This window comes from Anoplopoma fimbria, chromosome 15, assembly GCF_027596085.1.
Source record: "Anoplopoma fimbria isolate UVic2021 breed Golden Eagle Sablefish chromosome 15, Afim_UVic_2022, whole genome shotgun sequence".
In the NCBI taxonomy this organism is placed as follows: domain Eukaryota; kingdom Metazoa; phylum Chordata; class Actinopteri; order Perciformes; family Anoplopomatidae; genus Anoplopoma; species Anoplopoma fimbria.
Window position 1 is genome coordinate 24,211,749 of NC_072463.1, and position 128,609 is coordinate 24,340,357.

General features: G+C 37.5%; 8 protein-coding genes across 12 annotated transcripts in view; 4 read left to right on the top strand and 4 right to left on the bottom strand.

Annotated features, from left to right (window-relative positions):
• Window positions 1–6,824: 6,824 nt before the first annotated feature.
• On the bottom strand, window positions 6,825–19,890 carry kdm1a (lysine (K)-specific demethylase 1a). Its single transcript, XM_054614536.1, is given in 23 exon segments — window positions 6,825–7,851; window positions 8,618–8,764; window positions 9,326–9,453; window positions 9,591–9,705; window positions 10,639–10,720; window positions 10,722–10,824; window positions 10,944–11,076; window positions 11,274–11,385; window positions 12,168–12,241; window positions 13,585–13,719; window positions 14,308–14,398; window positions 14,539–14,681; window positions 15,018–15,035; window positions 15,987–16,081; window positions 16,327–16,408; window positions 16,641–16,747; window positions 16,998–17,090; window positions 17,203–17,281; window positions 17,391–17,524; window positions 17,814–17,979; window positions 18,350–18,640; window positions 19,180–19,231; window positions 19,462–19,890. Coding segments are annotated over 22 exon segments (2,574 nt in total). The 5' UTR covers window positions 19,225–19,231; window positions 19,462–19,890; the 3' UTR covers window positions 6,825–7,650.
• Window positions 19,891–20,051: 161 nt separating this feature from the next.
• On the top strand, window positions 20,052–24,720 carry tmem30b (transmembrane protein 30B). Of its 4 annotated transcripts, none has more exons than XM_054614539.1 (8): window positions 20,052–20,291; window positions 20,826–21,018; window positions 21,339–21,446; window positions 21,556–21,663; window positions 21,987–22,083; window positions 22,167–22,304; window positions 22,556–22,762; window positions 23,686–24,720. In XM_054614539.1, the coding sequence occupies exons 2-8, from the start codon at window positions 20,836–20,838 to the stop codon at window positions 23,862–23,864; spliced, it is 1,020 nt and encodes a 339-aa protein (XP_054470514.1). In that variant the 5' UTR covers window positions 20,052–20,291; window positions 20,826–20,835; the 3' UTR covers window positions 23,865–24,720. The 4 variants fall into 4 exon arrangements, with proteins under 4 accessions (XP_054470514.1, XP_054470512.1, XP_054470515.1 ...); XM_054614537.1 differs by having other exon boundaries at window positions 20,052–20,285; XM_054614540.1 differs by having other exon boundaries at window positions 20,289–20,375.
• A 2,199-nt stretch (window positions 24,721–26,919) lies between these two features.
• dync1h1 (dynein, cytoplasmic 1, heavy chain 1) lies at window positions 26,920–56,596 on the top strand. Its single transcript, XM_054614445.1, has 78 exons — window positions 26,920–27,264; window positions 29,304–29,391; window positions 29,688–29,861; window positions 30,006–30,261; window positions 30,383–30,569; window positions 30,662–30,933; window positions 31,066–31,293; window positions 31,471–32,124; window positions 32,278–32,700; window positions 32,830–33,009; window positions 33,154–33,303; window positions 33,442–33,588; window positions 33,809–33,949; window positions 34,179–34,355; window positions 34,601–34,711; window positions 34,847–34,966; window positions 35,083–35,322; window positions 35,506–35,661; window positions 35,778–35,891; window positions 35,994–36,104; window positions 36,204–36,413; window positions 36,555–36,701; window positions 36,813–36,979; window positions 37,066–37,239; window positions 37,406–37,760; window positions 37,863–38,057; window positions 38,147–38,429; window positions 38,524–38,624; window positions 38,802–38,961; window positions 39,207–39,447; window positions 39,620–39,803; window positions 39,943–40,155; window positions 40,357–40,595; window positions 40,717–40,873; window positions 40,986–41,210; window positions 41,323–41,553; window positions 41,688–41,828; window positions 41,973–42,206; window positions 42,431–42,637; window positions 42,789–42,910; window positions 43,047–43,212; window positions 43,382–43,545; window positions 43,727–43,856; window positions 43,988–44,121; window positions 44,527–44,641; window positions 44,728–44,889; window positions 45,005–45,219; window positions 45,341–45,545; window positions 45,627–45,800; window positions 45,959–46,078; window positions 46,288–46,408; window positions 46,965–47,160; window positions 47,831–47,948; window positions 48,037–48,252; window positions 48,340–48,552; window positions 48,810–48,937; window positions 49,076–49,229; window positions 49,343–49,489; window positions 49,687–49,837; window positions 49,977–50,230; window positions 50,415–50,549; window positions 50,651–50,745; window positions 50,860–51,034; window positions 51,148–51,223; window positions 51,351–51,511; window positions 51,613–51,724; window positions 51,820–51,880; window positions 51,954–52,077; window positions 52,214–52,327; window positions 52,452–52,622; window positions 52,908–53,125; window positions 53,230–53,333; window positions 54,356–54,564; window positions 54,900–55,053; window positions 55,238–55,380; window positions 55,512–55,680; window positions 55,844–55,968; window positions 56,130–56,596. Exons 1-78 carry the CDS (start codon window positions 27,015–27,017, stop codon window positions 56,256–56,258), a joined length of 13,923 nt encoding a protein of 4,640 aa, XP_054470420.1. The 5' UTR covers window positions 26,920–27,014; the 3' UTR covers window positions 56,259–56,596.
• Window positions 56,597–57,061: 465 nt separating this feature from the next.
• LOC129103924 (uncharacterized) lies at window positions 57,062–59,306 on the bottom strand. Its single transcript, XM_054614564.1, has 5 exons — window positions 59,049–59,306; window positions 58,786–58,844; window positions 58,570–58,644; window positions 58,150–58,242; window positions 57,062–58,050 (listed from the first exon to the last, which is right to left on the bottom strand). Exons 1-5 carry the CDS (start codon window positions 59,083–59,085, stop codon window positions 57,403–57,405), a joined length of 912 nt encoding a protein of 303 aa, XP_054470539.1. The 5' UTR covers window positions 59,086–59,306; the 3' UTR covers window positions 57,062–57,402.
• A 1,935-nt stretch (window positions 59,307–61,241) lies between these two features.
• On the top strand, window positions 61,242–68,631 carry wdr20a (WD repeat domain 20a). Its single transcript, XM_054613449.1, has 4 exons — window positions 61,242–61,568; window positions 64,147–64,329; window positions 64,953–66,293; window positions 67,504–68,631. The coding sequence occupies exons 1-4, from the start codon at window positions 61,305–61,307 to the stop codon at window positions 67,555–67,557; spliced, it is 1,842 nt and encodes a 613-aa protein (XP_054469424.1). The 5' UTR covers window positions 61,242–61,304; the 3' UTR covers window positions 67,558–68,631.
• A 1,141-nt stretch (window positions 68,632–69,772) lies between these two features.
• Window positions 69,773–75,351, bottom strand: LOC129103605 (MAPK/MAK/MRK overlapping kinase-like). The gene is made up of 12 exons (XM_054614148.1): window positions 74,828–75,351; window positions 73,427–73,541; window positions 72,731–72,820; window positions 72,564–72,634; window positions 72,341–72,419; window positions 72,188–72,236; window positions 71,919–72,097; window positions 71,538–71,639; window positions 71,240–71,413; window positions 70,917–71,076; window positions 70,617–70,814; window positions 69,773–70,527 (listed from the first exon to the last, which is right to left on the bottom strand). The coding sequence occupies exons 1-12, from the start codon at window positions 75,006–75,008 to the stop codon at window positions 70,450–70,452; spliced, it is 1,476 nt and encodes a 491-aa protein (XP_054470123.1). The 5' UTR covers window positions 75,009–75,351; the 3' UTR covers window positions 69,773–70,449.
• A 197-nt stretch (window positions 75,352–75,548) lies between these two features.
• LOC129103119 (ribosome quality control complex subunit NEMF-like) lies at window positions 75,549–86,899 on the top strand. Of its 2 annotated transcripts, XM_054613407.1 has the most exons (33): window positions 75,549–75,702; window positions 75,793–75,861; window positions 76,510–76,612; window positions 76,944–77,069; window positions 77,196–77,344; window positions 77,469–77,536; window positions 77,671–77,760; window positions 77,904–77,977; window positions 78,082–78,152; window positions 78,232–78,307; window positions 78,456–78,596; window positions 78,795–79,003; window positions 79,094–79,267; window positions 79,359–79,422; window positions 79,634–79,722; window positions 79,843–79,946; window positions 80,042–80,104; window positions 80,215–80,327; window positions 80,825–80,882; window positions 81,005–81,063; window positions 81,144–81,264; window positions 81,349–81,613; window positions 81,746–81,788; window positions 82,380–82,429; window positions 82,643–82,700; window positions 82,737–82,880; window positions 83,340–83,417; window positions 83,599–83,817; window positions 83,972–84,007; window positions 84,610–84,716; window positions 84,797–84,840; window positions 84,940–85,019; window positions 86,627–86,899. In XM_054613407.1, exons 1-33 carry the CDS (start codon window positions 75,644–75,646, stop codon window positions 86,702–86,704), a joined length of 3,282 nt encoding a protein of 1,093 aa, XP_054469382.1. In that variant the 5' UTR covers window positions 75,549–75,643; the 3' UTR covers window positions 86,705–86,899. The 2 variants fall into 2 exon arrangements, with proteins under 2 accessions (XP_054469382.1, XP_054469381.1); XM_054613406.1 differs by having other exon boundaries at window positions 82,643–82,880.
• Window positions 86,900–125,048: 38,149 nt separating this feature from the next.
• klhdc2 (kelch domain containing 2) overlaps window positions 125,049–128,609 on the bottom strand; it is a 6,121-nt gene continuing 2,560 nt past the window's right edge. The window contains exons 7-14 of the mRNA XM_054613919.1: window positions 128,422–128,505; window positions 128,074–128,154; window positions 127,867–127,925; window positions 127,560–127,669; window positions 127,402–127,474; window positions 127,161–127,248; window positions 127,025–127,077; window positions 125,049–126,936 (exon numbers count right to left, since the gene is read on the bottom strand). Of these exons, the coding sequence (XP_054469894.1) occupies window positions 126,813–126,936; window positions 127,025–127,077; window positions 127,161–127,248; window positions 127,402–127,474; window positions 127,560–127,669; window positions 127,867–127,925; window positions 128,074–128,154; window positions 128,422–128,505 (672 nt within the window). The 3' untranslated portion in view covers window positions 125,049–126,812. The remainder of the gene's footprint in view (window positions 126,937–127,024; window positions 127,078–127,160; window positions 127,249–127,401; window positions 127,475–127,559; window positions 127,670–127,866; window positions 127,926–128,073; window positions 128,155–128,421; window positions 128,506–128,609) is intronic.

The window sequence follows — 128,609 nt, forward strand, 5'->3', positions numbered from 1 at the left end:
GGATGGCCTGATTCAGAGTCGGTGCATTTCTCAGTTCTCCTGTATTCTACCAGCCGCCATCTAGCTGTAGTATTTATTAGTCTTCATACATGTACAGGTTTCTTTTGTTGTGAGGCCCGGTGGCAGGAGCCTAGTCCGTCGCTGCTTTGTCACTTTACTGTTTATGCAAGCAGGAGATTATATGCAATCAATAAACGTCCCCCCCCCAATGCAATGTTTGTAACCATGTCAGTCATCATGCTGTACATACAAATCGGTGACAACTCCAAACTAAAATATTTGTTTACCTTCAGAATACACAATTTCACTAATATCTACTTCTTTTACTTTTTGCTATAAATATCTACAGTATGTTCATCTGTGCCTTGAGATACAGTAAGAGAGATAGATTATCCCAACAAATTCAGAGTTGCACCATAATGTTAGTCTTGCTGTGCATATAAACGACATGCAATACTGATTGTGAGGTTGATTTTTTTTTTTTTTATATTCTTCTTTTAGAGGATTGTTGTATGGAACATCGTAAAAGTATTTTGGTTCAAGTGTAAAAAGAGTTTCTTAGAAGGAACTCCTCCCTGAGGATGTCAGAGCAAGGTTCCCTGAGAAAAAGCTAGTTTTTTTTTCTTACCCAACATCAAAGTACCCTTAAAAGAATATAGACCGCACCGCCCAAAAAGCTATGTCCTTCGGATTTGTCTGTCAGAGCTGCAGCCTCAGAGAGGATTGCCATGTGGCCTCTTCATGGCCACTGCTGGCTTTAAGACAGAGTAAAGACAGACCAGACATGCGGCTCAGAGCTCCTAGTGTGCCCGCCAAGACATGATGATCATGTAGTCTTTCTCTGTTATTGTTTCTTCTACCACTCTTCTCATTTACCAAGAGGGAATGCGATCTTCTCCCCAAACTCTCATCTTCTCAACCGATTCCAATTTCCCTTTTAGGGTGTGAGAGAAGTCAAGTGTCCCTCCTTCCTCTCTTTCTCTTTCTTGCCCTGTCTCTCTGTGTCTTCCTTTTCATTTTATAAAGGGAAAGCCTCGACCTATACAGCAGTGATATGTTTTGTTGGTTCAGAGTTCTTTCATTTAAGGTGAGAGGATCGTCACCAGGCTGTGACGGGCAGCACCCTTGGTAGCTGAAAGGTCAGAGGTCAGAGCTGCATCTAATCTTGTCTCCACGTCTTGACTCAGGGCTTCTAAATGCAGGAGAGAGGAAGACCGACAGCTTGGCAGTGATGTCCACTTTAGGGATAATTAAAACAGACGAAGGTATCCAATGTCCAGTTCTGCCTGAGCTCATGCTGCCAGAGATACACGTGGCGTGGTCGTCTGTCGGTGTGTGTTGATATTAATATGTCAGCGAGGGCTCTCGTTTTAAAGCTCAACATGTGAACTGGTGTGTTGTGAGCTGCTGCAGATCCCTGAGTCAGAAGGCGCTGACTGACAAATGTGCACGTGTGTTTTGTCAGAGTTGGCATGCAGGGCCGGAGATTGTTTCTTTTTCGAGGCTGACATCACTGTGGGTCAGGATTACTGTATATAGCAACTCGGTGATGCAAGTGCTAACATGAATGCCCTCCTCAACCTTTATCCTGCCTTACTTCCCCAATGGCTCACCTGTTTCCCTCCGCCCAACAAATAAGTCCTACAGGATCCCCCGTCCTTACTACAACTACACTGGGCAGCCTCTATCATTTGGCTCTTTCACTTTCATTCTCCAACCTTTCTTACCTTCTGCTTTTAACCCTGTAACCCCACCCGCTCCAACTTGAAGAGAGCATTTAAATCTGAGATCCCAGGAAGAGGCCAGCTATTGGAAACTGTAGGTTTTATGACGCGTTGGAGGGGGGACCTGCTTCAAAGAAAGCATGGCTTTCTACAGGGTTAAGTTGAAACTCCATCCTCTGCTATTCATGTTGCCTTTCTTCCTTACAAGCCCCGAAGCACACTAACACCCGACTTTACATCCACTCCATCCACTGAAATCTAGCTGGACTCTGTGTGCCGGGAAAGAGACCAATTTAAGCTTCGACCGATATGTGTTTTGGGCTACAAGCCGCTGTAATGGGTCTTATCCTAGTGTTGACATGGTGGAATGTACTGACTGGTCATCTGGGACTCAAGTTAAGACTTTACAGTTTCCAAAACTTCCTACAGCTTTTGTGGCGTGATATTCAGAGGTTTTGAGCGTTCCTCTCCTGCCTGAATGGTGGCAGTTTTGCAGAACATTGTTAAATGGGATAATTGGTATGATAGCTGCTGCTGGAGCAGAATATTTCGGACATGGCTGTGAATGTTATGATAGAAAAATCCTACAAGGACAAGCGGCGGTTAAGCAGTAGCGAGAAAGTGTCTGCTTCTGGTTTTCTGCTCAAATACCAACTAAAGAGTTAACAAGAATCCTCTTAAACTCTGGTGTTGTATGTATAAACATCCGTTATTTACAAGTCATTGTTTTTTCCCTCTTATTAAGTAGACTAGAATGTACTTAGTGGAGATTGGAGTGGCAAGGCAGAAATGGCTCTCGGGCAGCGAGCAGGCCCTTGTCCTCAAAAGCCTCCATTGTGAAGCCAGGGTCATGGTGTCATTTGGTGGCGTAGGCTGTAATCTGCACTTAACCAGCACTTAACTTTAAGACCTCAAACGACTAATGCCCCTTTAGTCCCCTTTGTCAAAAAGTTTCCTCTTTTGTGTCCCAGAATTGTATTTTAGTTCTGTTTCAGTAGCTGTTTGCTGAATGTACCACAGTCAGATATGTTATGTTTTTTTGCACCAGCCAAATTAGAGTATTTCAGAATTATCCCACCAGTCAAAGAAAGGAAATTGGTGTGCACTCAGTGAGTGAATAATCTTTGAGGTATGGCACCCTGTTATGCCTGCATCTCAGCTTTCTAACATTGTGCCAAAATCATTCCACAGTATTTCCAGTTTACAGTTAGAGACAGTGCCAATGCTTCCCCAGATGGTCACCCTGTCTCTAAGATACTGAAATTAAGGGGACATATTCAATTTGAGGGTTTTCTTTTTTGTTTTCCGTCAATTGTGTTTTTAATTCTTTGTTAAACAAAAGATGTCTTATTTTGGAAGCTATATCGGATAGATTTTATTTAAGGAAACTCTTGTACTTTTGTAAAGTGGGCCTTATTGAAATATATTAAGTATTTGTCCATCTTGATTTTAAAGAATGATATTTTTTGCAAGATAATGCATCTTCCTCATTGTAAATACACTCCTGGAGAGTACTTCTTCCTGTATTTTGTGTTTGTTATTTTAATGCAAGACATTTCTCACGACCTGGAGACATGATGGCACACCACGGATCAGAGAAAGAGAGGGAGAGAGAGAGAGAGAGAGAGAACCCAGGGTTTTGTCATAGTCATTGAAGAATGAGAGCTATGTGTGTTTTATCAGGGCTGAGCAGGTTGGCAGTGCTGAGTGGTTCACCATGTGTCGTCCCGCTTTTATCAGGGACCATTCAGTGCTGCAACCTCTTTGTTGCTCTGTTCTCCCTCGCTCTTAAATTCAGGGTTCGTACATCTTCTGTGCTGTACGTTTGTAAGTGCTGCCAAAGAAAGAAGCGTGCAGGCCCCAGAAACACGTGTGTGTGTGTGTGTGTGTGTATATATATATATATATATATATATATATATAAACACACACAAATAACATAATAGAAAAAAAAACATGTAACTGGATCTCTTTTACACAAATACATGCACAGATACAAGAATATCAGGCCTGTACAATCAACTGTTATTTTTATTGCCGAGTGTTTATAAGTACATTTTGTTTGCATAAGAAGTAGACTGACAGACAGAGGTGTCAAACACAAAACTGTATGTAATGAAATCAGATCAAATGGGTTTTTATGGTTTTAATATTGCTTCTCAGTGTTTCGGCAATGCCAGGTGGACTGTGTGGGGAGGCTTTTTTTTTTTTTTTTTTTTTTTCCTGTTTTAGACTTAATACATTGTGCATGTTTTAACCTTACTGTGGCTGGCGCACTCTGCATGTAGGTCTCTTGAAGCTGCCAACTGTACAGCAGACCATATGTATTCCAATAAAAATAAAAACCAACCTGTTTGTAACACGTCTCCTTGTCGGAACCTGTGCGTGTGTGTGTGTGCGTGTGTGTGTGTGTGTGTGTGTGTGAAAACCAACCATGTATGTTAATCTCTTTAATGCTTTTCTGCTGAACAAGCTCAGCAAGTTTTGATTTCATAGCGGTACACCCTCTGTGTGTGTGTGTGTGCGTGCGTGTGTGTGTGTCTCCAATCCTCTGGTTTTACCAGAGAGAACAGCAGCTGACGGTACGCAAAATAAGCAGGCAGACAAATTAGACAAATTTGGTCAGGTACAAAGAGGAAAACCACAAGCTGTTGTGGAATGCAAAGTCAGCACACACAACTTTCTCTTAAACGGCTACGCCTCACTTTATGAAAGCCAGCAATTCTGTCCCTGCAACTGAAATTTAAATAATCTAATCTACACAATCTAGTCTGATAAATCTGACTTTTTGTGTGAAAACAACAAACCTCTGATTATCAAGTTATTGCACTAGCCACTAGTAATGCTCTTTGCCTCAAGCTGCAAGGTATTTTTTTTTCATAACCGTTTTGTAAGACTCCAGTGAACAAGTCTGAACGTGTTTGAATTCAGCTGCATGGCCTTCAAGTGCAGGGAGAGAGTCAAAGAGAAACATATCAACATGTTCTGCTTGAGAACCAGTGACTCCTGGTGCTCAGCTGCATTTCAGTCTCATCTATTGAAACTACTGTTGACAAAACTTCCTGCTCCGGAATTTGAAAATGACTTTTTTACACTAATAATCCCAAAGACATCAAACAAATACACATCCTTATATAGAAATAAAGAGACTGACAAACAACTGTTGAATTCCTCATACAAGACCCCTTTGACATTTTTATGTTACAGTAGGTAAAGCAAAATAATCAAATGAATGACAACTGAATTCAGTCTTCAGAGCTTCAGTCTCAAGGTCCTGATCGTGTGTATGCTTGAAAAGGACAAAGCCATCGTTAATGTTATCAGCAACAGCTGTGCTTTATCTCCTGTGAAAGTTAAAATGTCTGCTGCAAAAAGGCCTATTTTGAATCACAAATGCTTGCAGTCTCAAGACTTCTTTAAGTTAACAGTACATGGAAAACAACAATTAAAAATCATCATTTATCATCAGAGCTTTGTGAGTTGTCGTGTGTCAATACGGTTGAGAGTCAAGGGTTAACGCTGTCTCCTGCTTGTGTGGTTTAATCTGTCCCAAGTTCAGATGCAGGGAGGTGCTGCCCTAACACAGTGGTGCCTGTTTAGACCCTGGTACTCCTGAGTCCCAACGCCGAGGCCTGACCTGAATTAGTGCTGTGAAGTCAACCATGGAAATCACTCAGTGGCACTCCAGGCGAGTGGAGGAGGAGGAAGATGGAGGAGTGGGAGTTAGAAAACAGGTGTCATAGGAAATACTGAGGGGGATGTTGATGGTAAGAATACATACAAAAGGTCGTTGAGGTCAAGCATGCAGCTTTGAATAACTTTGGAAGTAACACTAGTGTGATAATTATGTATGTTATATGGAAATGTTGGTAATTTACTAAGTATTAGTACTGATAGTGGCCTAAGTGGAAAACTCAGGGGATCAGCAAAGTCTGCAGGCTTCATCATCTCGGTGCCATGGATGTCTGTTAAAATGATTTCATGACAATCTTTCAAATACTTGTTTCAGTCTTGATAGACCAACTGACATTGCCACCAAAAGCCATACTGCTGGAATGGCTAAAATACTATACTGATATAAAATAAAACTATTGTACAGTCACTTTCTCTGGATTTATTTCAAATTTGATTATTATGGATGATGTCCAAAATACTTGTAGCAGCATGTGGGAAGTGTTTGTACCTGTGTTACCGTACATTCCACCCCACACCTATAAATCCCATGGGATGTGCTCAGACGTGCTATGGTCTCTCATTCAAAGCACTTTAATAACTCCCTATTATACTTTCTATGTCTCTGCCTCTCTATCGAGTAACCAGTTGATGTGGGCCGGAGGCTATTATGAAAAATAACCTCAACAGTTATGCACTGCTCAGAGCTGATGGTCTACCAGGGAGGTGAAAATACCACGGTGCTGCAGCCCAAAACCCCAGCTCGAATGACTGTTGTTACATCAAACATCTCTTTTGGTCGCGATAATAATAACCCCATCTCTGGGGGGGGGAAACGGGGCCTGTGACGCTCCACAGTGCATGGAAACAGAAGGGCACAGAGCCCTGAAATACAACTCCACTGAGAAGCTCATGGCTCATGGTTGACCATTTTAATCCCCCCCTCATTCATACGATCCCCCACTATGTGGAGCTGCTGCCAGGGACCCTATCACACACACACACACACACACACACACACACACACACACACACACACACACACACACACACACACACACACACACACACACACACACACACACACACACACACACACACACACACACACACACACACACACACACACACACACACACACACACACACACACACACACACACACACACACACGCACGCACGCACACACACACAGTGCACACACACACCACACCCTGGGAAGCAGCCAGACCTGCCATGAAGAAGGTCATTGGAGGGTCAAAGCAGAAGCAGCCATGTTACCGTTGTCCATGCATGTACAAGTACATTAACTACATGCCTGCAGGTGATAGGAAAGGAAGCACTTTGTTCTGTTTTTGAAAAGTCTGCATACACACCACATATCACTTTCAAGAAGAACACGCTGAATTCAGGATACAATTTCTCTCTTCTTTTAATAACAAAACAATTGTCAATATAAAAAAAAGTACGTGATGACAACCATAATAAAATACTTAAACTGCTATGGCAACAAAAACATTCACAATTCTTTTATCTTTTTTTTTTTCTTTTGCTTTTAATACAAACTATTTCCACTACTCTCTGCAATCGTAAATAATAGAAAGTAAACTTAAGAGGCATACAGCTACAGTACATAGCAATGTTTTAAGACAACCAAGACAAGGCCTTGAGGTTGAGACTGTGCCTCTGAGTTTGTCATCTGCCTTATACGATATCTGGCTCTAGGTTCTGTGTACTTTTAGGATTTAAACAAGGGCACATAAATAGATATTGGGTTTTGCAGACATGCTCCACGAGGAATCAAATACACTTTAGCACTCCAAACATAATGCCATGCTTTGTTTTCAAGACTGGGAAAATACACATTTCCAAAGATGAGTTATCACATTACGATGTAACAAAATTGGGGTGTGATCGTCATTCTTTAGCTCCGCCGAGTCTTTTTAGTATGTTACATCTGTCTCCCTATTTTGCTGGAAATGTGAACAGTCACTAATGTCCCAGCATAAGTCTGTAGGAACTGTAATGCTCCATTTAAAGAATCTCAATTTAACACCATACCTAAAGCCAGAAAATGAATTCTCTGTGTGTCACTACTTGAGTAAAGGCAATGATGCAAAGTGTTGTCAGGGACTTCCAAAGGTCTGTCACATACAGAAATATCAACAGTTTAAGGGTAAACTTTTGTATTTTCTCATTAACTGCTTTAGTTGGTCCCACAGTCCTGAGTTGGCAGGAACTGGGTGAGGCAATTTCAGACGCTGGGGGTTGGCTGAGCCTGTTGAGGGTTGCTGGCGGCTGTGGGAGTGGCCTGTCGGGGAAGTGTGTACATGGCACCCAGGAACTGATCAGCAATGCGTCCAGCCTCGCGGAGCCCACTGAGCAGGGCGCCGTGCACCGTGGCGGGGTAATTCCTGATCGTGTGCTCCCCGGAGAAGAAGAGACGAGGGACAGGCTAAGAGAAAAACAGAAGGAAAAAAAACACATTGATTGATGTTAGATTGTTCCAATATAATAAGGAATTAACAGAAAATATGGGACTGGTGAGAGAAAAAAAAAAAAGTGTGGTAGTTAAATGCCAGAACTCATCAGTCAACACATAAATATGACTAAATCAGCATGCCTACAACAGCCAAAAAAACCTCTGTGTGGGAATACACTGCTCTGCTTTGGTTTGGTTGAGTGTCGTGGGCAGGCTGGGATGTCTTCTCTCCCTCACTTTCTCACACACATAAACTGACGTAACTTAAAAAAGGTGCTATATATCAGAGCTTTAATACAGCAGCAATCAGCTATTTTGCTATGTAAAGATATGGTGGAGGTATGTCTACCTGAGCAAGGAATGATTTCACTCTCCCTCTGTGTGTTTTGTAATCCAAGCTTCTCCTTACTTCGTTTACTTAGACAGGCTGGTCGTGCATTTTAGATCAATGCGAGTCTCTCTGTTGTGCCCCACTGGATAGCTAATTGCCACTCCTCATACATCGGTTACTGCTGATAACGCCACCCCGACCCCAGGCATAGTTAAGGAAGCGTCGCCCCCACCCTTCCAGTTCCCTTTCAGGAACACACTGTTAGCTCTGTCAGCACTGTTCCTGCTGTAAGCAACATTAGCTTCTAGCTTAGCCATCTCCATTTTGAGAGCCGTCTGGAGGCAATAGATATGAATGCTGTATTGATAACCTTTAAGACTAAGGATTCTGTAGTGTTTGTGAGCTTACCTGTGAGGCTCCCGGTATGGCGGGGCCAGGTGTGATGGGCTGTGCCATAAGGTCATAGTCGTTACCCGAAGAACCTGCTGCAACGTACGAGTAGGAGCCCCGAGCCCAGGGGTCTGCACGCCAACGAGTGACCACAGTTTCCTTTGGCTGTCATGGCGACAAACAACACATACTTCTTAGGAGTTTCCATGATGATATTAGAGGGACCTGTAAACAGCTGGATGGCAAACAGTTCGAACGCTGGCCTCCATGCATATGATTTTGTCCCATTTGAAACCATAAGCAAATGATTTATAATGACGGGTGGTTTGGATACGACTCCTGTGCCTTTCACATGTGCTCGCTGTGTAAAGTCATGCTGGTTATGGGGGTCAATTCAGGAACGGATTTGACATTCCACTCAAAGTAGTGGAAAAACCAGAGAAAACACTAATGATGGAGCTTAGAAATAAAACCAAGCACTAGTTTTCTGTAAACAAGAAACATGATGAGTTGTATTTGAACAAATCTGCCGGCCATGTCGAATTGTGTGGACATCGTGTTTGAGGGGAACATTTTGGTATGTGGACTTAGGGTTTAATTTAAGAATAACCCAAAGTGAAGGATCAAGATGAAGAAAAAGGATAAAAAAAACCATCAAACTGAACATTGATTGGTCACGATTGACCGTGTGAGGGTTTTTGTCATGGATGGTTCACAAATATGTACCTGTGGTACAGCACTGCTTCCAAATATTCCTTTGAGGATGGCCAGGCAGCGCCCGACAATCACGTCATCACTGATGTTCTCCATGATGCCAGCGGCCTCACCGGCCATCAGAGCGAGAAGGATCGGGGCTGAAAAGGGAAAAGGCACAATTTGTTAGAGACCTTTGATAAATGTATTAAGAAAAGCAAAGGGCATATATGGACAGGGGACATATCTCAATACAAAATCCCTCTGCAGTGTGAAGCTAAAAGGGATCTCTTGTCACCTTTGTAGAGGTTCCAGAAGAGGAAGAGCTCGCCGCGACTTGCTGTGGTTGAGCCGACGTGACCAAACAGGTTGACACTGGGATCCCAGAACACGCGGTCAAAACACAACACCACCTTCAGAAAGGGAGCAGCAAAAAAAAAAAAAAAAAGTCATGCATCAATTATTTTGATCAAAAGCTCCATTGGCCTGTGACGCACATTGCAGGTTCAGATTCACTGCCACCACTTAGTTATGAATGTGTGAATGGTGGAGCGCCATCTGCAGGTGATAGAGTTAGTAGCAGCTCAGATTGCATAATATTGCAGTATTCTCCTCTGTGCTGCAGTAGCATTAGGAGATAAACTACTCTGCTGCAGATGATGCTCAGTAACAGAGAGAGAGAGAGAGAGAGAGAGAGCGGGTGGGCCAGGAGTGACGCAGAACGAGAACTCTGATCCGATTACAAATGCACTGGCAAAAACCACCTTTTTATTTGTACGCCATCAAGCTCTCACTGCCTCTCCACTCCTATACTTTACAGATTGCCAAAGTCACACTTTTGATCCCACTCTCTCCTCCCTCTGAGCCCTAAATGTAAACCAGGATATGCATTATCAACTGGGCAAGGAACACAATGAAATTCTGAATACTTGTTTTTGGGCCCGCTACCACTGAAGGTCAAGTTCCGAGCATGAGGACACTGCAGCAGAAAGAGAAGCAGGAGGTCTCTCTAAGGAACATCCTCAGTCCTTCCACAAGCCCACTACATTATTTAAAACCTCACTTGATATCTGATTTGAACATTGGGACTCATTTCAAGACAAAAGGGTTTGCAGTGGTATGCACAAAATGTGGCAGATCACACTCGGCACACATATTCCTGTAATCAGTGGGGGGATTTAGGGTTTAAACCTAAACTTAAATGTCAGACTACTCAGGGCCATCTTTACTACATTACACGTTTTCAGGATTTACCACTAGAATCTGAACAAATCAGAACGAGATTCTGTAGTTTGGTTGACAATAGAAGGCAGCAAGCTCCGTATGATAAACACTAAGCCCCATACCTTGTTGAGGTTGCCAAAGCCCATCCTCTGTATAGCCGATGTCTTCCACTCAGGCAGCGGGGGAACAAACTGCACAGCGGGGCTGCTGCTTCAGCACGCCGAGAGGCAAGGTGCACAGCACAGCGTCACACTTGTATATGAAGGTCTGGGTTGTGGAGCGGGTGTTGACTGCTATCACTTCACAGCCTGGAGAAAGAACACATGAGGAACTGTTTAACACACGTTGTACATCCACATGAACATCAATCCTGAAATCAATAGAGACACACAAACTAACACACACGCACGGAGTCCTGTGTACGTACCAGAAGCTGTATACCGGACTTGTCGCACTGCTGTGTTTAGTTTGATGTCCAAGCCTTCAGCCAGGGCCACAGGAACACAGGAATAACCATTTCTTACTGTCAGGTGGCTGCCAGTGAACTCAAAGTCATCATCCTGTGGATAAAATAAAAATGTGTCACACAGTAGCACAATTAGAATGGTAGAGGTATCGCACAGTTAAACTAGCAATAGTTTAGCTAGCAATAACTTGTTATGAACATGGGTTTTTAAGAGGCCTTAGTGTCTTTGAATGCCAGACCATTGTCAGGACTACATAGTTAGAACATTTCAATATGGGTTCATGTACACACCTGATCCCAATGCTTGAGAGACAGGGTGGACAGGGGTGTGGCGTTGGCAAACTCCAAGTTGGCAAAGTGCCAGTCCAGGATCTGCCGATCCCTGGATGACAGGTAAACATCACTGTGGGAAAGAAGGAAAGACAAGAGACACGGTGATGTGAACTGACAGCTATTCAGACATCAGAGGCACAGGTTTACTCATGCAAAACACTTAACTCAAACTGGTGCTAACATAATAATACATATTTGAACACATACACAGGTAAACATCTGTTGCTAATGGCCTCAGGGCTCCAACACCAATGATCGGTTATTACTATTAAAGATATACCATTTTCACTCCAGCGCATGAGCCAATATCGCTTCAACATAGCCAGTGTAGCATACTTAGACTGGATAGCTCCTCATATGAACAATTAATAAAAGAACTATACTGTAGATCTGCAACAATGACAACTCAAACTAATGTAGACCTAGAGCTACAAGCTGCTGCCTCCGTTTCTAGCTGGATTCAAATAAGTGTTCCATTACACTGAACCATTTTATACCCTGGGATATTTTTGCCTTACGTTCTCAAATATACAAGTTTTACTTGACTTTGACCTGCCCAGGGCTCCAGCAACCATGAACTTAATTTTTTTTTTTAAGTTAAAGATGTAGGCGTGGCCATTTCTAATGACAAAAAAGTGCTGGGAAGTATGACCTAAAATTACATCACAGTATCATATGACTCTCCTCCAGTGATACTGACAAATATACTGTGAAGGTATTTAGTCAAAAAAAGTTTGAATGCTCAAAAAGATGGGGAACAAATAGAGACGAGCTCTAATTCATTCTGGCTACTACACCCTTATCACTCCCCACTGGTTAACATGAAGCTGGAACTTCAGAAGGATTGGTTACCTGGGTGGATTGGCCTCCAGCTCCTGCAGCTTTTCTTCCAGCTTCCCCTGCATCTCCACCAAGTCGTCATACTCCTACACGGGGAAAAGGCAGACAGCAAGGAGACGTGAATGACTTAATTTCATGAATGAGAAAAGTAATTGAGAAGCAAAACTATTGTTACACTTTTGGCATATTACATCGTCGTGACAATTTTCCACTACGGCTGACGATTAAGTTTTATTTCAGTGTTACTATTTTACTAATGTGGTAATCATCATTCACCATTATACACCAAAAAGTATTACAAAAAAATTGATTAATTGACTAATGAAGAACTCTGTGTGTGTGTGTGTGTGTGTGTGTGTGTGTGTGTGTGTGTGTGTGTGTGTGTGTGTGTGTGTGTGTGTGTGTGTGTGTGTGTGTGTGTGTGTGTGTCCCATGTATACACATGTCTGTGTGAGAGTGTACAAAATACACACAGAGGGTTTCAGGTCAGGCAGAAAGAACAAGCAGTCTCGACAGAAAGGGCTGACTCAACCTGTTCATCAGTTCACCACAATAGAGCACACTACAGCAGAGTGCAGAGTCTGGTATTACCACCTACCATGACAGGACACAGCTACACTGAGAACATTTGACATCCTATAGATGCTAGCAAGCCGACATGGGAAAAAATATTATAAATGGCAAGAATACTGGAAAATATCCGAGCAAAAAAATATCCTGACACAGCCTTAAAATCTTGTTATATGGTATAGTCCCGCATGCCATGAGTACACACATCCACACAATCTTAAATGCTCATTCTGTCTGTGTGTATATACGCAGACATAAAGACAGTCAGACTGTGATTCAAAGTCCTGAAGTGGTTTCTCAGACAGTGGATGGGTAGCAGACAAACACCAGCTGTGTTTAAACCAACTAAAACCTCCTTCTAAAATACACACATAGCAGTAGTGGAGGTGATTTATCCGAGGCAAAAATAAAACGGCAGCGCTCGCTCTAATAATACATCCTACCGAGGCATTAAACCACTTAAACACAGCCTGTCTGGTTTACTTAGAGAGCACAGCATTAAAATTCTCGAGGCATCCAGCCTGGCCTAGTAGTCATAAAATATATATGCTGGTACCTCTGCATGATAATACTGTTGCAAATGTTTTGATCTTCAGGAAAAATGAAATGTGTCTGTCCTGCAAATTGTTGTGGTCGACTTTCTAACTTGCAGGTTCACCTAATAATCAACAAAGGAAATCCAATAATACTTCAAACTACAGCAACGTACACTTTGCATTTTTAGTTCTGCAGCCTGATTTAAGCCTGGAAGTAATGCAAACATCACATAGGAGTCTGTTCAACATTCAGTCTAGATAGTCTATTCTTCTGATCACATTTCTTTTTTTTTCTTTTTTTTATTAATAGTGTTTTTGCTCACTTTGCAGAGCGCAGTGAGGTCGCGGTGCTTGCTCTTCACCAGGAACTCAGCTGTGATATCTCTTGGTGGTTTGACTTCACTGGCCTCTTTATACTGCTGATGGAGCTCCTTAACCCGTTCCTTAGTGGTCACCATCTGAAAAGGAAAGGGAGGAAAAGAAGTCATGAAATGATGGTGGATGAAAGGAAAGATAACTCTGGGGGTTGGTTATGTTGTTAAGATTTAACCCCCGTAATCAGCTTCTGAAGAGCAATAAGGTTTTGGGCCTTACTTGGGGTCAACTTGCAACCCCTACCTGAAATTTTGCAAACCAGCCTGTAAATAAAACCAGTAGTGATCCAGTCTAAACCTGCTTTTGTTACCATAACAAAAGCAGGCTTTAGACTAGGCATTCATGCCAGATTTGTTTTGAATTTAACTTAAGGTGTACTCCATCTATTACATCTCTTAGTAAATCAGTCACAAACAAAATAACAAACATAAGTGACAAACCAATTGACAGAAGTTCAAGCAGGGATTACATGTTGACAGTCCAATTTATGATCATGTTTTTCCTATAAACAATAAAAATGAAAATGAAAAGTTCTCCACCACTTTTCAAGATTTCCCTTTGAGTTGTCTTAGAGAAATGGATAATTGTTTTAGGAAATACACTTATTTGTTTTCTTACGGAGAGTTGGACAAAAAAAACAATACAACTCACTAGCAAAAACTTGTACTCACCTTATTGAGAAGATCCCTGAGGTCCTCCTGAGTCTTGACAATCTTCTTCCAGTGTTCTATCTGCTCATCTTTTACATGCTTCTCCTGCAGCCTGCAGACACACACACAGATACAATATTAGGATTTGTGTTTATGTGTATCTGTATACACCTCTACTTTGGATACACATGTGCAGGATACATCTGTCACCATCTCCTGTGTGTGAGCTCATGTAGTGTACACCAGACTCACTGTATGACCACCTCCAGGGCCTGTCCTAGAGAAACAGGTTTGTTGTTGAGGAAGTTAAAGTCCAGCTGGTGGCTGAGGAAGGAGGTGGCTTCCAGCAATCTGTTGAACTCTTGCTCCACCATCTCATCTTTTTCTTTTGGCACCTGGATACAAAGAAACACCATTGGACATCAGTCACAATAATGACAGCAGTTATGAAAATTTTCAAAAATAAATAAACAGAAAAAGCGTGCCAGACTCAACTGAAGCTAAAGGCATAGAAAGTACTACAAGTTGCACAATAAGCACAATTTCAATAGAAAACTTGTGATATCTTCTTTAGATTTTATTGATGGCATTTAAACATCACTACATAATCCAACTGGTAACTGAGTCTATTTCTTCTGTTCATGGGACATGGATTTAAGTCACTGATTCACCAATAAAAGGCAGAAGAAACATGAATAAGGAATGTATGACGTAAATAAACCAATACATACACTTGTGCAGCGTTCACCCTTGAGTAGTCCACCAAAGGATTAACATGGAGGTTGAGACGACAAGAGAGAAGGGGGGGAAGAGAGAGGGAGGGAGAGGGAGAGAGAGAACATATGAAGTAAACACAGCTTTAACCTCAAACAGGTTTGCCCAAAAATAAAACATGGTCATTTAATTTGCCTTTTCCTGCGCAGGAGGAAACCAGTTACACATGATGTGGATGCTTCTCGAGCCCTGCTGGCTGGTCTCTACTTACAATAGAAGTGCCCCGAACATGAACCTAAACATCCTACTACTGTTGCTGCCACTTGACGGACGGCACGAAAATAAGAGGGGGAAACTGTTTATTTCCAGTTTAATGACATTAGGCTATAACTGTTTTCTGGTCTGCTCTGCTCTAAAAAGGAACTGGAGCTGTTGTTGATGACACGCATTCAAGCAGTTAAATGAATCCTCCATTCAGTTAATTTTTGTAGGTTATGGAAAAGCCAGATCCCTGCCTCAGGACAACAATGGGGTTTGGAGAACAGATATAAACCAAGACACAGAGCACTTTAATGCCAAGAGGGAACTCTTGTGCATAAGTAAACATCTTCTGTTAAAGGAAGTAAACAACACAAGACCCTGGGTTTAAAAATATAATTTGGATAAACATGTCTACTCCAGCTGTATCCAGAGGTTAGCTGTTTGAACAGAGCTCAAATGTCAGTATAACTGAAGCAGATAGACATTTTTCAGGCATCAGCTGGCTGGACTAAATAACATGCATGGCCTGGTTGCCATTAACCTCTTTCCAGCTATCAAATTGTTAAGCGATGCCTTGGCTTTACGAGTAAACTTGGGATTTTTGCAAATATAAAACAGAAAAGTAAGCCTCTTTACAACTACTGTAAGTATTTAACAGCTATAAGGTATCTCTTGATTCTACTTTTTTGTATGAGAAAATGATTACGCAATGTCGTTATACTCACAGCCTGGCCATTGGCTTCATACAGCGGACACTTCTGTTTGATCTTGGCCAGCTCCATGTTAACCTGCTTGCTGATCACTGCCATCGGATTCCCTCCTGAACAAGTACACATACAATTTGACAATGACACAGCATAAACCTGGACAATAACACCCTCTGCAGGTCATTTTTAGTAACTGTAAAATCTCTATGAGAACTATTTTCTGAATTTGTCAAAAGCAACTGCCTCAAATCTTGCATTGATGATAATGTGTCATGATTAGACACTAAAGGTTTATAGGATGCTTTGACTTGTCACTAACTTGTGACTGAATTCCGTATTGACTGGATCAGATTCTTACCCAGCCCTGTCACCACCATGGCTCCCAGATCAGCTACATAGTTGCCCTTCCTAAATGTGGCCACTCTGCCTCCAACACGGTCCTGCATGGAAAAAGCAAGTTTAGGTCAATCGATTGGCTATTATCTAAACCGATAGAAACATTTGTAATGTATATGAAGTGGCACTAATCTGACATTGCTATCGATTCAAAAAAACATTAAGCAAATGTTTCAGGAACATAAAATGTTTATACCAATAGCTGGTTAACAAATGTAACAAAACAATAAATAAACCTGAAAAAAACCAGATTGATAGAACCTGTTGATGACTTACCCTGGCCTCCAATACTGTTACATCCATCCCGAAGCTTTGCAGCTGCCTGGCTGCAGCTAGGCCAGACACACCTCCACCAATGACGATAACCTTTCCGGTCTTCTTAGCTGCAACGACAAAAAGGGAGCACATCAACTAGCTATCCTTACACTCCCAGGTCAGTGTCTGATTTAGTCCAGAAGCCGGAGTAGAAAGCAAATCTCAACATCAGACAATCAATTCTGTAAACCGGATTTTGTTTTTTGGGATATAAATCAAAGACATTTTTGCCTTCAATCCAAAGTGGCTTGAAGAAAACATAAATTATAGCAAAAGGCTTGTGTTATTTTACCAGAACAATGAATGAAGTGAACTTACTTGGTAAAGGCTTGACCCTCTTGTAAATGCCAAAGTTAATGAGGCCGTGCCTTTCTAAGTAGCTGTGTATTCTGTGAACCAGCACAGCATCACCTAAAAAGAGATAAAGAGCACATACAATTCTCAACTTCTGCACAACTACAAAGAAAAGAAGTAAAATGTAGAAAAATTAATTTAAAATAGTGTTATTTATTTAATGTCTCACTGTTATATGGAGCTTCAAGCTGCTGTGCTGTGGCCTCAAATGTGAGCTGGATTTTAGGGTTGTCCAGCCACAGTTGGAGCTGTATGAGGTTAATACGAATTAAGATACAGTGGTACACATGTTTAAAACAATGATCTCAAAGTCCTTAGTTTTGGAAAAGAAAGTAATGTGTCTACACTGGCCCTTACCGTACGGTTGCGGATGAAGAGGAAGACCTTCTGAGTCTGCTGGGGACCGCTGATGATGTCAGGGAAGCAGGCGGCCTCCTGGGATGTCATACGGTCATGAGGAAGACGGCTCTGGAAAGCAGCTCCTTCTACACCTGAAAATGAACACTCCTATCACTATTCTATTTACAGCATTAAGTGTGATTCAGGATCTTTTTAAGACCAAAAGTAGGCGCATTCATGTGCAATGAGCTCCAAAATGGAATCCAACATGGGGTAAATTACCAGACTGTGAAAGACACAGCCTTCAAGTTTGTGGAGAAAAATCTCTGCACTCTCCCTTTAAGAAAAGATCAGGCTTTTTACTACAAATTTTAAGTTTCTTTCCTCAACCAAAACATTAATTTCACTGCTTTGATAGGATTCATAAAGTTTCGGACTGACCAGAAGGCTCCTCTGGTTCACTGTCATTCTCTTCCTCTGGTGGTGGAGGAGGTGGAGGGATGACCTGCTTCCTCTCTTTCTCTGCCTTGGCATTCCTCTCCTCCTCAGAGTAATATTCGTCTTCCGACAGATTAGCCAGGCTTTCGTCCATCTCGCGGTACTCCACCTGCAACGGTAGGCACAATAAAAGCATCATTAAAACCAGCATTGCAGTAAGTTGGTTGGTGTGCTCCCACGTCAATTACAGTAGAAGTGCCAAAACCTTTCTGGGGGAAAGATACAAATACCAAGAACATCACGCTGCAAAGACTATGAGACCTCACCTTCCACTGGTGCACATATGCAAGTGAGAACCTGTTCAGATAGAGAGCAATATTGCCCCCCAAAGTTGTACTGATCCTTTAAGGTAGACAAAGGTTAGTTAAAATACAGTGAAATCGCCACTACAAGATGAAACACATTTTCACTTCAATTTTCGGGTTTGGCAGCTTCTTTTCCTCTCTGAGCGAGAGGATTCACAACCCTTAAATATTTACTTTTGCTCGCTTGCGACGACTCGTTCTGCGAACTTCAGCTGCGTCTTGTTCTGCTCCCCCAGGGCCGGCTTGATGAGGCAATGGGGCTCCTACAGGTTCCCCACTAGGGGATGACCTTTCCTTTTTCTTTACATCCATAGGGCCTGCAGCTGAGGCTGATGGACCAGTCTGGGCATCAGAAACAGGGGCCCTATCGCCCCCCGCTGCTCCCGCAGAAGATGTAGAGGAGGAGGAGGAGCCAGCATCTGACTTCTTGCTAGACAGCATCATGGAGGATGTTGGAGGCCTCTCCTGAACAAAGAGGGGAGAGAAATTTGATGAAACCTATCAAAATAAAAAAACATACAACAGCCCAAGGGAATTGGTTGAAAATTGTCTTTTCAAAATAGTATGATCAATGAAAAAAAAAAAGATATTCCTTAAAGAAAAGATGAAAATGATGTGTGAAGTGTGGGTTGTGTGTGCAGAAAACTAACATCCAAAAAATTTAAATAAATACATATGTAACCTTTGAGGCATTCCAAATGTGTTTGAAAATGATAATCTAAAAACAGTTAAAATATAAAAATCCATGCCAAATGGTAATTTCAATCACTTACTAGTGGCTTTAACACAAATCAACTCCTAGTAGAAATAATAGTTTACAACATCTCTCACGTCCCTTTTCTGCTGGGGGGCCGTGAACGCACCTGCAACAAAAGGCTAACAACCACCACACTGTCTGTCTGTCTGTTTCACCAAGAACAGATCACTGAATGACTTAAGTAAGGTGAGCTAACTGTGCATGAATGGCATGGTTTGTGAAATGAGGACTCCATGGGAACAGTAACCTTGTCTTGTTTTACCCATTTCTCCGGGCACCTGGTAATATCCATTCAAACACTAAGAAATGAAGACAGAACCAGAAATATTGTTACGAACAGGTCCAACTGGACAAAAAGGAAAGTTGGCCTTTCACATAACATCCATTAAGATTTTGCAAAACATACCAAGACAACAATAAAACATGTGTTTCACGGTGGTTGATCAGGATTAGCACCACAAGAAACTGAACCGTTTCAATCACGGTTTAGTTTATATCATCTAATCTGGACACTCGTATAGGCATACACCTTGACTGTAGTAGTTTGCATTGCCAACCTGAACAGACTGAAGCTAGCAGGTCCAGAGCAAAGCTAGCAGCGGAGCGTTAGCTGCAGCTAGCAGCGTTAGCTTGCGGTAGCTAACGTTAGCTTTGTTCTTCACAACTACCGGCAAACGGGACAGATGCATAACATAGTACACTCCTGTAATAAAAGGAGTGTGGGGAAGCTGTTCTGCAAATAAATATGTGATTGCTTCTGTGTTTGCTTTCATTTGCATAATAAGAGACAATGCTATGCTAGCTAACGCCGCTAACAATGAAACATGGCTAGCAGCAGGTGGAGGAGAGGACCGCTGCGGCCTCGCCTTCTAACGGGTCTGAGAAGCTACACTGACCGACAGTTAGGCGTGTTTACCCCGCAGCAGGGACCGGTGTGTTAAGCATTCAATATCTAACGTGTTAATATTACCTCTCAGTCCTCCAAAAAGATGTCAACACAAAGACGGCACAGCAGCAGGTCTCCTCTCAGTGAACTCGTTCGTGATTGGTGGATCGAGAGATGTTACCCAACACCACGCAGCGGAGCGATTGGTCCAAATAGCTGTCAATCAAATAAAAAGAGAAAAGTGGGCGGGGACTTAATACTCGCACTACTGCAATGGATGTTTGAGTTAATTCCACTCTTGTGTGCTGCAAACACACATTGCACTTGTTTTTAAGGTTGCATATAAAAAAGTGGCAACACATTTAGTTGATTTTGTTATTCTGTTGATGGTAGGGATTCGACAAAGTGCTCTGCTTTGCGTCTGCACACAAAGTGACGTCACACTGGCAGAAGAACAGGATGGGCAGGTAAAGGTGAGGGTCGGTGTCGCACCTCCTACTCGCAGAAGCATACCAACGTTGTTGTTGGCTCCTTTGTCTGTCCATTTTGAGCCGACTGTGCGTAAGTAGATACAATCCAGATGTAAAGCTTTGAATATTTATGTGCATCACTTTAAACCATTTCACTTTACCAGGGAGTTCTAAATATTAGTCAGTTTTGCTCTCGGATAATCTGGGTGTTTTTGGTAGTTGAGATTCAATGTTTGCTGTGTGTGATATGAAACCTTTCAGGGATGGGCTGGGCAATACCTGGTTGTAAATAAGTCGTATTAAGTGCTGCAGCTGTCTGCAAAGTCCTACATTTACTCAAATATAGAGTAGACATTTGAAGCAGCAGTAATGGGGAAAGTCTTTAGAGTCAGAAGTTCAGAGCGGTGGGTTCAGTCATCTAGGTTATACAGGGTGTGTTTCGCATGTTTGATATGGCTATTGTATTAAACTTTAAGATAAAGTGCTAAACTACAATGAAGTACAAACTGGGGAGCTGATTAACAATCTATCCAACAGAACAAAAAAAATGGTGAAGCAGGAGTTAGCCAACAGGCCTGACAACACAGCCTTCACTCAGCAGAGGCTTCCAGCATGGCAGCCCATGCTCTCAGCTGGCATCATCATCCCAGGATTTGTCCTCATCGGCCTGGCATTCATTGGCATTGGCGTCGCTCTCTTTGTCACTTCACGGAGCATCCAGGTGTTGGAGGTATGACTGTGACCACAGGACACACAAATCAGCGGGGAGGCATGCTGAGCAAAAGAGAGAGGAAGAGACACAGTAAAACATGTGTCAACTGAATTGATGTGAACTAATCTTAAATCAATATTAAAAATCCCTGTTTTCAGTGTTGAGATGAAAATAAATGACGTACAGTCCCAAACTGTACTCTGTCTGCTCACAGGCTTGTCACTTGTAAGCGATATCATACTGAGTTTCAAGAGGTGTGGTGTACTTAACACTCGATGGAGACAGGTGTTTTAGCCATCAATAATTAATAATAACCTTTCTTGTTCTTTCCTACACAGATCGACTACACTGGGGTTGAAACAAGCCACCCATGCTTCACGTGCTCCGACCCAGATGTCAAGAAGTGTGTGTGCCAGCTGGACTTCACCATTGACAGTTTATTTAAGGTGGCTTTGGAGCCTTTGCACGGACACGTTCACACGCATACAAATAATAATGAAGTGGACCTTTCCTCCTGCCGCTGACCCTTGGCTGTGATTCTGTTTTCCTCCACAGGGACCTGTGTTCTTTTATTATGGTTTGAACAACTACTTCCAGAACTACAGAAAGTACGGTGCGTCCAAAGACGATGACCAGCTGTCTGGAGACCTGTCTAACTTTAAGGTTAGTTAAGAACAGGAATTTAAATAAAATAAAAAACGCTCTGGTTTTAGCTTCCATGGGAAAAACAAAATCCAGATGATTTCAATTTGAATAAAAATACTTAAAAGAAATGCAGAGTTGAGTACAAATATTGCACGTTTTGTCACCTTGGTCAAACAGTCTAGTGCAGTTCATATAATTATCAGTATGTATTTTGTTAACAATGTACAGAACCTAAAGCTGCATTACTTTTACCTCCATCACCGTGCCCATCTGTAATACAAACAACGATTTCAGACTATTTATTTGAGCAATGAAAACACTGTTCTCTGTTTCTCTTCAAGAGTCCCAGTGACACCTGTTCACCCTACGAGTATGACAGCAATAATAATGACAAACCAATTGCACCATGTGGATCAATAGCAAACAGCATGTTCAATGGTATGTAAGAACATTAAAAATGTATCTAAAATTAAGTTTATTTGCAGTGTTATGGAAGTATTAAATCGTGCATTTTTTAATAGATACCTTCAAGCTGTATCAGAAAGTCAATGGGTCAAAGAAGCTGGTGCCCTTCGATGGCAAAGGGATTGCTTGGTGGACAGACTACAACGTCAAATACAGAAACCCCGATGTCTCACCTCTGAAGAACGCATTCAACGGTATAGAACCTTACTTTACTGTAACTGTCTGTTTGCCTGCGTAAGTAGTGCTGTGGTGCATAGGATGCAGATTTATTGTCTTTTCATGAGGGGTTTCCAGTCTACTCAAAACTAATTGGGTGGTCATAAGAAGTTGTATTGTGGATGAAAAGAGCAACTTAGTTTAGTGCTGTCAATAAGGGGTCTTTTCGGGAAAAAGAAAAAAATATGTTTCATGAATCATGATAGCTGATTAAAAGTTTGACTTGCAGGTACTGTGAAGCCTTTATTTTGGCCCAAACCTGCTTACGAGTTGGACCCCTCAGACCCTGCGAACAACGGCTTCATCAATCAAGATTTCCTGGTGTGGATGAGGAGGGCGGCCCTGCCCGATTTCAGAAAGCTCTATCGACGAATCACTGAGGGGGATTATAGGCTGGGTCTGCCAGCTGGAGACTACAATCTTGAAATTGCCTACAGTATCCTTTTATACACGTTACAGGTTCTGGGTTGATTGTTAAGAAGGTGCTTAGAGGTATGGGCAGTTATGTTAGTTTAGCACAAGTCCTCAGTTTAAAGATTACACCAGCCATTCTTCACTCTGACTTATTTAATGTTTTCTTTCCATCACACAAATAGATACACAAGACAATGGTCAAAGTACCGTCAAAAGTATATATATATATACAGGCCTAACTTGAATCATTCTCATTTATATATAGATACATAAACCATAAGAGTGAGCAGTAAAATGTCATCAGGCCTTAAGGGTTAAATCAAGAAATGCCTGCTGGCAAGTAAGGTTTCAATTTGGTGAAGTTATTCAATTAAAAGCAAAATGATATAGCAAAGAGTGATACGCTATTGAATCACTGTGTTAATGTGCCTCTTTGCGTGTGATTTATGTCCTTCTTTGTGTTGGGTAATGTGGAAGTGGACACTTTTTACTTGCTTAAAACCGCCTATACGTCTGGATAATAACCCTTATCATCGGGGGGGGGGAGCTTTAAACAAGAATATCTGTGTGGTTAAAGGAGTTTTACACTGTTCCATCCATAAGAGAAGATTTACAAAGCTTCACATCTACATAAAGGGGTCAGCCATTGAATCGGCCACATGATTTGTGTCATGTTACAGCAACAGCAGATTGGTCTAGCTTGTTTAACCTGTTGGGTGTGGTTCTGTTTTTACTTGGGCAAAGTGAACACAATGACTCAGGAGTTCTTTTGAGTTAAGAAAAATACAAGCAAATTTTCTGACGTAGGTAAATATGCAAGGCAAATTATCTTTTACAATTGATTGAGGTATTTACATAGAAGGAGGGCTAACACAGAAGGAGGGCTAAGACATTTGTAATGTGTTTCCATCTTTGCTGCTATATCCTTAACATTTTGTCCTCCAGACTATCCTGTTCTGAGCTTTGATGGGAGAAAGAAGGTGGTGTTCAGCAACGTGTCCTGGATGGGTGGCAAGAATGAGTTCCTGGGCATTGCCTACCTTGTGATTGGTTCAATGTGCGTCTTCATGTCGTTAGTCATGCTCATTGTCTATGCAAAATTCAAGTTTCCTGAGGAAGACTGAGTGCCTGCTCATGGACGTTTGCTTGCTGGTTGTTTATCTACCCTATCAATACTTTTTTTTTTTTTCTTTTTCCCCTTTTTTGCTCAATGGGATGATGAGAGCATTGTACGGTGCTCACACAAAGAGAAATATAGAGCTAGACTCCATTTGAACGCTTGTTATTGTGGACATGAAGATGTATCCTTAGGAGCAGAAGTCTGGTGTTATTTTTGAGACAAATGTTGACACCGGAGTTTCCCCATGTCTGCAAAATAAGTTGATTTACAATATGGGTATATGTACTTGAAAGAACATCTAGGAAATGATGCTCTCCTGAGTGCAAAATCAGGATTTGAATGCCAATGGAACAGCTGTAAGAGGGGTCTCTTAAATTTGTGCTTCATTATCACAAAATGAGCTGCTTCCTCATTTTAGGTCAGTAATAATTTTAAAGCCATAGACTATTTGATAAGCCATATGATACTGGACAATACTTTATACTTTATTGTGTGAGCTGTGTAGTTTATTTGGAAGTAATGCTTTAAATGTGGGAATAATATCTCAGGGATCTGGTGTACAGGCTATGCAAGCTAATGTTTTAATCATACTGTGGTTTCAGATATTTTACTTCATGTTGATATTTATTTAATAAAACTACATCAAAACCATTCCCCTCTGTCTTATTATGACATTTAGGTTCTACAGGCAACATTGACATGCTATGTTCATTTTTAAATCATTTCTAACTGTCTAGGTGGGATTCTATGAAAATGTGGGCTTTACACTATCACTAGGTCATTTTTTTTAATCCCTCATCAACTTCTTTATTATGATTATGATGATCTGGGATAATGTTCTGCAAGCTTTTTGGCCTTTTGAAGGTCTGTTTTCTCAGCTGACTCAAGTCCAAGCTAGGTATACTTTTTTTTATACATGATGGATATGAATGTTTAAGTTTGTAAAAAAATATGTAGGAGAAATAAACAAAATCTTATAAAATGTATAACAAATGTATACACTAATGCAGTGGTTCTCAACCTTTTTTCAGTGATGTACCCCCTGTGAAATATTTTTTCAGCCAAGTACCCCCTAACCAGCGCAAAGCATTTATGGCTGAAAAAAAGATGTAATACACAGCGCTGTGCCATCAGTGTCTGATTTATTAAACTGTCAACACTGAAGATTGAACATTGAACATTGTTGCATTGAACTGAGTGCTTTTGCATTTACATTTTAGTGAGAAACTTGTGCTTCACTGAGAATCTTTGTCAGTCTTGGTGGCAGGGAGGCAACTGCTGTGATCAAGGTCTTCTCCAGGCACAGTCTGTTTCTCTGCTTTGATCACAGTCATTGCAGAGAAGGAGGCCTCACATAAATATGTGAGTTATGGATGTGGCAAACTTCATCTGGAGGCCACGGTCAGATGACACTTCCAGGATATTTTACTGATAAGTGAAAGGTAGCTTGCTTCCGTTTGCTTCGGACAAGAGAAATGGGTTTCTCACCCCATCCAGTGCAGACTCATGCTATCTTGACTAATGCATCTAGTCAAGATAGCATGAGTCTGCAAAAAGTGCACTGATTGTAATGCTAGTCAAATTGTGACAGAAGTTATAATTGTCTTATTTCAAATATAACGTTTTATTATCACATAATTAGTAACACCATTATTAAAGGTTCATCACTTTGTTCATATCAACTGTGTTGTACAGTACCAGTCAAAAGTTTGGACACACCTTCTCATTCAACTACTTTGAAGAATCTAAAATATAAAACATATTCTGGTTTGTTGAGCATTTGTTTGTTTACCACATAATTCCATATGTGTCCATATGTGTTCCTACTTCGATTATTATTATTAGTCACATTACTATCCCTATTTTCATGGCTATAATTCTACTGTAATAATTGCTGCTGTTATTATAAGTAGTCTTATTATATGAATCATTTATGTCATATACATTGAATGTGTTGTATCTCTGTTATGCTGCTCATTCTGTACACATGACATCTATTGCATTCTGTCCATCCTGGGAGAAGGATCCCTCCTCTGTCGTTCTCCCAGAGGTTTCTTCCTTTTTTCTCCCTGTTAAAGGGTTTTTTTAGGGGAGTTTTTCCTGTGCCGATGTGAGGGAAGGACAGAGGATGTGAGGGTGTAAGGACAGAGGATGTGAGGGTCTAAGGACAGAGGATGTGAGGGTGTAAGGACAGAGGATGTGAGGGTGTAAGGACAGAGGATGTCTAATCATGTGTACAGATTTAAAGCCCTCTGAGGCAAATTTGTAATTTGTGATTCTGGGCTATACAAAATAAACTGAATTGAATTGAATTCATAGTTTGGATGTCTTCAATATTAATCTACAATGTAGAAAAAAAATAAAAATAAAGAAAAACCATTGAATGAGAAAGGTGTCCAAACTTTTGACTGGTACTGTATATATATATATAAATAAAATAAAATAAAAAATATATATATATTTATATATATATATATATATATAAATATATATATATATATACAGTACCAGTCAAAAGTGTGGACACACCTTCTCATTCAACTACTTTGAAGAATCTAAAATATAAAACATATTCTGGTTTGTTGAGCATTTGTTTGTTTGCCACATAATTCCTTCATAGTTTGGATGTCTTCAATATTAATCTACAATGTAGAAAAAAATAAAAAATAAAGAAAAACCATTGAATGAGAAGGTTTGTCCAAACTTTTGACTGTTACTGTATATATATATAAATAAATATATATATTTATATATATATATATATAAATAAATATATATATATATATAGAAAAAAATAAAAATAAAGAAACACCATTGAATGAGAAGGTTTGACTGGTACTGTAGCTTTGATTTATAGCTGCATCACTGGAGGCAACTCCCTTTCTCCCCCTATCTGTCCTACACCACTAAAACAAAAAGGAAAGAATTGACTCGTTCAGCTGCATTGTGGGTATTGTAGTTTTCCTCTCCTGTAGCCCAATGACACAGCAAACCCCTGAACTACAATTCCCACAATGCATTGCGCAGGAAACCCCTGACGGCTCCACGGGTGCGGCGCTTTTGACAGCAGACTCGGTTCCACTGCCAGCAGCGTCACGTCAGCCTCGGCTCTTTGTCCGCTAACGAAGCTCGTTGACCGGTTTATAAACACACAATGTCCGACGGAGGAGGGACGGAGGAGAACTCCGGTACCATGGAGGTGTCGGCCGTGCAGACGGTGGCGGACACCTCGGTGCTGCAGAAGCATATGAGGAAACTGGTCCCGCTGCTCCTGGAAGATGGCGGCGAGGCCCCGGCCGCTCTGGAGGCCGCGCTGGAGGAGAAGAGCGCCGTGGAGCAGATGAAGAAGTTCCTGGCCGACCCGCAGGTCCACACCATCCTGGTGGAGAGGAGCACTCTGAAAGGTACCGTACCATCTTAAGATAAGAGAAGATAAGATGAACACACTGAAAGGTACCGTACCATCTTAAGATAAGATAAGATAAGAGGAGCACACTGAAAGGTACCGTACCATGGGACAGGACCACAGGTTATGCAGAGTGAAAGCACGTTAAATAAGCAATAAAAAAACAACAATAACTGAAATATTATATTTACAGACAGAGAAAAAAACAACAACTATTTTAGTTTATGCAGAATGAAAGCACGTTTCCTAAGATAAGACAAGATAAGATAAGATAACTTTATTAGTCCTGCAGAGAGAGAGACATAGTAGAAGAAGACAAGCTAAAAAATAAAAATAAAAATAAAATAAAACAAGTATTATAAATAAGCAATAAAAAAAAAAAACAGTAGACAAAAAAAAAACAATAACTGAAATATTATACAAGAGACTTAGTAGAAGACAAGATGAAAATAAAAAATAAAATAAAACAAGTATTATAAATAAGCAATAAAAAAACAGTAGAAAAAACAACAATAACTGAAATATTATATTTACAGACAGAGAAAAAAACAACTATTTTAGTTTATGCAGAATGAAAGCACGTTTCCTAAGATAAGATAAGATAAGATAAGATAATCCTTTATTAGTCCTGCAGCATAGAGTAAAGTGCACACAAGAGACTTAGTAGAAGAAGACAAGCTAAAAAATAAAAAAAAATAAAACAAGTATTATAAATAAGCAATAAAAAAAAAAACCAGTAGAAAAAACAACAATAACTGAAATATTATATTTACAGACAGAGAAAAAAACAACTATTTTTTAACTTTTTTAACTATTATTGCACAGTGTAATGTGTATTAATGTCCTGTGTGTTAATGTTGAAATGCAGACTGTGCATAAACCGTCTGCAGAGAATACAACTACAAAACAAAAACACATTTTTAATTATTAATTAATTATATTCCTTTATTGATCCCCATGGGGGAAATTCAAGTGTTGCAGCAGCTCAACTACACAGAAACAGATAATAAATACACATATTATACAATAAAATAAAAATAGAATAAAATAAAAAATAAGAATACAAATAAAAAATGTACAGTATATCCACATGGGGGGGGGGGCATGATGACAGACTGTGGTCTCCGCTGTTGTTCTTTTCCAGATAAATGCAATAAAAAACAAACAAATAATGACGACAAAGAACAAAATACTTAAATGAGTTGAAAGAATACATTTGTTGATAAAATATATATATTTATTTTGTATTGTCACGTATGTTTTTGGTGTAAATATGTAGATTATTTACACCAAAAGGGTGTGAAATGATAGTTTTTGTCAAGTGACTGTGACACAGTGCTAATAATAACCACACGAGACCCGATTAAAGAGAACAAGCAACAAACCCATTTGAAATGCAAAGATAATGACTCCTTTGTAAGAACTGCAAGTCATGTTGTGGTCACCTTCTTTGGGGCTAATCATATGAGCCACTGAATCAATGAACACAGTATCTTCAGTTTCCTACAGGCGATTTAATCCTGAGCTACAGATTCGTTTGCCCTCCCTAATGTTTTATGAGTGCTGAGCCTGGAGCTCTTCATACTGCGCATGCCCAGTATTTGAGCCTCTAGTTTTTGGATTCCCAGTCTACGCCATTTTCTTGCACTAAGAATACTGATGCTGCAATGCAGAGGTTGCAGTTCATGTTCCTACAAGCAATGACCTCACTTGTAAAGAAGGGTGGGAACACAGATTGCACTGTCATCCTAATGTCACATGGTTTATGATACTCTGATAAACTATACAACTGTCTAGCATCCAAATCATTTGTTTTTTTTACCATTAGAAGCAAAGTTATTTTGTTGGCCTTGAGCAATCACTACTTACTGCTTGGTGCATGATATATTGATGATTTATTTTAACTATATTACAGTGTGGAAAATGTCTGTTGCAAAAACTTTTTTTTTGATCAATATTATCAGTATGAGAAATATTTCATGAATTTTTTGTTTATTTGTTCAGATAAGACTTACATTTGATATGTTCTTCACACAGAGGATGTTGGAGATGAAGGGGAAGAGGAGAAGGAATGCATCACTTATAACATCAGCACTGACATACACTATGGGTTGAAGTCCAACAGGTAAGTGATGCATCTGAAGCACTGAATCAGGGCCTTACCATATGAGGAAGATATGCAATTCGCAATAACGTTGTTGAATATAACAGAATAAAATAGAACTATTGCTTTCGATAAAACCAATCGGTTGTTGAATAAATAATGAAGGGACATGTTTCACTACATTCTTTTATTTAAGTAATTGAACTGAGCTTTTTCAGCCATGTAATTGTATTTGATGTAATTTATTTACTGCATAGCACTTAACTTCCACTTGCGTTCTCTTAACTGTGAACTTGGCCTTTTTTTTTTTTCTGCAGCTTGGCATTCATCAAAAGGGCCGTCGTCATTGATGCAGACAAGCCCATTTCAACCCAAGTTCGAGTTCTGACCTTGAGTGAGGATTCTCCCTATGAGACACTCCACTCTTTCATCAGCAATGCTGTTGCGCCTTTCTTCAAGTCCTACATCCGTGAGTCTGGCAAAGCAGACAGGTAATCTTCAAAATTTGTTTTATACTTGGATTAAAAAAACAACAACTATCATCTAGTAAACTGGATCATGAACTGCGCATGGAGGAATAATGTAACATTGATGGAAAATTAATCTGCACAATCATCTCTGTCCTTCCTCTCTAGAGATGGGGATAAGATGGCTCCCTCAGTGGAGAAAAAGATTGCTGAGCTGGAGATGGGCCTTCTCCACCTGCAGCAGAACATTGAGATTCCTGAGATCAGCCTGCTCATCCACCCCATCATCACAAACATCGCCAAGCAGTTCTATGAGCGCGGGGAGAAGCCCAAGGTCACTGACTTTGGAGACAAAGTGGAGGACCCAACCTTCCTTAACCAGCTGCAATCTGGAGTCAACCGCTGGATCAGGGAAATCCAAAAGGTAAGAGGCTTTCCTATATTTCTATCTCAAATTTTATGTGATAACGGGTATATGAGAAAAAATGTTTTCTCTTAAACTCACAACTGGGTTTATTTGTCTCCTCCACTCACTATTCTATCAGGTGACAAAACTCGACCGTGACCCAGCTTCGGGCACAGCCTTGCAAGAGATCAGTTTCTGGCTGAATCTGGAGAGAGCTCTCAACAGGATCCAGGAGAAGAGAGAGAGCCCCGAGGTTCTGCTTACTCTGGACATCCTCAAACACGGAAAACGTTTCCATGCTACTGTCAGCTTTGATACTGACACTGGTGAGTGACAACCAATCCAGACAATTTTTTATTACTGGCTATATTTTTTATACAGTGTGATTAATTACTTATCCTTTCTCTGCTTCTCACAGGTCTGAAACAGGCTGTGGAGACAGTCAATGACTACAATCCTCTGATGAAGGACTTCCCTCTCAACGACCTGCTCTCTGCTTCAGAGCTTGATAAAATCCGCCAGGCTCTGATGGCCATTTTCACTCACTTGAAAAAGATAAGGAACACCAAGTACCCTATCCAGAGAGCACTGCGTCTAGTGGAGGCCATCTCTAGGGACTTGAGCTCCCAGCTCCTCAAGGTGTTGGGCACCAGAAAGCTTATGCATGTCGCCTACGAGGAATTTGAAAAGGTTGGTGTGGTTAAGTCTCTAGAAGTCACTAAAACCTAATGTCTATTTCCCCCCTCCAGAAGTTCAGTCTTACTTTAGCTCTTCAAAACATTCTACGTCTTTCTAAATGTCCTTTTTAACTTCTGTGTGCAGGTGATGGTGGCATGCTTCGAGGTGTTCCAGACCTGGGAGGATGAGTATGAGAAACTGCAGGTGCTTCTGAGAGACATCGTGAAGAGAAAGAGAGAGGAGAACCTGAAGATGGTGTGGCGTCTGAGCCCAGCTCACAGGAAGCTCCAATCACGTCTGGATCACATGAGACGTTTCAGAAGGCAGCACGAGCAGCTGAGGGCCGTCATCGTCCGTGTGTTGAGGCCTCAGGTAAAGTATCATCAGCATCTTTAATGGCCCCCCTGAACTGAACAGCTTATCTTGCCCACATTTACTTATTTCATGTCCATTTTAATGCTGTTTTCTTGTAGATCCTGACAACATAAGAATAATATTTGGCTTGGTCCACAGTGGATTGAGAATCTTTTTTTACATTTTAATCCCCAGGTTTCTGCCGTGCCACAACATGCCCCTGGAGAGACAGTTGAGCCTCAAGATATGAAGGTAGCTGGAGTTCTCTTTGATGCAGCTGATGCCAATGCCATCGAGGAGGTCAACCTGGCTTATGAGAACGTCAAAGAAGTCGATGGTCTGGATGTGTCCAAGGAAGGCATGGAAGCCTGGGAAGCTGCCATGAAGCGTTATGACGAACGCATCGACCGCGTTGAGACCCGAATCACTGCCCGCCTGCGTGATCAGCTGGGAACCGCCAAGAACGCTAACGAGATGTTCCGCATCTTCTCCCGCTTCAACGCTCTGTTCGTGCGTCCCCACATCCGTGGAGCCATCCGGGAGTACCAGACGCAGCTCATCCAGCGTGTGAAAGATGACATTGAGTCGCTGCATGACAAGTTCAAAGTGCAGTACCCTCAGAGCCAGGCCTGTAAGATGAGCCACGTCCGAGACCTGCCGCCTGTGTCTGGCTCCATCATCTGGGCCAAGCAGATCGACCGTCAGCTGACTGCGTATATGAAGAGGGTTGAGGATGTTCTGGGGAAAGGCTGGGAGAACCATGTGGAAGGGCTGAAGCTGAAGCAGGATGGAGATAGCTTCAGGGCCAAGCTCAATACTCAAGAGATATTTGATGACTGGGCTCGCAAGGTATGACATAATCATAGACATGAATATACTAAAGCATTTTTCACATATATTTGAAGAAATGTTCTTGTTTTTGCCTCTTAAGGTGCAGTTTCCTTGTTTTGTCAACTCTTTTCCTGTTTTTTAAATGTGTCACTCCTTTCTTTTGTAAATCAGGTGCAGCAGCGTAACCTTGGGGTCTCTGGCCGCATCTTCACAATTGAGATTACCCGCGCCCGTGGACGTACAGGAAACATGCTCAAGCTTAAAGTCAACTTCCTCCCTGAGATCATCACTCTGTCCAAAGAAGTCCGCAACCTCAAGTGGTTGAGCTTTCGCGTTCCTTTGGCCATCGTCAACAAAGCCCATCAAGCTAACCAGCTGTACCCATTTGCCATCTCTTTGATCGAGAGTGTGCGCACCTATGAGCGCACATGTGAAAAGGTGGAGGAGAGGTCCTCCATCTCCCTGCTGGTGGCTGGGCTTAAGAAAGAGGTTCAGGCTCTTGTTACTGAAGGCATCACTCTGGTCTGGGAATCCTACAAGCTGGATCCCTATGTTCAGAGGCTGGCTGAGACCGTCTTCAACTTCCAGGAGAAGGTCAGCTTGTCACTATAAAATGTTTACATACATAAGTACAAACTCTCCTCAGTAACATTTTTAGAATTAAACAAAATGTAATTGTTTAAATGCCCCAAATATATATTCTAATGTCTTTGTTGTTTTCAGGTGGACGACCTCTTACTGATTGAGGAGAAAATTGATCTTGAAGTCCGCTCTTTAGAGACTTGCATGTTCGAGAACAAGACCTTCTCAGAAATCCTCAATCGAGTCCAGAAGGCTGTGGACGACCTCAATCTCCACTCGTATTCCAACCTGCCCATCTGGGTCAACAAGCTCGACATTGAGGTTGGCACCACAAAGCAATACAAGGATTATTTCCTCTTCTTGTTCAGTTGGATTGGGAATGTTTTGAGTCAGAATGGAAATACTCTGAACATTTCCACCTTTTGTTTCTTTTTACATGTGGTAATTATTTTATTTTTTTCATAGATTGAACGTATCCTGGGAGTTCGTCTGCAGGCTGGCCTTAAGGCCTGGACCCAGGTGCTCCGTGGCCAGGCCGAGGACAAAGCTGATGTAGATATGGACACAGAGGCTCCACAAGTGAGCCACAAACCTGGAGGGGAGCCCAAGATCAAGGTAGCCATTGTGACTGTAGTGACTATGTTGCCTTATGCCATGTTTAGCTTTAATGATTATATATTTCTTTTAAAATCTTGGGAAACCTTGGATTCCTGGACTTTTATAACAAACAATTCTGTTCTTTTCTTTTCCCAGAATGTTGTCCACGAGCTGAGGATTACTAACCAGGTGATCTACCTGAACCCACCGATTGAAGACTGCCGCTACAAGCTCTACCAGGAGATGTTTTCCTGGAAGATGGTTATCCTTTCTCTTCCCAGGATTCAGAGCCAGAGATACCAGGTAGGGATGTTTATATGGTTTGAGTAGTTGGGCTGTGATTCCTAATGCAGAAAGCCATGATAGGAATGCATGCCTAATTGTCTGTGGTATGTAAACATAAAATAGCCAAGCCACTTAGAACAAAGTATCTAGCAAACATAGAATAAATTATATATTTTTTAGGTCAAATATGATATATGGAAGGACATATGAATCTTATTGCACTTCTGCTTCCCTGCAGGTGGGAGTCCACTACGAACTGTCAGAGGAGGAGAAGTTCTACAGAAATGCCCTGACCAGGATGCCAGATGGCCCTGCAGGCTTAGAGGAGGCCTACAATGCAGTTGAAGACATTGTCAATGAGGTGGAGCAGTATGTCAAGGTAAGAGACCTTTACAGTGTGTTATCATATTTAAGGTTAACTTCTGATAGTTGGTTACTTTGTTGGAGGAACAGCTTTAAAGAATCAAAATGCCAAATAACTGTTTCCTTCCTTGTATACCAGTTTACTGTCTTCTCTATGTCTTTAATATTATAAATGTGAGTAATAAACACTGTCATGTACATTAGTTTGTGATTAAGCATCTCTTTTCTTTGCCACCTCCGTCCAGGTGTGGCTGCAGTACCAGTGCTTGTGGGACATGCAGGCTGAGAACATCTACAATCGTCTGGGTGAAGACCTCACCAAGTGGCAAGCCTTGCTGGTCCAGATCCGCAAAGCACGTGGAACCTTTGACAACGCAGAGACACGGAAGGAGTTTGGACCTGCGGTCATCGACTATGGCAAGGTAATAATGATTGACAGTTTATAGATGCTTCATTTTAAAGTTCTTGCAATACAATCTCTTAGCAAATGTTAATGAGACATTTAACTTAGATTTTAAGGGAATCATAATATTTTACATAAACCCCCTTATTGTGCCAATTTGTTTCATTATAATGCAATATTCTTTTGTATTGTCACATAGAGAATCATTATGTATGTCAATTGGCTTTTTATTCAATGTTTCTTTTTTTTTGTGCGTGCCAACAGGTTCAGTCCAAGGTGAACTTGAAGTACGACTCCTGGCACAAAGAGGTGCTCAGCAAGTTTGGCCAGATGCTTGGCCAGAACATGCAGGACTTCCATTCCCAGATCTCCAAGGTAATGCACAATATGTATATGAAATGTCTTTTGACCAGTTTAGTAACATAGATTTCCTAGAGACACTGCATGGATGATTATTCTCTGAAATATACTTTTTTTCTCATCAACTTTATTTTTCTGTTTCCTCAAAAGTCCCGTCAAGAACTGGAGCAACATTCTGTGGACACAGCTAGCACCTCAGATGCTGTCAACTTCATAACATATGTCCAGACCTTGAAGCGCAAGATCAAACAGTTTGAGAAAAATGTGGACGTAAGTACTCTAAAACATTTAGTGTCCGTTCCTTTTTTTTTTTTTTTTTTTTTTTTTTATATCACTGCATGCTGTAAGATCAGATCTGATCAAATTTATCCCTACTTTTCTTGTAGTTGTTCCGTAATGGACAACGTTTGCTGGAGAAGCAGAGATTCCAGTTCCCTCCATCTTGGCTCTACATCGACAACATCGAAGGTGAATGGGGTGCCTTCAGTGACATTATGAAGCGCAAGGATACCGCTATCCAGCAGCAGGTGGCCAACCTGCAGCTGAAGATTGTCCAGGAAGACAAAGCTGTGGAAAACCGCACTACTGACTTGCTCAATGACTGGGAGAAGACCAAACCAGTTGCTGTAAGAGCTATTAGATCATCTAATTCAATTTTAAATACATTATACAGTGCAGTCACCCCTATGTGTACTTTCCGTACAAACCATAGCTGTTAAAGCAGTTGCTGTTGTGACTGAAATAATTCATCAAATCTTTTTATACAGCATGATCTGGTGTTTTTATGTCTAACTGATGTGTTTCATCAGGGTAACCTGCGTCCAGAGGAGGCTCTTCAGTCTCTGACGATCTACGAGGGCAACTTTGGCCGTCTGAAGGTTGAGAGGGAGAAGTGCGCCCGAGCCAAAGAAGCCCTGGAGCTCACTGATACGGGTCTGCTCAGTGGCAGTGAAGAGAGGGTGCAGGTAATGCCAGAAAAAATATTCATATAAAAGCATTTTAAAAACAACAATCAAAGACAAAGTAACAGGCAGCCTAATCTTTTATTTTGGTTTGTTTCTTTCTTTGTGGCAACATGTAGGTGGCACTAGAGGAGCTGCATGACCTGAAGGAAGTCTGGTCTGAGCTGTCAAAGGTCTGGGAGCAGATCGATCAGATGAAAGAGCAGCCTTGGGTGTCTGTACAGCCTCGTAAGGTAACAAATCCACAATAATGGTTCAGATCATTTAATCTTTACTGTTTATTTGCAAAATTCTAAATTTATAACTATTCTTTTTTTGGTGTTTTGTGTTTGTAGCTTCGTCAGAGCCTGGATGGTCTTCTGAACCAGCTGAAGAACTTCCAAGCCAGACTGAGACAGTATGCATCCTACGAGTTTGTCCAGAGGCTGCTTAAAGGATACCTGAAGGTCAGGCAGATATTTTTTTCCTGCAAACCACACATTTTGACTTGCAAAAAAACCTAAAAATTTGTTATTAAATTCTCTACTTATTCCTTTTCTCACCAGGTCAACATGTTGGTGATTGAGCTGAAATCAGAGGCTCTGAAGGACCGCCACTGGAAGCAGCTGATGAAGCGTTTGCATGTAAACTGGGTCCCGTCAGAGCTGACCCTGGGACAGGTCTGGGATGTGGATCTGCAGAAGAATGAGATGGTGGTGAAGGATGTGCTCCTGGTAGCCCAAGGAGAGATGGCTTTGGAGGAGTTCCTCAAACAGGTGAAGAGAGAGGGCCTTGAAGAGATATAGCTGTGATGCTCATAGGGGGCAACTGGCAGTATTTCTTTTTAAATCTATGATTATATATTGCTCTGGTTTGTAATCCGTGCTCATGATCATTTTATGGTTTTTGGTCCTCAGATCCGTGAAGTGTGGAACTCGTATGAGCTCGACCTGGTGAACTACCAGAACAAGTGTCGTCTGATTAGAGGCTGGGATGACCTCTTCAACAAGGTCAAAGAGCATATCAACAGCGTGTCTGCCATGAAGTTGTCTCCATACTACAAGGTAAACAGAAATACTTTACTATCACATTCAGACAGTAGTTTAAGATTTTACAAATATATAAGTTTTTTTGAACTGCATCAACATCATGCTCTTCTACTTTTTGCCACCCAGGTGTTTGAAGAAGATGCCCTGAGCTGGGAGGACAAGCTGAATCGCATCATGGCACTGTTCGACGTTTGGATTGACGTCCAGCGTCGTTGGGTCTATCTGGAAGGCATCTTCACCGGCAGTGCTGACATCAAACATCTGCTCCCTGTGGAAACCCAAAGATTCCAGAGGTAAATTAACTACATTTATTTTAACAAAAAACATCATTACTTATTTCAGCTAGAATTGACTAATATGTCTCTGTTTTTACCCACAGCATCAGCACAGAGTTCTTGGCACTGATGAAGAAGGTATCAAAGTCTCCTTTAGTGATGGATGTGCTGAACATACAGGGAGTGCAGAGGTCACTGGAGCGACTGGCTGACCTTCTGGGAAAGATCCAGAAAGCCCTCGGAGAATACCTGGAGAGAGAGAGATCTTCATTCCCCAGGTAGGACAATGATGGGGGAAGAAGATACTGTGCATTGTTTTAAACGTGCAAATTTAAACACAAAACGTAGACTTTCACGGTTATGTTAAATATTTGGAATCACTTTCACTTATTCATACATTCATTTATTAACCAATCTTAACTGATTTATCTGACTTTTTTCCAGGTTCTACTTTGTGGGAGACGAGGACCTGCTTGAAATCATCGGAAACAGCAAAAATGTGGCCAAACTGCAGAAGCACTTCAAGAAAATGTTTGCTGGTGTTTCTAGCATCCTGCTCAACGAAGACAGCACTGTGGTGCTGGGAATCTCCTCCCGTGAGGGTGAGGAGATTCTCTACAAGACACCGGTCTCCATCATAGATCACCCCAAGATCAATGAGTGGCTGACGATGGTGGAGAAGGAGATGAGGGTGACGCTGGCCAAGCTGTTAGCTGAGTCCGTCACAGAGGTCACGTCCTTCAACAAGGGCACAGCCGTTGACCTGAGCCAGTACATCACCTGGATTGATAGTTACCAGGTTGGTATTGAGAGCATTTATTCTACACACAGTTATTCAACATAATGGAAATCAGGCAACGTGTTAACAGAATTTCACTTGATTTGTTTCCTCTCTTTACAGGCCCAGCTGGTGGTCCTGTCCACTCAGATCGCCTGGTCTGAGAACATTGAGTATGCCTTGACCACCATCTCTGGTGGTGGGGATATTAATCTCATGGAGGGAGTGCTGTCAAATGTGCAGGCCACCCTCAACGTGTTGGCTGACACCGTACTGATGGAGCAGCCTCCACTCCGCAGGAGGAAACTTGAGCACCTGGTTAGAGGCCATTCTCTTTAATAACATTTTTAGAAGAATGTTGTCAAATGAAAAGTGTGTCTGAAAATCCCTCTTCTGCTCTATCTCAGATCACCGAGCTGGTGCACCAACGTGATGTGACGAGGAGTCTGATCAAAAACAAGATCGACAACCCCAAGTCCTTTGAGTGGCTCAGCCAGATGCGCTTCTATTTCGACCCCAAGCAGACAGATGTCCTGCAACAGCTGTCTATTCAGATGGCCAATGCCAAGTTCAACTATGGCTTTGAGTACTTGGGTGTTCAGGACAAGCTCGTCCAGACCCCTCTCACAGATCGCTGCTATCTCACCATGACTCAGGCTCTGGAGGCCCGCCTTGGAGGGTCACCATTTGGTATGGAAGATATTTTGTACCCTAAATAAATCTAGATATATGTATTCAAGATATTCAAAAATAATAAACTTCATTGTGTTTGTCCTCCATCTAGGTCCTGCTGGCACAGGAAAGACTGAGTCAGTGAAAGCTCTTGGTCACCAGCTTGGCCGCTTTGTCCTGGTCTTCAACTGTGATGAGACATTTGATTTCCAGGTACATAACCGCACCCATTTTCTTCATTCTTAGGCTTTTTTTGATAGACAACTCAACAACAACACACATTGAGAGATCAGTGAACCATTTGCAGAACGTGTAAGTTTAAGGATTTTGCCATTTATGATATTGTTCATCTAACTTAACAAATCTCTTGTTGACAATCTTCTTTTTTAGGCCATGGGTCGAATCTTTGTGGGTCTGTGCCAGGTGGGAGCATGGGGCTGCTTCGACGAGTTCAATCGTCTGGAGGAGAGAATGCTTTCTGCCGTCTCCCAGCAGGTCCAGTACATCCAGGTGGCCTTGAGGGAGCACAGCAACCCCAACAGAGACAGGAGTACGTATAAAATACGTAGAAACTCGGGTGTTATGATATGAAAGGAGTCTGTCCTTTTAAAGAGAATGTCCAGATTACATTAAGTATTATGATCACTTATTGCCAAGAAAGGTGATTCAATAAAATTGCTCTCTTAATACTCAAATAAAAAAATTCAGATTGGGACAGCAAAGCAGTGTGTCGCCATTTGTTAAATTTGACATGAGAACTGCATTGTTAATAAGTACATATCTGTCACCCCTCAGGTGTGCCAGTCATGACAGAGCTCCTTAACAAGCAGGTGAGGGTGAGTCCAGACATGGCCATCTTCATCACCATGAACCCTGGCTACGCTGGCCGATCCAACCTGCCTGACAATCTGAAGAAGCTGTTCCGCAGTTTGGCCATGACAAAGCCTGACCGCCAGCTCATCGCACAGGTCATGCTCTACTCTCAAGGTTTCCGCACAGCTGAGATCCTCGCCAAGAAGATTGTGCCCTTCTTCAAGTATGTACTGTTTCAGAAAATTAACATAGATTGAGAGAATCAAGAGGTCTTCCCTCTCTGAATTTATCCTATAATCTCTTATTTGCTTTTATGTTTTTATTGTGTTGCAATTTTAAAAGGTGCTCTTTAAATAATGTCATTATAATTATTATTATTATTATCATTATTTCAGGCTGTGTGATGAGCAGCTGTCATCCCAGAGTCATTACGATTTTGGCCTCCGAGCTCTCAAGAGCGTGCTAATCAGCGCTGGAAATGTCAAGCGTGAGCGCATCCAGAGGATCAAAAGGGAGAAGCTAGAGCGCGGAGAGGTGGTTGATGAGAATGACATCGCTGAGAACCTTCCCGAACAGGAGGTATAGATATAACACATTGTAGGACTTGAAGTGACATTTTATATTCTTTATATAATGGAATTTTGCCAGCTGTGGCAAATATGTTTTTTAAAATCCAGCGAGAAATGGTTCTTTCACTCAGTCTGTCTTGCTACCATAGATCCTGATCCAGAGTGTGTGTGAGACCATGGTGCCCAAGCTGGTTGCAGAAGACATCCCTCTTCTGTTCAGCCTGCTGTCAGATGTCTTCCCTGGAGTCCAGTACATGCGTGGAGAGATGACTGCTCTGAGGGAGGAGCTGAAGAAAGTCTGCGCGGAGATGTACCTCACTTATGGAGATGGTGACGATGTGGGCAGCATGTGGGTGGAGAAGGTATGTAGCTAAATTTAGTTGACTTGTATCTTTTTGAATGTGCACGTAAATAATAAGTTATACAATCCTGCAATCTTCTATAGACACAAGTCCCCAACAGTGCTAGGGTCAGATCCCTGCATTACAGCACAGTATTCAAGATGCTTGCATAGTAAGTTGTTACTCTAATTTTCTTAAACTTTACTATTCATCCCATTCCAGGTGCTCCAGCTGTTCCAGATCACACAGATCAACCATGGTTTGATGATGGTGGGACCCTCTGGTAGTGGTAAGACCATGGCATGGAGGGTGCTGCTCAAGGCCCTGGAAAGGCTGGAGGGTGTTGAGGGCGTAGCCCACATCATTGACCCCAAGGCCATCAGCAAGGACCACCTGTATGGAACCCTGGACCCCAACACCCGTGAATGGACCGATGGCTTGTTCACACACATCCTCAGAAAGTGAGTTCTGTTACACATTTCATTGTGAAAGATTTTAATCAACTCAGCTCATCTTTATCTTGCTAAATAGGACTTTTTGTTTCTAAACTGTGGTGTAAAATATTTTTTCCTTCAATTTCAGAATCATTGACAATGTTCGAGGTGAACTGCAAAAGCGTCAGTGGATCATCTTCGATGGTGATGTTGACCCTGAATGGGTTGAAAATCTCAACTCAGTCCTGGATGACAACAAGCTGCTCACCCTGCCCAACGGAGAGCGTCTCAGCTTGCCACCAAATGTAAGAGCACATCTCTTTAGATATAGTCTTATATATATATGTCTTTTTTCTGTTTTTATGGTCTAAACTGGTGAAAGCATCCTGTATTGACCTGGAATTATTCCCTCTCCAGGTGCGTGTAATGTTTGAAGTACAGGACCTGAAGTATGCCACCCTGGCCACTGTGTCTCGCTGTGGTATGGTCTGGTTCAGTGAGGATGTCCTCAGCACCGACATGATCTTCAACCGCTTCTTGGCTCGTATTCGCAGCATCCCATTGGACGAGGGAGAGGATGAAGCTCAGCGCCAGAGGAAGGGCACAGAAGACGAGGAGGAGACTGCATCACCAATGTTGCAGGTAAAAACTGACAACAAGACCTCTTAAGAAAGGAAACTGGCAGCAGATCATTCAATGAGAATATTTCATGACATTTCTTCTTTACTAATGTCCTGTTGCATGTTCTACACAGATTCAGCGTGATTCTGCAGCTGTCCTGCAGCCTTACTTCACCTCGACAGGCCTGGTGATCAAGGCCTTAGAGCATGCCTCCAAGCTGGAGCACATCATGGACTTCACCCGCCTGCGCTGCTTGGGTTCCCTGTTCTCAATGCTGCACCAGGCCTGCCGTAATGTGGCGCTCTACAACAACAACCATCCTGACTTCCCCATGCCCATTGATCAGTTGGAGAGATACATGCAGGTAATTCTGCTTTCTGCTCTCCATATAACTGAAGAAAGCATACCTGTCTTATTGTTGTTATATCAACTGAATCAATGTAAAAACATAAACATTTTCTTAAAGCTGATACATTTTGTCCTATTGTCTCTCTCCAGAGGTATCTGGTCTACGCTGTGCTGTGGTCCTTCTCTGGTGACGGGCGACTGAAGATGAGGGCTGAACTCGGAGAATATATCCGTCGCATCACCACTGTACCCCTCCCCTCTGCTCCCAATGTCCCCATCATTGACTATGAGGTAGAGCCTCTTACTGTTAACACATATGTTTTCTTGAGAAAATGTTTGTTTCTTTGTACCTGCAAGTCACTGAAAGCAAACCAAAACTACAGCAGTCTTGTAATTTCAGAAAGACCATTGCCATGTATTCTTTGTATTGTGCAGGTGTGCATCTCAGGAGAATGGCAATCCTGGCAGGGCAAGGTGCCCCAGATTGAGGTAGAGACCCACAAAGTGGCGTCCCCTGATGTTGTGGTTCCCACTCTGGACACTGTTCGCCACGAGGCTCTGCTCTACACATGGCTGGCAGAGCACAAACCACTGGTGCTGTGTGGACCTCCCGGCTCCGGAAAGACTATGACTCTGTTCAGTGCCCTCAGAGCCCTGCCTGATATGGAGGTGAGAGACTGGATAAAAATTTAAAATAAATCTTTAAAATCAGTGAGGAAGTGATGAAACTGATGTAATCAGTAATAATAATGAGATGTAATGCTTTTACGTCACTGTTTATCTTACCAGAAATCTGATAAATACCTTTTTAAAATAATTATATTTATGTATCTTGGCTTGAAAATTAGGGTCATATTTTTTCATTTCCAAATGTTCCTCCTACTCTCTGCCAGGTTGTGGGTCTGAACTTCTCCAGTGCCACCACCCCAGAGCTGCTGCTGAAGACCTTTGATCATTACTGTGAGTACCGTCGTACCCCCAACGGCGTGGTCCTCGCCCCTGTCCAGCTGGGCAAGTGGCTGGTGTTGTTCTGTGATGAGATCAATCTTCCAGACATGGACAAGTACGGCACACAGAGAGTCATCTCTTTCATCAGACAGGTATGAGTCTTTGTTTACGAAATGCAATTTTATTTTCCCTTGTTGTATTTTGCAGCAACAACCAGGTGTGCAAACTTAAATCATTGCAGCATAAAATGAGGTAACTCTTCTTGTATGTTAGAGGCTCACAAGCGGTGTTTTTTCTTTACAGATGGTGGAACATGGAGGTTTCTACCGCACCTCAGACCAGACCTGGGTCAAATTGGAGAGGATCCAGTTTGTTGGAGCCTGTAATCCTCCCACCGACCCTGGCAGAAAGCCTCTCACACACAGGTGCAGCACCCAGACTGATTAGAACAATAATATAATTGATACCGTTATTAACAGAAAAAGTGAAAGAGTCTTATGAAAAGTAACACTGCATATGAAAAGTCCTAACAGAGGTCATGTTGCGCTGTTCTGTCTCCAGGTTCCTGCGTCACGTTCCTGTGGTTTACGTGGACTATCCAGGCCCAGCCTCTCTAACCCAGATTTATGGAACCTTCAACCGTGCCATGCTGCGCCTCATCCCCTCTCTGCGTACATATGCTGAACCTCTTACTGCTGCTATGGTGGAATTCTACACCATGTCTCAGGTAAAGGACATCACTAAATAACTATAAGAAATACATATAGTGTCATAGGAAAACTAGTGTACAAACAAAATATCAGACACATGTTTTATTGATCACCTTTCATTACTTTTATTCACATTATAACTTTTATTTTTGCACATCTTTGTTCTATCCTTTTTTTCCCTATCAGGAGCGTTTCACCCAGGACACCCAACCTCACTACATCTACTCTCCCAGAGAGATGACCCGCTGGGTGAGAGGTATCTTCGAGGCCCTGCGGCCACTTGAGACTCTGCCTGTGGAGGGGCTCATCCGCATCTGGGCCCATGAAGCTCTCCGTCTCTTCCAGGATAGGTGAGTGAGCGTTTCTAAGAGGCTGGAGATTTGGAAATTCTTATTTATTCTGATAGTGTTTTAAAGGAAGCACAGTACATTTGTTTGATCTGAAGTGCCACCTAAAAAATGCACAATTATTTAAAGAATGATAATTTGCTAATTTTGGAGATTATGTGTCACATCTTTAACCTTTTTCCAGGCTGGTCGATGATGAAGAGAGAAGGTGGACAGATGAAAACATTGATGTGGTTGCTCTCAAACACTTCCCCAACATTGATAAGGAGAAGGGTCTCAACAGGCCTATCCTCTACAGCAACTGGCTCTCCAAGGTAAACCAGAAACTGATTGACTATGCTGTGATATTCCTGCCTTGGTAATGATGCTGAAATTTTGAGAACTGACGTTGAGTCTTAAGCAGTTAGATTTCAATTTTAACTGAGTTAATCCTTTGTGGATGCAGGACTACATCCCAGTGGAGCAGGAGGAGCTGAGGGACTATGTGAAGGCCCGTCTGAAGGTCTTCTATGAAGAGGAGCTGGACGTCCCTCTGGTACTCTTCAATGAGGTGCTGGACCACGTCCTCAGAATTGACCGGTGAGTAACAGCCTCTGAAGTGACTGACTTCTAAACTGATGTTAGTATAGAAATATACTGGTCTGAAATAATTGTGTTGGAGAAGGGGATCAACAAACATTTGAATAGGAAAATGTATATTAGACTGTGAATTAAAAAAGTAGCACTATGGCCACCATCTTTACGAATCAGCCATTCATAGCTTATTGCAGTGCTTTCAAAGCGAGCAACAGAAATTTATAGAAACAGGGCGTCCAACAAAAGGTCATAACTGCCAGTTAGGATGCAGTGTCATGGATGTATTGGGCAAAAATAGATATCTGATAGTTCGAACCTATGTGAGGGTTTTTAGAAGGAAAATTTTAACGTAATTCTTGGCCAGATTTAACAGCCCTATTATTCATTTTCAAATTGTATCTCCTCCAGAATCTTCCGTCAGCCTCAAGGACATCTCCTGTTGATCGGTGTGAGTGGAGCAGGAAAGACTACTCTGTCTCGCTTCGTAGCCTGGATGAACGGACTCAGTGTATACCAGATCAAGGTTGGTACAACACTGGCAATTGTAGTGATATGACTAAAATATCTTCCTGTCCGTATTTAATTAAATGTTTGTGTTTGTGTTTTCAGGTACACAGGAAATACACTGGAGAGGACTTTGATGAGGACCTGCGTACAGTGCTGCGTCGCTCCGGTTGCAAGAACGAGAAGATTGCCTTCATCATGGATGAATCCAACGTATTGGATTCTGGTTTCCTTGAGAGAATGAACACACTGCTGGCCAACGGAGAGGTAACTTGCTGCCATCCTGATCGATGAAAAGACTATTTCTAATAAAATATCAATTTGGGTTGTGCACACCTAATTTTCTGGTTCCTGATATGTTAATGTTGCCTGATCTTTTTAGGTTCCTGGGCTGTTCGAGGGAGACGAGTATGCCACTTTGATGACTCAGTGTAAGGAGGGAGCTCAGAAAGAAGGCCTGATGCTCGACACACACGAGGAACTGTATAAATGGTTCACTAGCCAGGTTATCAGGAACCTCCATGTTGTTTTCACCATGAACCCTTCATCAGAGGGCCTGAAGGACAGAGCTGCCACATCTCCTGCCCTCTTCAACAGGTACAGAGACACATGCTGAACACTAACTATTAATAATCAATACCAGCATTACAATGTTAAAATTTACAACATGCTGTTTTTTTTAGCTTACTGACTAAACTAAACTTTTTCTTTTAATAAGGTGTGTGCTGAACTGGTTTGGAGACTGGTCCACAGAGGCCCTTTATCAGGTTGGTAAGGAGTTCACCAGCAAGATGGATCTGGAAAAACCAAACTACAAGGTGCCAGACTACATGCCCATCGTCTACGACAAACTGCCCCAGCCACCATCTCACCGCGAGGCTATTGTCAATGGCTGTGTGTTTGTACACACAACACTTCACCAGGTAGGGATTTGTCCAAGTTTGCAGTTGTGGTGAATGAGGTGATTGCGTGGGATACTTAATTTGTTGTTGCTTTGTACACAGGCTAACAACCGTCTGGCTAAGCGAGGTGGCCACACGGTGGCCATCACTCCTCGCCACTACCTGGACTTCATCAACCAGTATGCCAACCTGTTCAACGAGAAGCGCAGCGAGTTGGAGGAGCAGCAGATGCACCTCAACGTTGGTCTCCGCAAGATCAAGGAGACTGTAGATCAGGTAAAGTAAATTAGAATACATTTAATCTGCCAAATTTATGTGACCTATTTTTGAAAACCTGACAAGAGTTGGGTCTCTAAAAAACAAACGGTATGGTGTGTTTTTTGTCTGCTTGCTTTTGTCTGACTTTGTGATTGTACGTGTTCCTCCTCATCAAGGTGGAGGAGCTTCGTCGTGACCTGAGAATCAAGAGCCAAGAGTTGGAGGCAAAGAACGCTGCTGCCAATGACAAGCTGAAGAAGATGGTCAAAGACCAGCAGGAGGCAGAAAAGAAAAAGGTACACAGTAATTCATTTTAACTCTTATCTTGCTTAAAGAAGAAGAAAGAAAAAAATGACAATACAGTAATTTTGTTATCTTTTTGAGACAAACTTAACCCCTTGGTAATGTCTTTTTTTTTTTTTGTACTTGTTGTACATTGATCCATGTAGACTTGCTCATTTTAATTTTATTAAACTAAACTATTCTGTTACTATTGTGATTCCAGGTGATGAGCCAGGAGATCCAGGAATCTGTGTACAAGCAGCAGGAAAAGATCAAGGACAAGCAACTGAGTGTCAAAGAGGACTTGGACCAAGTGGAGCCTGCTGTCATTGAGGCTCAGAATGGTACAGTGGGATATTTACTCACAGCTGTCTTTATGGTGCATTTGATTTGTTATTGAACGAATTTTTGAGCTTGATAACATAACTTATTTTTGTAGGCGAAAAAATTAAACAGAAGATAATTGCCCTTATTCCCTCGACTAAAAAAAACATTTTTAGATTTTTCTATTGGATTTCTGATTATTGCAGAAAATAAGCTTTGTGGCAAACTGAAGCTTAAAATACTTACACATTTTGTCAAGCAAGATAATCTCCACACGTCATCACTACTTTTATGTTTTTTAAAGTGTAAATGCAATTGCCAGTTTAAAAAAGTTAAAGTTAGGTTAAAAACTAACTACATCAGCAACGTAAGCAACCCTTTCCTTTTTTTAAATTGTCAAAACCCTTGGACTTTGAGACAAGGTGCAAACTTATTTCCATGTTTTAGGACTCATTCCTGCAGCACTGAAATACAATGTCATCAAATGATCACTTACTTGATCTTTACCTGCATCCTCCCTTCATCACTGCCCCTCCCTTTCCATAATCCACATCCTTGTTCACCTGATGTTGATAGCTGTTAAGTCCATTAAGAAGCAGCACCTGGTGGAGGTGCGTTCCATGGCCAATCCACCAGCGGCCGTGAAGCTGGCCCTTGAGTCTATCTGTCTACTCCTGGGAGAGAGCACGACTGACTGGAAGCAGATCCGTTCCATCATCATGAGGGAGAACTTCATCCCCACTATTGTTAACTTCGAAGCTGAGGAGATCAGGTGAAATAAGAAAGAATGTATTCTACAATTGTTCACTAAAGCTCTCTCCCTCTCTGTCTCTACCTTTCTCTTACTTTTTAACTTCTTTACTACTTATTTCTTTCAAAACATTCCTCTTTCCACCTAACTAGCGGTGAGTTCTATTAAGCGGCATCACCTAGTAGAAGTGCGGGCTATGACCAATCCTCCGGCTGCAGTCAAGCTGGCCCTGGAGTCTATCTGCCTTTTGCTGGGCGAGGAGACCAATGACTGGAAAAAAATAAGACAAGTTATTATCAGGGACAATTTCATCAGCAGCATAGTCAACTTTTCCTCTGAAGAAATGAGGTACCGGTGTCAGAACGTCTGTCTAGTCTTTAATGGAAGCACTAATTGTTTGAATCAGTATATTAATCAATGGCACCTGTGATCAGAGTTTGATTTTGATGAAGCAGAAATGAGCTGATGGTCACAACAACCACTATCCTTGTTTTAGTGGTTGGTGTCATGATTTTGCACTTCTCACAGTGAAGATGAAAGAAATTGCAACCCAAACGAAACTTTAATGATCCTGTGCACTATTTCATTTCCTGTGATTCATGATCATCATTCCACATTTTTACATTGAAGTATTTGACTGTGTGAAGTGCTGCTATATTCTAACTTCTTGGACTGTTTATGTTTTATCCAGTGACTCCATCCGTGAGAAGATGAAGAAGAACTACATGTCAAACCCAAGCTACAACTATGACCAAGTCAATAGGGCGTCTCTGGCCTGTGGACCTATGGTGAAATGGGCGATTGCTCAGGTAGGGAAGGCTCAACAATATAAAAATGAACACGATAATTTAAAAAGAGTACTCCTTTAATGTATACCATGTTCTGCCACTCCCCTAGCTCAATTATGCCGACATGCTGAAGCGAGTGGAGCCTCTGCGTAATGAACTGCAGAAGCTTGAGGATGACGCCACCGACAACAAGACAAAGGCAGAAGAGGTGGAGCAGATGATCAGAGACCTGGAGGCTAGCATTGCTCGCTACAAGGAGGAGTATGCCGTCCTTATCTCGGAGGCCCAGGCCATCAAGGCTGACCTTGCTGCTGTCGAGGCTAAGGTAACTGGACATCAAACCATCTCTCTCTTTTTATCCAGTTTAAACTAAAGTATCTTGCATCACTGAACTTGTGCTTTCTCCTCCCAGGTGAATCGCAGCACAGCCCTGCTGAAGAGTCTGTCAGCAGAAAGGGACCGCTGGGAGAAGACCAGTGAGACCTTCAAGAACCAGATGTCCACCATCGCTGGAGACTGTCTGCTCTCTGCAGCTTTCATTACCTATGCCGGCTACTTTGAACAACAGATGAGGCAGAACCTGTTCACGACTTGGTCCCACCACCTGCAGCAGGCCAACATTCAGGTAGTTAAAACCCGATATACAAAGCCATTTTTGACCATCACACCTACAAATCATAGCCTCACTCACATTACCAATATGTGTGTGGGAACTTAAAGACATCAAATGTACACCTAAACACATCTACCTATTGGACAGGAATGTCCAAAACATGTCATGATCATATAAGCAGAAATACCAAGTTATAGCCATTACAAACATGTCTAAAGACTCACATATGTTTAGGACCTAAAATCCTAATGGTGTACTTCCCCCTCCAGTTCCGTACTGATATTGCCAGAACTGAGTACCTGTCCAACGCTGACGAGAGGCTGCGCTGGCAAGCCAACTCCCTCCCAGCTGATGACCTCTGCACTGAGAACGCCATCATGCTCAAGAGGTTCAACAGGTCAGTATCTCTCTTCTTCTTGCAATGTTTTTAGGTTTTAATTCTGTTTCGGGAAAAATTAAGCATTCCTGAAGTTAATTATTCTTGAGTTGATTTAACTTCACATGTTGATCTATTCTATACCATTCCCCTTTCTAGGTACCCGCTGATCATCGATCCATCAGGCCAAGCAACAGAGTTCATAATGAATGAGTACAAAGAACGCAAGATCACCAGAACCAGTTTCCTGGATGATGCCTTCAGGAAGAACCTGGAGAGTGCCTTGCGTTTCGGCAACCCACTGTTGGTCCAGGTATGAACGTCTACTTCGCAGTGCCAACATTTAGTTGTCACTTACAAGGCCTATGTATTCATCAAGGATTTGTTTATTTATAGAATTTTTTTAATTTTTTTTGCCCTTTTAAGGATGTAGAAAGTTACGACCCTATCCTAAACCCGGTGCTGAACAGAGAGGTGCGCAGGACTGGAGGACGTGTCCTCATCACCCTGGGAGACCAGGACATCGATCTGTCACCTTCGTTTGTCATCTTCCTTTCAACAAGAGACCCAACGGTATGTAGATTCATCCCTTAGGTTTTAACTACGGAAAATGTGAGATAATAAGGTGGTATTTAACTAATGTTAATAAGTATAAATCAATTAACTACGTCCATCATGAAGAAAAATTGCTTTTGTCTGAAATGGAGCTTCTGCCTTGTGATTCTACAAGGAAGTTAATCTTTGTTGTATGGTGTTTCTTGTGTACGCAGGTCGAGTTCGCACCAGACTTGTGTTCTCGTGTTACATTTGTCAACTTCACCGTGACACGCAGCAGCCTTCAGAGCCAGTGTCTCAACGAGGTCCTGAAGGCTGAGAGGCCTGATGTGGATGAGAAACGCTCCGACCTCCTCAAACTGCAGGGTGAGACAGAACATGTGCTAACATAATGAGGGCACAGCTGGGGATGATAAGGATGATGAACACTGATGGGGATGCAAGATGAAGAGTTCAGTGAAATGATAAAGCAAATCAACAACTGACCTTCTGTCCTTTTTTATAGGTGAGTTCCAACTGCGTCTGCGTCAGCTGGAGAAATCCCTGCTGCAGGCCCTCAATGAGGTTAAAGGCCGCATCCTTGACGATGACACCATCATCACCACGCTGGAGAACTTGAAGAAGGAGGCAGCTGAGGTGACCAGGAAGGTGGAGGAAACGGATATCGTCATGGCAGAAGTGGAGGCCGTGTCACAGCAATACCTCACTCTGTCCTCTGCCTGCAGCAGCATCTACTTCACCATGGAGTCTCTCAACCAGGTCTGAACACGTCTTCTTTGCTTTTTTACTCACTCCTTCTTGTTTAGTGTTTTTGGGCTATAGTCTTTTTTAATGTCTTAATCCAACATTAAACACACATGCACACTAAGCTATGCTGCCTAAAAATTGCATACTAGCCAAACAACCATTCAATAAACCAATCTTTTTTTGTATCTTTCTCCAGATGCACTTCCTGTACCAGTACTCCCTTCACTTTTTCCTGGATACTTACCACACGGTTCTGTATGAGAATCCCAACCTCAAAGGCATCACTGATCACACACAGAGACTCGATGTCATCACTAAGGACCTCTTCCAGGTTTGAAACAAGCATTATGAAAACAAGAGACTCCTTTTCTTTGGTAGTATGATTGTCATAAACATAATTTGCTCATATGTTTTTTTTGTTTTTTTATTTAGGTGGTGTTCAACAGAGCAGCAAGAGGTATGCTGCACCTGGACCACATCACTTTTGCCATGCTGCTGGCTAAGATCAGCATTAAAGGCATTACCAGGTAAAATACCTCTATTACACTAATGTGCGACCACTGGTAGTATCGCATAAAACAAGGTTTCTCAGTAATATCAGACAACATAAATCTTAATGATTTCTATCCATCTATTTCCAGTGAGCCCTCATATGATGTAGAGTTCCAGCACTACCTTCGTGGTAAGGAGATTGTTCTGACTGGCATGTCGCTGCCCAAAGTGAAGGGTCTCACCAGTGAACAGAGTGAGGCCATGGTTCGCCTCAGCCGCCTGCCGGCATTCAGCGACTTGGTGGAGAAGGTTGAGGCTGATGAGGTGAGTAATAAAACAGAAGCTGCATGTGAACAAACATGTATTTATAAGCATACCTGTTAATACTTTCTATACATACTGTCTCATTGATCATTATTGCTTTTTTGTTAATTCAGCAATTCTTCATGTGGCTTGAGAGCAACACTCCAGATCTGGCTGTTCCTTATCTGTGGTCGGAGGAGAAGCAGTCCAGTGAGTGTATATAGATTTTGTCATATTTTCCATATAATGCATGAACATTAACGCAAAGCAGGTATTGATTTAATTATTTATTAAATGTGTATATTCTGCTCTTCCCTCTACACCATTGCCTGTTCAGCTCCCATTGGCCAGGCAGTGCACCAGCTGTTGCTGATTCAGGCCTTCCGCCCCGACCGTCTGCTGGCTATGTCGCACATTTTTGTCTCAAAGGTCCTAGGAGAGACCTTCATGAACATCATTGAGCAGCCGCTTGACCTGGCTCATATTGTGGATAGCGAAGTAGATACCAATATTTCTTTAATCATTTTCCCTCTATAGACGTTTGCCATTGTCAGTGTTGTTGAATTTTCTGACTGACTTTCTGTCTCTTGTGTCTGTAGGTGAAGCCCAGCACTCCTGTGCTGATGTGTTCAGTACCAGGTTATGATGCCAGCGGCCTGGTCAGAGATCTGGCTGCTGAGGAGAACAAACAAATCACCTCCATCTCTATTGGTAAGTAGGGAATAAGTATTGACACATAAATAAGATCTGGAAAAGTTTAGTTAGGATATCGTTGGTAAATGTTTGTGTTCTTACACTGTCCACAGGTTCGGCTGAGGGCTTCAATAAGGCAGACAGAGACATCAACACTGCTGTCAAGTCTGGCAGGTGGGTAGTTTGTTTTCTTTGTGGGTACACTTTCTTTTGTTGTCGTGGTATCCTGACTGTTTTCGTCCTGCAGGTGGGTGATGTTGGAGAATGTCCACTTGGCCCCCGGATGGCTGATGCAGCTGGAAAAGAAGCTCCACTCCATGCAGCCTCATGCCAGCTTCAGGCTTTTCCTGACAATGGAGATCAACCCCAAGGTAAACCACATGGCTCATAAAAAATATTAACGACATTTCATCTTTGTAATGAAGCTGTGAGTAAATGATCACTTCTAGCCCCAGAGTTCCTTTTCTCTTTCACCCCTAAAATCTCATTACTGTGATTTCTCTCCAGGTTCCGGTGAATCTGCTTCGTGCCGGTCGTATCTTTGTGTTTGAGCCTCCTCCTGGTGTCAAGGCCAACATGCTGAGAACCTTCAGCAGCATTCCTGTGGCTCGCATGTGCAAGGTCACTAAATACACCAATGCATAAACACACACTTTTCCACCAAAAGCTTAATCATTACCTTCAATGCTGTTTGCACACGTCCTCCATATTGCTGTCTTAATGACTCCCCCCCATGTTTCTCCAGGCTCCCAACGAGCGTGCTCGTCTCTACTTCCTGCTGGCTTGGTTCCATGCAGTCATCCAGGAACGTCTGCGCTATGCACCACTGGGCTGGTCCAAGAAGTACGAGTTTGGAGAGTCTGACCTCCGCTCTGCCTGCGACACCGTTGACACCTGGCTGGATGACACTGCTAAGGTTAGAGATCATTCTTGGAATTCATATAAAGTGTTTTAAATGTGTCTGCATAAGAATCATGTGTTGCCAATATAAACTTATATTAACAACACATACATTTATAGGGTTTAAACAGTAAAACAGATAAATAACTTGAGTATTTGAGTTTTTACAGTGTGTTAAAAATACGACAACTTTGTAACACTTTGCCTCTGCCCACACACACACACACACACACACACACACACACACACACACACACACACACACACACACACACACACACACACACACACACACACACAGGGTCGTCAAAACATTGCACCAGACAAGATCCCCTGGGCGGCTCTGAAAACCCTGATGGCCCAATCCATCTATGGAGGCCGCATTGACAATGAGTTCGACCAGCGTCTGCTCAACACCTTCCTGGATCGCATCTTCACCAAGAGAAGTTTCGACAGTGAGTTCAAGCTGGCTCTCAAGGTTGACGGGCACAAGGACATCAAAATGCCCGACGGCATTCGGTAAGTAGTGACTTTTCTTAAAATTACTTTGGTTTATTGATATCGAAAGGATGTTTACTTGATGACCCTCAACCTGTTTAAAATATTATTTTGATTTGTCACAGGCGTGAGGAGTTCATTCACTGGGTAGAGATGCTTCCCGACACTCAGACTCCATCATGGCTCGGGTTGCCCAGCAATGCGGAGAAGGTGTTGCTGACCACTCAGGGTACGCCACAGCCGATCATCTTCGTCATCTGTACTCTGTTGTTCTGTCACAGTAACTGGACCACAACACATCCTGATTCTTCTTACTCAATCAATTCATTCAGATTCCATCCTCTCACAGGCCATTTCATTAACCTTCTCTCTCTCTATTCTAGTGTCTTTACTTTTATTTTGACAGGGTGTCTCATTGCAACGAGTGGTCAAGATCTTATATTTTCCGTCTGCTTTGGGCAGAATACTGTGTATGTGGTGGCAAAGAATATGTTAAGGGAGCTCCCTTTTATTAATTCCTCATCTTCTCATGATTTCACTTCACCAGTTAGTTTTCTGTGGTATAACAAGTAGCCCCTAGTATCAGTCTTGTATATCATAGTCTGTGTAGTTGTAGCCTAGCTGTGGTCATAGCCATCATACTTTAAGAGGTGCTCTGCCCAAAGGAAGGTTGTGTGTGTCCTGACCCTCCAGCAGCTGTATTTCACAGCCATCATGTCGCTTTGCTGAAATATACCCCTCACACCACCTCAGATTAAGATTTAAAGCAACCACACTCCTCCCCATCCCCTCAATCATCCCCTCCCTACCTGCTTTTTCAGATTTATTTACACTATCCCGGCTGCCAAAGAATCCACCCCTTAGATCACCTGCCACACTTCCTCATCTTTCCTCAACCCCATTCCTACCCCTTAGTTTCTCTTGATTATTTTCATTTATATTACAGATCCAGTCAGTCAAGAATGCGGTTAACTTAACAAAATGGGAACTATGTTGAATGTTACATTTGATGGAAATATTGCCTGAAGCCTTCTGTGTTTATTGTCCTACCCAATATACTGCTTATTTGTCTATCTTTCTGTCTGGCACAACTCTTTCTTTGATAAAACAAACCTTTATTAACACACCCTCAAGGTAAGCTGTTTGTGTCTTTGTTCCACTATTAATTTCTTCTCCCCTACCTCCCACCATGGCCTTGTCTTCAACCTCCCTCCTCACTCACTCGCTCCCTCCCTCCGCCCGGCTGCGCAGGCATTGACATGATGGGTAAGATGCTGAAAATGCAGATGTTGGAGGATGAGGATGACCTTGCCTACGAGACGGAGATAAAGGAGCCCACTGCGGCCACATCTGATGCCCAGCCAGCCTGGATGAGGATCCTCCACACCACTGCCTGCAACTGGCTGCAGCTCGTGCCCCAAACAGTCAATCCACTCAAACGCACAGTGGAGAACATCAAGGTAATGCCAGAAAAATGAGGAAAGGTGGTTGGTAAGCAGACTTCAGGAGAAAGGCTCATAATATTGTGCTCTGTACAAAAAGCTGTACAACATCCTTGGCAATTTCTGTTGTGTTGATCAGTTTTTTTATGCCTCCTTGACTGCCGTGGCCGGAGTCATCATGTTATTGGGTTGTCCTTCTACTTTGACTTAATGTAGACTTATGAGGACTTAATGTAGACTTATGAGGTAATGAGGCTAAATTGGATAAAAAAGCAGATATTTATGCACCTTTGTTTCGTTGCGCGCCCTTCTATATTTGATTTAATGTCTTTCTCAAAACACACAAACACTAGGACCCACTGTTCCGGTTCTTCGAGCGTGAGGTGAAGATGGGTGGCAAGATGTTGCAGGAGGTCCGTCAGGATCTGGCAGATGTGGTGCAAGTGTGCGAGGGCAAGAAGAAGCAGACTAACGATCTGCGCACACTCATCAGCGACCTTGTTAAAGGTAAATCTACACTTTGACTCTTTATTTATGTATTTTTAACTTGTATGAAGTCAGATAAATTAATATAGGAAAATCACTACACACTTAAAAGTTTGTCATTGTCAGTCTTGACCAACAAGATGTCCTTGAACAGATTATATTATGACAAAATAACTCGTATACACCTGTTTTTCTTTTTTCCCAGGCATCCTCCCTGGTGGCTGGTGTCGGTACACAGTTCCAGCCGCCATGACTGTGATCCAGTGGGTGGCAGACTTCAGTGAGCGAATCAAACAGCTGCAGCAGATCTCCCAGGGTGCTGCCAGTGGGGGTGCAAAGGAACTGAAGGTACTTTTTGGTTAACTGTTTGTGTACAGCATTAAACAGCCTGTAACTAAATAGTACGTTAGATTCATTACACATTGACAGAGCCACTCACATTACAGGAATTTTCTTTTCTCCTATCTCTTCTTCTCCAGAACATCCATGTGTGCCTCGGCAGCCTATTTGTGCCAGAGGCTTACATTACGGCTACACGCCAGTATGTGGCCCAGGCAAACAGCTGGTCTCTGGAAGAGCTGTGTCTGGAGGTCAATGTCACCACCGCCCAGGGCGCCGCACTGGATGCCTGCAGCTTCGGCATCAAAGGTCAGACAAGCAGGGTCACACTTCTGTAGCAACCTAGTCAAATACTTACACAACAATGTGAATCCAGTTGATTGTCACCAAAATAAGCTTTGTGATCTTACATATATTTGTAAAATGTAGTTTCAAGGGTTCTAATGTAGAACATGCTCACTGTTTTTCTCAGGTCTGACTCTGCAGGGAGCTACTTGTGCCAACAACAAGCTGTCTCTGTCCACCTCCATCTCCACTGAGCTGCCTCTCACTCAGCTCCGCTGGATCAAGCACAGCAGCGCGGAGAAGAGACACATGGTATGAACAAGATATGTTTACACATTATAAAACTATTCATCTTTCTAACAAGTTATCTATACAGTCAGACAATTACAAAAAATATATAATGCTGCTGTTAAAATCTGCTTTTATAATGATTTTGGCTGTTTCATCACTTTATTTTTTTCTTGCCCTTGCAGGTGACTCTCCCTGTGTACCTGAACTTCACCAGGTCCGACCTCATCTTCACTGTTGACTTTGACATCGCGACCAAGGAAGATCCCCATAGCTTCTATGAGCGTGGTGTTGCTGTCCTCTGCACCGAGTAGATGAAACCTTGGTCATTCCCGAAGACCAGAGAGTCTTGATTATTAAACCAAACATAATCACTTACATTTATTGCTTATTAACCACAATTTAAGAAGTAGTTTGTAGCCTGTTGCATTCCAATATAAAATGTAGTTGCCAACATTCATTGAGCAGTAATTAACGTGTAGCCATACTAAGTGTTTTGGGAAAGTGTCTAAGAAGGTCGAGAGAATGATGTCAGATGGTTAATGAAGAGAAGACGAAATGTGGAGAAGGAAACGTTGAAAGTAAAAGATGATTTTAATGAAGGAAACTATGTTTTTAGATTGAATAAAGCCTGTTGGAATGGAATTAACTGCAATAATGGTTTCAGAGTGGTCTTTCATAATGATTGAAATTGTGTGCTGGGTTTTAATCTATGGGGTATGAGCAAATGCAAACCAGATTTGACTGCTTCTGTGTTGTACCTCAATGATATGACACATGACATCTCTTTAAATCCTCCTGGACACAAAAAGGAAACTTCTAATTTTAATATCTCTGATTGTTAAAGACACTCCTCTGTATAATTATGTTCAGCAAACTGAAATAGTGGACAGCATCACAGAATGCACCAAATGATTTTCATAAGAATTTGCAGAGGAGATAAAGATTTCTTGTTTTAACCCAGACCCCAGATAATTTCCTTCCCTCTGGACATGGTGACACTTTGGACACAGCCCGGACCGGCACATATCATGAGGTGCTCCAACTTCACTATAACTATATACTTTACATTACATGGACATAGAAAAAAAAAAAACAGTATCATGTTTAATCCTCTTTATAACATAGTTTTTTCTTTAATTGGCAGATGGAAAAAAAAATCAGTTTCTTCATTACCAGTGCATAGGTTGTACTTTGGTCAACTGGAGACTTTATTCTTCCATCAAAAATCATAACCGCTGAAAGACAATCAGTACATTATGTGACATGTGAGAAACTCAATAACTGGAGGTACAAATATTAACCCTCAGGTCTCTACACTGTTTTATCTATACATAAGAAAACAAAGTGCATTGCAAAGTAACTATTTATAGTCTTTCATTCTACCTTAAATAGTTTAAGGCATTGAAAATGACTGCAGTACTTCCATCTGTCAGTCCAGTCCATGATTAGGTGGCTTTACCATGGTTCAGATGCAGAGTCCCTTTCTTTTTGTTGGTCATCCATGTTGACAACACACTGCCTCTTTCTTTGCCCCAGCTCCATCACTTCTGCTCCAGGGAAACCCAGCTTTCTCTTGTAAATCGATCTGAGGTTACAGGGGCAGGGGGATGTCTCAGAGGAGCTAGCCAGCATCTGGGATGAACTCCCTCCCACTGGGGTTACAGGTCCAGGTGTGTGGGATGTGGAGGGCCTTGTAACATGCAAACCTGAATCTTCAAATTGGGAATGCATTTCTACGTCTACGGTTTGGCTGTGCATTGTTGAATCATTGGCCATTTCCTCTTTAAGATCTCTACAACCGTCCCTGTCACTGTGGGAGGGCATAATGTCACAGACAAACAGCTCGGAGTCACTCCCACATTTCATCTTGACGTCCAAAAGATGTTGCTGCTGCTCTGTTACAGGCTCTCTCATCCCATTTTTTGCCACTTCTCTGGGGGCAACAGAAGCAGGGTGATGAAGGATAAATCTCCTGCTCCTACCCGAGAACCGACAGCCTCCTCCTCCACCTTTTCCCTTCTGTCTTGTTCTCCTGCTGGAGACACCCACATCAATGTTTGACTGGTCAGAATCCTCAGAGCTCCCATCGTAGGGGTCCAAAAACTATAATCACAAGCACACATGCATTCATTCATAAAAATATAGAACAGCAGTATGCTTTTGCAGCAGAAATGGGCAGATTAGACAAAGGAGAATGCTTACCAAAGAATAACAGCCATGCCTTCCTGCAGGCTTGTGTGTTAACGGCAATGACCGCCGAAAAGTCCCCCTCTCTGGTGTACTGCTCACACATCCCTTTTCAACAAGGAATTCAGTGATTTTTATTTGATTTAATTTAAATTGTATGAACTTACTGAGATCTCAAAAGACAAGACTGTGGACGTTGTGTGTTTGGTGCCAAGATAATGGGCATGTGGAGTCAGTTTCTGGGAAAGGAACTCAATTTGATGCCATTTTAAAACAGAATTCATAGAGATCCAATGGAAAAAGTCCCAAGTTTGGGACTGGGTGCAATCTCCTTTCAAGCGATTTAAAATATATGCATACAATAAATTTACACTGCCACTTATCTATGTGTGCTTATTGTTTGTGTAATGTTCACTTTCAGAAATAAAGCAATACCATAGTGCTGGTATCCGACCACCTTGGACTGATCTCCGAGTCAGAATCGGTGCTGGACTCCACTTTACACAGCTCCTGATAGAAAACAGAGGTTACTCCATACACATGTATATGTCAAAGCAGTAAAACAGTTAAATGCATGTGATTTTTATTTTTTTTCAGGGGACAGAGAACTCTCAATATGGTAATGAAATGTGGCCAAATGATTTATCTCACCATGTATTTGAAAGCAAGCTGGTCCACATTGTTGGGCACATGTCTATTATCCCTGTGATCTAATTGGAGAAAAAATATGAATGTTTAGTGCAACAATGCATTTAATGACACCAAAAACATAATGTGTAAAACATGTTAGTAATTCAAATGATAATCCACTGATGCAAATACTATATGAAATGAATACCATGTAAACCATACTACACATTATGACGTTCTATTGTAGGATTTAATTTAGCAAAGTCACTAAATAAAACTGATACCTGGAAGTGAGAGCTGTCGTCTTCCACCACATGCCATGACATTTGGTGCAAACTTATTTGCACCTGGATAAAGTAAAAAAGGTGTATTTGTTGTGTTGTCAGGTTAATGCAAATGAATCAACCAGCAGAGAGCCAGGTGTCCTCGATGTGAGGCAGCAGAGTGAGTTCAAAACGCCACTTAGTTTGCCAATTAAACGATTTTAACAAAACAACACGTTCGTCCGGAAATTGCCTTCAAAATAAAACCCGCATTGACTTTGCTGCTTTTGCTGCTAATGCTTGAAAAACCTTTATGTCTGTTTAAATCAAGCTGACCACCTGGCCTTTATTTTTTAATTTGTATTTGTGTATTTTGTAAAACGTGCTTTAAGAGTTTCAAAATCCATACAGTACATTAAACTATATATACAGTACCAGTCAAAAGTTTGGACACACCTTCTCATTCAATGGTTTTTCTTTATTTTTTACTTTTTTTTCTACATTGTAGATTAATATTGAAGACATCCAAACTATGAAGGAACACATATGGAATTATGTGGTAAACAAACAAATGCTCAACAAACCAGAATATGTTTTATATTTTATATTCTTCAAAGTAGTTGAATGAGAAGGTGTGTCCAAACTTTTGACTGGTACTGTATATATATATATATATATTATATATATATATATATATATATATATATATATATATATATTTTATATATATATATATATATATATATATATATATATATATATATATATTATATATATTTATTTATTTATTTATATATACAGTACCAGTCAAAAGTTTGGACACACCTTCTCATTCAATGGTTTTTCTTTATTTTTATTTTTTTCTACAATGTAGATTAATATTGAAGACATCTAAACTATGAAGGAACACATATGGAATTATGTGGTAAACAAACAAATGCTCAACAAACCAGAATATGTTTTATATTTTATATTCTTCAAAGTAGTTGAATGAGAAGGTGTGTCCAAACTTTTGACTGGTACTGTATATATATATATATATATATATATATATATATATATATATATTTATATATATATATATATATATATATATATATATATATATATATATATATATATATATATATTTATATATATATACAGTAACAGTCAAAAGTTTGGACACACCTTCTCATTCAATGGTTTTTCTTTATTTTTATTTTTTTCTACATTGTAGATTAATATTGAAGACATCCAAACTATGAAGGAACACATATGGAATTATGTGGTAAACAAACAAATGCTCAACAAACCAGAATATGTTTTATATTTTAGATTCTTCAAAGTAGTTGAATGAGAAGGTGTGTCCAGACTTTTGACTGGTACTGTATATATATATATTTATATATATATATATATATATATATTTTATATATATATATATAAATATATATATTTATTTATATATATATACAGTAACAGTCAAAAGTTTGGACAAACCTTCTCATTCAATGGTTTTTCTTTATTTTTTATTTTTTTCTACATTGTAGATTAATATTGAAGACATCCAAACTATGAAGGAACACATATGGAATTATGTGGTAAACAAACAAATGCTCAACAAACCAGAATATGTTTTATATTTTAGATTCTTCAAAGTAGTTGAATGAGAAGGTGTGTCCAACTTTTGACTGGTACTATTATATTGTATATAATTATAATAGCCTTCAAACATGATCAGAATATGTTTTATATTTTATATTCTTATATATTTTATTTATATATATATATATATATATATATATATATATTTATATATTTATTTATATATATATATATATATATAAATATATATATTTATATATATATATATTTAGTACCAGTCAAAGTTTGGACACACCTTCTCATTCAATGGTTTTTCTTTATTTTTCAAATGCTCAACAAACCAGAATATGTTTTATATTTTAGATTCTTCAAAGTAGTTGAATGAGAAGGTGTGTCCAGACTTTTGACTGCTACTGTATATATATATATTTATATATATATATATTTATTTATAATATTTATATATGCATGGGGTTTTGATGGCATAGTTGCACATCAGCCACTACAGTGATACTATTGTATCTGAATAGCTGTCCACTGCAGTGACCTCTATCCTTCAAAGGGTTAATGAACAATGAACCAGTGTTGTGCATGTTTGTTCTTCTCTCCATCAGTTCCCCGGTGCGCGGCCCCGCTGCACGGGCACGGGCCCGCTCCGTGCGTAAGATCCGGCCTGGAGGAAAGGGATGAATGTTAATTTCAAAGATGGCGGCGGAGGGAGGAGGGAAGGAGATGAACGAAATTAAAACTCAGTTCACCACCCGGGAAGGAGTCTACAAGCTCCTCACTCACTCCGAGTACAGCCGGCCCAACAGGGTGCCTTTCAACTCGCAGGGCTCCAACCCCGTCAAGGTCTCCTTCGTCAACGTCAACGACCAGTCCGGCAACGGGGACCGGATCTGCTTCAATGTGGGCCGAGAGCTCTACTTCTACATCTACAAAGGCGTGAGAAAGGTAGCCGAGACGTGCTAGATAAACACCTCTGCTGTGCTAGCTGTGGGTGGACGTCAGGTGACATACCTGTGACAGGTGCTTGACTTTCAGGTTAGCTTTGCGGCTAGTTAGCCTGATGCTACGGTGAAGCTAATGTTAGCCAGCGCGACTAGCTAGTTAGCATTAGCCGCAGCTAACGGGGCCTCTCTCTCTCTCTGGTTCACAGGATGGTTGGGTTCATTCATGAGTTCTGGGTGAAGTTGGAAGTTGTATTCTAGGTGTCAGGCTTGACATGGCTGCTGTCATGTTTAGCTTTGGGTTTGTGATGACAGTGACACCCATGACACCTGCAGACGCCTTTTGATTGACAGGTGATTGAGTGCTACCTGCTGCTGTGACATGTATGGTGGAGTGGATATTATTATTATTATTATTATTATTATTTTATTATATTCCTTTATTGACACATCCCCATGGGGGAAATTATACAACTATACAACTACACAGACAATAAATACACATACTATACAACTACACAGACAATAAATACACATACTATACAACTACACAGACAATAAATACACATACTATACAACTACACAGACAATAAATACACATACTATACAACTACACAGACAATAAATACACATACTATACAACTACACAGACAATAAATACACAATACATACTATACAACTACACAGACAATAAATACACATACTATACAACTACACAGACAATAAATACACATACTATACAACTACACAGACAATAAATACACATACAATAAATACAACTATACAACTACACAGACAATAAATACACATACTATACAACTACACAGACAATAAATACACATACTATACAACTACACAGACAATAAATACACATACTATACAACTACACAGACAATAAATACACATACTATACAACTACACAGACAATAAATACACATACTATACAACTACACAGACAATAAATACACATACTATACAACTACACAGACAATAAATACACATACTATACAACTACACAGACAATAAATACACATACTATACATTGGATAGTTTGGTGAATCATAAGGGCAAGTCAGGTCGAGATGATCGTGTTTGAAGGCTCTTATAATTGCTCAATATACAGTAGCAGTCAAAAGTTTGGACACACCTTCTCATTCAACTACTTTGAAGAATCTAAAATATAAAACATATTCTGGTTTGTTGAGCATTTGTTTGTTTACCACATAATTCCATATGTGTTCCTTCATAGTTTGGATGTCTTCAATATTAATCTACAATGTAGAAAAAATAAAAATAAAGAAAAACCATTGAATGAGAAGGTGTGTCCAAACTTTTGACTGGTACTGTATATTAATAGTATATATTTGGTCACTAACAAACAAGTCATTTCATTATTGAATAATACAATGAATGGTGGGTCCTAACAAGTATGCCAAGAGAGAGAACAAGGTGGCAAACGAGTGGGACTCACATGGTAACTAGGTATTCAGCATTGTCACCACACAGGTGCTGCACCAAGTTACATTTTTCACTCATCATCAAGTGGGTTCAGCTAACAGCTGACATCACAAGTTGACAGGAATCAGCTGATTTCTAACTTGAATCAATATATCATGGCCTGTGTAATTATTCACACTGAAGCATGTGCATGTCATGCGTGTCATTATTCCACTGGCTAAAGGCTGAACTAACACAAGTTAGAAGAATTAAAGACATATTTGTAATTTTTGACATTGGGCTATACAAATAAAAACAGTTAACAATTCTAACAACTAACGTGAACTTGTTTATTTTCTGTATATGTATATCCTTTATCTTTTTACTTCAAAGTGTCCTTCACCACTCTTGAAATAGGCTTATTATTTAACCTTCTTGCTGATATTGTTAATCCACAAAGCACTGTCTTAATATCATGCATGCTGTTGTTTGTCATAAGGGCCGTGTTTTTTGCTGTACTCTTGATTTGATATATATATACTTTTAAGACATGGTTTGACTTTTGGTCACTCTGAGGTTGAGAGAGAACCGCTCAATGTCTCATCTAACACTTGTGGAGGAACCACTGACTCATCATCTTCAAAGAATTTTCCATTCTTCCCTGTTGTGTAAACTGTCAATCATTAACTAATGGAACTGCAGTTATACTGGTTATTGTTCACTGCAGTAAAATAACGCGAAGAAAATGTACATCATACAGAATGATTGCTAACATCTATCTATCTTCAGAGAAAAGCCATACCTCTATGCTTGAGTCCTTCCACTTTCTGCTCAGTGACTGTCGGCTATTTGATGTCTTGCTAAAGGTCGTACAGAACTATTTTGAGTTCAGATGTCACTTCTTGTACACTTTGGTTTCAAGATACTTGATTAAAGAAGACTTTGACCGACTTAAATTAACATTGTCCCTGCAGCGACTCTAAATTAAGTGTCAGTGTGTTTGAAATGAAGCACTGGAGGAAATGTAACCGCACACTCTGCTCCAATAGTTTCTTACTGACAGTTCAACCAACAAAGTTAAGTGATTTTAGATATTTAATGCTTATTGTCATTATTTCATGTGCATTCACACTTTCTCTCCTCAGGCTGCTGACCTGAGCAAACCCATAGACAAGCGCATCTACAAGGGAACGCAGCCCACCTGTCATGACTTCAACCACCTCACAGCCACAGCAGAAAGTGTGTCGTTGCTGGTGGGGTTTTCTGCTGGACAGGTTCAGCTCATTGACCCTATCAAGAAGGAGACAAGCAAGCTCTTCAATGAGGAGGTAGGTCATTGAGGGACAGAGGTTAGATTAATAAGTGTTGTGTGTGTCAGTAGAGGAAAAATTGGGAGATACAGTGGATTTCCACATTTCATTTTTCACAAAATAAATTATTGTAGTGCTTTTGACGTTGTCAGACTCAGATCTGCATATATTTTTCTGCCATTGCAGGTGAGTGTATTTATTTTTGTTGCATCATGTCAAATCCCGCATAGATGAATGAACTTGTGGATGAGTTAGTCCAGCACAATTTTGGATGTATGACAATTATTCCTAATAAGATCTAAAATACTGTTTCCGTATTGCTCTTAAACTGTTATGTAATTTTTATGTATCCTTTTAGTAAATGCTTTCACCTTCTTATGAAGAGGATTTAATGTGTATATGTTCAAAGGATTTACCATAGCCTCTCTTGTACGTTTTGCTACTATGTTTTTTTTCCCCTGCCCAACACTTATTAACGGAATATTACCAAAAGTGACCCATTAATTGTGAAATTGTACGACTTTCAACATCGATTTCTTGATGATTCTGTACTGATATTTCTTTTTCGCTCTCCTCTTCTCCCTCCGCTCTCTCCTGCCAACTGCCTCTCAAACCTCAACCGGCACCCTCTCTCCTGTCAGAGACTAATAGACAAGTCCCGAGTAACCTGCGTGAAATGGGTGCCAGGCTCTGAGAGCTTGTTTCTGGTCTCTCATGCCAGTGGGAATATGTACCTGTACAACGTGGAGCACACTTGCGGCACCACGGCACCTCACTACCAGCTGCTCAAACAGGGAGAGAACTACTCTGTACACACATGTAAGAGTAAATCCACACGGAACCCTCTCCTCAAATGGACTGTGGGTGAGGGGGCTCTGAACGAGTTTGCCTTCTCTCCAGACGGCAAGTTCCTAGCCTGTGTCAGCCAAGACGGCTTCCTACGAGTCTTCAACTTTGACGCGGTCGAGCTTCATGGCACCATGAAGAGCTACTTCGGTGGCTTGTTGTGCGTGTGCTGGAGCCCTGATGGAAAGTACATCGTTGCAGGCGGAGAGGACGATTTAGTGACTGTGTGGTCGTTTTTGGACTGCAGAGTCATCGCCCGAGGTCATGGGCACAAGTCATGGGTTAGTGTGGTGGCATTCGACCATTACACCACCAGCGTGGAAGAGAGTGACCCAATGGAGTTCAGCGGCAGCGACGAGGACTTCCAGGATCAGATGATCCACTTCGGACGAGACCGGGCCAACAGTACGCAGTCTCGACTCTCCAAGCGCAACTCCACGGACAGCCGGCCTGTTAGTGTCACATACAGGTTTGGCTCAGTGGGCCAGGACACTCAGCTGTGCCTATGGGACCTCACCGAGGACATCCTTTTCCCCCATCTACCGCTCTCACGGACACGGACACACACTAACGTGATGAATGCTACCAGCCCCCCTGCGGGTGCTACTATAATCACTAACACCTCTAGTAACACTACAAATGGAAACAACAGTGGTGCCAATACTCCCGGCATTAACTCCCTCTCGACTGCATTACCACGCTCCAACAGCCTACCCCATTCAGCCAGCACCACAGCAACGGCAAACAATACCAACAAGGCTGGCAGTGGTGGCGGCATCGGCAGTGGTATCATGGACAGTGCCATTGCTACTGGTGTGAGTAAGTTTGCCACGCTGTCACTCCACGATCGGAAGGAACGCCACCACGAGAAGGACCACAAGCGCAACCACAGCATGGGTCACATCAGCAGCAAGAGCAGTGACAAGCTCAACCTGCTGACCAAAACCAAAACAGACCCTGCTAAGACTCTGGGCACTCTGCTGTGCCCGCGCATGGAGGATGTGCCCCTCCTTGAGCCACTCATCTGTAAAAAGATAGCACACGAGAGACTGACTGTACTCATATTTTTAGAGGACTGTTTAGTGACTGCTTGTCAGGAGGGATTTATTTGCACATGGGCGAGGCCAGGCAAAGTGGTAAGTTCTTTTTAATGTAGGAAATGTGGGGGAAAAGTGTCTTTCAATCTTAAGCTGTCCTTAAATCAGTTGGTGGGCTTTAACTGAAAGCAAGAAATACTCAGAAAGCGTAAAATAAAAGTATGGACATTTGGAGTAGCATTTTTAGCTTTTATAAGTCAGATTGTCACTCTCTGCAGGCAGGCGAGTAACACGTCAGACTTGTTTAATGTACATCTGCTTTCCAATGAAAGACCTATTATGCCTAAGTTTCAAATCTAACCAATGCTATAAAAATACTAGTCTGGTTATATAATGCATTCTGATAAGGAGGATTTCCTGTGTAGACTTATGAGGGGGAAAAAAAGATGTTAATCCATATGAAGTGTGTTCATTGGTTCATCATAATCATCCCACAATGCATAGCAGCATAGCCATACACTTTCACATTTCAGCTTTTAAGCAAAGGCTCTGTATTTGCCCAAAGAATCTCTGCAGTTCCTCACATGCTTACAGCTTACTGTGTATACACCCCTATAAACTTCCCTTTTTGTCTGTGTTTTGAGAGACTTTGCTGGAACGAGGCACATGATAGTCTGGATCTGGAACATACAGGAAGTCTGAAGGCTTGTTAGTCTAGTGAGATTGTTACTACAGTAACAGGTGCTAGAGGCAAGAATACCCTTGACATTTTCTCAAATGTTGCATAGGTAAAAATGACAATACCATGATATTGAGTAAACCAGCAGCTGTAAATGATGGCACCACAGAGTAGAAGGAATACATTTGGATAAATGCTAACCAATGTATACAATACACATGCAGTTAGAATTCAGTGAAAGGCAAGAAGTTCAAACAAACCTAATTTTTATGGTAAGAGATTAAGGGTGTAATAGCAGAATTGGAAAAAAAAAAAGTTTCCTTTTTTTTGGAAAAAGGACAAAAAATGCCGTCAAAGGTGGGATCAGGAGTTCATAAAAACCGCCTGGAAAAGCAAGTTAATTATCTGTTTATGTAAATTAGAAGTGCCTTGATCAAGCAAACCCTTTCAAAGAGTCTTACACTGTATTCTCAGCATCCACTGTGACTGCTCTGCACAGCCTTTTAACTGCAGGGGACCGGGACACGGAAAGAAGAGGCTGATTTTTTTCTAATGAGCTATTTGTTGCTTGATTTTTGCTACAGTGTGTCAACTTTCCCAATGCAAATCTCCTTGTTTTCCTTTTTCCAGGGTTTATTGTCATCCCAAAACCAAGCCAGCTCTCCCAGTGGAACAGTAGTATAGCCACAATATTTCTGCTGCTAAAGAACCCTGCAACCCAGAGTCTGATGCTGCTCTTCACCCTGCAAGCATTGCAAGTTTTCCTTTTCTTTTAAAAAAACCCTTCCCTCCCCCCGATTTTATTAATGGCTTTTCTGTTGTTGTTTTCTTTTTGTTTATCACTCACTTGACCTAGAGGAGGAATGAAGCAAGAAAAGGTGTGGTGCAATTGTGGACTATTGCATTAATGTTCTATTGTTCTCTCGAGTTTTAACAGATTTTTAGATCTTTTTAAATCTTTCTTTTATTTTAAATCACTTCAGACTGTTGTCCCCTCTTGAAATGAAGCTTTGCTTTGTTAGATGCGAACCAGACAATTGTGGCTTGAGATTAAAGGGATAGTTCATTTAATTTTCATAATCTGTGTTTACTCTTTTCTTTTAATCTTGTGGTGTAGCCCAGTCTTGGCTCAGGGTTACATTTCTGACTAAAATATGATTTTTGGATGAACTATCCTTCTAAGACCAAGTGCGTAAGCATCTGAAAACTTTGCATCCATCCACATTCACCCACCACTTCTGTCTTTTTTTGAGTAGAATCTCACCATCAACAACTTTGCACTGACTTTGTTATTTTGTTGTTTGTTTTTATAACTACTCTAATGGAACAAAAAAGGAGGGTTGAGGACTGCCTTGTTGCACTGGGCTTTAACATCCTCAGTCTTTAAATCTGAATCTATAAAGTTGGATGCTGCAATCATAGTCTTTTTTTAAAGAAAAAAAAAATGTTTGCACTTAATTTAGTTTATTAGAAGAAAATGGCTTTACATTTTGGGTGTGCTCAGAACTCACAGATGGCTAATAACAGTAGTTGAAAACAAATGATACAAAATATTAAAACCTTTATCTATTGAGCATTTATTTTAATATTATTTCAGATTCAAATCTGCTTTGTATCATAATGTGCATATTGTAATTAATTGATTTGATGGGGGCCTAAGCAAACTACCATAACTCCAGTGGAAGTTTTGTCATTGATAGTTATATTTCTAAAGCCTAAAGTATACATATTAATAATATTAAAATAATCTTGAATACACTGTTTTCTGTTCCCTTTTTTCCCACCCAAATGTTCTGTGTTTACATAACAAAGCTGTAATTATTCTGGTGTGGAAATTGCTTAAATTGTCAAAGTGCCACGGCGACAAGGAAAGAGCTGTCAAGCATGGAGTCTGTGAATCTCTGGAAGACAACGATTGAATCTCTAAAGACTTTATAGAAGCTTGCATTATGCCTCAGATTTTCTTCTTAAAAGGAATTTAACAAAAGTCACATGAAAGATTTCAGATAAGAAAGGTCAACCAATGATTTTTTTATGCTATGACGACTGAAATTTGTTGAGGAGAAAATATTTACGAAGAGGATTACATTTCACATGTTCCACTTTGTTTGTTGAAAAGAAATCATGATTTTCATAAATTTTTTCTCAACATTTTTTTAATCCAGAGGTTGTACCACCTAAATGATGACATCATACAAATTATACTTAATTTTTTTAATCTGGTAATGCGTCACAATAACCAAAATAATAAAGTGCAGACTGAGTCACAGCCACAATGCTTCAATTGGAAGTGCTGAGCTACATTTTTAACAAAACATTAAAAACTATTATTTAGGACTTCCTTAAGGCCTTAGAATATACAGATCACATTCATATTTGATCTAAAAGGAAAGTTATTTTTTGTTGACTGTTCCAAAATGATTGAGATTACAGTTCAATGTGCCTTTTAAAATACTTCTCCAAAGACAATGTTGAGGCTTAGAATAAATCAGAAATCACTTTGTCCCGAGGAGTTCATTCGCAGTAAATGAAAAGAGACTATCACAAGTATACAGTGCCTATAAAAAGTATTCAACCCCACCCTTGGTTTTTTATGTTGATTGCTCTACAACTTTGACTCCAATTATTATCTATTAAAACTTATAGTGTCACAGCTAGAGGTAACATATTTTATGCTTTACATTTGTTATGTTTCTGTTTAACAGTGATTCTTTTTTTTATCATTTATTCATTAATTTAAAATTTCTTATTCAAAGTTATAAACCAAGACACCCAGAACAAGTCCAAGGGGTGTGACAACTTTTTTAAAGGCACCCTATTTTCCAGGAAGTTAACCATGTTCCTCATCAAATGTGTTGTGCTATTTAATTCAGAAATTATAAAAAAAAAAAAAAAAAAAAAAAAAAGACACACACATTCAGTGTCTGGTAGGATGGGTGCTGGATAAAAGAATTATCCAACAGAATTAAAACAGATTGATCCACACTCCAAGTAGCTCCCGTTGGAAGGAATTTTATTGCTGTCTAATGTTTTCAGCATCAGACGATGTGAGGAAGAGCCTGGTGCTTGAAATGCTACACTGCAATAAAAACCCTTTTAATAGGAGCTACTTGGTGTGGATCAATCTGTTTCAATACTATTTCATTCAGCAATGGTAAATGGCTGTTCACGTGTCACACATCTTATTGCTTAGCTTGTGAAATAGGCTCAGATTGAAGTATATTTCTTAACAGTTGTAAACATGTACCACCTGACTAGGTCAAGTAAAACTGAGGTCATAACTAAACTACACACTCTCAATCCAGCATAATATTACAGGCTCTAATATTGTTTGTGTAGATATTACATTGAATTGTATCATTACAATTAGGGTTGAACAGTTTGATGTAAGCAGCAAAAGGTATAATGACAGGCATGGCGGTCTTTGTTGCATTTTTTATCATGTTTGTGTTGCTTCATAGATTTCAACATCTGACCTGTCCAAACATTGTCCTCTCAACAATTTGTTAAACAGTATAGGTCTATCCTGTTTTAAGAAGAACATTTTTATTATTCGTTGGAAGTGTTGTTTGATTCTCAGAAGCCTCCATGTTTCCTATCCAGAGGTGGAATGTAGGAGGTCTTGAAAGCTGCGCGGTGTGACTCATCCCGGGGCTGTGGAGAGATGAAAAACAGCCTGAATGCCAAATCAAAGCCATTAATCAAAGCACGATCCAGGAACTGGGTAGCACTCCTGTGTTTACCTTTGTGAACCGCGACTGGCACTTTTTCGACGTGATGGTTGGCAGAGTGCCTCGGTGGGTGACGGTAAATGCAGGCATAGTGGAGACTGGGAAGGAGATTTGTGGTCCTGGCACAGCCATGTTGAGCTTGGGTAGCTCTGTATGATTATGAGGGACGTTCCGTCGGAGTAGGGGCTCCGCTAAATGTTTCATGTTGTGCTGGAGAGGGAGGAAGTATCAAATGGTACCAGTCGTATTCATAATAATTTGGACTCATGGGCTTTGGAAATTTTACTTCAGTTAACATGAACGTTGACTTACGCTTATTAAAGGGGTTTGCCTTGTGTGTCTTCCCCTCAACTGTTTGCCAAGTCTGGCTGGGCGCCAGATCTGGTCTAAGGAGTTGTGTGTCCCGCCTATCTCTAGTCCATCCATAGTCCCAGATATTCTATGAAAAGTCTCAGCTTTCTTCTCTGCAAGCCTGGGGGGGGGAGAAAAAAACAGCAAACAAGATTTCTATTACAAATGACAGGATATGAGTATTTCAAGTTCTTTGTTGCCACAATTGCCAGGTTTGCCTGTTAGACAAATAACAAGCAAACCTGGCAATTGCATCATCTAAATTTGAAAGTTGCAAAGTTTACCTGATTTCCCTAAAGTATGTGTGCCGCAGAGCCGTTTCTGCAGTAATGCGTTCATCGGGGTCATAGGCGAGCATCTGATAGAGTAGTGACAGAGCCGGAGCTGGGCAGTGAGGGACCAACCGTGAGATACCGCTGCCTTTTTTAGGGGGGAAGTTGAAATGCATCGCTCTAGACCTGCCAGACAACAAGAAACCATGAGAAGTCTTTGTTTTCTAAGCACATCAAAAATGATATTCACAATTTCTTTATAACAAAGATGCCCACGCTTCAAACAACCCATTTTAGGAGGAACACCTACTGCTTGAACTTTTGGAGGATACTTGGATCTGGTGTCCCCAACACGTCATGGATCTTGGCAATCTGGTCCAACTCATTGGTTCCAGGGAAGAGAGGACTCAAACTGAAACATACAGGTATCTGACTGTCACAACAAAGCTATTTACATAGCATTTGTTTGACATTTGTTTATGCCTGTGGTGGCAGACAGGGTTGATCAAATAGAGGAAAGGAAAAATAGATGCAGACATTGGAAACATTGTAATTGCTCATGTTATCAAGGACAAGTCAGAGAGATGAATGTGTTTAACCTCCTATAAGTATTCCTATCCTGTCTCATTAACTCATGAATTGTTATTAGGTATTACAGATGAGATGTTGGGCCCTTCCCCTGCAGAAGTACCTCATGATTTCAAAGAAGACACAACCAGCACTCCACATGTCCATCTTTAAGCCATAGTACCCATCAGTGAGGAGGCACTCTGGGGCTCTGTACCAGCGGGTGGAGATGTACTCTGTATGCGGGGGCTTGGAGTACACGCTCCGACATGAGCCGAAGTCGCCAAGCTTCAGACCGCTTTGCTGCAATTTGTAAAAAAATATTATTTAAACAGTTGTGAAAAATATCTGATTACCACTGTTGAAGCAAATTATGATTATGATGCATCTCACTTTGATGAGAATGTTTTCTGGCTTCACATCTCTGTGAAAGATCCCACAGCTGAAAAAGAAGAAGAAAAAATGAAAAAGGTAAACGATCTCGACAGAGTTAATGTTGTGTTTTTGTTTACTGTTTCATGTGAACTGAAGTGTTTTCATAACTACCTGTGCATATGTTCAAGTGACTTGCAAAGCTGGTACATGTAGTTCTTTACTGTATTTTCAGGCAGTGGCATTTGTCTTCCTGTAACAGATGAAGAAGCGATATAAACCCATAATTCATCCAACATTTTACAGAAAGACCACTGTACAAGAACATCTTCAAGTTCCCGTTCATCCTTAGAATTATTTATTATATGCTTGCACGAGTTAGTACTTGCTGACTTGCCTTGTATGAACTCATAGATGTTCATTTCCATCAGCTCACAAATCAGAGACACAGTTCCGGTTTCTTTGTCACTAAAAAAAAGTAGTGTTAGATTAATATGACGCGCCACATGAAACTAGGTTGAGGCAATACAATAACTTCATAATAGACAACACTGTAGTACTCACAAAATCAGTTCATGCAGCTGAATGATATTTGCATGTGGGCTCAGTCTCTTCATTGCCTGGACTTCCCGCAGATTGTTGGCCTGCTCCAGACTTGATGACAGAGAACAGATGATGTTTGCACTTTTAATTTGACTGGTGTGAACATGTAATACTGTTATTTGTAAAGTAAAATAACTGCATATCTGCTGTACTGTAAATGGACAATGTAACAATTTACACAAGATAAATGACATATTTATAGGGCCAAGTTAATGTTAAAAACCAGTTAAGTGACAACTGAAAGTTCATCCTGGACATCTATTGTTACCTCAACACTTCAAGGTCAAAGGTGGAGTAAGTTGACATCTTATAGGATACTTAAGGCAAAGGGGGATGACAATCTGCTAACTCATGTTACAGCTGTACATACACAATAGAGTGTACAGTACCAGTCAAAAGTCTGGACACACCTTCTCATTCAACTACTTTGAAGAATCTAAAATATAAAACATTCTGGTTTGTTGAGCATTTGTTTGTTTACCACATAATTCCATATGTGTTCCTTCATAGTTTGGATGTCTTCAATATTAATCTACAATGTAGAAAAAAATAAATAAAGAAAAACCATTGAATGAGAAGGTGTGTCCAAACTTTTGACTTGTACTGTATGATTACCTATGCACCAGACATGTTGTCCTTTTGTTGCAAAAAACCTACCTGTTAATTGTCTGCTTCATGGTTTTACATGCGTAGAACTTCCCATCTTTCAGGCTCTGAGTTTTCAACACCTCTGAAAATGTGCCTTCTCCAATTTTCTTGATTGTTTTGTAGCCTGCACAAATAAAACAACCAAAGCGAGAAACACTGATAAAAGGGTAAAGTTTAGCATGAATACAAAAGTACAATATAACTAATGAATCTCTGGTCTTGAAAATGTCAGAAAATAATGAAAATGACCATCTTAATTTCCAAGAACCCAAGCTGAAATTAAAAATGTCAAACAAATAATCATAAAACAAGAAAAAAAACATAATGATTATAAAGGACACAAGGTAAATATCCAGCACCACCTATGTTTTCAGTTATCTGCTTAAGAGACACAGCTAGTTTTTTTGTTGTATAGTATGTGTATTTATTGTCTGTGTAGTTGTATAGTATGTGTATTTATTGTCTGTGTAGTTGTATAGTATGTGTATTTATTGTCTGTGTAGTTGTATAGTATGTGTATTTATTGTCTGTGTAGTTGTATAGTATGTGTATTTATTGTCTGTGTAGTTGTATAGTATGTGTATTTATTGTCTGTGTAGTTGTATAGTATGTGTATTTATTGTCTGTGTAGTTGTATAGTATGTGTATTTATTGTCTGTGTAGTTGTATAGTATGTGTATTTATTGTCTGTGTGTTGTATAGTATTGTATTTATTGTCTGTGTAGTTGTATAGTATGTGTATTTATTGTCTGTGTAGTTGTATAGTATGTGTATTTATTGTCTGTGTAGTTGTATAGTATGTGTATTTATTGTCTGTGTAGTTGTATAGTATGTGTATTTATTGTCTGTGTAGTTGTATAGTATGTGTATTTATTGTCTGTGTAGTTGTATAGTATGTGTATTTATTGTCTGTGTAGTTGAGCTGCTGCAACACTTGAATTTCCCCCATGGGGATCAATAAAGGAACATAATAATAATAATAATAATAATAATAATAATAATAATAATAATATAATAATAATAATAATATAATAATAATAATAATAATAATAATAAAAACAGCTAGCTACTCCAAAGGTTAAACAGCCTTCAAACACAAGAGCGAAATCCTCGCAGTGACGCCTCAACGTCTGATCACCTTTGATCTCGCTGCTCAGCCTTTCACAGTTTTAAATCCCCAACTTACAACTCATCCCTTTGTCTCCCATCCGCGGCATCCACGTCGATGATCAACAACACATACGTGCATACACAGGACACGTCAACGGCTTTAAATGGACGACTTTCATCGACGTAAACTCTCTTTACGGGAGCTAGCTTAGCCCCGCTAGCGCGTCCTGTTAGCTGACCGTCGCCTTGGCAACGCAGCACGCCTCCTCTTTGACCCCCATTGACCCCCCCTCTCTTTACCTGTCTTCCACAGGTGTGAGGTGACCGTGACGTCGGTCTTCTTCTCTCTGGGACTGTTGTTCTGCACGTCAACATGTAACGTCGTCCTTTTGTTCCGATCCATGCGTGCTGGTGTTTTGCACGCATTTCGAAGGCTTGCCCTGTTTTTCACGCCAATAAGCCAGTTTGAGTAGTGCATCATTAGTGCACTTTAAATGCTAAAAAGCATGGATATGTAGAAACAGTCCCACCGGTCCCCTGCATTCATGTCATAGCATAACGTTACCGCAATCAATGCATTCTATTCGCTCACGGGAAAAGGCGTGGACGGATTCGTTTTTGATCCACGCCGGCTTCCGTAAAACCTCTCGTCACTTCTGCGCATGCGCGGTAATCCCCTGCATGTTTTCCTTACATGTGTGGTTTCTAGAAATGTGGGTTTTTCTCCTCAGTGTTTTCTAATTGAAGCCAACTTTTTTTTGGTCACCATGAAAACAAGAAGGGTAAAGTTTAGCATGAATACAAAAGTATAATATAACTAATGAATCTCTGGTCTTGAAAATGTCAGAAAATAATGAAAATGACCATCTTAATTTCCAAGAACCCAAGCTGAAATTAAAAATGTCAAACAAATAATCATAAAACAAGAAAAAAACCATAATGATTATAAAGGCGTGGACAGATTCGTTTTTGATCCACGCCGGCTTCCGTAAAACTCTCGTCACTTCTGCGCATGCGCGGTAATCCCCTGCATGTTTTCCTTACATATGTGGTTTCTAGAAATGTGGGTTTTTCTCCTCAGTGTTTTCTAATTGAAGCCAACTTTTTTTGGTCACCATGAAAACAAGATTCGCCACCGTGGATATCAGGGCAGTTGTTGCCGAGATCAGTGCTAAGTAGGTGATGCATGTTGTGGAGGCTAAGCTAACTGGTTTATGGGGATTTGTCCACAAATGCTGATCAGAAGTGTATTTGTTATTTTACAGCTACATTGGAATGAGAGTGAACAACGTGTATGACATCGACAACAAGACTTATCTCATCCGTCTGCAAAAGTAAGGACAAGTTTAATGTAATGGTGTTTCCCCATGGCATTAAGCTCTATGTCTTACTAGGATATTACAAGTGTTTATTATAAATAAAAACCTGCATTCAAGTTTGTGATTTGTAATTACATTACATTACATTACAGTCATTTAGCAGACGCTTTTATCCAAAGCGACTTACAGGAAGTGTATTCAACATAGGTATTCAAGAGAACTACTAGTCACCAGAAGTCATAAGTGCATCTCCTTTCTTAAACAAGCATCTTAAAGCATAAACCAGAGCAAAAGTATAGTGCAGAGGCAGATTACTACGAAAACAATAATTGCAACAGACTAATACGAATATAATAAGTGCTACAAACTACTACGAATTCATTTTAAGTAAGGAATTGGGATTCAGGTCTGGCCTTATGCAGCAAAGTGGCTCACCATATGCTTTGTATGTATCTGCTAGTTATACAATAGCTGTCTTATGAATGTGATGTAAGAAGTAAAGTATTTACCTGAGAAATGTAGTGGAGAAGAAGTATCATGTGGCATGAAACGGAAGAGTACCTCAAAAGTGTACTGGAGTATAGAAGACATTAAATATACTATAGTTATAATCCGCCACTATCAGTCATTATGTATAACTCAAGTGTCATATCTTTGTCCTAGACCTGACAGCAAAGCTATTATCCTGATTGAATCTGGGATTCGGATTCACTCCACAGACTTTGAATGGCCCAAGAACATGATGCCTTCGGGCTTTGCAATGAAAGTAAGGACATCTTGTTCATTGATTTAAGACTGACCAAAGTTGTTTCTTTTAAAATCATGAATGTGTCATTTTATCCATATTGTAGGCTTTCATGATATTTAGATTCATGATTCAAATCAGATTTCACTGAGAATTCCATGTAAACCATCTTTCCTTGAAGTCCAGTGTGATAAACAGCAGCATGACAGTTTGACATGTTTTTTTCCTTTTCCTAAACAGATTTGACATGTCAATGTCGGTACAAGGTTCTTGTTATTGTGATTTTCCTGTATTTGTTTATTTATGTATTAGTTGTATTAAAACTGAATGTTTAAAGCAACTTCCTCCGTAGTGTCGAAAACACCTGAAGTCCCGGCGGCTGACCCAGGTTAAGCAGCTCGGGATTGACAGGATTGTTGACATCCAGTTTGGCTCAGATGAGGCTGCCTACCACTTGATTATTGAACTGTATGACAGGGTGAGAAAAACATTGTGAGATGCATATATCAAACTTCTGATCTATCAGCTTGGATCCAGAACCATGACAGTAATACATGTGTTTGTGTGCGTGTGCATTTGTTGGTCTGTCCATATCAATCTTCAGGGTAACGTCATTCTCACAGACCATGAGTACACCATCCTGAACCTACTGAGGTTTCGTACAGCAGAGGTAGAAGATGTTAAGATTGCAGTTAGAGAGCGATACCCTGTGGAGAGCGCCCGACCCCCTGAACCACTTATCAGTTTAGAGCGGTAACTACATCTTTACATTTACTTGTTGAGTTTGTGGACTAGATGGACTTCCATCAGAACTCAATAAACATGAATTACTCTTTTCCAGTGAAAACTAATTTTATTCTATTACTTTTTTATGTAGACTTACTGAAATCCTCAGCAAAGCACCGAATGGAGAGCAAGTCAAAAGGGTCCTGAACCCTCACCTTCGTAAGTAGCAACGCAACAGTTCTGAAATGTTGAATTGAAGCAGATACACTTGAGGTTAAATGTCTTAAACTTATTTTATCATGTAAATGAACAAACTGAACTTTGTTTTGTGTCTTTTCCAAACACACCTCCAGCCTATGGAGCCACTCTGATAGAACACAGTCTGATAGAGGTGGGACTGCAGGGCTCTGTCAAAGTTGACAGTCAAGTGGATGCTGCCCAAGGTATTGTAGAGAAATAAAGGTTACTGGTTTATGGTTAATTGCAGTAACAGACCATTGGATATAGTGTTTCTATTTTACGATTAGATTTTCTATTTGTAATGTTTTTTTTGTAAATACAGTATTTGATCTGACTGCTTTTTCAGTTGCACCTAAAATCCTGGAAGCCCTGCAGATTGCAGAAACCTATATGGAAAAAACAGAAAACTTCAGTGGCAAAGTAAGGGATCTTTTTATTAGCATTCTTTACTTTGAGGGAAATTCCTTTGAGATCCTGTAATAGATTTTTTATATTCACGAACTCTCTGCTTTGTTTGTTTCAAGGGCTACATCATTCAAAAGAGTGAGAAGAAACCAAGCTTAACTCCTGGCAAACCCAGTGAAGAACTGCTCACGTATGTCCGGTTTGGTTTAACACAGAATTTGCATATTTTTATTGAAATTAAGTTAATTAATATACTTGTCTACTTTCAGATATGATGAATTCCACCCATTCCTCTTTGCCCAGCATGCAAAGAGTCCCTATTTGGAGTTTGATACTTTTGATAAGGTAAATATTTACATCGCTGCTTATTTATTTATGTATTTATTTCGTGATGCCTTATTTAGGAAATAATATTGATCCTTTCTTCTTTACATTGTGAATTCACGCTTTTGGCCTGAACATTATTTGAATCCAATGTGATCCTCTTACTCAGGCAGTGGATGAGTTCTTTTCCAAGATGGAGACTCAGAAGATTGACATGAAGGCCTTGCAGCAGGAGAAACAGGCTATGAAGAAGTTGGAAAATGTTAAGAAGGACCACGTTCAGAGACTGGAGGCCTTGCACCAAGCACAGGTCAGTATTACTGCCACCTTTTAGGTTTGTCTGTTGTAAATGCGGCACAGGATGGCTCCTGCTTTCCTATTTGTATATATTTGTAAAACATTAATGTCGGTGTTGTTGAGAAGAATTAACTGAAATTTGCATATGAAATTTAAGTCTTTTCATCTCAACATTGCTGAAATTCTTGAAATCTTGTCTTGTGTCCTGCAGGAGGTGGACAGAATAAAGGGTGAACTGGTGGAGATGAACCTGCCTGTGGTAGAGAGGGCGCTGCAGGTGGTGCGCAGTGCACTGGCGAATCAGGTGGACTGGACTGAGATCGGCACTATCGTCAAAGAGGCACAAGCTGCTGGTGACCCGGTGGCCTGCGCCATCAAGGAGCTGAAGCTGCAGACCAACCATATCACCATGCTTTTAAAGTGAGACCATCTGATACAGAAACTTATGTCCCACAGGCCGCTCTGCTTATTGTAACACCATTTGACTCATGTGTGTCTTCTACCATCTAGGAATCCATACATTTCTGAGGACGACCAAGAAGAGGAAGAGAAAAAAGATGTAGTGGAGGAGAAAGGGAAGAAAAACAAAAATAAGGACAAAGGACAGAACAAGAAGTTGCAAAGGAACAAGCCCACGTTAGTAGATGTGGATCTTGGCCTGTCAGCATATGCCAATGCCAAAAAGTAGGTTCACCTGTTTAGCTTTAGACATAGAATTAAGCATTATGTGGTGTTGTTTTTTACAGCTGATGGACCCTGTCATTGTGTTTATTAGGTACTATGACTTCAAACGCACTGCTGAAAAGAAAGAACATAAAACTATTGAAGCAGCAGGTAAGGTAAGAAATCAGTTTTATTCACTCAGGTTGAAGGCAACAAAAAGTGTAAGCCTTTATACATATGCAAGTGACAAATTACTGTATTACCAGCAAGAAACATCATTAAGAGCAAAGCAAGTATTTTTTGGTTCTAAGGATCATTGTTTTCAACCACTTGCAAATCATTATACTTTTATATACTGTTAAATGTTCTTCTTTCATGTCATTCAAGGCTATGAAATCTGCAGAGAAAAAAACACAGCAGACACTGAAAGAGGTTCAGACTGTGACCACCATTCAGAAGGCCAGGAAAGTCTACTGGTGAGACACACATAACCATATGTGCCTAATACAAATTCCGACTCTGATACAGTATTTTTATAAATACATGACTAGCAGTGGAGCCTTCCAGTCTCTCAACCTTTTATCCCCTTTTGGCAGGTTTGAGAAGTTTTTGTGGTTCATCAGCTCAGAGAATTATCTCATCATCGCAGGAAGGGATCAGCAGCAGAACGAGATTATTGTCAAACGCTACCTCCGGGCGGGTAATGAATAAACTTGTATACTCTTACCTTTTAAAAAGTAAGCTCCTTCAAAATGGAGCTGTTTTAACCCCTCATTTGTGCCTTTACTTTGTCAGGTGATGTTTATGTTCATGCCGACCTCCATGGAGCGACTAGCTGCGTCATCAAAAACCCCTCAGGTAAACCTGCACATTTTCCATTCACTATTTCACCTGATGTTTTCAGTTTGTGAACATACTTCATTCTACTTTTTCCTCTTTGTCTCTGCCCCTCTGTCTTCCTGCTGCAGGTATCCCCATTCCTCCTCGTACCCTGACAGAAACTGGCACTATGTCTGTGTGCTACAGTGCTGCTTGGGATGCCAAGATCATCACCAGCGCTTGGTGGGTTCATCATCATCAGGTGAGTCATCAATATCATGCAACTGAAATCTTGTTTATATTTATATCAGTATTTGTATCTCTTACACACCGATTACTGATATCTGTAGTATATAAAATACAATCGACCAAATTATGTATGGGGATTTTTGTAATCTATCATGTCCAATACTTCTAATACGAAACAACTGATTCAATCAGGTGGCAAGAGCAAGGGTTAAAACAAGGTAGCATATTTGCTGTTAACAAGCCAAGGGCCAAAGTATATTTTCATATGTTTGCTGTTTCTTTATTATCATCATATTGTAAAATTGTACTTATTCTGTAACATAGTTAATGAATATGTAATATAACTTACCTTAACTTTTAAAGTAGTCTGTAGATAGTTAACAGACATGGGTGAATGAAAATAGACTTCAAGCAGTAAAATGCTTAAATTGTGTTATTGATGTAGTTTATATATGGAGAAATGTTGGCATTATTTATCATTTAGTGGTGATATCTTTTTTCTGTGTTCAGGTGTCTAAGACGGCTCCCACTGGAGAGTACCTGACCACTGGAAGTTTCATGATCAGAGGTAAGACACACTTAAATGTAAGATGTTTACATTTTATAAAGCAGCAGAGCAACATATTAAAAGTGTGACTGCTAATGATAGCATCTAACAGAGGACCTTACATTTGACGTATTTCTCTCCAGGAAAGAAAAACTTTCTGCCACCCTCTTACTTGATTATGGGCTTCGGATTTCTCTTCAAGGTAAAAACCATCATGAGCTGTGGGTGCAAGTTTAACTCTTCGTCTTAATGCACTTAAGTTACACTCTCGTCTCTGTGCAGGTCGATGAGCAGAGTGTGTTTCGGCACAAAGGGGAGAGAAAAGTGAAGACTATAGAGGAGGACATGGAGGACGCCACATCTAGAGCTGCCGAGATGTTAGTGGAGGAAGAAGAGCTGATAGGTAGCAGACACAAAATGATTAATTAATTAACTTTGTATGCAACAACTACAAGCAGGTGTTGTAGCTAACTCTGTTTCTTTGCAGGTGATGACAGCAGTAATGAAGATCAGGGCGAGGAAAGAGCGGTAGGAGATGGAGAGATGGAAACGATTATTAAAAAGGTGGTTGGGGGAGATGATGGTGCAGGTGGAGAACTGGCTGCTGTTCCTGAGGAGGACAACTTGGAGGCAGAGGAAGAGATGAGTGGAGAGGAAGACAGCGGGGAGGAAAAGGAGATGAAGAATGAGGAGAGCGAAGAATTCAGCTTTCCGGATACAACCATCTCCCTGTCTCATTTACAGCCCAGCAGGTAATATTACCATTACAATGCTGTAACTGTATGAATAAGAAGGTCTTGCCCATCTTTCTACAAACCTCATAGTTCAGTCATTGCACAGAACAATGAATGGTACTTAATAAAAGTGTCTCTCCTTATTTCTAGGAATACTCAGAACCCTGGTTTCAAAAAGGAACCAAGCACTCAGGTAATTTGTCGCTATCTTTAGCCACATAAAGTTTGGGGTCATTTGTTTTATTGATGTCTTTTTTCTTTCCTTTAATAATGACTATTTTAACAGAGACACAATTAGTATTATTCAGACTCCAAAAGTACAAGTTACATTTCAAATAGTTTTCGCACCAAAGCAGAAGAAATACATTTAAAGGTTAAACTAATATTTCTTTCATTCCATAGTATGTTAATTACAGATTCTGTGATCCAATTACAATGGTGTTAACCCTGGACTAACCTTATATTTCTATTGTGATGTTTTAAGAAAGGCTTTGCTTTAGGCAACAAACCTGTTCATTGCAGCTTGTTACAGGAATTGTTGTGCAATTGAAACTGAAACAGTAACATGTTCCTTTAAAATATAACAAATTTGAATGGTAAGCTTCCAGTTTACTTTTCAATTGACTGGTGATTTCTTCTGTTCTTAGTCACCTCTTGCCCAGAGAGATCTTTGTCAGTCTGGTTGAACCATTGTACAGTGTTTTGTTCTTCGTGAACAAAGCATGATTTTTTTATGCAAACCCTTGATACAAAATAATATTTTGTTTCATTAATTTCTCTTCAGGTTGAGCTAGACTCACAGGGGAGGAAACACATGACTGCCAAGCAAAGAAGGTAATTGAATGGAATAAAATACATATACTTATATTCAAAATGTATTTCTTCCTGTAGCTCCTACAACAAACTTGAAAGGCTTTCAGCAACAGTTAGTGTTGAGACATGTGGTTGGTTTTAGAAAAAAATAGGTGTTATGAAGAAGATTTTATTTAATGAATACGTTTTTAATCGTCCAGTCATTGATACAGGTGTTTTTGTGTTTCCCACTAGAGAAGAGAAGAAGAAGAAGCAGAAACAGGAAGGTTGCGACACTGAGGAGAAGACTGAGGTGAAGACTGAGGTGAAGACTGAGGTGAAGACTGAGGTGAAGACTGAGGTGAAGACTGAGGTGAAGACTGAGAAGAAGACTGAGGAGAAGACTGAGATTTCGTCTGCTGGATCAGCAGTTGATCAGGGATCCAAAGGTGGAGGAGGTCCCTCCCAGCAGCCACCGAAGAGAGGTCAAAGGGTAATAGAGGAGTTTGATAAGAAAAGATGTTCTGTTCTTAGGATCAAATGAAAAACAAAGTAATACAACTTCAACAATGCAAGTATGGATTTGCAAATCTTGGGGGGATTCAATTTATGGTAGAAAAGAAAAATGAATTGCAAGGCTAAAATGTACCCTTTTAAAGGAATAAAATGATGGTAAATTATGCAATCGATAAGCAGGAAAACAACACCAGTATAATTATTAAAAGCATGACTAGAAACATATTTTTCTTTGCATAATCGGCAACTAATTGAAGGCTGTAATTTTATTTAGCACAAAATGAATGGATACAACATCGGTTCTAACAATAGCTTACCTACACGCTTTGTTACACGCATTGTGAGTTTACTTGATGGATCAATCTTGAACCTTAACTGATCCTTAACTTCAATCTTTGTTGTTTTTGTGCAAATATCTTCCCTGTTGTCACTGCAGAACAAGTTAAAGAAGATCAAAGAGAAGTACAAAGACCAGGATGAAGAGGACAGGGAGCTGATGATGCAGCTGCTTGGGGTGAGGATTTATATAAAACTACCCTCTACGCAGTCATCACTATGTTCTGTCCAGTGACACTTCCATCACACCAGCTGTAAAATTCTTAGTAGTAGCTGCAACTCATGTCAAAACAGTTGTCATGTGCATAGTCCTTGAGACTGACACAATTAATAACAGCATTAACACTTTTCCTCCGTAGTCAGCAGGTTCCACTAAGGAAGAGAAGGATAAGGGGAAGAAAGGAAAGAAGGGGAAGGGGAAAGACGAACCCGCTAGGAAACCAGCCCCTCAGAAACAACCCCAGAAACCTCGTAATGAGGAGGTTGCTGCAAAAAAAGCAGAGCAGACGGTAGCAGTGGAGGGTGATGAGGAGAAACAGCCTGTAGAGGAGGGAGTTCCTGCTGAACAGGAGGACAAGGTACGTGACCCGATGGAGATCCAATGCCAGTGTCGGAAATCTACTATATGTGTTCTGATGTTAACAAAGTTATCTGCCAAGACAAACACCATTTTGAACAACTTTGTTTCGTATATGTTTTGTAATCCTTTTTAAATGGTGTTATCTCTTTCAGGAAGATGAAGTGGACCAGGACAACCCCGGAGCAGAGGTGGGTTCTTAATGCAAACTTTTAACTTTGGATAAATACTTCTTATAGTTAATAGAAATAAATCATTATTCCCTCTACGATGTAAGTACAGTATTTTAATAATTCAAAGAACATTTTAGGGATAAATTAATGTTTCGTTAAGGGACAGTGGGAATGATTTAGGTGGCTTCTAGTGGTGTGGTTGCAGATTGCAACCAACTAAATACCCCTCCCCTCACTCCTCCCTTTCCATGTCTGTGGTAACATGAGCCACCGAATGCAAAGTCAGATGGCTGCTGGCGGTACTGCGGTTTCGAATACCCCAGCTCAGTTTCACAATTGTGTTGGAGAACAACAGTGCCCTAAATGAAACATACAAACTTGAAAGGCTCTCGCCAGAGCCAGTGTTAGGGTCGTCAATTCTGATCTACTGTAGAAGCATTGGGGTGCAACACGATAGACTCTCACGATTCTTAGTTTAAGGTGATTATGATGAAAACATATTTATGAATATTATGTTGAATTCCTGCTCATAGATCCCCCAAAATGCTACACACTGCCCCTTGAATGCGCCAGTAAGCTTACTACTGCATAAACTTTATTTTTTCTTTGTGCTGCCCCAGGAAGCAGAGAATCTGCTCACCTCTCTGTCGGGCCAGCCTCATCCTGAAGATGTGCTGTTGTTTGCAGTGCCAGTCTGTGCTCCATACACTGCCCTTTCCAACTACAAGTATGTGCAATAACCTTTTTGTGTTTAAGAGAAAAAGGGAAGCTTGCAGTGGCTAAATACATTTGTTTTGTTAACCACAGACACAAGGTGAAATTGACACCAGGGTCTCAGAAGAAAGGAAAAGGTAAGATTAGCAATCCATTTTAAGATTCAGAAAGCCTTTGCTGAATGTTTTTTTACAGGGTCAATTTTTGCTTAAAAATGTTTTTTCTGTTTGTACTAGCTGCACGCACTGCCGTTTTAAGCTTCATGAAAGCCAGAGATGCCTCAACCAGAGAAAAGGACCTGTTCCGCAGTGTCAAGGTAAAGAAGTTTATGGCAATTTCTATGACATTGGGTATAATGCTAAAATATATTTGAATACATGCTATAGTATGATCTTTATTACATTTTTCAAAAGTCATAGTATAGTATTTCGAAAAAAAAGTCAATGTCAAAAAATACTGACTTTTTTTGGCATACTATACTATGTCGAATAAAGTCATAGTATAGCATGTCGAAAGAAGTCATAGTATAGCATTTTGAAAAAGTCATAGTATAGAATGTCGAAAAAAGTCAGTGTAGCATGTTGAAAAATAGTCATAGCATACCATGTTGAAAATAATTCATAGTATAGCATTTTTGAAAAAGTCATAATATAGCATGTCGAAAGAAATCATTATAGTATGTCGAAGAAAATTCATAGTATAGCATGTTGAAAAAAAGTCATTGTATAACATGTTGAAAAAAAAGTAATATTACAGTATGTCCAAAAAAGTCATAGAAAAAGACATGAGGTAGTAAAGTATTTCCAAAAAGGTCAGTGTAGCATGTTGAAAGCAAGTAATATGAAGTCATATTATAGTATGTAAAAAAAGTCATAATATAGTAAGTCAAAAAACATAATAAAATCATATTATATGTCAAATAATTAAGTAAAAAACATCATAGTGCAGTATGACAAAAATGTAACAAAAACTTATTCAACAGTAAAGTAAGGAAAAGTTTGAATATAGTATGTTCAAAAAAGGCATAGTTTAGCATGTCGTATAAAAAGTTTAAGTGTCGCAAAAATGTCATAGTATAGCATGTCTTAAAGATGTCGTAAAAATTCATAGTATATTATGCCCCAAAAAGGTAAAAAATAGTCATGGTAGAAAAATAAATAATAAAAAGTCCCAATATAGTATAACAAAGAAAAGTATTACTATAGCAAGTTGAAAAAAGACATGTCATAATAAAGCATGTAAAAAATAAATAAAAAAACATAGTATGTTGAAAAAGGTCAGTATAGCATGTCCAAAAAAGTCATATTATAGTACGTCAAAAAATAACAGTATAGCATGTTGGAAAAAAGTCATAGTATAGCATGTTGAAAAATATTCATAAAATAGTATGTCGAAAAAAAGTCATAGTATAGTATGTCGAAAAAAGTCAGTATAGTATGTTGAAAAAGTAATAGTATAGCATGTTGAAAAATGTCCAAAAAAGGCATGGTATATAATGTTGAACAAAAAAAGAAAAGTCATAGTATAGAATATAAAAAGAGGCACAGTCAAAAAAAGGCTTAGTATAGCATGTAGAAAAGATGACTTTTATATTTTAGTTATTGTAGTTAATTCTATTTAGTATTATAAAGTATTGGAAATTCTGAAATGATTGCAGAGCATGATTTTTATGTATAAAGGAAAAATACCAAACATTGGTTTTTTTTAGCTTTTTAAAAGTAAGGATTTTCAGCTTTTGTGTAATTGCAAGTACAATAGCTTTGGGATTTGGACAAAATAACAACTCTGAAGACACAATTTACAGATTGATTGAATATTTGTAAAAATAATTGTGGTATTATTCTGTAATAATTCAGAATTAGTTGTGTGTTTTTATTTATTTTACCATTCAAACGGCATCCCCTCTACCATTCTGTGTTACAGGATACGGATCTATCCAGAAACATGCCAGGCAAAGTTAAAGTATCTGCACCAAACCTGCTTGCTGCCAAAAAGAAATAAGAGACGGGTGAACACAGAACTGTGGGACTCTGCCGACTTCGCCTACATTTCAAGCATGAGCGTTACGAGATCTGATCATCACAGTACAGCTCCCTTGAATGGATATCAATCATTTTTAGTTTAAATATTAATTGTATTTGTTGACCGACAGTTTGTTTAAAATGAAAACATGTAAATTAAAAAAGCTGAACACAACTAATGGTATGTGTTCATTTTTTGAGTACGAATGAACATTATACATTGTATACTACAATAAAAAACACCAAGGGAACATTGTGCAAATCAGGCAAATACAAACAAAGCCCTACTGACATTAGGCATTTCAGTGCAATGTGGCTCAACATCAAATACACTTGCCGTATTTAAGTTATTGATTAAATAAAATTAAAATGCTACTGGAGCCACTCCTGACAATTTAAAAGGCTTTAAAAGCCTCTTTCAGAATAAAGAACCCACACATTTCCTCACGATATATAAATACATTTTTATATAAATAAAAATGAACATTTCTGTGGCTTCAGAGGAGATAGTCTTGAGTAACAAAGCACTAGTTTTAGGTCTGTGAGAACTTATACTATCTAAGATTTAGCAGACATCTGCATTAGAGTCAGTATAGTATATCGTAAAGTCACAGTATAGTATGTCGAAAAGTCATAGTAAAGCATGTCGAAAAAAGTCAAAAAAAGGTAAAAGTATAGTATGTCGGAAAAAAAAGTCAGTCATAGAATGTCACATGTCGGAAAAAGTCATAGTATATCGAAAAAAGTCAGCATATCATGTTGAAAAAAGCCATAATATAGTATGTCAAAAAAGTAGTATGAAGTTGTAGTATAGTATGTCAAAAACAACTTCATGAAAGAAATCATTGTACACTATGTCGAATTAGGTCATAGTATAGCATGTTGAAAAATGTACAAAAAAGGCATGGTATATAATGTTGAAAAAAAGTCATAGTATTGTATGTTGAAAAAACCATAGCATAGTATGTCGAAAAAAAGTCAGTATAACATGTTGAAAAAAAGTCATATTATAGTATGTCTAAAAGTCAATATAGTATATCGTAAAGTCACAGTATCGTATGTCAAAAAGTCATAGTATAGCATTTTGAAAAAAAGGCATAGTATAGCATGTCGAAAAAAAGTCATAGTATAGCATGTCGAAAAAGTCATATAATAGTATGTCCAAAAAAGTCATAGTTATAGCATGTTGAATAAAGTCATGAAAAAAGTCATACTATGGCATGTCGAAAAAAAGTCATACTATAGCATGTCGAAAAAAGTCATGAAAAAAGTCATACTATAGCATGTAAAAAAAAAAATGTGCATAGTATGGAAAAAGTCATAGTTAGAGCATGTCGAAAAAGTCATTATAACATGTCGAAAAAAAGTCAGTATAGAATGCCAAATAGCATGAAAAAAGTCATACTATAGCGTGTCGAAATGTGTCATGAAAAAAGTCATACTATAGCATGTTGAAAAAGTCATGAAAAAAGTCATACTATAGCATGTTGAAAAAAGTCATCATACTATAGCATCGAAAAAAGTCATACTATAGCATGTCGTCAAAAAAGTCATACTATAGCATGTGAAAAAAAGTCATAGTCATATAGCATGTCGAAATGTGTCATGAAAAAAGTCATACTATAGCATGTCGAAAAAAGTCAGGAAAATAGTCAAAGTATACCATGTCAAAAAAAGTCATAGAACAGTATTTCAGAAATGTCATGGTATGATGTATCCTAAAAAGTGACATAATAGTTTCTAAAAGAAAAATGAATTAAATGAGTGATTGTATAGCACGTTTTAAAAACATGTATGAACAGGTAATAGTAAATGTAATAAAATCATATTATTAAATTGTGTCGAAAAAAAGTCATTGTGTTGTAATTCATGAATCATTTTGCAAAAAGTCATGGTATAGAATATCAAATAAAAAGTCAAAACAGCCATTCAAGATATAAGAATTGAAAGATACTTTATTGTCATTGTGCAACAAACGGCTGTACAAGGAAATCCAGTCATAACTCATTTGCAACACAAGAAATACATGAGAAACAAAACAGTTGTGCATTCCTGTAGTTTATTTTTGAACCTGCATCAGGAGAAATTAAAAAAGTCATACTATAGCATGTCTAAAAAAGTCATGAAAAAAGTCATACTATAGCATGTCGAAAAAGTCAGAAAAAAAGCCATACAATAGCATGTGTGAAAAAAGTCATACTATAGCATGTCGAAATAAGTCATGAAAAAAGTCATAATAGCATGTCGAAAAAAGTCATATTATAGCATGTCGAAAAAAGTCATGAAAATAGTCATAGTAAAGCATGTCGAAAAAAAAAAGTCATACTATAGCATGTCGAAAAAGTCAGGAAAAAGTCATACTATAGCATGTCAAAAAAAGTCATGAAAAAAGTCATACTATAGCATGTCGAAAAAATGTGTCATGAAAAAAGTCATATTATAGCATGTCGAAAAAAGTCATGAAAAAAGTCATACTAAAAAAATGTCATGAACTAGTCATGTATACCATGTCGAAAAAAGTCATACTATAGCATGTCGAAAAAGTCATGAAAATAGTCATACTATAGCATGTCGAAAAAAATAGTCATACTATAGCATGTCGAAAAAAGTCATGAAAAAAGTCATACTATAGCATGTCGAAATGTGCCAGGAAAATAGTCATAGTATACCATGTCGAAAAAAGTCATACTATATAGCATGTTGAAAAAGTCAGGAAAATAGTCATACTATAGCATGTCGAAAATAGTCATGAAAAAAGTCATACTATAGCATGTCGAAAAAAGTCATACTATAGCATGTCGAAAAAAGTCATACTATAGCATGTCGAAAAAAGTCATACTATAGCATGTCGAAAAAGTCATGAAAAAAGTCATACTATAGCATGTCGAAAAAAAGTCATGAAAAAAGTCATACTATAGCATGTCATGAAAAAAGTCATACTATAGCATGTCGAAAAAAGTCATACTATAGCATGAAAAAAGTCATACTACAGCATGTCGAAAAAAGTCATACTATAGCATGTCATGAAAAAAGTCATACTATAGCATGTCGAAAAAAGTCATGAAAAAAGTCATACTATAGCATGTCGAAAAAAGTCATACTATAGCATGTCGAAAAAAGTCATGAAAAAAGTCATACTATAGCATGTCGAAAAAGTCATGAAAAAAGTCATACTATAGCATGTCGAAAAAAGTCATACTATAGCATGTCGAAAAAGTCATGAAAAAGTCATACTATAGCATGTCGAAAAAAGTCATGAAAAAAGTCATACTATAGCATGTCGAAAAAGTCAGAAAAAAGTCATACTATATAGCATGTCGAAAATAGTCATGAAAAAAGTCATACTATAGCATGTCGAAAAAAGTCATACTATAGCATGTCGAAAAAAGTCATGAAAAAAGTCATACTATAGCATGTCGAAAAAAGTCATACTATAGCATGTCGAAAAAGTCAGAAAAAAAGCCATACTATAGCATGTTGAAAAAAGTCATACTATAGCATGTCGAAAAAAAAAAGTCATGAAAAAAGTCATACTATAGCATGTCATGAAAAAAGTCATACTATAGCATGTCGAAAAAAATGAAAAAAGTCATACTATAGCATGTCGAAAAAGTCATGAAAAAAGTCATACTATAGCATGTCGAAAAAAGTCATACTATAGCATGTCGAAAAAGTCATGAAAAAAGTCATACTATAGCATGAAAAAAGTCATACTATAGCATGTCGAAAAAAGTCAGGAAAAAAGCCATACTATAGCATGTCGAAAAAAGTCATACTATAGCATGTCGAAAAAGTCATGAAAAAAGTCATACTATAGCATGTCGAAAAAGTCAGAAAAATAGTCATACTATAGCATGTCGAAAAAAGTCATGAAAAAAGTCATACTATAGCATGTCGAAAAAAGTCATACTATAGCATGTCGAAAAAAGTCATACTATGAAAAAAGTCATACTATAGCATGTCAGAAAAAAGTCATACTATAGCATGTCGAAAAAGTCATGAAAAAAGTCATACTATAGCATGTCGAAAAAGTCAAAAAAGTCATACTATAGCATGTCGAAAAAAGTCATGAAAAAAGTCATACTATAGCATGTCGAAAAAAGTCATACTATAGCATGTCGAAAAAGTCATGAAAAAAGTCATACTATAGCATGTCGAAAAAGTCAGAAAAAAAGTCATACTATAGCATGTCGAAAAAAGTCATACTATAGCATGTCGAAAAAAGTCATGAAAAAAGTCATACTATAGCATGTTGAAAAAAGTCATACTATAGCATGTCGAAAAAGTCAGAAAAAAAGTCATACTATAGCATGTTGAAAAAAGTCATACTATAGCATGTCGAAAAAGTCATGAAAAAAGTCATACTATAGCATGTCGAAAAAAGTCATGAAAAAAGTCATACTATAGCATGTCGAAAAAAGTCATACTATAGCATGTCGAAAAAAGTCAGAAAAAAGTCATACTATAGCATGTTGAAAAAAGTCATACTATAGTCATACTATAAAGTCAGAAAAAAGTCATACTATAGCATGTTGAAAAAAGTCATGAAAAAAGTCATACTATAGCATGTCGAAAAAGTCATGAAAAAAGTCATACTATAGCATGTCGAAAATAGTCATGAAAAAAGTCATACTATAGCATGTCGAAAAAAGTCATGAAAAAAGTCATACTATAGCATGTCGAAAAAAGTCATACTATAGCATGTCGAAAAAGTCAGAAAAAAGTCATACTATAGCATGTTGAAAAAAGTCATACTATAGCATGTCGAAAAAAGTCATGAAAAAAGTCATACTATAGCATGTCGAAAAAAGTCATACTATAGCATGTCGAAAAAGTCATGAAAAAAGTCATACTATAGCATGTCGAAAAAAAAAGTCATACTATAGCATGTCGAAAAAGTCAGAAAAAAGTCATACTATAGCATGTCAAAAAGTCAGAAAAAAGTCATACTATAGCATGTCGAAAAAAGTCATACTATAGCATGTCGAAAAAGTCAGAAAAAAAGCCATACTATAGCATGTTGAAAAAAGTCATGAAAAAAGTCATACTATAGCATGTCGAAAAAAGTCATGAAAAAAGTCATACTATAGCATGTGAAAAAAAAAGTCATACTATAGCATGTCGAAAAAGTCATGAAAAAAGTCATACTATAGCATGTCGAAAAAGTCAGAAAAATAGTCATACTATAGCATGTCGAAAATAGTCATGAAAAAAGTCATACTATAGCATGTCGAAAAAAGTCATACTATAGCATGTCGAAAAATGTCAGAAAAAAAGTCATACTATAGCATGTCGAAAAAAGTCATGAAAAAAAAAAGTCATACTATAGCATGTCGAAAAAAGTCATACTATAGCATGTCGAAAATAGTCATGAAAAAAGTCATACTATAGCATGTGTCATGAAAAAAGTCATACTATAGCATGTCGAAAAAGTCAGAAAAAAGTCATACTATAGCATGTCGAAAAAAGTCATGAAAAAAGTCATACTATAGCATGTCGAAAAAAGTCATACTATAGCATGTCGAAAAAAGTCATGAAAAAAGTCATACTATAGCATGTCGAAAAAAGTCATACTATAGCATGTCGAAAAAGTCAGAAAAAAGCCATACTATAGCATGTGTGAAAAAAGTCATACTATAGCATGTCGAAAAAGTCATGAAAAAAGTCATACTATAGCATGTTGAAAAAGTACTATAGCATCGAAAAAAGTCATACTATAGCATGTCGAAAAAAGTCATACTATAGCATGTCGAAAATAGTCATGAAAAAAGTCATACTATAGCATGTCGAAAAAGTCATGAAAAAAGTCATACTATAGCATGTCGAAAATAGTCATGAAAAAAGTCATACTATAGCATGTCGAAAAAAGTCATGAAAAAAGTCATACTATAGCATGTCGAAAAAAGTCATACTATAGCATGTCGAAAAAGTCATGAAAAAAGTCATACTATAGCATGTCGAAAAAGTCAGAAAAATAGTCATACTATAGCATGTCGAAAAAAGTCATGAAAAAAGTCATACTATAGCATGTCGAAAAAAGTCATACTATAGCATGTCGAAAAAGTCAGAAAAAAAGCCATACTATAGCATGTTGAAAAAAGTCATGAAAAAAGTCATACTATAGCATGTCGAAAAAAGTCATACTATAGCATGTCGAAAAAGTCATGAAAAAAGTCATACTATAGCATGTCGAAAAAAGTCATACTATAGCATGTCGAAAAAAGTCATGAAAAAAGTCATACTATAGCATGTCGAAAAAAGTCATGAAAAAAAGCCATACTATGGCATGTCGAAAAAAGTCATACATACTATAGCATGTCGAAAAAGTCATGAAAAAAGTCATACTATAGCATGTCGAAAAAAGTCATACTATAGCATGTCGAAAAAAGTCATGAAAAAAGTCATACTATAGCATGTCGAAAAAAGTCATACTATAGCATGTCGAAAAAGTCAGAAAAAAAGTCATACTATAGCATGTCGAAAAAAAAAAGCCATACTATAGCATGTGAAAAAAGTCATACTATAGCATGTCGAAAAAAGTCATGAAAAAAGTCATACTATAGCATGTCGAAAAAGTCAGAAAAATAGTCATACTATAGCATGTCGAAAAAAGTCATGAAAAAAGTCATACTATAGCATGTCGAAAAAAGTCATACTATAGCATGTCGAAAAAGTCATGAAAAAAGTCATACTATAGCATGTTGAAAAAAGTCATACTATAGCATGTCGAAAAAGTCAGAAAAAAGCCATACTATAGCATGAAAAAAGTCATACTATAGCATGTCGAAAAAGTCATGAAAAAAGTCATACTATAGCATGTCGAAAAAAAAAAAAGTCATACTATAGCATGTCGAAAAATGTCAGGAACTATAGTCATGTATAAAATGTCGAAAAAAGTCATACTATAGCATGTTGAAAAAGTCAGGAAAATAGTCATACTATAGCATGTCGAAAATAGTCATGAAAAAAGTCATACTATAGCATGTCGAAAAAAGTCATACTATAAAAAAGTCATACTATAGCAAAAAGTCATACTATAGCATGTCATGAAAAAAATAGTCATGAGAAAAAAGTCATACTATAGCATGTCGAAAAAAGTCATGAAAAAAGTCATACTATAGCATGTCGAAAAAAGTCATACTATAGCATGTCGAAAAAAGTCATGAAAAAAGTCATACTATAGCATGTTGAAAAAAGTCATGAAAAAAGTCATACTATAGCATGTCGAAAAAGTCAGAAAAATAGTCATACTATAGCATGTCGAAAATAGTCATGAAAAAAGTCATACTATAGCATGTCGAAAAAAGTCATACTATAGCATGTCGAAAAAAGTCATGTCGAAAAAAGTGAAAAAAGTCATACTATAGCATGTCGTCATGAAAAAAGTCATACTATAGCATGTCAAAAAAAGTCATGAAAAAAAGTCATACTATAGCATGTCGAAAAAAGTCATGCTATAGCATGTCGAAAAAGTCATGAAAAAAGTCATACTATAGCATGTCGAAAAAAGTCATGAAAAAAGTCATACTATAGCATGTCGAAAAAAGTCATACTATAGCATGTCGAAAAAGTCAGAAAAAAAGCCATACTATAGCATGTCGAAAAATAAGTCATGAAAAAAGTCATACTATAGCATGTCGAAAAAAGTCATGAAAAATAGCATGTCGAAAAAAGTCATGAAAAAAGTCATACTATAGCATGTCGAAAAAAGTCAGAAAAAAGTCATACTATAGCATGTTGAAAAAAGTCATACTATAGCATGTCGAAAAAGTCAGAAAAAAGTCATACTATAGCATGTCGAAAAAGTCATGAAAAGGTCATACTATAGCATGTCGAAAAAAGTCATACTATAGCATGTCGAAATAAGTCATGAAAAAAGTCATACTATAGCATGTTGAAAAAAGTCATGAAAAAAGTCATACTATAGCATGTCGAAAAAGTCAGAAAAATAGTCATACTATAGCATGTCGAAAAAGTCATGAAAAAAGTCATACTATAGCATGTCGAAAAAAGTCATACTATAGCATGTCGAAAAAATGAAAAAAGTCATACTATAGCATGTCGAAAAAAGTCATGAAAAAAGTCATACTATAGCATGAAAAAAGTCATACTATAGCATGTCGAAAAAGTCAGAAAAAAGTCATACTATAGCATGTTGAAAAAAGTCATACTATAGCATGTCGAAAAAGTCATGAAAAAAGTCATACTATAGCATGTCGAAAAAAGTCATACTATAGCATGTCGAAAAATGTCAGAAAATAGTCATACTATAGCATGTCGAAAAAAGTCATACTATAACATGTCGAAAAAAGTCAGAAAAAAAGTCATACTATAGCATGTCGAAAAAAGTCATGAAAAAAGTCATACTATAGCATGTCGAAAAAAGTCATACTATAGCATGTCGAAAAAAGTCATGAAAAAAGTCATACTATAGCATGTCATGAAAAAAGTCATACTATAGCATGTCGAAAAAGTCATGAAAAAAGTCATACTATAGCATGTCGAAAAAAGTCAGAAAAAAGTCATACTATTATAGCATGTCGAAAAAAGTCATACTATAGCATGTCGAAAAAGTCATGAAAAAAGTCATACTATAGCATGTCGAAAAAAGTCATACTATAGCATGTCGAAAAAGTCAGGAAAAAAGTCATACTATAGCATGTCGAAAAAAGTCATACTATAGCATGTCGAAAAAGTCATGAAAAAAGTCATACTATAGCATGTCGAAAAAGTCAGAAAAATAGTCATACTATAGCATGTCGAAAAAAGTCATGAAAAAAGTCATACTATAGCATGTCGAAAAAAGTCATACTATAGCATGTCGAAAAAGTCAGAAAAAAAGTCATACTATAGCATGTCGAAAAAAGTCATGAAAAAAGTCATACTATAGCATGTCGAAAAAAGTCATACTATAGCATGTCGAAAAAAGTCATGAAAAAAGTCATACTATAGCATGTCGAAAAAAGTCATACTATAGCATGTCGAAAAAGTCATGAAAAAGTCATACTATAGCATGTTGAAAAAAGCCATACTATAGCATGTCGAAAAAAGTCATGAAAAAAGTCATACTATAGCATGTCGAAAAAAGTCATGAAAAAAGTCATACTATAGCATGTCGAAAAAAGTCATGAAAAAAGTCATACTATAGCATGTCGAAAAAAGTCATACTATAGCATGTCGAAAAAGTCATGAAAAAAGTCATACTATAGCATGTTGAAAAAAGTCATACTATAGCATGTCGAAAAAAGTCATGAAAAAAGTCATACTATAGCATGTCAAAAAAAGTCATACTATAGCATGTCGAAAAAAGTCATACTATAGCATGTCGAAAAAAGTCATGAAAAAAGTCATACTATAGCATGTCGAAAAAAGTCATACTATAGCATGTCGAAAAAGTCAGAAAAAAAGCCATACTATAGCATGTTGAAAAAAGTCATACTATAGCATGTCGAAAAAAGTCATGAAAAAAGTCATACTATAGCATGTCGAAAAAGTCATGAAAAAAAGTCATACTATAGCATGTCGAAAAAAGTCATGAAAAAAGTCATACTATAGCATGTTGAAAAAAGTCATGAAAAAAGTCATACTATAGCATGTCGAAAAAGTCATGAAAAAGTCATACTATAGCATGTTGAAAAAAGCCATACTATAGCATGTCGAAAAAAGTCATGAAAAAAGTCATACTATAGCATGTCGAAAAAGTCAGAAAAAAAGTCATACTATAGCATGTCGAAAAAAGTCAGAAAAAAAGCCATACTATAGCATGTTGAAAAAAGTCATACTATAGCATGTCGAAAAAAGTCATGAAAAAAGTCATACTATAGCATGTTGAATAAAGTCATGAAAAAAGTCATACTATAGCATGTCGAAAAAAAGTCATACTATAGCATGTCGAAAAAAGTCATGAAAAAAGTCATACTATAGCATGTGAAAAAAGTCATACTATAGCATGTCGAAAAAGTCAGAAAAAAGTCATACTATAGCATGTTGAAAAAAGTCATACTATAGCATGTCGAAAAAAGTCATGAAAAAAGTCATACTATAGCATGTCGAAAAAAGTCAGAAAAAAAGCCATACTATAGCATGTTGAAAAAAGTCAGAAAAAAGTCATACTATAGCATGTTGAAAAAAGTCATACTATAGCATGTCGAAAATGTCATGAAAAAAGTCATACTATAGCATGTTGAAAAAAGTCATACTATAGCATGTCGAAAAAAGTCATGAAAAAAGTCATACTATAGCATGTCGAAAAAAGTCATGAAAAAAGTCATACTATAGCATGTCGAAAAAAGTCATACTATAGCATGTCGAAAAAGTCATGAAAAAGTCATACTATAGCATGTTGAAAAAAAGTCATACTATAGCATGTCGAAAAAGTCAGAAAAAAGTCATACTATAGCATGTGTCGAAAAAGTCATGAAAAAAGTCATACTATAGCATGTCGAAAAAGTCATGAAAAAAGTCATACTATAGCATGTCGAAAAAGTCATGAAAAAAGTCATACTATAGCATGTCGAAAAAGTCAGAAAAAAGTCATACTATAGCATGTCGAAAAAAGTCATGAAAAAAGTCATACTATAGCATGTCGAAAAAAGTCATACTATAGCATGTCGAAAAAAGTCATGAAAAAAGTCATACTATAGCATGTCGAAAAAAGTCATGAAAAAAGTCATACTATAGCATGTCGAAAAAGTCATACTATAGCATGTCGAAAAAGTCATGAAAAAAGTCATACTATAGCATGTCGAAAAAAGTCATACTATAGCATGTCGAAAAAGTCATGAAAAAAGTCATACTATAGCATGTCGAAAAAAGTCAGAAAAAAGTCATACTATAGCATGTGAAAAAAGTCATACTATAGCATGTCGAAAAAGTCATGAAAAAAGTCATACTATAGCATGTCGAAAAAAGTCATACTATAGCAAAAAAGTCAGAAAAAAGTCATACTATAGCATGTTGAAAAAAGTCATACTATAGCATGTCGAAAAAGTCGAAAAAAGTCATACTATAGCATGTGAAAAAGTCATACTAAAATGTTGAAAAAAGTCATACTATAGCATGTTGAAAAAGTCATGAAAAAAGTCATACTATAGCATGTCGAAAAAGTCAGAAAAATAGTCATACTATAGCATGTCGAAAATAGTCATGAAAAAAGTCATACTATAGCATGTCGAAAAAAGTCATACTATAGCATGTCGAAAAAGTCATGAAAAAAGTCATACTATAGCATGTCGAAAAAAGTCATACTATAGCATGTCGAAAAAGTCAGAAAAAAGCCATACTATAGCATGTCGAAAAAAGTCATACTATAGCATGTCGAAAAAAGTCATGAAAAAAGTCATACTATAGCATGTCGAAAAAAGTCATACTATAGCATGTCGAAAAAAGTCATGAAAAAAGTCATACTATAGCATGTCAAAAAAGTCATACTATAGCAAAAAAGTCATACATACTATAGCATGTTGAAAAAGTCATGAAAAAAGTCATACTATAGCATGTCGAAAAAGTCATGAAAAAAGTCATACTATAGCATGTCGAAAAAAGTCATACTATAGCATGTCGAAAAAAGTCATACTATAGCATGTCGAAAAAAGTCATGAAAAAAGTCATACTATAGCATGTCGAAAAAAGTCATGAAAAAAGTCATACTATAGCATGTCGAAAAAAGCCATACTATAGCATGTCGAAAAAGTCAGAAAAATAGTCATACTATAGCATGTTGAAAAAAGTCATGAAAAAAGTCATACTATAGCATGTCGAAAAAGTCAGAAAAATAGTCATACTATAGCATGTCGAAAAAGTCATGAAAATAGTCATACTATAGCATGTCGAAAAAAGTCATACTATAGCATGTCGAAAAAGTCATACTATAGCATGTCGAAAAAAGTCATACTATAGCATGTCGAAAAAAGTCATACTATAGCATGTCGAAAAAGTCATGAAAAAAGTCATACTATAGCATGTCGAAAAAAGTCATACTATAGCATGTCGAAAAAGTCAGAAAAAAAGCCATACTATAGCATGTTGAAAAAAGTCATAAAAAAGTCATACTATAGCATGTCGAAAAAAGTCATACTATAGCATGTCGAAAAAGTCATGAAAAAAGTCATACTATAGCATGTCGAAAAAGTCAGAAAAATAGTCATACTATAGCATGTCGAAAAAAGTCATACTATAGCATGTCGAAAAAAGTCATGAAAAAAGTCATACTATAGCATGTCGAAAAAAGTCATGAAAAAAAAGTCATACTATAGCATGTGAAAAAAGTCATACTATAGCATGTCGAAAAAGTCAGAAAAAAAGTCATACTATAGCATGTCGAAAAAAGTCATGAAAAAAGTCATACTATAGCATGTCGAAAAAAGTCATACTATAGCATGTTGAAAAAAGTCATACTATAGCATGTCGAAAAAAGTCATACTATAGCATGTCGAAAAAGTCAGAAAAAAGTCATACTATAGCATGTCGAAAAAGTCATGAAAAGTCATACTATAGCATGTCGAAAAAAGTCATACTATAGCATGTCGAAAAAGTCATGAAAAAAGTCATACTATAGCATGTCGAAAAAAGTCATACTATAGCATGTCGAAAAAGTCAGAAAAAAGTCATACTATAGCATGTCGAAAAAGTGAAAAAAGTCATACTATAGCATGTCGAAAATAGTCATGAAAAAAGTCATACTATAGCATGTCGAAAAAAGTCATACTATAGCATGTCGAAAAAAGTCATGAAAAAAGTCATACTATAGCATGTCGAAAAAAGTCATACTATAGCATGTCGAAAAAGTCATGAAAAAAGTCATACTATAGCATGTGAAAATAGTCATGAAAAAAGTCATACTATAGCATGTCGAAAAAAGTCAGAAAAAAAGCCATACTATAGCATGTCGAAAAAAGTCATACTATAGCATGTCGAAAAAGTCATGAAAAAAGTCATACTATAGCATGTCGAAAAAGTCAGAAAAAAGTCATACTATAGCGAAAATGTCGAAAAAAGTCATACTAAGCATGTCGAAAAAAAGTCATGAAAAAAGTCATAAAAATGTCAAAATAGTCATGAAAAAAGTCATACTATAGCATGTCGAAAAAGTCAGAAAAAAAGCCATACTATAGCATGTTGAAAAAAGTCATACTATAGCATGTCGAAAAAAGTCATGAAAAAAGTCATACTATAGCATGTCGAAAAAAGTCAGAAAATAGTCATACTATAGAATGTCGAAATAAGTCATGAAAAAAGTCATACTATAGCATGTTGAAAAAAGTCATACTATAGCATGTCGAAAAAGTCATGAAAAAAGTCATACTATAGCATGTTGAAAAAGTCAGAAAAAAGTCATACTATAGCATGTCGAAAAAAGTCATACTATAGCATGTCGAAAAAAGTCATGAAAAAAGTCATACTATAGCATGTTGAAAAAAGTCATACTATAGCATGTCGAAAAAGTCATGAAAAAAGTCATACTATAGCATGTCGAAAAAAGTCATACTATAGCATGTCGAAAAAGTCATGAAAAAAGTCATACTATAGCATGTCGAAAAAGTCAGAAAAAAGTCATACTATAGCATGTCGAAAAAAGTCATGAAAAAAGTCATACTATAGCATGTCGAAAAAAGTCATACTATAGCATGTCGAAAAAGTCAGAAAAAAAGTCATACTATAGCATGTCGAAAAAAGTCATACTATAGCATGTCGAAAAAGTCATGAAAAAAGTCATACTATAGCATGTCGAAAAAGTCATGAAAAAAAGTCATACTATAGCATGTCGAAAAAAGTCATACTATAGCATGTCGAAAAAAAAGTCATGAAAAAAGTCATACTATAGCATGTTGAAAAAAGTCATACTATAGCATGTCGAAAAAGTCATGAAAAAAGTCATACTATAGCATGTCGAAAAAAGTCATACTATAGCATGTCGAAAAAAGTCATGAAAAAAGTCATACTATAGCATGTCGAAAAAGTCAGAAAAAAGTCATACTATAGCATGTCGAAAAAAGTCAGAAAAAAAGCCATACTATAGCATGTCGAAAAAAGTCATACTATAGCATGTCGAAAAAGTCAGAAAAAAAGCCATACTATAGCATGTTGAAAAAAGTCATACTAAGCATGTCAAAAAGTCATGTCGAAAAAGTCATACTATAGCATGTCGAAAAAAGTCATAGCATGTCGAAAAAATGAAAAAAGTCATACTATAGCATGTCGAAAAAAGTCATAAAATAGCATGTTGAAAAAAGTCATACTATAGCATGTCGAAAAAGTCATGAAAAAAGTCATACTATAGCATGAAAAAGTCATGAAAAAAGTCATACTATAGCATGTCGAAAAAGTCAAAAAGTCATACTATAGCATGTCGAAAAAAGTCATGAAAAAAGTCATACTATAGCATGTTGAAAAAGTCATACTATAGCATGTCGAAAAAGTCATGAAAAAAGTCATACTATAGCATGTTGAAAAAAGTCATACTATAGCATGTCGAAAAAAGTCATGAAAAAAGTCATACTATAGCATGTCGAAAAAGTCAGAAAAAAGTCATACTATAGCATGTCGAAAAAGTCATGAAAAAAGTCATACTATAGCATGTTGAAAAAAGTCATACTATAGCATGTCGAAAAAGTCATGAAAAAAGTCATACTATAGCATGTTGAAAAAAGTCATACTATAGCATGTCGAAAAAGTCATGAAAAAAGTCATACTATAGCATGTCGAAAAAAGTCATGAAAAAAGTCATACTATAGCATGTCGAAAAAAAGTCATACTATAGCATGTCGAAAAAAGTCATGAAAAAAGTCATACTATAGCATGTGAAAAAAGTCATACTATAGCATGTCGAAAAAGTCAGAAAAAAAGCCATACTATAGCATGTTGAAAAAAGTCATACTATAGCATGTTGAAAAAAGTCATACTATAGCATGTCGAAAAAGTCAGAAAAAAGTCATACTATAGCATGTCGAAAAAAGTCATGAAAAAAGTCATACTATAGCATGTTGAAAAAAGTCATACTATAGCATGTCGAAAAAGTCATGAAAAAAGTCATACTATAGCATGTTGAAAAAGTCATGAAAAAAGTCATACTATAGCATGTCGAAAAAGTCAGAAAAATACTATAGCAGTCATACTATAGCATGTCGAAAAAAGTCATGAAAAAAGTCATACTATAGCATGTCGAAAAAAGTCATGAAAAAAGTCATACTATAGCATGTCGAAAAAAGTCATACTATAGCATGTCGAAAAAGTCAGAAAAAAGCCATACTATAGCATGTTGAAAAAAGTCATACTATAGCATGTCGAAAAAAGTCATGAAAAAAGTCATACTATAGCATGTCGAAAAAAGTCATACTATAGCATGTCGAAATGTGCCAGGAAAATAGTCATAGTAGAGCATGTCGAAAAAAGTCATACTATAACATGTCGAAAAAAGTCAGAAAAAAAGCCATACTATAGCATGTTGAAAAAAAAGTCAAGCCATACTATAGCATGTTGAAAAAAGCCATACTATAGCATCGAAAAAAGTCATACTATAGCATGTCGAAAAAAAGCCATACTATAGCATGTTGAAAAAAGTCATGAAAAAATTCGTACTATAGCATGTCGAAAAAGTCATACTATAGCATGTCGAAAAAGTCATGAAAAAAGTCATACTATAGCATGTCGAAAAAGTCAGAAAAAAAGTCATACTATAGCATGTCGAAAATAGTCATGAAAAAAGTCATACTATAGCATGTCGAAAAAAGTCATACTATAGCATGTCGAAAAAGTCATGAAAAAAGTCATACTATAGCATGTTGAAAAAAGTCATGAAAAAAGTCATACTATAGCATGTCGAAAAAAGTCATACTATAGCAAAAAAGTCGAAAAAAAAAAGTCAAGAAAAAAGTCATACTATAGCATGTTGAAAAAAGTCATACTATAGCATGTCGAAAAAGTCATGAAAAAAGTCATACTATAGCATGTCGAAAAAAGTCAGAAAAAAAGCCATACTATAGCATGTTGAAAAAGTCATACTATAGCATGTCGAAAAAAGTCATGAAAAAAGTCATACTATAGCATGTCGAAAAAAGTCATACTATAGCATGTCGAAAAAGTCATGAAAAAAGTCATACTATAGCATGTTGAAAAAAAAAAGTCATACTATAGCATGTCGAAAAAGTCAGAAAAAAGTCATACTATAGCATGTTGAAAAAAGTCATACTATAGCATGTCGAAAAAAAGCCATACTATAGCATGTTGAAAAAAGTCATGAAAAAAGTCATACTATAGCATGTCGAAAAAGTCAGAAAAATAGTCATACTATAGCATGTCGAAAATAGTCATGAAAAAAGTCATACTATAGCATGTCGAAAAAAGTCATACTATAGCATGTCGAAAAAAGTCATGAAAAAAGTCATACTATAGCATGTCGAAAAAAGTCATACTATAGCATGTCGAAAAAAGTCAGAAAAAAAGTCATACTATAGCATGTTGAAAAAAAAAGTCATACTATAGCATGTCGAAAAAAGTCATGAAAAAAGTCATACTATAGCATGTCGAAAAAAGTCAAAAAAGTCATACTATAGCATGTCGAAAAAGTCAGAAAAAAAAGTCATACTATAGCATGTGAAAAAAGTCATACTATAGCATGTCGAAAAAGTCATGAAAAAAGTCATACTATAGCATGTCGAAAAAGTCATGAAAAAAGTCATACTATAGCATGTCGAAAAAAAAGTCAGAAAAATAGTCATACTATAGCATGTCGAAAATAGTCATGAAAAAAGTCATACTATAGCATGTCGAAAAAAGTCATGAAAAAAGTCATACTATAGCATGTCGAAAAAAGTCATACTATAGCATGTCGAAAAAAAAAGTCAGAAAAAAGTCATACTATAGCATGTTGAAAAAGTCATGAAAAAAGTCATACTATAGCATGTCGAAAAAGTCAGAAAAATAGTCATACTATAGCATGTCGAAAATAGTCATGAAAAAAGTCATACTATAGCATGTCGAAAAAAGTCATGAAAAAAAGTCATACTATAGCATGTCGAAAAAAGTCATACTATAGCATGTCGAAAAAGTCAGAAAAAAGTCATACTATAGCATGTTGAAAAAAGTCATACTATAGCATGTCGAAAAAAGTCATGAAAAAAGTCATACTATAGCATGTCGAAAAAGTCAGAAAAAAGTCATACTATAGCATGTCGAAAAAGTCATGAAAAAAGTCATACTATAGCATGTCGAAAAAAGTCATGAAAAATAGTCATACTATAGCAAAAAGTCATACTATAGCATGTCGAAAAAGTCAGAAAAAAGTCATACTATAGCATGTCGAAAAAAGTCATACTATAGCATGTCGAAAAAGTCATGAAAAAAGTCATACTATAGCATGTGAAAAAGTCATACTATAGCATGTCGAAAAAGTCATGAAAAAAGTCATACTATAGCATGTCGAAAAAAAGTCATACTATAGCATGTCGAAAAAAGTCATGAAAAAAGTCATACTATAGCATGTCGAAAAAGTCAGAAAAAAGTCATACTATAGCATGTCGAAAAAAGTCATGAAAAAAAGTCATACTATAGCATGTTGAAAAAAGTCATACTATAGCATGTCGAAAAAAGTCATGAAAAAAGCCATACTATAGCATGTGAAAAAAGTCATACTATAGCATGTCGAAAAAAGTCATGAAAAAAGTCATACTATAGCATGTCGAAAAAGTCAGAAAAATAGTCATACTATAGCATGTCAGAAAAAAGTCATACTATAGCATGTCGAAAAAGTCATGAAAAAAGTCATACTATAGCATGTCGAAAAAAGTCATGAAAAAAGTCATACTATAGCATGTCGAAAAAGTCAGAAAAAAGCCATACTATAGCATGTTGAAAAAAGTCATACTATAGCATGTCGAAAAAGTCATGAAAAAAGTCATACTATAGCATGTCGAAAAAGTCAGAAAAAAAGCCATACTATAGCATGTCGAAAAAAGTCATGAAAAAAAGTCATACTATAGCATGTTGAAAAAAGTCATACTATAGCATGTCGAAAAAGTCATACTATAGCATGTTGAAAAAAGTCATGAAAAAAGTCATACTATAGCATGTCGAAAAAAAAAGTCAGAAAAAAGTCATACTATAGCATGTCGAAAAAGTCATGAAAAAATTCATACTATAGCATGTCGAAAAAAGTCATGAAAAAAGTCATACTATAGCATGTCGAAAAAAAAAAGTCATACTATAGCATGTCGAAAAAGTCAGAAAAAAAGCCATACTATAGCATGTTGAAAAAAGTCATACTATAGCATGTCGAAAAAAGTCATGAAAAAAGTCATACTATAGCATGTCGAAAAAAGTCATACTATAGCATGTCGAAAATGTCAGGAAAAAAGTCATACTATAGCATGTCGAAAAAAGTCATACTATAGCATGTCGAAAAAGTCATGAAAAAGTCATGAAAAAGTCATGAAAAAAGTCATACTATAGCATGTTGAAAAAAGTCATACTATAGCATGTCGAAAAAAGTCATACTATAGCATGTCGAAAAAGTCAGAAAATAGTCATACTATAGCATGTTGAAAAAAGTCATGAAAAAAGTCATACTATAGCATGTCGAAAAAAGTCATGAAAAAAGTCATACTATAGCATGTCGAAAAAAGTCATACTATAGCATGTCGAAAAAGTCATGAAAAAAGTCATACTATAGCATGTCGAAAATAGTCATACTATAGCATGTGAAAAAGTCAAAAAAGTCATACTATAGCATGTCGAAAAAAAAAGTCATACTATAGCATGTCGAAAAAGTCAGAAAAAAGCCATACTATAGCATGTTGAAAAAAGTCATGAAAAAAGTCATACTATAGCATGTCGAAAAAAGTCATACTATAGCATGTCGAAAAAGTCATGAAAAAAGTCATACTATAGCATGTCGAAAAAAGTCATACTATAGCATGTCGAAAAAAGTCATGAAAAAAGTCATACTATAGCATGTCGAAAAAGTCAGAAAAAAGCCATACTATAGCATGTTGAAAAAAGTCATACTATAGCATGTCGAAAAAAGTCATGAAAAAAGTCATACTATAGCATGTCGAAAAAAGTCATACTATAGCATGTCGAAAAAAGTCATGAAAAAAGTCATACTATAGCATGTCGAAAAAAGTCATAAATAGCATGTCGAAAAAGTCAGAAAAAAGCCATACTATAGCATGTTGAAAAAAGCCATACTATAGCATGTCGAAAAAAGTCATACTATAGCATGTTGAAAAAAGTCATGAAAAAAGTCATACTATAGCATGTCGAAAAAGTCAGAAAAATAGTCATACTATAGCATGTCGAAAATAGTCATGAAAAAAGTCATACTATAGCATGTCGAAAAAAGTCATACTATAGCATGTCGAAAAAAGTCATGAAAAAAGTCATACTATAGCATGTCGAAAAAAGTCATACTATAGCATGTCGAAAAAGTCAGAAAAAAGCCATACTATAGCATGTTGAAAAAAGTCATACTATAGCATGTCGAAAAAGTCATGAAAAAAGTCATACTATAGCATGTCGAAAAAAGTCATACTATAGCATGTCGAAATGTGCCAGGAAAATAGTCATAGTATAGCATGTCGAAAAAAGTCATACTATAGCATGTCGAAAAAAGTCATACTATAGCATGTCGAAAATAGTCATGAAAAAAGTCATACTATAGCATGTCGAAAAAAGTCATACTATAGCATGTCGAAAAAAGTCATACTATAGCATGTCGAAAAAGTCATGAAAAAAGTCATACTATAGCATGTCGAAAAAAGTCATGAAAAAAGTCATACTATAGCATGTCGAAAAAAGTCATACTATAGCATGTCGAAAAAGTCAGAAAAAAAGCCATACTATAGCATGTTGAAAAAAGTCATGAAAAAAGTCATACTATAGCATGTCGAAAAAGTCAGAAAAATAGTCATACTATAGCATGTCGAAAATAGTCATGAAAAAAGTCATACTATAGCATGTCGAAAAAAGTCATACTATAGCATGTCGAAAAAAGTCATGAAAAAAAAGTCATACTATAGCATGTCGAAAAAAAAGTCATACTATAGCATGTCGAAAAAGTCAGAAAAAAGTCATACTATAGCATGTCGAAAAAGTCATGAAAAAAGTCATACTATAGCATGTCGAAAAAAGTCATGAAAAAAGTCATACTATAGCATGTCGAAAAAAGTCATACTATAGCATGTCGAAAAAGTCATGAAAAAAGTCATACTATAGCATGTCGAAAAAGTCAGAAAAAAAGTCATACTATAGCATGTCGAAAAAAGTCATACTATAGCATGTCGAAAAAAGTCATGAAAAAAGTCATACTATAGCATGTCGAAAAAGTCATACTATAGCATGTCGAAAAAGTCATGAAAAAAGTCATACTATAGCATGTTGAAAAAAAGTCAAACTATCATATATAGCATGTCATGAAAAAGTCATACTATAGCATGTCGAAAAAAGTCATGAAAAAAGTCATACTATAGCATGTCGAAAGTCATAGTCATATAGCATGTCAAAAATAGTCATGAAAAAAGTCATACTATAGCATGTCGAAAATAGTCATACTATAGCATGTCGAAAAAGTCATGAAAAAAGTCATACTATAGCATGAAAAAAAAAAGTCATGAAAAAAGTCATACTATAGCATGTCGAAAAAAGTCATACTATAGCATGTCGAAAAAGTCATGAAAAAAGTCATACTATAGCATGTCGAAAAAGTCATACATACTATAGCATGTCGAAAAAGTCAGAAAAAAAGCCATACTATAGCATGTTGAAAAAAGTCATACTATAGCATGTCGAAAAAAGTCATGAAAAAAGTCATACTATAGCATGTCGAAAAAGTCATGAAAAAAGTCATACTATAGCATGTCGAAAAAGTCAGAAAAAAAAGTCATACTATAGCATGTTGAAAAAAGTCATACTATAGCATGTCGAAAAAGTCAGAAAAAAGTCATACTATAGCATGTGAAAAAGTCATGAAAAAAGTCATACTATGCATGTCGAAAAAAGTCATACTATAGCATGTCGAAAAAGTCATGAAAAAAGTCATACTATAGCATGTTGAAAAAAGTCATACTATAGCATGTCGAAAAAGTCAGAAAAAAAGCCATACTATAGCATGTTGAAAAAAGTCATACTATAGCATGTCGAAAAAAGTCATGAAAAAAGTCATACTATAGCATGTCGAAAAAGTCAGAAAAAAGTCATACTATAGCATGTCGAAAATAGTCATGAAAAAAGTCATACTATAGCAGAAAATGTTGAAAAAAGTCATACTATAGCATGTCGAAAAAGTCAGAAAAAAGTCATACTATAGCATGTTGAAAAAAAGTCATACTATAGCATGTCGTCAAAAATGTCATGAAAAAAGTCATACTATAGCATGTCGAAAAAGTCATGAAAAAAGTCATACTATAGCATGTCGAAAAAAGTCATACTATAGCATGTCGAAAAAAGTCATGAAAAAAGTCATACTATAGCATGTCGAAAAAAGTCATACTATAGCATGTCGAAAAAGTCAGAAAAAAAGCCATACTATAGCATGTTGAAAAAAGTCATACTATAGCATGTCGAAAAAAGTCATGAAAAAAGTCATACTATAGCATGTCGAAAAAAGTCATGCAAAAAAGTCATACTATAGCATGTCGTCAAAAAAGTCATACTATAGCATGTCGAAAAAAGTCATACTATAGCATGTTGTCAAAAAAGTCATACTATAGCATGTCGAAAAAGTCAGAAAAAAAGCCATACTATAGCATGTCGAAAAAAGTCATGAAAAAAGTCATACTATAGCATGTCGAAAAAAGTCAGAAAAAAAGCCATACTATAGCATGTTGAAAAAGTCATGAAAGAATTCATACTATAGCATGTCGAAAAAAGTCATGAAAAAAGTCATACTATAGCATGTCGAAAAAAGTCATACTATATCATGTCGAAAAAGTCATGAAAAAGTCATGAAAAAGTCATACTATAGCATGTTGAAAAAAGCCATACTATAGCATGTCGAAAAAGTCATGAAAAAAGTCATACTATAGCATGTCGAAAAAAGTCATACTATAGCATGTCGAAAAATGTCAGGAAAATAGTCATAGTAGAGCATGTGAAAAAAGTCATACTATATCATGTCGAAAAAAAAGTCATGAAAAAAGTCATACTATAGCATGAAAAAGTCAAATAGCATGAAAAAAGTCATACTATAGCATGTCGAAAAAAGTCATACTATAGCATGTCGAAAAAGTCATGAAAAAAGTCATACTATAGCATGTTGAAAAAAGTCATGAAAAAAGTCATACTATAGCATGTCGAAAAAAGTCATGAAAAAAGTCAAATAGCATGTCGAAAAAAGTCATACTATAGCATGTCGAAAAAAGTCATGAAAAAAAAGTCATACTATAGCATGTCGAAAAAGTCAGAAAAATAGTCATACTATAGCATGTCGAAAAAAGTCATGAAAAAAGTCATACTAGCATAAAATGTCATGAAAAAAGTCATACTATAGCATGTCGAAAAAGTCAGAAAAAAGCCATACTATAGCATGTTGAAAAAAGTCATGAAAAAAGTCATACTATAGCATGTCGAAAAAAGTCATACTATAGCATGTCGAAAAAAGTCATGAAAAAAGTCATACTATAGCATGTTGAAAAAAGTCATACTATAGCATGTCGAAAAAGTCAGAAAAAAAAAAGTCATACTATAGCGAAAATGTCAGAAAAAAGTCATACTATAGCATGTCGAAAAAAGTCATGAAAAAAAAGTCATACTATAGCATGTGAAAAAAGTCATACTATAGCATGTCGAAAAAGTCATGAAAAAAGTCATACTATAGCATGTTGAAAAAAGTCATACTATAGCATGTCGAAAAAAGTCATGAAAAAAAGTCATACTATAGCATGTCGAAAAAGTCATGAAAAAAGTCATACTATAGCATGTCGAAAAAAGTCATGAAAAAAGTCATACTATGGCATGTTGAAAAAAGTCATACTATAGCATGTCGAAAAAAAAGTCAGAAAAAAGTCATACTATAGCATGTTGAAAAAAAAAGTCATGAAAAAAGTCATACTATAACATGTCGAAAAAAGTCAGAAAAAAAGTCATACTATAGCATGTCGAAAATAGTCATGAAAAAAGTCATACTATAGCATGTCGAAAAAGTCATGAAAAAAGTCATACTATAGCATGTCGAAAAAAGTCATACTATAGCATGTCGAAAAAGTCAGAAAAAAAGCCATACTATAGCATGTTGAAAAAAGTCATACTATAGCATGTCGAAAAAAGTCATAGCAAAAAAGTCATACTATAGCATGTCGAAAAAAGTCATGAAAAAAGTCATACTATAGCATGTGTCGAAATCATACTATAGCATGTCATGAAAATAGTCATACTATAGCATGTCGAAAAAAGTCATACATACTATCATGTCGAAAAAGTCATGAAAAAGTCATACTATAGCAAAAAGTCAGAAAAAAAGCCATACTATAGCATGTTGAAAAAAGCCATACTATAGCATGTCGAAAAAAGTCATACTATAGCATGTCGAAAAAGTCAGAAAAAAAGCCATACTATAGCATGTTGAAAAAAGTCATGAAAAAAGTCATACTATAGCATGTCGAAAAAAGTCATGAAAAAAGTCATACTATAGCATGTCGAAAAAAGTCATACTATAGCATGTCGAAAAAGTCATGAAAAAAGTCATACTATAGCATGTCGAAAAAGTCAGAAAAAAGTCATACTATAGCATGTCGAAAAAAAAATAGTCATGAAAAAAGTCATACTATAGCATGTCGAAAAAAGTCATGAAAAAAGTCATACTATAGCATGTCGAAAAAGTCAGAAAAAAGTCATACTATAGCATGCGAAAATGTCATGAAAAAAGTCATACTATAGCATGTCGAAAAAAGTCATACTATAGCATGTCGAAAAAGTCAGAAAAAAGCCATACTATAGCATGTTGAAAAAAGTCATGAAAAAAGTCATACTATAGCATGTCGAAAAAAGTCATACTATAGCATGTCGAAAAAAGTCATGAAAAAAGTCATACTATAGCATGTTGAAAAAAGTCATACTATAGCATGTCGAAAAAAAGTCATGAAAAAAGTCATACTATAGCATGTCGAAAAAGTCAGAAAAAAGTCATACTATAGCAAAAAAGTCATACTATAGCATGTCGAAAAAGTCATGAAAAAAGTCATACTATAGCATGTCGAAAAAGTCATGAAAAAAGTCATACTATAGCATGTCGAAAAAAGTCATAAAAAAGCATGTCGAAAATGTCAGAAAAAAGTCATACTATAGCATGTCGAAAAAAGTCAGAAAAAAGTCATACTATAGCATGTCGAAAAAGTCATGAAAAAAGTCATACTATAGCATGTGAAAAAAGTCATACTATAGCATGTCGAAAAAAGTGAAAAAAGTCATACTATAGCATGTTGAAAAAAGTCATGAAAAAAGTCATACTATAGCATGTCGAAAAAGTCAGAAAAATAGTCATACTATAGCATGTCGAAAAAAGTCATGAAAAAAGTCATACTATAGCATGTCGAAAAAAGTCATACTATAGCATGTCGAAAAAGTCATGAAAAAAGTCATACTATAGCATGTCGAAAAAAGTCATACTATAGCATGTCGAAAAAGTCATAAAATAGCATGTCGAAAAAGTCAGAAAATAGCCATACTATAGCAGTTGAAAAAAGTCATACTATAGCATGTCGAAAAAGTCATGAAAAAAGTCATACTATAGCATGTCGAAAAAAGTCATACTATAGCATGTCGAAATGTCAGGAAAAAGTCATAGTATAGCATGTCGAAAAAAAAGTCATACTATAGCATGTTGAAAAAGTCAGGAAAAAATAGTCATACTATAGCATGTCAAAAATAGTCATGAAAAAAGTCATACTATAGCATGTCGAAAAAAGTCATACTATAGCATGTCGAAAAAAGTCATACTATAGCATGTCGAAAAAGTCATGAAAAAAAAGTCATACTATAGCATGTCGAAAAAAAAGTCATACTAAAAAGTCATACTATAGCATGTCGAAAAAAGTCATACTATAGCATGTCGAAAAAGTCAGAAAAAAGTCATACTATAGCATGTTGAAAAAAGTCATGCAAAAAAGTCATACTATAGCATGTCGAAAAAGTCAGAAAAAAGTCATACTATAGCATGTCGAAAAAAGTCATACTATAGCATGTCGAAAAAGTCATGAAAAAAGTCATACTATAGCATGTCGAAAAAAGTCATACTATAGCATGTCGTCATGAAAAAAGTCAGAAAAAAGTCATACTATAGCATGTCGAAAAAAGTCATGAAAAAAGTCATACTATAGCATGTCGAAAAAAGTCATGAAAAAAGTCATACTATAGCATGTCGTCAAAAAAGTCATACTATAGCATGTCGAAAAAGTCAGAAAAAAAGTCATACTATAGCATGTCGAAAAAGTCAGAAAAATAGTCATACTATAGCATGTCGAAAAAAGTCATACTATAGCATGTCGAAAAAAGTCATGAAAAAAGTCATACTATAGCATGTTGAAAAAGTCATACTATAGCATGTCGAAAATGTCAGAAAAAAAGCCATACTATAGCATGTGAAAAAAGTCATACTATAGCATGTCGAAAAAGTCATGAAAAAAGTCATACTATAGCATGTCGAAAAAGTCAGAAAAAAGTCATACTATAGCATGTCGAAAAAAGTCATACTATAGCATGTCGAAAAAGTCATGAAAAAAGTCATACTATAGCATGTTGAAAAAAGTCATACTACATGTTGAAAAAAGTCAGAAAAAAAGCCATACTATAGCATGTTGAAAAAAGTCATGAAAAAAGTCATACTATAGCATGTCGAAAAAGTCATGAAAAAAGTCATACTATAGCATGTCGAAAAAAGTCATGAAAAAAGTCATACTATAGCATGTCGAAAAAAGTCATACTATAGCATGTCGAAAAAAAAGTCATAGCAAAAAAGTCATACTATAGCATGTCGAAAAAAGTCATGAAAACTATAGCATGTCGAAAAAAGTCATACTATAGCATGAAAAAAAAAAAGTCATACTATAGCATGTCGAAAAAAGTCATACTATAGCATGTCGAAAAAGTCATGAAAATAGTCATACTATAGCATGTCGATGAAAAAAGTCATACTATAGCATGTCGATAAAAAAAAGTCAGAAAAAAGTCATACTATAGCATGTTGAAAAAAAGTCATACTATAGCATGTCGAAAAAGTCATGAAAAGTCATACTATAGCATGTCGAAAAAAGTCATACTATAGCATGTCGAAAAAAAAGTCATGAAAAAAGTCATACTATAGCATGTCGAAAAAGTCATGAAAAAAGTCATACTATAGCATGTCGAAAAAAGTCATGAAAAAAGTCATACTATAGCATGTCGAAAAAGTCATAAAGCATGTCATACTAAGCATGTCGAAAAAAGTCATACTATAGCATGTCGAAAAAAGTCATGAAAAAAGTCATACTATAGCATGTCGAAAAAAGTCATACTATAGCATGTCGAAAAAGTCAGAAAAAAAGTCATACTATAGCATGTTGAAAAAAGTCATACTATAGCATGTCGAAAAAAGTCATGAAAAAAGTCATACTATAGCATGTCGAAAAAGTCATGAAAAAAGTCATACTATAGCATGTCGAAAAAGTCATGAAAAAAGTCATACTATAGCATGTCGAAAAAAGTCATACTATAGCATGTCGAAAAAGTCAGAAAAAAGCCATACTATAGCATGTTGAAAAAGTCATGAAAAAAGTCATACTATAGCATGTCGAAAAAAGTCATACTATAGCATGTCGAAAAAAGTCATACTATAGCATGTCGAAAAAAGTCATGAAAAAAGTCATACTATAGCATGTCGAAAAAGTCATGAAAAAAGTCATACTATAGAATGTCGAAAAAAGTCATGTCGAAAAAAAAAAAGTCATACTATAGCATGAAAAATGTCATGAAAAAAGTCATACTATAGCATGTCGAAAAAAGTCATGAAAAAAGTCATACTATAGCATGTCGAAAAAAAAATAGCATGTCATGAAAAAAGTCATACTATAGCATGTCGAAAAAAGTCATAAAAAAGTCATACTATAGCATGTCATGAAAAAAGTCATACTATAGCATCGAAAAAGTCGAAAAAAGTCATACTATAGCATGTCGAAAAAAGTCATGAAAAAAGTCATACTATAGCATGTTGAAAAAAGTCATACTATATATCATGTCGAAAAAGTCATGAAAAAGTCATACCATAGCGTGTAGAAAAAAGTCATGAACAAGGTCATAATATAGCATGTTGAATAAAGTCAAGAAAAAAGTCATACACTAGCATGAAAAAAGGCAGGAAAATAGTCAAAGTATACCATGTCAAAAAAAGTCATAGAACAGTCTTTCTAAATGTCATGGAATGATGTATCCTGAAAAAGGTGACATTATAGTTTCTAAAAAAAAATGAATTAAATGAGTGATTGTATAGCACGTTTTAAAAACTGTCATGAATAGGTAATAGTAAAGTATATCGTAAAAAATAAATACAATGTAATAAAATACATATTAAATTGTGTCGCAAAAAAAGTCATTGTGTTGTAATTCATGCATCATTTTGCAAAACGTCATGGTATAGAATATCAAATATAAGAACAAAACAGCCATTCAAGGATATAAGAATTGAAAGATACTTTATTGTCATTGTGCAACAAAGCATGTACAAGGAAATCCAGTTGTAACTCATTTGCAACACAAGAAATACATGAGAAACAAAACAGTTGTGCATTCCTGTAGTTTATTTTAGCATGTAACCTGCATCAGGAGAAATTAAAAAAGTCATACTATAGCATGTCTAAAAAAGTCATGAAAAAAGTCATACTATAGCATGTCGAAAAAGTCAGAAAAAAAGCCATACTATAGCATGTTGAAAAAAGTCATACTATAGCATGTTGAATAAAGTCATGAAAAAAGTCATACTATAGCATGTCGAAAAAAGTCATACTATAGCATGTCAAAAAAAGTCATGAAAAAAGCCATACTATAGCATGTCGAAAAAAGTCATACTATAGCATGTTGAATAAAGTCATGAAAAAAGTCATACTATAGCATGTCGAAAAAGTCATACTATAAAAAGTCATACTATAGCATGTCGAAAAAAGTGAAAAAAGTCATACTATAGCATGTCGAAAAAAAAAAGTCATACTATAGCATGTCGAAAAAAGTCATAAAAAGTCATACTATAGCATGTCGAAAAAAGTCATACTATAGCATGTCGAAAACTATAGCATGTCGAAAAAGTCATGAAAAAAGTCATACTATAGCATGTCATGAAAAAGTCATACTATAGCAAAAAAGTCATACTATAGCATGTCGAAAAAGTCGAAAAAAGTCATACTATAGCATGTCGAAAAAGTCAGAAAAAAGTCATACTATAGCATGTCGAAAATAGTCATGAAAAAAGTCATACTATAGCATGTCGAAAAAAGTCATGAAAAAAGTCATACTATAGCATGTCGAAAAAATGAAAAAAGTCATACTATAGCATGTCGAAAAAGTGAAAAAAGTCATACTATAGCATGTCGAAAAAAGTCATGCAAAAAAGTCATACTATAGCATGTCGAAAAAAGTCATGAAAAAATACTATAGCATGTCGAAAAAGTCAAAAAGTCATGAAAAAAGTCATACTATAGCATGTCGAAAAAAGTCAGCAAAAAAAGTCATACTATAGCATGTCGAAAATAGTCATGAAAAAAGTCATACTATAGCATGTCGAAAAAAGTCATACTATAGCATGTCGAAAAAAGTCATGAAAAAAGTCATACTATAGCATGTCGAAAAAAGTCATGAAAAAAGTCATACTATAGCATGTCGAAAATAGTCATGAAAAAAGTCATACTATAGCATGTCGAAAAAAGTCATACTATAGCATGTCGAAAAAGTCAGAAAAAAGCCATACTATAGCATGTTGAAAAAAGTCATACTATAGCATGAAAAAAGTCATACTATAGCATGTCATGAAAAAAGTCATACTATAGCATGTCGTCATACTAATGTCGAAATGTGCCAGGAACATAGTCATAGTAGAGCATGTCGAAAAAAGTCATACTATATATCATGTCGAAAAAGTCATGAAAAAGTCATGAAAAAGTCATACCATAGCGTGTAGAAAAAAGTCATGAACAAGGTCATAATATAGCATGTTGAATAAAGTCAAGAAAAAAGTCATACACTAGCATGTCGAAAAAAGGCAGGAAAATAGTCAAAGTATACCATGTCAAAAAAAGTCATAGAACAGTCTTTCTAAATGTCATGGAATGATGTATCCTAAAAGGTGACATTATAGTTTCTAAAAAAAAATGAATTAAATGAGTGATTGTATAGTATGTTTTAAAAACTGTCATGAATAGGTAATAGTAAAGTATATCGTAAAAAATAAATACAATGTAATAAAATACATATTAAATTGTGTCGTAAAAGTCATTGTGTTGTAATTCATGCATCATTTTGCAAAACGTCATGGTATAGAATATCAAATATAAGAACAAAACAGCCATTCAAGGATATAAGAATTGAAAGATACTTTATTGTCATTGTGCAACAAACGGCTGTACAAGGAAATCCAGTTGTAACTCATTTGCAACACAAGAAATACATGAGAAACAAAACAGTTGTGCATTCCTGTAGTTTATTTTTGAACCTGCATCAGGAGAAATTAAAAAAGTCATACTATAGCATGGGGCTGCACAGTGGTGTAGTGGTTAGCACTGTCGCCTCACAGCAAGAGGGGCCCGGAAAAATTCCCGGGCCAGACAACCTTCTGTGTGGAGTTTGCATGTTCTCCCTGTGTCAGCGTGGGTTCTCTCCGGGTTCTCCGGCTTCCTCCCACAGTCCAAAGACATGCAGGTTAGGTTAATTGATGACTCTGAAATTGCCCATAGGTGTGAATGTGAGCGTGAGTGGTTGTCTGTCTATATATGTCTGCCCTGTGATAGGCTGGCGACCTGTCCAAAAAAACCCTGCCTTCGCCCATTGACAGCTGGGATCGGCTCCAGCACCCCCGCGACCCTTAACTGGATAAGCGGTTACGGAAGATGGATGGATGGATACTATAGCATGTCTAAAAAAGTCATGAAAAAAGTCATACTATAGCATGTCGTCAAAAAAGTCATACTATCATGTGAAAAAAAAAAATGAAAAAAGTCATACTATAGCATGTCGAAAAAAGTCATAAATAGCATGTCGAAATAAGTCATGAAAAAAGTCATACTATAGCATGTCGAAAAAAGTCATGAAAAAAGTCATACTATAGCATGTCGAAAAAAGTCATACTATAGCATGTCGAAAAAAAGTCATAGCATGTCGAAAAAAAAGTCATACTATAGCAAAAAAGTCATACTATAGCATGTCGAAAAAAAAAAGTCATGAAAAAAGTCATACTATAGCATGTTGAATAAAGTCATGAAAAAAGTCATACTATAGCATGTCGAAAAAAGTCATGAAAAAAGTCATACTATAGCATGTAGAAAAAAGTCATGAAAAAAGTCATACTATAGCATGTCGAAAAAAGTCATGAAAAAAGTCATACTATAGCATGTTCGAAAAAAGTCATGAAAAAAGTCATACTATAGCATGTCGAAAAAGTCAGAAAAAAGTCATACTATAGCATGTCGAAAAAAGTCATGAAAAAGTCATACTATAGCATGTCGAAAAAAGTCATACTATAGCATGTCGAAAAAGTCATGAAAAAAGTCATACTATAGCATGTCGAAAAAGTCAGAAAAAAGTCATACTATAGCATGTCAAAAAAGTCATGAAAAAAGTCATACTATAGCATGTCGAAAAAAGTCATGAAAAAAGTCATACTATAGCATGTCGAAAAAGTCATGAAAAAAGTCATACTATAGCATGTCGAAAAAATAGTCATGAAAAAGTCATAGTCGAAAAAAGTCATGTCATGAAAAAAAAAAGTCATACTATAGCATGTCGAAAAAGTCATGAAAAAAGTCATACTATAGCATGTCGAAAACTAGTCATGTGAAAAAAAAAGTCATACTATAGCATGTCGAAAAAGTCATGAAAAAAGTCATACTATAGCATGTCGAAAAAAGTCATGAAAAAAGTCATACTATAGCATGTCGAAAAAGTCAGAAAAAAGTCATACTATAGCATGTCGAAAAAGTCATGAAAAAAGTCATACTATAGCATGTCGAAAATAGTCATGAAAAAAGTCATGAAAAAAGTCATACTATAGCATGTCGAAAAAAGTCATACTATAGCATGTGAAAAAGTCATGAAAAAAGTCATACTATAGCATGTCGAAAAAAGTCATGAAAAAAGTCATACTATAGCATGTCGAAAAAAGTCATACTATAGCATGTCGAAAAAAGTCAGAAAAAAGTCATACTATAGCATGTCGAAAAAAGTCATACTATAGCATGTGAAAAAAGTCATACTATAGCATGTCGAAAAAAGTCATCAGAAAAAAGTCATACTATAGCATGTCGAAAAAGTCATGAAAAAAGTCATACTATAGCATGTCGAAAAAAGTCATACTATAGCATGTCGAAAAAAGTCATGAAAAAAGTCATACTATAGCATGTCGAAAAAAGTCATACTATAGCATGTCGAAAAAGTCAGAAAAAAGTCATACTATAGCATGTCGAAAAAAGTCATACTATAGCATGTCGAAAAAAGTCATGAAAAAAGTCATACTATAGCATGTCGAAAAAAGTCATGAAAAAGTCATACTATAGCAAAAAAGTCATACTATAGCATGTATAAAAAGTCATGAAAAAAGTCATACTATAGCATGTTGAAAAAAGTCATACTATAGCATGTCGAAAAAAGTCATGAAAAAAGTCATACTATAGCATGTCGAAAAAGTCATGAAAAAAGTCATACTATAGCATGTCGAAAAAGTCATGAAAAAAGTCATACTATAGCATGTCGAAAAAAGTCATACTATAGCATGTCGAAAAAGTCATGAAAAAAGTCATACTATAGCATGTCGAAAAAAGTCAGTCATACTATAGCATGTCGAAAAAGTCATGAAAAAGTCATACTATAGCATGTCGAAAAAAGTCATACTATAGCATGTCGAAAAAAGTCATGAAAAAAGTCATACTATAGCATGTCGAAAAAGTCATGAAAAAAAAAGTCATGAAAAAAGTCATACTATAGCATGTCGAAAAAAGTCATAAAATAGTCATGTATAGCATGTCGAAAAAAAAAAGTCATACTATAGCATGTCGAAAAAGTCAGAAAAAAAGTCATACTATAGCATGTCATGAAAAAAGTCATACTATAGCATGTCGAAAAAAGTCATACTATAGCAAAAAAGTCATACTATAGCATGTCGAAAAAGTCATGAAAAAAGTCATACTATAGCATGTCGAAAAAAGTCAGAAAAAAGTCATAAAGCATGTCGAAAACTATAGTCATGAAAAAAGTCATACTATAGCATGTCGAAAAAAGTCATACTATAGCATGTCGAAAAAGTCAGAAAAAAAGCCATACTATAGCATGTTGAAAAAAGTCATGAAAAAAGTCATACTATAGCATGTCGAAAAAGTCAGAAAAATAGTCATACTATAGCATGTCGAAAAAAGTCATGAAAATAGTCATACTATAGCATGTCGAAAAAGTCATGAAAAAAGTCATACTATAGCATGTCGAAAAAGTGAAAAAAGTCATACTATAGCATGTCATAAAAAAGTCATACTATAGCATGTCTAAAATGTCATGAAAAAAGTCATACTATAGCATGTCGAAAAAAGTCATAAAATAGCATATAGCTGAAAAAAAAAAAGTCATGAAAAAAGTCATACTATAGCATGTCGAAAAAGTCAGAAAAAAGTCATACTATAGCATGTCGAAAAAGTCATGAAAAAAGTCATATAGCATGTCGAAAATAGTCATGAAAAAAGTCATACTATAGCATGTCGAAAAAAGTCATGAAAAAAGTCATACTATAGCATGTCGAAAAAAGTCATACTATAACATGTCGAAAAAAGTCAGAAAAAAAGTCATACTATATCATGTCGAAAATAGTCATGAAAAAAGTCATACTATAGCATGTCGAAAAAGTCATGAAAAAAGTCATACTATAGCATGTCGAAAAAAGTCAAAAAGTCATGAAAAAAGTCATACTATAGCATGTCGAAAAAAGTCATACTATAGCAGTCATGAAAAAAAGTCATGAAAAAAGTCATACTATAGCATGTCGAAAAAGTCAGAAAAAAGTCATACTATAGCATGTCGTCATAAAAAGTCATGAAAAAAGTCATACTATAGCATGTCGAAAAAAGTCATACTATAGCATGTCGAAAAAGTCATGAAAAAAGTCATACTATAGCATGTCGAAAAAAGTCATGAAAAAAGTCATACTATAGCATGTCGAAAAAAGTCATACTATAGCATGTCGAAAAAAGTCATACTATAGCATGTCATGAAAAAAGTCATACTATAGCATGTCGAAAAAAGTCATGAAAAAAGTCATACTATAGCATGTCGAAAAAAGTCATACTATAGCATGTCGAAAAAAGTCATGAAAAAAGTCATACTATAGCATGTCGAAAAAAGTCATACTATAGCATGTCGAAAAAGTCAGAAAAAAAGCCATACTATAGCATGTTGAAAAAAGTCATACTATAGCATGTCGAAAAAAGTCATGAAAAAAGTCATACTATAGCATGTCGAAAAAAGTCATACTATAGCATGTCGAAATGTGCCAGGAACATAGTCATAGTAGAGCATGTCGAAAAAAGTCATACTATATATCATGTCGAAAAAGTCATGAAAAAGTCATGAAAAAGTCATACCATAGCGTGTAGAAAAAAGTCATGAACAAGGTCATAATATAGCATGTTGAATAAAGTCAAGAAAAAAGTCATACACTAGCATGTCGAAAAAAGGCAGGAAAATAGTCAAAGTATACCATGTCAAAAAAAGTCATAGAACAGTCTTTCTAAATGTCATGGAATGATGTATCCTAAAAGGTGACATTATAGTTTCTAAAAAAAAATGAATTAAATGAGTGATTGTATAGTATGTTTTAAAAACTGTCATGAATAGGTAATAGTAAAGTATATCGTAAAAAATAAATACAATGTAATAAAATACATATTAAATTGTGTCGTAAAAGTCATTGTGTTGTAATTCATGCATCATTTTGAAAAAACGTCATGGTATAGAATATCAAATATAAGAACAAAACAGCCATTCAAGGATATAAGAATTGAAAGATACTTTATTGTCATTGTGCAACAAACGGCTGTACAAGGAAATCCAGTTGTAACTCATTTGCAACACAAGAAATACATGAGAAACAAAACAGTTGTGCATTCCTGTAGTTTATTTTTGAACCTGCATCAGGAGAAATTAAAAAAGTCATACTATAGCATGGGGCTGCAAAGTGGTGTAGTGGTTATACATGTCAAAAGAGGGGTCGGGTTCAATTCCCGGGCCAGACTATACCTTCTGTGTGGAGTTTGCATGTTCTCCCTGTGTCAGCATGGGTCTCTCCGGGTTCTACTATAGCATGTCCAAAAATGCAGGTCAGGTTAGCATTGAAAAAGCCCATAGGTGTGAATGTGAAGTGGTTGTCTGATAAATGTCTGCCCTGTGATAGGCTGTCGAAAAAAGTCCATACTATAGCATTGACAGCTGAAAAAAGCTCCAGCAAAAAGTCGACCCTTAACTATAAGCATGTTCGGAAGTCATGAAAATGGTCATACTATAGCATGTCTAAAAAAGTCATGAAAAAAGTCATACTATAGCATCGAAAAAGTCATGAAAAAAGTCATACTATAGCATGTCATGAAAAAAGTCATACTATAGCATGTCGAAAAAAGTCATGAAAAAAGTCATACTATAGCATGTCGAAAAAGTCATGAAAAAAGTCATACTATAGCATGTCGAAAAAGTCATGAAAAAAGTCATACTATAGCATGTCGAAAAAAGTCATGAAAAAAGTCATAGTATAGCATGTCGAAAAAGTCATGAAAAAAGTCATACTATAGCATGTCGAAAAAAGTCATACTATAGCATGTCGAAAAAGTCATGAAAAAAGTCATACTATAGCATGTTGAAAAAGTCATGAAAAAAGTCATACTATAGCATGTCAAAAAAAGTCATGAAAAAAGTCATACTATAGCATGTTGAAATGTGTCATAAAAAGTCATACTATAGCATGTCGAAAAAAGTCATGAAAAAAGTCATACTATAGCATGTCGAAAAAAGTCATACTACAGCATGTCGAAAAAGTCAAAAAAGTCATACTATAGCATGTCGAAAAAAGTCATGAAAAAAGTCATACTATAGCATGTCGAAAAAAGTCATACTATATCATGTCGAAAAAGTCATGAAAAAGTCATGAAAAAGTCATACCATAGCGTGTAGAAAAAAGTCATGAACAAGGTCATAATATAGCATGTTGAATAAAGTCATGAAAAAAGTCATACTATAGCATGTCGTAAAAAGTCATACACTAGCATGTCGAAAAAAGGCAGGAAAATAGTCAAAGTATACCATGTCAAAAAGTCATAGAACAGTCTTTCTAAATGTCATGGTATGATGTATCCTAAAAAGTGACATAATAGTTTCTAAAAGAAAAATGAATTAAATGAGTGATTGTATAGTATGTTTTAAAAACTGTCATGAATAGGTAATAGTAAAGTATATCGTAAAAAATAAATACAATGTAATAAAATACATATTATTAAATTGTGTCGTAAAAGTCATTGTGTTGTAATTCATGCATCATTTTGCAAAACGTCATGGTATAGAATATCAAATATAAGAACAAAACAGCCATTCAAGGATATAAGAATTGAAAGATACTTTATTGTCATTGTGCAACAAACGGCTGTACAAGGAAATCCAGTTGTAACTCATTTGCAACACAAGAAATACATGAGAAACAAAACAGTTGTGCATTCCTGTAGTTTATTTTTGAACCTGCATCAGGAGAAATTAAAAAAGTCATACTATAGCATGTCTAAAAAAGTCATGAAAAAAGTCATACTATAGCATGTCGAAAAAAGTCATACTATAGCATGTCGAAAAAAAGCCATACTATAGCATGTTGAAAAAAGTCATACTATAGCATGTCGAAAAAAGTCATACTATAGCATGTTGAATAAAGTCATGAAAAAAGTCATACTATAGCATGTCGAAAAAAGTCATACTATAGCATGTCGAAAAAGTCATGAAAAAAGTCATACTATAGCATGTCGAAAAAAGTCATGAAAAAAGTCATACTATAGCATGTCGAAATGTGCCAGGAAAATAGTCATAGTAGAGCATGTCGAAAAAAGTCATACTATAGCATGTTGAAAAAGTCAGGACAAAAGTCATACTATAGCGTGTCGAAAAAAGTCATGAACAAGGTCATAATATAGCATGTTGAATAAAGTCAAGAAAAAAGTCATACTATAGCATGTCGAAAAAAGTCAGGAAAATAGTCAAAGTATACCATGTCAAAAAAAGTCATACATTACATTACATTACAGTCATTTAGCAGACGCTTTTATCCAAAGCGACTTACAATCAGTAGCTCAAAGCTTATATTACATATCATTCACACACTGATGACCATGCAAGGTGCCACCTGCCCATCAGACTCTAACTAACATTCATTCATCATCCAGTCCACACTGATGGCAAATCATTCAGGAGCAACTTGGGGTTGAGTGTCTTGCCCAAGGACACATCGACTGCCAAAGCCGGGAATCGAACCACCGATCCTCTGATTGGAAAACTACCCTGCTCTCCACCCTGCTCTCCACTACGCCACAGTCGCCCCATAGCATACTATAGCATGAAATACATGAGAAACAAAACAGTTGTGCATTCCTGTAGCTTATTTTTGAACCTGCATCAGGAGAAATTAAAAGTCATACTATAGCATGTCTAAAAAAGTCATGAAAAAGTCATAGTATAGAATGTCGACAAAATTCATGAAAAAGTCATACTATAGAATGTCAAAAAAAGTCATTAAAAAATTCATAGTATAGCGTGTTGAAATGTGTCAGGAAAAAAGTCATACTATAGTATGTCCAAAAAAGTCATATTATAGTACGTCAAAAAATAACATAGAATAGCATGTTGAAAAAAAGTCATAGTATTGTATGTTCAAAAAATGTCATATCATAGTATGTCCAAAAAGTATAGCATGTTGAAAACGTCGTCATGGTATAGCATGTTGAAAAAAAATAATAGTATAGTATGTCGAAAAAAGGTCATAGTATAGCATGTTGAAAAATATTCATAGAATAGTATGTCGAAAAAAGTCATAGTACAGCATTTTGAAAAAAAGTCAGTGTAGTATGTCGAAAAAAAGTCATATTATAGTATGTCTAAAAGTCAGTACAGTATATCGTAAAGTCACAGTATAGTATGTCAAAAAGTCATTGTAAAGAATGTCGAAAAAAGTCAAAAAAAGGTCATAGTATAGTATGTCCGAAAAAAGTAATAGTATAGTATGTATAAAAAGTCACAGTACAGCATGTTGAAAAAGTCATAGTATAGTATGTCGAAAACAACTTCATGAAAAAAATTGTTGAAAAATGTCCAAAAAAGGCATGGTATATAATGTTGAACAAAAATGTGAAAGTCATAGTAAAGTATGTCTAAAAAACTTATTACTTTTTTTGGACATATTATACCATGTCAAAAAAAGAAAAGTCATAGTATAGAATATAAAAAGAGGCACAGTCAAAAAAAGGCTTAGTATAGCATGTAGAAAAGATGACTTTTATATTTTAGTTATTGTAGTTAATTCTATTTAGTATTATAAAGTATTGGAAATTCTGAAATGATTGCAGAGCATGATTTTTATGTATAAAGGAAAAATACCAAACATTGGTTTTTTTTAGCTTTTTAAAAGTAAGGATTTTCAGCTTTTGTGTAATTGCAAGTACAATAGCTTTGGGATTTGGACAAAATAACAACTCTGAAGACACAATTTACAGATTGATTGAATATTTGTAAAAATAATTGTGGTATTATTCTGTAATAATTCAGAATTAGTTGTGTGTTTTTATTTATTTTACCATTCAAACGGCATCCCCTCTACCATTCTGTGTTACAGGATACGGATCTATCCAGAAACATGCCAGGCAAAGTTAAAGTATCTGCACCAAACCTGCTTGCTGCCAAAAAGAAATAAGAGACGGGTGAACACAGAACTGTGGGACTCTGCCGACTTCGCCTACATTTCAAGCATGAGCGTTACGAGATCTGATCATCACAGTACAGCTCCCTTGAATGGATATCAATCATTTTTAGTTCAAATATTAATTGTATTTGTTGACCGACAGTTTGTTTAAAATGAAAACATGTAAATCAAAAAAGCTGAACACAACTAATGGTATGTGTTTATTCTTTGAGTACGAATGAACATTATACATTGTATACTACAATAAAAAACACCAAGGGAACATTGTGCAAATCAGGCAAATACAAACAAAGCCCTACTGACATTAGGCATTTCAGTGCAATGTGGCTCAACATCAAATACACTTGCCGTATTTAAGTTATTGATTAAATAAAATTAAAATGCTACTGGAGCCACTCCTGACAATTTAAAAGGCTTTAAAAGCCTCTTTCAGAATAAAGAACCCACACATTTCCTCACGATATATAAATACATTTTTATATAAATAAAAATGAACATTTCTGTGGCTTCAGAGGAGATAGTCTTGAGTAACAAAGCACTAGTTTTAGGTCTGTGAGAACTTATACTATCTAAGATTTAGCAGACATCTGCATTAGAGATCATGCCAAACATAAGTTATTGAAATCATTAAAGCAACAGGCTCCCTAAAGAAAATCTGCACTGTTAAAGCAAACCTGTTTCAGCCTTGCACCACTGTGTTTAGTGTTAAGACATTAGACTCATATTTGAAGTGGTTCACATTGTGACAAAGACCAATGAAACCCACAATTCCAACAAGTGACTGGCATATGTTTGTTTTAAAGGACTAAAATTATTTCCCTGACTCTTGTTAATACCTACAGGATGTGCTTTAATCTTGTTGAGGAAATGGAAGTCCGGCCCCTATCCAAACTGTATTCCCCCCCCCACTAATTTATATTATTGATGCATCTTCTCACAGGGTTTCTTTCAGTGGTCTTCATGAAAAGTTGATCATGAGAGTGGGGTTTTTTGTAACCATATTCTGAGCAGGTATATACTACTGCACTGGCTCGCACCTTGTTTAAACAAACATGAAATTAGGATATTTTTGTGACCATTAAAAGGTCTTGTGTGTAGAACCCGGCAACATCTAGCGGTGAGGTTGCAGATAAAAACAAACTGAGAACTAGAAGTACTGAGAACTACGATGGCTGACGTGAAAACACAAAATGCTAATGGCTCCATCTAAAGCAAGTGTTTGGTTTGTCTGTTCTGGGCTACTGTAGAAACATGGCTGCTGGCTTCATTAAAAGGACCTGCTCATTATGTATTTACAAACGGCTCATTGTAAGGTAAAAAAACCCACAAAGCTTATTTTCAAGAGATTATACACCAAAGAAAATATACTTAATATTATATTTCATTTCTGCCAAGATATCTCCCTAAATGCTACACACTGTACCTTTAAGCAACAAAACTCCCTGGAATCTTAAACACAAAAGCACTATCTTAGCTTCACTGTTCTTGCAGTTAAATAAAGTTTTTGTATCCAGTACAGAAGTAGCAATCCATTTATCTTAGAACACAGAAATGAAAACCACATTTTATATTTAAGCTTTTCAGAAGGAGTAATGAAAGAAGTCCTGCTTAGAAATGTATCTGCTCTCTTTTATGCTGTGCATCACTTTCACTGCCGCTCAACTAAAGGTTCTACTTGCTTTGCAAGAGTTTGATGCCTGTAAGTAAATAAAAATAAACAGCTTTGAGGATCTACTGAACAGTAGCGCGCCAGTCAGGACCCATTTCCAACAGCTCCATAGCTGTTCACTATTGCTTAGAGAAATGTTTTATGTGTCCACACACATTAAACTAATGCTTCAATTGGACTACCAGCTTTGAGAGTAAAACTCATATTATACATACATACATACATACATACATACATATTCTCCTGTAATCCTCTGGACAAGATTGATGGCTCCCTCTTTATCTAGGAGCCCAGTGTGTTGACGCGTGCCATTCTCTGCTTGAGGCTGTTCAGGAGGTGTTTAGGCAAGCAGTCCCAGTAACTAGACAAACGCTCCCTGTGCTGCAGAATGGCCTCCATACAGAAACTGGCGAGTGGGAAAAGGAAAATATGAGAACAAAATAATAAAAAAGGAGACAATCTCAGCTTTGTGTGTAAAATAAATTCACACTCACCGAACTAGTGATTTGGGCTGAACGTTGAAAACCAGTAACTCGTTGCTGTGAGCCTGTAGAGTGAAAAAAAAAGTTTAGTTAAATTCATTAGAAAACATTTAATGTATGTTTTATTAAGATATGACTTGCAGCTTACAGCTCTGTGATGAGACAACAGGTTGTTGGCACACCCTCCAAACACAAACACCTCTCCATCGGGACCAGAGCATGCTGTGTGCCACAGTCTGAAATACACACAGCACAATGTCAAGAATTGTCCACATACAAAAAAACAAAAAACTCTACCAAATGAGTTGTCATCCCCCCAGAGTCATTTAGCTGAAACTTAATGTGAACACTAATGTTTGTGTGCTTGTAGTTAGAGAAGCGAGGATTACCTGGGGCTCTCTGTGTGACTATGTTTAAAAGGCTTCCATTCATTTTTGCTCACATAGTACAGCCAAGCATCACCTGAAAAAAAAGGCAACTGTGAGACCAGCGATCATTTCGAGGTGGCAGAGACTATTTGCTACTCCAGAACAAGTATCAAGCTCACTCAGTGTCTCTCTTTCTGTGGTGAAACCTCCAAATAAGAAGATGTGGTCTGGTGACACAGGAGTGAAGGAGTGCCAAGACCGGCCCACAGGACCCTGCTGGGGAACGCTCCTATAAAAAGGGTCAGAGGAGACACATTAGAGAGAACGCTCAAGATGAACAAGTTCCAATGGAAAAAGTGGAAGAAAGATGAGTCTTGAAGCACATAAGACTTGCAGAAGATAGCCTGATATTAAAATGATTTAAACTATTGTCTTCCCTGTTTTTTCTGTGGTTGGACCTACATGAATGAAAAGACTACCACTCACATTTCATGCCACTCCCATGTGTCCAGGTCAATGTAGTACAGGTCATTTAGTCTGTAGTTCTGTGGACCAAAGGAGATATAGATCGGAGTTGGAGTTAATCATTATTCATTTCACAGTTAACAGGTAGGTAATATCAACAATGTGATAATAATTCACAACAAGGTTTAAGACACCCATATCTTGAAATCCTAGCTTTAATTTCCTTACCTTGTATCGTCCCCCAAACACATAGCCTCTGTTACCAACTGTGGCGCAAGCATGAGCTGCTCTGGGGGATGGGGTGTTTCCCTACATCAGAACGTACCGGAGAGAGAATAGATAATGTCAAATGTTTATTAGTGTTCATACTAATATTCCTCAAGAGTCACAGTTAAAAAAAAAAATAATCTTATGACTGGATAATGACAGGGACAATAGATGAAAAATTGAGACTGGTCAAATAACATGAGGTATTTATGTACTATTGTGCAGTGAGTTTGTTCTCAACACGTTCGTGCATGTGTGTGTGATTAAGTTGTGTGAGGTGAAATTGGTAGTCTCTGTGCATGTGTTTACCCTGGTGTTGGGCTGGCTCCATGTGGAGGTCTCTAGGTCCAGTATGTGGATGTGGTTGTTCCAGCCTCGTCCTGGGCTGTCCCACTGCAGCAGCAAAAAAAATATTCATCAAAAATACATCATCAAATGTCTTTACATGAATTACACACTCCAGCCCGACATACTAAATTATGATTTTTTTTGACATA

Coding starts and splice junctions, on each gene's coding strand:
- tmem30b (XM_054614537.1), top strand. Junction 21,019..21,338: donor GGAGCATCCAGGTGTTGGAG/GTATGACTGTGA, acceptor TTTCCTACACAG/ATCGACTACACTGGGGTTGA. Junction 22,763..23,685: donor CAATCTTGAAATTGCCTACA/GTATCCTTTTAT, acceptor TTTGTCCTCCAG/ACTATCCTGTTCTGAGCTTT.
- LOC129103924 (XM_054614564.1), bottom strand. CDS start 59,085: ATGGCATGTGGTGGAAGACGACAGCTCTCACTTCCAG. Junction 58,845..59,048: donor ACGACAGCTCTCACTTCCAG/GTATCAGTTTTA, acceptor TTCTCCAATTAG/ATCACAGGGATAATAGACAT. Junction 58,645..58,785: donor AGCTTGCTTTCAAATACATG/GTGAGATAAATC, acceptor GTTTTCTATCAG/GAGCTGTGTAAAGTGGAGTC.
- LOC129103605 (XM_054614148.1), bottom strand. CDS start 75,008: ATGATGCACTACTCAAACTGGCTTATTGGCGTGAAAAACAGGGCAAGC. Junction 72,420..72,563: donor CATCTATGAGTTCATACAAG/GCAAGTCAGCAA, acceptor CATCTGTTACAG/GAAGACAAATGCCACTGCCT. Junction 71,640..71,918: donor GTCTTCTTTGAAATCATGAG/GTACTTCTGCAG, acceptor TGTATGTTTCAG/TTTGAGTCCTCTCTTCCCTG.
- LOC129103119 (XM_054613406.1), top strand. CDS start 75,644: ATGAAAACAAGATTCGCCACCGTGGATATCAGGGCAGTTGTTGCCGAG. Junction 78,597..78,794: donor AGGCCTTGCACCAAGCACAG/GTCAGTATTACT, acceptor TGTGTCCTGCAG/GAGGTGGACAGAATAAAGGG. Junction 84,008..84,609: donor AGGACAACCCCGGAGCAGAG/GTGGGTTCTTAA, acceptor GTGCTGCCCCAG/GAAGCAGAGAATCTGCTCAC.
- wdr20a (XM_054613449.1), top strand. CDS start 61,305: ATGTTAATTTCAAAGATGGCGGCGGAGGGAGGAGGGAAGGAGATGAAC. Junction 64,330..64,952: donor GCAAGCTCTTCAATGAGGAG/GTAGGTCATTGA, acceptor CTCTCCTGTCAG/AGACTAATAGACAAGTCCCG. Junction 66,294..67,503: donor GGGCGAGGCCAGGCAAAGTG/GTAAGTTCTTTT, acceptor TCCTTTTTCCAG/GGTTTATTGTCATCCCAAAA.
- dync1h1 (XM_054614445.1), top strand. CDS start 27,015: ATGTCCGACGGAGGAGGGACGGAGGAGAACTCCGGTACCATGGAGGTG. Junction 27,265..29,303: donor GGAGAGGAGCACTCTGAAAG/GTACCGTACCAT, acceptor TTCTTCACACAG/AGGATGTTGGAGATGAAGGG. Junction 55,681..55,843: donor CTGCAGCTTCGGCATCAAAG/GTCAGACAAGCA, acceptor TGTTTTTCTCAG/GTCTGACTCTGCAGGGAGCT.